This window comes from Aplidium turbinatum, chromosome 5, assembly GCF_918807975.1.
Source record: "Aplidium turbinatum chromosome 5, kaAplTurb1.1, whole genome shotgun sequence".
NCBI lineage: Eukaryota > Metazoa > Chordata > Ascidiacea > Aplousobranchia > Polyclinidae > Aplidium > Aplidium turbinatum.
Genome location: NC_137476.1, coordinates 25,962,132 through 26,106,310, shown reverse-complemented (window position 1 = coordinate 26,106,310; position 144,179 = coordinate 25,962,132). Strand labels below are relative to the sequence as shown.

Here is a 144,179-nt window from a genome sequence, read left to right as displayed (position 1 = left end):
TTTTCTTTTTGTTAAACACTTTTTGTTACTTTTTTTGTTAATCGCAAATTTTTCCTACTCTTTCATCGATTTTTTATTCAAATCTTGTTTCATAAAATTTGTGGCAAATGCATCTTTAATCTATAGCCTAGGTGGTATTTTGAAATCAATCATCGTATTTAAAGCAAAATTGATGTGATTTCGCCTTCGGCGGACGATAAATTAAATTCAGAAGCAAGATAGTTTTGCATAATGTTCTTACAATTACTGTTATAATAATAATGTTTTGGTTCTATTTATTGTCGCTGTGCAACTGCTCGGGTCTTTTAGCGACAGGGCTCACTTTTAATTTTATTTTAGGTTTACAATGTCATCAGTTATCACATTGCTACCCGCCTTATCCTCACTGCATTATGCAAGAAAGAACACAATCGGTACCGTTCTTGAAGTTATTGTTTTGACCCGACCTGGAATCGATCAACCATCTACCTGCACCAGAGCCGATGGCGAAACCACTCGGCCACTGAGTTGGTTTACAATTATGTTCTTCTTTCAAGAACAACGTCATTAAACATGTTTTATGATTTGGTTTCTACGATGCTTTCTTCGTAATCAAATGTATCTTCTTGTTTAGGAGGCTCCATTGCCCTCTCTTGGGTTTGGAATTTGTGTCAATGTTGTTTTATTCGTTATGTCGCGTTTGTTTTCAAGGGCGTGGCCTGCCTGCGGACAACAGGCAGTTTCATTCTGTAATCGCCTCTGCTGTTTGCCAAAGGCTATGATGTTTGAAACGCCATGCAACGTTTTGTATTGAAAACTCAGTGTGTTTTGTTTAGAAGCAAAAAGATGATGGGACGCCTACCCAAACATTTGTGTTATAAGTTTTTAAATTTATAGCCGTATTTGAAGTGCTCAAGTGTGCACAAAATCAAGTTTTTAAGCCCACTCGTAGAATCAAATGAATCGAAAAATTAAAAATAGCAAATTATGTGTGTGGCAGTAGTGTGAGCGAGGGAGGGGTTGTAGATAGGCATCAAGCCCCTATTTTTTGTAAGCGCCACCTCTCGATTGCGAGATTTCGGACTACTTTCTTCAAAGACAATATTTTCACTTTGCGATAGTCACTTGCAAAATATGATCAATAATTATGTCAATAATTATATACGATATATATCCACTTTCATGCAAAACAGAAAAAAGAACGAATGCTTTTTAGCTTGGAACCGTGTGGGATTTTATTCAGGGACATCACCTAAAATTGTTTCCATCTGTGGGCAACTGGATAGCCTATGCAGAAGTCTCGTGATGCAATAATTGTATTGTAAAGCCAAACAAAATATTTGTTTAGGCGGATCGACCTATTGTCATGATTGCGCAAGATACTGTAATTGTTTTCCCATTTCTTGTGACTTTTTGAAAAATACATTCCACATGCTTTGTTTGGCGAGTGGTACTCGATCTTATCATCTGCTGAACCTACCTATTTGAAGTTTGCACAAGCAGACGTTTCTGTGAGTGAGAAATTTTGGCGAGGGTCTCTCTCTCTGCAGGTATCATGGCTGATACAGCCCTCGATGTACAATGATTTTCCAGTTTGATCGATCTCGTGCGTCTTGCCAAATTTTAGTAGGGTTTTTGATTGGTGGTTGAAAATTGTGCAAAAATGTGAATCTTTGAGCTCATCTTGATCGTTTTCCTATTATTTTTCCACTTAAAGATAAATCTTCAAGTTTATTCACGAAGGTACTATGCGATTAAATATGCAATCGCAAAACACATGGTGTTAATATAACAGTGCGCTTGGCAGGGGTGCATAACACGAAAACGATTAAGCATTCTTATCCTTCTAGGAAGGATACTAAGGAAAAAAAACGTCAAAACTTCTTCAAACTAGTAGGCTAAAGAGCTAAATGAAGTCTGACTCGAATGTGAATTGCCTAAAAGTGACTAAAAGCTTAAAAGTTTGGAATGTAAGCAAAAATCGCTCTCAAGCACGTTATAGCTCGCTCATTTTGAGCACTTTGTGTCAAGATCATGTATGTTCGTGAGTGGCAAATGGTCACAACAACCGAAGCTGATTTCCTTTCATCAAGTTGAACACAAAGAATGAAAACAATGTACTATTTGAATAAGCACCTTCTGACGATTCCGCAAAGGGTGAAACAGGCTTTAGAAAGTAGGCTACTTTGATAATAGTATTTCAATTAACTTACATCATAGGTCTACATACATAGGTAGTATTCCTTGGCTTTTGTACAGAAAAAAAGCATGATAGCTTGGACTTGATCAGGAAAAGGAAATATCTTCTGACAGGTGTCAAACTCACAACAATGCTCGATATGAACGACACGGTTACATTTCTGTAAAATATTGAATAAGCTTAACTGAAGATGATCTAGCTCAGTGATTCTCAAACTTTTTTGAGCGCGACCCAAATCTGAGTTTTATGCACATCTCACGACCCAAGCCTCAAAGATCAAAAAATGTTTTTTTTCTGATAGGTATGAAATAGAAAAAGACACAGACAACCAGTTGTAGTACACAATAATATGAAACAATGATTTATCACAAGCTAGTGATTGATTTATTTTAGTGGGATTGATGAAACTGAATTTTTTTTCAAAATATTTTCAATGCACGACTTTATTTTAGTGAGCGCAATGCGCAGAACGTCACCAGGATCAAGGCGATTGCGAGCCTTGGGTTTAGTAATCGTCAGTGCAGAAAATCCTTGCTCTCACAGATACGTGGTCGCAAACGGGAGCAGAAAAGTCAATGCTTCGTTACCAATTATTGGCTTTTTCTCTTTAACTGAAGTCCAGAATTCTCCAAGTGACGCTGTGGAAAAAGTTGTGGATGGAACTCATCGTGATGCAGTTCGATAAGCTCTTCCTGTAGTCCTGCAATATCCTCTGGTAAGTCGTCAACCATTGCCATAAATGGATTTCTGACCCACACATGAGATGCCAGATTTATATCCGGGATATAGAGATCGAACTCCGTCATAAGGATTTTTGAATGCTTCAAGAAGATGGGTTTGATGATAACAAATCTGCTAATTGCAATTTGATTCCATTTCTCCAGATACTCGTTCATGGATGGAAACGCTGCTGTTCATCCACGCTCCAGTTTCTTCTTCCAGAGTTGCAGCTTTTCTTTGAAGGCAAACAGCTTCTCAGAGAGAGTAATAATATTTTGATTTCTGCCTTGCATTGATGTGTTAAGATCGTTCACTGCGGTGAAGTTGTCGTTTAAGTAACATACTTTTAACATCCACTCCTTGTAAAGCGGTGGAAAGTTTACCTTATGAGTATACCAAAAATCCTGCAAAGTACTACAGTCACGCAGGCCCGGATTTAGGGGGGCAGAGGTTGCAGGTGCCCCGGGCCCCCCTTTTGAAGGGGGCCCCCCGACGTGGAAAAAATGTGATTTTTTTTAAATTTTCTTTTAGCCTTTGAAGTTTCTACAAAATGCTGTGCAGTGCAGGATTAATGCTACTGTAGACGTAGAAAAAAATGTTTTGCACGGGGAGCCCCCCGATGTAAAAGAGCTACGCCCCCCCCCCCCATCAGCTAAGTCCGGCCCTGCAGTCACGGCAGGTAGACTAAATTATCTCTGTTCGTAAGCGTAAAAGAATAAACTGTATTCCTAGCTATTATTCTCGTTGCACTGTCTGGCTCCCACTTATCTAAAAGTGATAACAAACGCGATTCTTTGAAATACCGTAGCCTACTAAGCGAGTCTTAGCAGCTGCTGTATTTGGCGGCCATCAAAATTCTCAGAAAACCACTTATGAACTATGATGCCTATACTCCAGGTTACTGAGATGAAACGTCACCATCGAGATAACATGGTGACGCTTCATGTTATCTCGGATGTGACGGATATATGTTATCATGTTATCTCGGAGGCTACGGATGAAGCCACATAAAATGCTTATGATGTAATAATTCATTCATAATGAAATTGAAAATACTGAAAAATGAAATAAAAAAAGTTCTTTTGGGCAGAATGGAATCATCATAGCGCGACCTATCTTTTGACCCTGCTCAACCCATGTTTGGGTCGCGACCCATACTTTGAGCACCACTGATCTAGCTGCTAGCTGATCGAAATCGATTTTTAGCTATTTATGATTGTACAGACTCGTGTGAAAATAAATTCCTTTGTAGTTTGGACCTGTGGCTGAACCGGGATGAGTTGAACGACTGCTTACGCACTTTAATCATCGGTTTGGCTGCTTTGTGGTTGAAGTGTCTACCTTTGAATCGGGAGGCATGGGCTCGATAGCCTGTCGGTTCGTGCTAAAATTTTGTTAAAAGGTGGCTGTGAATCTTATTTCTGACACTGTGTACGTTCGAAGCGTTATTCCAACAACAAGCATTAAATCCCATTGCCAGGTTCATTCATCGCAGAGTGAGTAGTGAAGCGCAATCAAGCAAAGCATGACGTGTGGTTCGAGACTACAACCTCTCAATTAGCCTATTTCATTGCACAACTGCTTCAGATGTCCGTTATTCTGCAGTCACTGAACGTTGCAAATGCATACACTTCAACGGTGGACACCAACAAGAGATTTTTCATATCAAACACTGATTTTTGTTGATATTGTAGGGGAAAGGTGTGTATTTTGAACCCCTTAAAGAAAAATAAGCACAACTCAACCAACTTCCGGTCAATGTGTATTATTTTTCACCCAGATACAGTCTAGGTACTTGCAAACCAGTGTAGAAAATATAAATCACATACAATAAAAAAATACAGAATAATTAAGCAATAAAAAATGTTCAAAAATGGTCCAAATTACACATATGGTGTGTATTTTGGACCATTGGGGTGTGTATTTTGGACCATTGGAGTATGTAATTTCAACTGAAGTTGCTTGAGGTCTTCGAAATGAAATTTCTGGATGACGGTTCAAGAATTCCTTAAGACAATCCTTTTCAGCCAGACCCTTTTCACTGTTGAAGCGGGTATTGATATTATTGGAAAACGCAATGTCATATGCAAGCTTTCTTAAATCTATGGCTCTTAAACCATAAAATCTTCACTCCATTTCCAAAACATGTTTGACCAGTTGATCTTCAATATTTTCGGGAAGATCAAGTTGTCGACCAATGGTTTTTGACACTTGTGTAGCATATTTATTGGTAGCCTGTTATGGACATGTTTTAACACTACAGCTTTGGGAATTTTGAACTGACGCGATGCTGCATAGGTGAGATGACTGGTCCAAATTACACACTGTCATGCACTGTTAAAAATTACCAACTATGACTTCCACACTTGGTTACAAGTCTTGTAATTGATCACAACATCTCCTTATAGGTTAAAGATAATACCAACATCATATCAGACTCAAACGTCATGCCAATAACGTCTCAGCGCTTAGCAATCAACTCCCCAAAATAACATCAGCATACCCAAAACCACAAATTCCAATCTCCCGTCCACGTTTCTAAACCTAATGAGCTGAGTTTTTCACATCCGGGCTATTATTATTTTTTCTTTCAAGCTGTTCAAAAATACTGACAAAACGATTTTTATTTTTTGAGTTAGGGGACTGGTCCAAATTATACACTGGTCCACGTTACACCACTTTCCCCTAATATAAACGTCACAGCAATGCAATTTTTTGTCAACATTTGCTATGTTGCTACCAAATCAAAGTAAATTTCTTGTATAATTTTGTTTCTTTGAATTGAGACTTCCGTTTTAATCTTGTATCTTCCAACAATGAACAACAATAAACGAAATAAACATTTTATTCTTTCTATGCGGCCAGGCACTGACTTGCAAGGCATTTGATACCAAATTGCACAGAAAGGATAACTTGTTTTATCGACAGCACCACAGGAAAATTTGCATTTAATCTACAGGCTATAACCGATCAGCGGAAACTATAAATGACAACACCATTAAATTTAAACCGGTCCTCAGTGCAACAAAAACTGATAACTTATGCATTCAATATTTCCATACAACACAGAACCAGGGCTGTAGAGTCGGAAGGATTTTGGCGTGTGAGGAGTCGGGGCCAGTTATGAACGGAGGAGTCGGAGTAGTGTATTGATTGCCCGACTCTACAGCCTTGTATAAAACTAATACTATACATAATTATGTCACTGCTACAAAAATGTTCAGCTAACTCAAGATGAACGACATGAATTACGCAAACAGCTTCAGCACATCACATCGAAAAGTCTTGATCGGAGAGTTGTTTGAAAGGCGGAAGCAATCTTTCACATCAATTCCTGCAATGTGCTTCTTTCCAAATTTCGGATGCATTTTTATCGTAACTTTTCCTGCTATTTCATCGACTCCTCTTTGAAATCCTGTTTTATAGAAATCACTGCACCAGCTTCACAGTCAATCTTTCTCGTTGCAGTGTTTGGGAAACGTTCATCTCATCAAAACGAACGTGATTTATTCTTCAACTGATTCTTTGATCAATTAAATTTGAAAGCGATAGTTCTTCAACTTGTTTTTTGATCTCATTTCTGACATTCTCTCTTCGTAATCAAATGCATCTTCTCTATTGCGAGATTTAGGAATATTTTCTTCAGGGTTAATAATTTCTTTTACACCAGTGTCACTTGATTCGTTCAACTCACTATGATGCGCTGCCAGAGAGGCTCCTTGCACTTCTACCAATGTCAAGTATATCGTTGCAAAAAAGATAATTGCAACGATGAAACGCATGATTATAAACTGGATGAATACTTTGCTAGGTCTTTCAGTTAGATTGTAGGTTTTGGTAATGATGTCCAGCGCAATTTTTCGCTTTTATATGCAAAAACCCAGCGTATAAAGACAAGTGGTTGGTTGGAAACTGTAGCCTGTAGAACTTCGTTTAGGGAAATCACCTATAATATTTCCCTCTGTGCGTATCTGGTTAGCCAGCATTTCAAGTAGTGATGTAATTGTATTGTACATCCTACTGACGTATTTCTTTAAAGGCCTATTGTCATGATTGCGCAAGTTTTACGTTCTGTTGTGATTTTTATGAACAAACACATCACCCACGTTGTTTGGCGTTTGCTAGTCAATCTTTTCACATAAGTAGCCTACTGCACCTATTCGAATTTTTCACAAGTAAATATTGCTTTGAATGTGAATAGCTTACCATACAAGCAGTGCCATCGTGCCTTGCGGCCGGGGGGGGGGGGGGGGGCACAGGTGTTTGGGAGCCCACTTATTTTGGTATGTTTAGTGTTTTTTTAATATTTTAAAAAAGAAAAAATTAGATTAGGCAAGGCCATATTTACTGCTTCCCCAACCCCCGGCTGTGGCCCACCTTCGTCCAGAGGCCCACGTATCTATTCAGTTTGTGCAGCCTTTTTCTGCTTGTAATTTTACATCTAACACTTATTAACTGTCATTTTTTCCCATTTTTTCAAAAATTTCTCACTTACTTTGCTCGTTCAACCACATTTTATTCACCTGACCAGTGACCCGGGGCATGCATACTACTGCATAGGCCGGTGGAGCTACCGACTAATTTATCGTTTTATTTAACAGGGTCGTCGGCTTTTCATCCCCGAGGGGAGTCTTACGGAACAAAGCACTCACCGGCCCCCCTCGGTGAGATCAAACTCACGCAGGAGGGCCCGTAAGGGTGGAGTAGGATTTACATGTGTTTTGTTTCTACAATCAGTAAGGATAAAAAACTGTTTGTATTATTTATTGGAAAATTTGTATTACCATGCTTAGATTTTATTGAATTTGCTTAAGGGATGTGCATGTATATCGAAAAAATGTGTTAAAGATCCAGGGACGTGCAGTCAGGGGAGGCAGGTGAGGCAGTGCCTCACCTGCCAACATCTGGCAAAGCAAAAGTTATATCAAAGAAATGGTTATCACAGAATAAATATTTTTTGTTAAAAAGTAGTAAATATTGCACGTTTTTAGGTGCTTTAGTTTGTGTGAATTGCTGTAGTCGTACCCCCTTTCCCCCAAATTTTACGTTTCTACACCCAAACTGTGCTTTAATTTGTTTCTGTTTCTGTGGCGATATTCCTATCGAGCGTTCATGTGGTCAAAATCGTTGAAATACGCGAGAGGCAACGCCAGCTTTGCCTCACTTCAGATCAGAAAACTTCCATACACTGCACTATGTGTGCCTTTTTCTTTTGCAAAGTCGCCAGAAATCATCATGAACGATTTAGCTACGATTTGAGGCACGCCTCAAATGTGACGTCACAGCTATGAAACCTTTTTCGTCAAGCTGGAGTGCCCGCGAGCCTACGTGGTATGTGACTTCTTGCAGCGTAAAGGATTGTTTCTTATAAAATGTAAATAAAATGGAGGAAGATTTAGTATCAAATCTGAGAGATTTTTAAAAACTAAACTTTCAATCCAAAGTTGAAGTCATAAATAAAGGAAGACCTGTTCCAAATTTATAAGGTTTGCATCAGACGACTGAACAAAAAAAAAATAACTTGCAACTTTCAAAGAGATTGGTACTCAAAAAAGAAGTGGCTGTGTGGCTATGCTTTAAAAATTGCCTTTTCTGCTTTCCCGTCTCTTATTTTCAATATCTAGTGATAATGTTTGGAGTAAAGAAGGGTCTCTACAACAAAGACACAGATGTTTTAGTCCAAAAGGATAGGCGCATGGATTTTATTTTTATTAAATGTGAAAGCATGCTGCTAATTTTTTTGATTAGTAAGTTATGACACCATTTTTGTTGTTAAAAAATTGTATTGTAAAAGTGACTTGAAAAAAGTAGTGCCTCACCATCTAGGAACCTCACCGCACGTCACTGTAATGATCACACATAACCGTTTCTTCTCACTAGACGTCTCACTGAGCACCGAAACACAAAATAGTAACAGTATTTTGCGACAGCTTCATACTTTAATGTTTTATTCGTTGTTTTTTAAATCAGATATAAATTGTCGACGACTTTAAATGTCATTTATGGTTGTAATGACACTAAAAAACGGAAATGTAACTTTTTAAAGCTTGACAAAGACTATGGCCTATGTATGTGGTCATCCTTTTGTGCGTTCTCTCGTCTGGCTGCCTTCTTCCTTTTTGTGAATCAAATCGGACTAAAACATTGCATGCGAGCGGAGTATTATTTGAAGCAAATAAGATATAAGATACACAAATAATTGCGAACGTAAACTTCTGAAAGTATGTTTCATCGGTTTTCACATTTTCAAAATTTTCATCGGTTGAGCAAAGCAACTTTGATGCATTAAACCAGCTTGAGTTTCATTTTCGTGCTCTTCATGGACACATGAAATCCTCTCCAAGTATACCAGTTTAGTCCTTGGCCAGTGCTGCTCGATACACCCCCGTCAAAATACCTTCCGTTCAGATGGGCACGATGACAATAATTGAACCACCAGCCTCCGTGAAGATCGCGAGCGCAATTTCCGCCATTGTGATCATGATCACGATCCAAGGTCGTAAATTGTTGGTTGTTGTGGTAAATCAACGAATCGCCTGCAATATTTCCCACAGCGTCATTGCGTGTTTAGCGTATGCCGCGATTGTTTGTCGCAAGCGATGTGTTGCTGTTTAACCTGTTTGGCCTTATTAGCGCCATAACTGCTCTGACCACAATACACCACATTCAGTAATCTATGTTTTCGTCAGGTGCAATTAGGTAAAAACTTGATCGAAAAACAGCATAGGTTAATGGCTAATGCATTTCAGCTAGGATTTCCTCAGTAATCGACATTTTAAATCAACAATCAAATGCAGCCAGCAGAGCTGAAACAATTGCATAAAAGCTAACATGGATATTGTTCTCCTTAAGGTTTCATGTTGAATAACAAGTATCATGCGCAACACTTATTCAAATGAAATATTATTATTCAAAAATGATATATTCTTATTTACTTTACAATGTAACGACTTATTTTAGCCTGATGCTGCAAGTTCACTGTGGTAATAGCGAATTGCACTAGCTTTCGGAACACAGTTCCCTAGCTATGTACTATGACGAAAAGTGTTAAAGCCAGTGTTATAATATTAATTATTTGAATAAACATTGCGCCTGAACATTTTTTATTTAACATAAAACCTTAGGTAGCACATAACTTAGCCATGTTAGTTTTTCTGCAATAAATAATCTTTATGCATGTTTTTTAGAAAGTTGTGGACTAGTTTATTGTTTTCAGAATTACAGTAGCGTTGTGGCTCTATGTTACTAAGCTCTTATATGTGTCGTTTTCACAAAGCCAACCTGCTGTCCCACGGTATCTTCCAATGTTCAATCTGTAATTACTGTCGGAGTTGCCGACTGTCATGAAGCTAAAAACAATTTAAACTTTTGCAGTAACTAAATATTTAATTTATAAAAGATCAAAAGATGTGTTAGCCTATACTCGAAAAGCATAATTTAAGAAATTAAGAACAATTAGCTCTGCAAAAAATAAATCAATAAAATAAATTCATCATAGCTTGAAATGAAACCGACTAAAAGTTGAAAAATAGCGCAATTATGTCAGATTAGATTTATTTCAGAAACAAAAGAGAAAGATTACCTGTACTCAGCATATGCAGTGTTTCCTTCCCAATCTTCTAAATCCACACGGAGTTTATAAGAGCCAGAGCTTGTGATAAGATGAAGGTTGTTCAATCCTAAAAATGCAAAAACAATATTCAAAATAGATAATATAATCTCTTTTATAACCTGGACATTCTATTTGAATAAGTACCTTCTGATGATCCGTGTTGGTGAAACAGGCTGTTAAGGATTCAGATAGTAATAACTATATTTGATTTAACCTCTTTTTAGTTGGTAATCCATGGTTTTGTTTCTCATACCTAACCAAAATTCTTTCTTTTTGTTTCCGAATCCAGTTTTGTAAGCAAGCCAGTCCAATTCAAAATTTTGCTCTCCTGAAAATCTTCTTTGAAACACCTGAAACAAATGCATAAGTTATATTTAAAAGCGTTTTTTTTTTCCGCTACACTATTGAACGAATTTGACGAAACTTCGCAAGGAAATATTCCATACTACTGCAATGACTGGACAAGGACATGGGCAATGAGCACTCGTCAGTGCACGTGATTACATGGAGCTGTGTTCCGAAAGCTTGCGAAAAACTGCTACTACCACAGCGCACCCGCACCATCAGGCTAAAACATATCGTTTTATTTGCGCTTGTGAAATAAGTAACGATCATGTTGCTATAGACGCAACACTCAATTTATGACGTATTCTGGACTATTTACACAAACATAAACACAATAGGGTTAAAAATAATAAGATACATGTCTCACGAGAAAATAATTTGTCGAAATCAAACTATGCAAATTTAACTGTTGCTTCAATAGAAACAGCGGTTAGAAATATCTTGATAAAAACAACAATCGATTCAACTTGAAAACTAATTCAGACCTAAAGTAAATTTGTTAAAATTTAGTTAGCTATCCTTTTCATTCTCACTAAAACAATTTTGCTACCAAATAAATCTATTCTTTCACAGTCATGCAGAATGTTTAATTTAACAATGATTTAATAAAATTTGATGACACTCACCATCCAACTCCCACCGGTGGTATCGAACTCACAATACACTTCCACTATCCTTTCATCCAACAAGATCGTATAGATCCCGTCTGTCCTGAAACCTTGCGTTGCCACGTCATCACAGTTTCTTCTGGTAACTGATGATATTCAGAACGATCAAAAGAAAAGAAGCAGAAAAAGTAATTAATTACATAACTATTGGGTCGTTTTGCTTTAATTGTTATTGTGTAATAATATAAAACTTTCAATATAACAAAATGGTTTGGTAACTTGAACGACACTTATAGGTTGTATGATGAAAGAATGTGAAAACTTTTTTGACATAAGTTAATTATACAAACACTGTTCTTGAAATTGTTGATATATTAAGCATGACATGTTCGTACATTGACTAAATTAATGTTAGCCTACCATAGTTCCAACTTCTTGATATATTTTTCAGTTTTTCAAACTCCACCAAATGATTTTCCAGTTTACTTTCCAATGCAAGCACCTTTCTCTCCATTGCTTCCAGCTTTCCATCGATTCCCTCACCATTGTAAGTGAGAGAAAATTCAACATCACGGCTACATTCTGCTGATGACCAAAGACTTAAGGCCATGCAAGGAAGTATCATTGCTACTCCAAACTTCATGACGCTTCACAAGATTTCAACTCTAAAAATATTTCTAAAGCATTAGGGAATAGTATCTTGTATTATTCATACGACTAAAAAGCAGCGTGTGAAAATTAAACTTCTTTAATATTATCAAAAGTTAAACGAATTGTTTTTGGCGTAATCTAGCGGCGTAACTTTTCATTCTGCGAAAAGGTGTGGCTAATAGTATACTTAGTAGCAATTCAACTAACTAAATGCATTTTAAAAAGTTTTTATAACTAAATGCATTTTAAAAAGTTTTTATACTGTAGTGCACTCAAAAAACTACATATACAAGTATTTCTGTAATTTGAAGCTAGTGTAGATTTTACACAAGCTGCAGACATCTCTGTTTCTCTGTTAAGCAATATCTTAAGACAAACTCTCTAGTCTTCAATCTGCAAAACTGTAAACAAAAAGTAACTGATGATGGTGACGCCCAAATGCATCAGCGAAGCTCTATGTATGGAAGTGGTTGAGATATTTCATATTTAAACATTCCCTTTTCTTCCTGCACAAATGAAGATGAGCGAACTGATCAAATGGGTGAACATTGAGAGTAAAACCAGTGTTTGCATTGTACGATAAACAATAACATTGCATTTCCTTTACTCTTACCTTTACAAGCAAACTTATGTTTTTAGCTTTTCAAGAATTTCTGCTTTAAAATCGTCATTGATTCAACGTCTAGTAAACTATAAATTCTAGTAGTTGTTGTAAACAAATCATGTTTTACTGTAAGTGACATATGCGGTAAATAAGTTCTTTCATTCATCATCATTCTGTTTTCAGAAAACAAACGATTTGCTGGATTTCTTTTCAACGGTTAGTCTCGAATAGTAAAAATGGATTTGTTTGACTTTTAAGTCCTAGAAATGATAATTTAACATCACAACTCACTTTGATAAAGATTAATTACAGAAACAAAAAATAACATGATGTGTTCTAAATGCCTGTTGAACAGCCTCATTCAACTCTCTTGTTTTCGAACTTTCATTTTCGCCTCAAATACTTCGCACTCAAACCTGACAGTGTAAGTTTCTCTATTGAAGATCAAAGTTCAGACAAAGAATCAGAGGATTCACATCCCAGAAAAAACGTCCAATCACAAAAAAACTGAAAAAAAATCTGTAAAATAGGCTATTATTAAAAGGTAAATGCACCTTTGCTGAAGTAGCCCTACCGATGCTGTTTTTCTGCGCTTTTAAAAGTGTTGCTAACTGTTGTAAAGATTTTTATTTGACGATTTTCAAATTGATGATTAATTCACCAGAAACATGCGGGGATAAAACACGAAAAGGATTAGTTTGCAGTTACATTACAAGACGTTGAAACATTGTAGTTGAACAACAAAAAGCGATTTTAAACAAGATAGCAACACTGACTGAACAAAGGCTTCAAGGATTTTCAATCATATGACGGCACGTTTTGACCAATCACCGTGTATCACACCAGTTGCGTGAATAAAAGAAATCAATACAACATGTTCATTGATTATTACTAAACCAAAACGTAGCCTAAATAAGGAAAAGATTTTTTTCTTTTTTCGTTAAAGTCTTTTTTCAAACTTGCTAAAGAAAAACGCACTTTATCCAAAAAATATGGGGTGTTGCTTAAAGTTCCTGGGCTCCTATAAAGTCACCTTGGGCTCGGGTCCACAAGTAACTTATCTCTTGGAATCCCTTGTCAATGCTACCAACTGAGGCCAAAGCTGTTCATGGATTCAATTTTTCTCACAAATTCCCTTCTTTTGATCTTCACAAGAAATGTCAACGGTCAAGTAGCTGGTAGCATCAAGTACTGCTCAGTTTAAACTCATGTCCACTCCAGGATGACCTGGGTGTTAAGGAATTGTTAATTTTTGCTTCAACCTCATTCCATTCCGATCTCCATAACCCTTCACTTGCGTTGTCGTTCAACCCAGTGGCGTAACTACCCATTGGATCTTGTGGATAAATCCAGGGGCGGCACGTTGCTAGAGGGCGGCAAAATGTGATAATGTTTTAAAGTTTAAACAAGCAAAGCAGTCACATTAATTTATTCTCGGAGAGACTCAGACTTAAACGACCTACAGTAAGTTAACACTGATCTAAGTGAAGCCAAACAATTAAACAAGTTATGCCTAACTTACAGTATAAACTAAGTAATTTGAAACTTTTTTAGATTGTGCCTCACCATGTGGTATTAGTGACGGTTTAATGATACTCATGCTGTTGAAGTAATGATAGAATTTCGGTTGTAACTTGTAAGCTATAGCATTGTTCAGTCAATTTAGCTTTGGTAGGCCTACGGTAGTTAAGTTCAGATTAGTTTTAAGTTTATTTCACTTTCGGGAGGAGACAGGAATGGACCGTGAAGTCATCGAGTCAACTGCCACCTTCACTATCTGTCTGTGGTAGATAGAGGGGATTCCTCCATCTTTATGTGTGAAGATGGGTTAGGTTAGTGAAAGGTTTAAAGTTTCAGGTCTGAAATAGATCACTTAGCTTAACTCAACAAATTTGCATTTATGGCTAGGCTATTGTTTTTAACTAATGTGGTGCAGACTCCAGAACAAGATTTAAGTTGCAATTTTTTCAAGTTAATTTTTGCCTATGACGAGAATAAGAGAAAGTGAAGATTGTTTTTAGAAAGAAAAAGAAAGCTAAGAAGAGGAACTAAAAAGAATGAAGGAGTAATTTTGAAGTTCGTAAAAATTGCCTCTGCTAAAAAAAAAAAACAGAAGAGATTAGCATAGTAAATCTCTACGGTAACTCAAATTGAGACGGAAGAAGAAGTGTTAGGCTACCTCGAGCAAAACAATAACAAAGTGATCACAGAAAGCCTGTGAATGAAACACTGTCAGATAAAGATAAAACAGATGCTATCTATTATTCTTATAACGATGTGGCTACTTGTTCAGAAACATTAACTCATAACATGAGAGTTGAGATAATCAAACTAGGGCCCGAAAGGTTTCAGAATAAAGAAGGGCCATTCAAGCCAGGGGTTCGAGTAAATACAGGAGACAAAAAATCATTTAGCTGTCTGAGTAAGAAGTGGTTTTATTTTGAACTTTCAATAAAATTAAACACAACTGCTTTAATTCTTCTGTTGTGTGGAATTTTAATCAGCTTTTACGACGGTGTCAGGGAGGGGATAGGGGCGGCGTTTCGTGCAAAAATCCAAGGGCGGCATATTGCGTTGCTACGCCACTGGTTCAACCCAATCCATAATTGCGAAAACTTCAACTCCTGTTTTAGCGTTCAAGCAACACAAACGACAAGTAGGCTAGTAGTGAAAAGAAAAATTAAACGTGTTTTTAATGCAAGTGCACACAACTTGGCTTTCTAGACTAGAAGTGCTCATGCAGTATAATGAATTAATAATTATACTGCGATAAAGCAATGTCTACACTAGGCTATAGGCTAGTTGGCTCTTAATATAATCTTGTGGTAGAGTGGCAGCTGGTAGCCACTGTAGATGATGAGATTTTTTTGTAGTGGCATAGGTGGGCAGACAATTTTTGTTAACCCCTTAGTTTTGGAATATCTTCAACTAAAAAACTCTTAGCATTAGATAAATTCATCTTGGGTGCAGTTGATGCGCAAAGTGGTAAATTGCTATGTTTGGGAGATTACAAGGGCAAGTTTTTGTTGATCTAAAAATCCAAAATAATTGACTTTAAAATTCATTAAACTTGAAGTTTTTGAACTAACGAAAATTTGATTGAATAAACCATGGTTTCTTACATTTTATATTTAAAATAAGGCTGCTTGAATGAAAAAAATGTAACTCAACGGAAAAACAAAATTCCTCAAGAGAATATATTAGGCACCACTGAAGGTTGTATACGCAAGCAACTAATTCCACAATGAACATCGCACTAATAACAAGAGTTGAAATATGACGTAATGTTCAGTTCAATAGGTCATAGCCCAACGAAGGGCTGTAATACTTTCTCCTTGGAGCAGTGTGCTGTTCATAATCATATAATCATGAAAGAAATCAAGGGCTATCGTCGAAGGGGTGCCACTCCTCAATCGACGGCACTCTTTTCGATGTCTTGCCAAAGACACAGCCACATGCTCTTGTGCGGTATCGAGCCGGCGCTCAATCAACTTTCTGGCCTTTCGACGTCCATTATTCTGGAAATGTCGTCATTGTTTTTAATGGCAGCTAAAGGAAATACGGATTGAGATTGATAAACAAAAAGTTGTCAGTATCAATTTTTCTTAGAATTTGAAAGACAACATTTGAACTGGACATGTTAATTACATAAAATTGACTATATTGACCTAAAATTGAAAATTTGACCAAACAATAAAAAATGGACTTTTTATTGACCTATCAAATTAAGATTTTGAAACTCTCTTGTTGCGTTCAGAACTCTTATTTGAAACTACACCGCAATTTATCTTCTTTTCTGGCTTTATTCCACTTTAAGTTTCAAGAGTTATAAATCAAGTTCACCGTTGCAGATTGCAGTCATTCACAACACTCTGTCAGCAACATTTTCCTCATTCACTCCCACTATTTCCATATTTTTCGGTCGCACAATCTCGCTATCTTTTTTTCGACCTTTTTCGCTTTCTTTTTCCAACTCCCATTTTTTTATACAAGTCACTAAAAAAAACTTGACTTCATTCTTATTGACTCTTTGCTACTTGTCGGTTTGTTGTCATCAGTCGAATCCAAGGCTCACCACGTGGAGGTTGACAACTCGAGCCCCGTCTTATTGACTTAATTTGCCCTAGTGATTACTGATTAGTCAAAGTTTATTTAGGCTAAACGTTCATTTGAAAGAGAAGCCTACTTCATAATACGGCTTTCTGTCTGTTGCATAAAACTAATTAGTTCATCACAAGTTTTTTGGAAAGCACACAGTGGAGCAGTGATGTATCTAGAAAGAAAATTTTGAAGGGGCAAAAACAGCTGTTGGGAAGCAAACGTCATTCAAAATGAATTATAATGGTATAAAAACGTTGTAACAGAACAAAAACATTTTTTTTTTGACAAAAAAAGATAAAATTTTTGGGAGGCAATTGCAGGTGATGATGCTGCAAGCTGAATGATGTTCAAATAACGTTAATTTGCGCTTACCATTGGATTATTGTTAATGAGGGCTCGGGTTCCAAATAGCGACTGTCAGAACAGCGACTGTCAATAGAGCGACCACACGACAGCGATTCATTTAAAACAGCGACTGTCAATAGAGCGACTACACGACAGCGATTCATCAAAAACAGCGACTGACCTCACTTCTTTTATTAAATCCAAGGCTTACGCGCACATGCACTCTTTCACCCCCTCCACACATACCTTCCATCCCCCACACCTCTCTACACACGTATGCACGCACAAATAGGCAAACACTGCGTAGTGAAAGATTGAAACCAAAAGGGACTTTAAAACAACATTTTATTTGGACTATCCATAGAAGTCACATGATTTAAAAAGAAATAGGCTAGTCAAGCCAAACAACAGAAAGTCGTCAAGCCTTGCAATAAAATTCAGGGTCTAGAAAAAGATTGAAACCAAAAGGGACTTTAAAACAACCAAAAGTCTTGCAATAAAAATCAAGCCACGTTTATTTCTAAATTGTGAGCAAGGGCTCGAAGGAACTGCCGCAGATCATACTGGCCTCGATTTTGCTGTACAACAGTGATTCGTGTGTTCATTGTCACGTATCTTTTCATTCGCTGAGTCAGGTCTCTGCCTTGTAGTAGCTGGGTTCGGTTTGCCCGTTGAAGGGCTTCCTCCCGTCTTAAAGCTTCGATGAATCGAAAGATGGATGGATGATGAGTTTCCGTTGATCCCTGAAACGCATTGTGCCAAAGGCACTTAAAGTGTTAAGTCGCTATCATAACAGTCGCTGTTTTAATGCAGTCGGCATTTATACAATCGCTGTTTGGAATGTCGCTCACTTCATTACGTCGCTATTATGAAGTCGCCATTATGACAGTCGCTGTTTTGACAGTCGCTATCCGGCCTGGATGCCATAAACAACCTGTACTCTGCTACCAGCAAACGTTGTTAAAGTGAAAAAGGTAATGGGAAAACCTAGATCCTAGAAATTGTTATGATCGATAGTAGTATTCGACTGACAATGATGCTGATGATGATAAGCTGAGCTCCCAGTTGACCTATGTTGACTCCGGCCACCATGTAACACCTCAGACAGCAAAATCCATCATTTTTACTTAGATTCAACGCATGCAAACTGTTTGCAAACGTTGAATCAATGTAAAAATGATAGATTTTGCTGTCTTGGACATTATTAAAGAATCTATGAAAAGAAACACTTTTTTTGAAAAACTATTGGATATGTTTTTACTGTATGCTCTTACAGTAAATTTAAGAAATTTATTTTCTCTGAAGACTGTAAAATGTTTACTAACCCGTTTTAAAAGCTAATCATTCCGTTATTTACTTAACCACAATCAGTATGTGTATTAATAATAATCACACATCAAAGTTAAATCAACATCTAAGCAACGTAAACCTGCAAGTTTCTGTTGAAGTAGATTCTCTTTTTTGTGAACGACTTTTTGTCTCAAACACTGGGATGCCGCATTATTTCAATTCGGAACCGATTCAATTTGACGACAAACCGATGTTCTGTATCAGCTTGTTGATACAACTAGCAAAAAATATCAGAGGCTCGAAAATATCACAAATCATTGGGACAAAAAAGCTAAAAAATCTTTGTACCTAGTTTAATTTAAAAAAGTTGACAATCTATCTACTGTAATGCAACCACTTAAAACATATTATGATATTACTTATTTCAAGAAATGTTTCGGCTTCAGCAGCACCATCACAAATTCGTTAGTATGATGTGCGCCAGAGGAGAGAACAAAAATTTACGCAATACCGTGTGGTATCGATTTCATTATTTGGCTCAGCAATGTAAAGCATCTTCTGCAACGTGCCAAGATGTAGTTTTGAGATGACGATTGAATTGCTTCCTTTTGCTGAATTGCTGGCGTCTGAAACTTACAAACTGTGTAAGCTTTGGCTTTTGAAATTTTTATGGATCCACTGCTGATACATTGTCGGGCAAATTGCCAGCAAAAAGGAGATTGTGTTTGTGTTTAAAGAAAGTATTGAACAGTCAGTTCAAAAACATTATATTTCATGTGCTTAAAATTGTTTAGAATTAAAGTGAGAAACAATAGGAACATTAACATAAAAGCCAAATATTGAAGGTATTTTTTTTCTGCGTCGATAAACGAAAGTTTGAGAATATTAGTTTTAAACAAAAACTCTTTTCTTTCTGCAGTTTTTGCAGCTTAAATTGTATGTGTCAACATGTGAAGAATGAGCTTGGTTATAAAAAAAAGAAAAAAAAAGCAACGAGCAGTACTTTTCAGCAGGTTTTAATTCTTTACATCACAGAAAATCTGAAAAAACATTCTAGCTAAATGGAAAAAAAAAACAAGTTCAAGGGAGATCTGCAGAAGTAAGCTAAAAACTCCACAGACGCACCTTCAGTGACAGAAACTTATGAAAATACTTCCACCAGCGGATCATCTTTTTGTCTTTTGGCCATGTCTCAGCTCAGGCGCGGATCTATGGGGGGGCCCAAGGGGCCCGGCCCCCCCGAAATTTTGTAAGAAATTGTTGAATGGTTTGATATGCTTTCAAACAGCTGATATTAGTCCCACAGCGGACTTAACTTATCCCGGGGGGGGGGGGGGGGGGAATTATTTTTTGTTATTGTTAAGGTTGAAATTATCCATCGAGTAGGCTATACATTTTAATAGCAACATTTGTTGGAGCTGGCTCAGCTGAAACCAAAACTGAGCCAAATGACGTCAGTTGAAACAATCTGAAACCTGAATTGTTTTATAGTTTTTAGTCTTCATCATAATTTCAATCAATTACCGTAGGCTATATGTCTGCAAACATACAAATATCAAATTGGTCATGTACACTGCATACAGGGTTTTAAACCAGATTTCAAGTTTACTTTGCATGCTTAGCAATTTTTATTCCAGCAAAATTTATTGATGAACATGGCTGTTTCAATGTATATTTTATAGCATATCGTATATGTCGTAGTATCATTGTTCACAGTGGCGTAGCCAAGGGGGATGGAGGGGTTGGGGGTTACAACCCCCTCTTTGGCACGTGTGTGACGTCACGATATTGAGAATGATGCTTTCAGTCTCTATGTCTCTAAAACAAAGTTTGCCTAATTTTAAGCGAAACTGCATTAAAAGAGCGAGTTTTTCCAATACCAAACATTCAAACATCTCAGCCAGGAATTAGCAACAAGAAAACATAGAGACTTAGCTTTATTACCGAAAAACTGCCAAAAAAAACATGATCTTATCCTTTTGCTATGCCACCGGACAGCACCATTTTACAGGAATATTTATACCCATATTTTTGTTGAAAATGCTCTCAGAATGCACCAAATTTAAAGTAATTTTTTAAAATTTTCTGGGGGAGGGCCCCCAGACCCCCCGCCGCTGGGTGTCGCCTTCGGCAAACACGCCGTCAAAACCCCCCAAGTTCCTTGCTATGCCATTGCTTGTTCATATCTGTTTTATCTTTTTCTTTCTTTTTAATTCATTTTCAAATTTTCTGGCCCCCCCAAAAAAAATCCTAGATCCGCGCCTGTCTCAGCTTACCACCAAGTGCAGCAAATGGGACCTTTCAGTATACAACTCGGTCGCAAAAGAATGTGTCAAACTTTAAAAGGAATCACTAAATTTATACTGTAGCTATTCTGCTGCAAGGAAAACTTTTCGACGACTATCATTTTAAAGTGATGCTGGACGTTTCGCAATAAACAAAAAATCATTTTAAAACGATGCTTGGCGCGAAAGAGTTAATTTTAGTTAAGTGAAGTTAATTATATCTACTATTTGATCAGTCCAATCTTCAAGCAATCAAACCGTTTTTAGACGAGTTCAAATGTTTGCCAACATCCGTTAAATATAACTTTCAATAAATAGTGAGCACGTGTTGCGCTAACCTGAGAGGCTGAATGCGCCAAAGCAGGAAAGAAAAACGTTTCCTGTTAATTTAGTATCAGAAAAATCTCTGATTCAATTACACTGTTAAACTCAGAGTGTGGTTTGATATTGATGCAAGGATGCTGTTTTCAGTTTACAGCAGTATTTGGAATTTCTGTGTCTTTCTTCACTCACTTGTTGATGTAAAGTAGCTTGATACGTAGTTAGGCCACCTTAGCTTTCTTTCCGAAGATGAACGTCCCGTTTGTCTGCAGTTAGCACAGCCAGGGTCTCTCTATGGCTGCAGTTTTGTTTTTTATTTAACTTTAAAAAAAATTGCAACAAGTCTGTTTGAACTGTTACAAAAACTCCAAAACTTACAATTTAAAAGCTCATCTGTTCTGGTGTTTTAAGATATTTTCTTTAAACTGCATTAAAAGCATAATGCTTGATCATTCTGCTGGACCTAATGAAGTCATAGAAAATGAGCAAATCAAGAGCGTACATGTCATAGTGACGTTACCCGTCACAGGAGTATTGTGTAAGTAAGTTTTAGCGAATTAATTGAATTGTGAAAGTGCAAATAAAACTTGATATTTACTTGTTGTTTTGTATATGGCTTTGGATAGAAAATGTGAGCCAAGGTTTATTTTGCTTACAATGATTTCGTCGCCATTTTCTACCAACTACTTGCCTGAGTAACTTTTCAAAAGTGGTAGTTAGTTTTCCTGTGATTGCTTTGGCGTTGATTAACATTTGTTGTTGATAGTCTATGACTGTAGTAAATATTATTGTTTGCTTAGCCGACTCGATGACGAAGTAAAAGCGTTATTTTTTTGCTTCCGGATGTTTTTTTTTTTCAAGAACAAATCTATAAAAAAATTTGGAGGGGCGCCAAAGCTCAATCATAGCAAAAATATCTGAAATAAAATTAACAATGCTAAAAATTAAATGAGGCTGTTCACCAGGTATTTAGTTAAATAACATGATGCGTTCTAACTAAGCTGGACTATCACAAGGTGGAGAAGGTGATGATCTGCGTTTATTGTTTCGTCAATCACCCTAACAGCAAAACCCATCATTTTCGCATTGATTCAACGTCTGCAGACGTTAAATCAATGTAAAAATGACGGATTTTGCTGTTTGGGCACACACGACTGGCTTCTTTAAGGGGATAGATCAGGTAGTGACTAGCCTACTTATCTAGCATGGCCAAACACATCTTGTGATAGTTCAGTTTAGTTTGCATCAGTAGAGCGTATCATACTATTTGACTAAATTTAACAATGTTATAGTTAGTGATAAGAAAAATTTTAAACAAAATATGAAAGTGGAGAATTCGTCTCCTGAAAATTAAAAATGTTTTACTTTTCTTGGTCGCGTTTTCAATATTTTTGAACCTTAAAAATGCCTTTTGTTAGACACGTACTTTGCTTTGCATCAACCATTTAATGATATAGCTACATCCTGTATTTCAAGCAGCTACGTCCTGTTTTGGTCCAATGCAGTGTTGCCTAGTTTTGAGAGCCTCACTGATTCGACGGTTGCAAGGCCGCATGTTCGACACGGCTCAAGAGCAGGTGGCTGTGTCTTGAGCAAGGCACACAAAGGAGAACAATGGAAATTGCTTAAGGATTAATAGACATGAAGACTGGCTTCTTTGCTTTCCCGTCCACGTTGTAAATCTTCAACTATCGGGTGGATACAAAAAGAATCAAAACAAAGCTAGATTTTTTTAAATGTTATTTTTGTAAACGTAAGATTTGGAATGTTTCATTTGTAAAATTTACTTTAAGTTTAAAGTATTTCTTTAAACTTCTTGTTATCAAAGTTTTTTAGCCTACATCTTTTAGATTCGCTACCGACTTGATATACAGTAGGCTACAGTATGCGTGCACATGTGGTGGAATTGAACAAGCGGAGGGAGCGAAAAACTTGCTAAAACTAAGAAAATTTGCATTTCTTTCTTGCTCTGTTATTGAGTGCGGGAGACATGTGGCCACTGACCAAGCGCCTTCAGGATCCGCCATTTCTTGTAGTTTGTAGAAAATTTATTGCTACTGTAAAGTTGAGGGCATGCAATTGCACTGTACGTCATAATGTGCCGTCACAGCAGAATGAGTAGATGCAAATGAAATTAATTGTTTTGATTATTATGAAGCCGTTAATAATAGCAATCTCACAAGCTATGGACGTTAGAAAAAAAAAAAATAGGCAACATAAAACATAAAATCGGTGTAAAAATAACGTATTTTCAAATAGGTTGCTGTCTCTTTCTTTTCTTCAGAAAAAAAAAAACTTGACCAAATCGTGGTCATAAAATTCTCAATTATAATTTCTACAACTTAACAAGTAGGGCGGTAGGCTAATGACAAAAAGACAAAAAATAGCCTACGTTTTCATGATCAACTTTTCTTGTGTTTTAATTTCACAATTTCTTTGCAGTGGTTTATATAATTCTGGGAATGATCGCTGCGGTGGCTTTGTACATGATGTGGAGATTGTGTTGTATAAAGTGCCAGGAAAAACTTTCAACACTTTTAAAGAAATGTGCGCTTAAGTGAGTTTCAAATTCAAGTTTGTAATAGAAGCTTTAAGCTCTTCTAATAGAAATAGAATCTCTTCTTCAGCAGCTTGCTATGAGCATTAAGTTACAATTTGCTTACAGAAACACAATTTCCAATATAAACAAGCACTGAATTACATCAAAATTAGTTACTAGTTTACTAAAAACCTTAACTTTTTATTTGAATAAGTTTCTTCTGATGATCCTATCAAAGTAAAAAAGAGGTTTTTATTGAACTGGTAACAAATTTTGATGTAGTTCGCTCTGCTTGGCTTTTCGCTTGGCATTGAGCACTATCTGAAGTATTAATAGCGTTTATTGTTTAAACAAGCACTGATGTATTAAAGTCTGTTGAAGTTGTAAACTCGCATTTAAAATTAGTATTTATTTTGCAACTCTTCTACTGTAGTGTTTTAAAATACTCCATGTTTTCAACTGCTCTTTTTATTACAATATAAGCCTTTCCCAGAGATATCTAAAAAGGGGATACAAAGGCTTTGTTACGTTTGACAATAGAAGGGCTTTTGTTTATTGTAAGTAATTTCTGTTTATCGTAAAGTGACAATTGGCACAGTTAGTGATTTAATAAACCTTGTTATGATAACTTGCATTGGGCTGTTTCCATGAGGCATAGATATTCACGAAATGCTCATAAGTACTTGTTAATTCAACTACCCGTATACTACATGTACTTGCTCTACACCTAGCCTACTGCAAAGGCTTTATTAAGAAAAACAGCTCACTGGTATCCTTTGAAGTGTCTTTCCAAACAAGTATTCTTTAAACAAGCTCTACATAACATTTTCTAACTGTCTTCTGTAGCTGAGTGTACCAGCTGCACTACAAAACTTTCTGCAGCTTTCAAAAGAACCGCATGTTTAGCGCCCTTCTAGTGTCGTGAGAATAAGCAATCGCTGTGAGCCTTCGTATCCCCTTCTTAAGCTTACCCTAGCCTTACCGTAATATTATTTTGTTTACCTTATTTTCATGTACCGTCGTAGCTTACTCCCATGTCTGTGCTTGATTGTTTAATTTTATTTTTGAAAATCCTCATTTTTATTGTTTAGGGTTAATGAAAACGATCAATTGCCATTGATCATTCATCGCACAATCCCCTACGCATCCTTTCGGACTCAACAAATCTCCTCACAACGTCATGGATGGAGTGACAGAGTCCTCACCATTGACTTCATTTGAAAAAAAAAAATGGCGAAGAGTTGCTAATTTCTTTTTAAAAGTGTTTTTTTACTGGTTGTGATGGACGATTGCGAAAAATCAAGCAAGTTTTCAAAACAACTTTGTATTGCACAAAGGCGCTAGTAGGCACTCAGAAAATTTAGATGTAAAACAGCTACTTCTGGCGAGAAAATTGTTGATTGCTGTTTGCTTCTGTGAAATTCTGATCCGGCTCAGCTAAAAAACATTTGTCTTTTAGTAAAGCTAAATTTTTGTTTGAGGTACTTCATGACCTATACTAGAACACGGCCAAATATGTTGCTAATTGAGGAAATTTCTAAGAGTCTGAATTGTTACAATCATAGCTATGACAAACCTGTCATCTTCCCATTTCCAGAAGTTAATAAAATAAGCAATATTTGCAACTAGACATATGTTTGACTTGTTTAACCGGAGATTAGGTATGTACGTTGGTCACAGTTTACACAATAATAATGTAATATATGTAGCCTAATAGCCTAAGACTTTCCAACTGCACCCTGGAGGTAGCATCGTTTGGTGCAATTACATACGCTCTATTTAAAATATTAAGGATTTTTTGTGGATTCTATGTTGTAAGCTGTTCATTTGATGTGCCAATTTAAATTTTGGCTCGTTTTGTTTTTCACCAAGTTTAATTTTGCAAGTAACATATGGCTATTGGCGAAAGATCCTGCTATACAAAAAACCTAACGACTGTATGATGAGACTACCTCCACGATGCAGTTGGAAAGTCTCACATATTTTACATTGTTATTGCACAAATTGTGCTTAAAATACACATCTAATCTCTGGCAAAACAAGCCAAAAATATGTTTAGATGCAAATATTGCTTATTTTACATAGGGCCTACTTCTGTACGTGGGAAAATGAAAGGTTTGTCATGGCTATGATGGTAACAATTAAGACTCTTAGAATTTTTTCCAAATAGCAACATATTTGGCCGTGTTCTAGTAGGCCATGGGTAAGCTACTTATTACCGATGCTGGAAATGAAAAACTTTCTATCCACCCACTTTTGTAATTTGTTGAATTATTTCTTCGACATGTTCAGTTTACTCTTGTGCATTTGTTATTTCATTTTATGTGTAGCAATGAAGTTGGTCAGATGCTTGATAAGCGCTAGCATGTTGTATAGCCGAAAACGTTTGCAATTTTATGTTTATTTTTGTATAGCCTATTAACTTATTTTAAATGTCGTGGCGTTGCTTGACTTTATATGTTAATGATTTAAGAGAGCTACCTTTCTACTAGAATTGTAAGTCCCGAGTAGTTGCAGATCTTATCTGGCTTATTTATATTTCAAACAAAAATTAACCCAATTTAACTGAACTGGCAACTCTAATAGTGACTCTTTCCTGAGCAAAACCGACTAAATCTGGTTTAGTTTGGGCGCTTAAAACCAAAACTTGAAAAACAAGTTCCTTTAGAAAAAAATTGTTTTTGAGAGAAGTTTTTGCTTAAATGTTTTACTCTTGTGTCTACTCACCTACAATTTACAAATTCGTTAACGTTTACTCCTCTCGTGAAAATAGTTTTCTTTTAAATACTATGAGACCTGCATAGTTGGTAAATCTTCAATGAAGATGATGCAAGACAACGTACTTCTAATATCACAGCGCTCTCTGTGTTGGGAGATTCTTTTACGTTAAAGAATTCGTAACGAAATAAAATGGTATTTTAAAGTTCGTAACAAAACCGAAGAAAAGCCTTTATTTCAGGAAACTATTTTGAGATGAAACAAAGATAAAATAATTTGGTGTGAAGGTAAACTAGACAAAATAGTCTGAAATTCAATAGGGAAGTAGGCCAACTCAAAAGCTGGTTAAAATGATGGTTTGACCATCGGTTGTGATATTTGAATTTAGTTTCAACCATTTTGCTGAAAAATGTTTCAAGCATGTGAGTTATGTTGAACAAAGGTATTTTTAGTGCATTGGCTATCAAATTAGGATACTTTTTTTCTGGCACTCGACTCCAAAGATGAAGTAGATGATCACGTTCGAATACTTGTGTTCACTTCTGACTACAAACAAGGCCTATGCGAGGGGGTACGGAGGGTACGGCGTACCCTTGAGGGCCCAGGACTGTGATTGTTGGGGGGGGGGGGCAAAATTGTGATTTTATAGATTACGCGCAAAATTGTTTGGTTAAAACCATCTTAAATGACTAAATTCAAGCATAAAAGTTGTTATTCTGTAGTCCTAGGGGGCCCGTAATGTAGGAAAAGGGCCCAGAAAGGTAATCGAATTAATTGCGCGCAAATTAGGGGCCCAAAGTAGTGATTTAATGCTTCATGTGCAAAAATGTTTTGTTGAAATCACCCTAAATTAAATCATAAAAGTTAGGTATTCTCTTGTCCGAGAGGGCAGTGGCGTAGCTAGGGAATGTGCCGCCCGGGGCGGATTCAGATTTTGCCGCCCCTTCAAGAAAAAGCATGTGAAAATGAAATTTTTTGAATTGACTTAAAGTGGAATTATTGTATGTTTTGAACCAGTAGCGTAGCCAGTAAATTTGAAAGGGGGGGTTTTAAGGGTCGGCATGCGAAGGCCGACGGCGTCCTCGCCAAAGACGACACCCAGCGGCGGGGGGTCTGGGGGGCCTCCCCCAGATAATTTTGAAAAATTACTTTGGATTTGGTGCATTCTGAGAGCATTTTCAACAAAAATGTGGGTATAAATCTCCTAGTATAAATATTCCTGTAAAATGGTGCTGTCCGGTGGCATAGAAAAAGAATAAGATCATGTTTTCTTGGGAATTTTTCGGTAACTTAATAAAGCTAAGTCTCTATGTTTTCTTGTTGCTAATTCCTGGCTGAGATATTTGAATGTTTGGTATTGGCAAAATCATTTAATGGAGTTTCGTTTAAAATGGAGTTTTGCTCTTTTAATGGAGTTTCGTTTAAAATTAGGCAAACTTTGTTTTAGAGACATAGAGACTGAAAGCATCATTCTCAATATCGTGACGTCACATGCGTGCCAAAGGGGGGGTTGTAACCCCCAAACCCCTCCTCCTCCTCCTTGGCTACGCCACTGTTTTGAACGTTGCCATTCTGTTTGCTTTTATATTCCGTGTACTTTTGCATTATCAACAAAAAAAACAAAACGTCCTGTCTGAAAGTGCCGCCCCCCAGACGTGCCGCCCGGGGCGGTCCGCCCCCCCCACCCCCTCGCTCCCCTAACTACGCCACTGGGGGGAGGCATAGTGTAGCAAAAGCAGGGTTGGGAAAACCCGGGCTTTTTTTTAAAAGCCCAGGTGTTTTTGGGCTTTTTTGTTTTTTAAAAACTATTTGGAAACGGTAGTTTCAAGCTAACTTCACTTCAAAATGAATTTCGGAGCAGGAGCCGGAGTGAATACTGTCGAGGCAGGGGCGCAGCCGTAGTAAAAAAAAGTGACTTCGTTCACCTCTGCTATAGGCATGTGGTGAATGCAAAAGTTAATGAAGAAAGTTTATTGGTCAGATGATTAATTTGATTATGTTTTAACAAAATTTTATGTTTGAGCCTTGGTAGAGAGCTTGACTTGTTGTAGTTTACCAAATACCGTAGCCTACGCATAACACTCAGTAACGTTAACGGATTTAACGTTTTCTATTAAACACACACAAAAAACAGAAAAAAACTACTAAATCCAACGTTTTCGACACCACATAGTGTCCTCTTCAGGAATAACTATAGGCTACATCAAAGAGAAATAAATAAATGAATTTGAAAATTTTACATTAACGCTGTACAAGCGACACCTCTCAACAGCACCATCAACAACTGACACACGAATTCAATGCAGGATACACAAATTGGCGAGGGACAGATCACATGATATGCACAACACAAACACTAAATAATAGTTTTATTGCAGCCTGATACGATTATTGCGCACAGATATCCAATTCTGCAGTAATATGTTGTATGTTGTGCAATATGCCTAAGCAAACATCACGCGTTTTGCCCAAGACAAAGAGGGTCCGAAGTGAGAGAGGGGCCCGGAATGACTCTTCGTACCCCCAGTAAAAATTTCTTTCAGAGGCCCTGACTACAAATGTATAGCAGCTCCAGCTAAAATCTTTGGGAGGCGGTGGCTGCCTCTATTGTCACATGTGTTACAAATATTTTCATGAGGGGCAGGAAAGAATTGATACCGTTAATGCAACTTTTAAATTCGTCAGTCATGTCGCTGAAGCCTAGTGTAGGCTACTTTCAAATGATCCGTTGAGTTGGTGTCCTGGTTAAACAACAGCATGGCAGCGCCGAACATCTCCATAATCAGCATCGATACCTGCCAGAAACGGCTTAAAACTAGCGATGGTTATGCACATCTGCAAAAATACAATTTACTGTTGACGTTACGGTTTTTATCACATTAGACATCTCCACTTCTCTAGTGAATTAACAACGATATTTTCTTGGTGTAAAATGCTTTGGTGCCGCTTCAGAGGAAGGAGTAAGACTATCCTGTTCACGCCATCTGTTAAAGTGTTACGTGTCTATGAACTCCCTTGATTTTTCCCTAACATCAAGGACACTTATCTATTGCAAATATTTTTTTTCAAATAAACAAAAAAGAAAAACACGTTAAGTTTCACACTCTGGACAGTTGTTGTTAAGTGACATGTCAATTAAAAAAACGCAATAGGTCCAGAATGCCTGGTTTGTTTGCTCAAATAGAGCACTTTGAAATTAGTATGTCCGTTTGCCCCATATTCCGCAAGCCTATCCTTTCTGTTGTGCCGTGAATAGAATACAAAGTAAGAAATTGCTCACAAAGGTTAAAGTCTGACATAACTCCATAGGCGTAGAGGAAAGTTAGTTTTGGGAGTGCAAAAAATTCTTACCCAAATATAATCGAATGCACAAAATAAATTTTGCCACAAAGCGTAGACCACCTGATTAAGAATTTTACACTGCCCCAATACTTTGATACAATTTCGATTATTTGAGCAACAAATCAAAAATAATTTCAATCTTAATAACATTTTTAAAACATGCTGAAAATTCTTGTCCAAATTTTTATCCAGTTTTGCCAAATTTTTGACTAATTGAATAGTTTGCGGGTGTGGTTGCATTTTATTTGACAGTTGCATAACTATTAGCCTATTTGAGAAAAAAATCAAAAATACTGCTGAAAGTTTTTGCTCAAGTTTTTATCAAATTTTGCCAAATTTCGACTGCTTCAATAGTTTAGGGGTGCGGCCGCGTTTTATTTGACATCTGTATAATATAACTGTTATTTGAACCAGAATTCAAAAATAGTTTCAATCTTAATGAAATTTTTGAAACCTTCTAAAAGTTCTTGCCTAAAATTTTATCAAGTTTTGCTAAATTTTAGACTAATTGAAAAAGTTTGGGGGTGCAGTTGCACCTCAACACCCTTGGCTCCTACGTCTATGCATAACTTCCTTGATAAACACAGCTGAAAGAAGACTGTGGCGGAGACAGGTATTGACGAAAATGCTTTTGGTTTGTGATATTGTTTCGTATTTACCTTTCATAAACTTGCTACGCTTCTTCTCAACCATTTACAAACAAAATAGAAAGGTATTTTATAAACACGGTTAAGAATGAAAGCTACTAAAATAACTTTACTGCTTTGAAATTATCGTAGGCTACTTGAGACACGTTTAGATGTTTCTTTTTACATTTACCCTTGACCAGGAATAAAAGCGATGAGCGAAAAATGGTAAACAGAAAACAAAAACAATGTATTTAACTCCCAATCAAAAGATCTGGTGATCGTTGTTTTGGGCAGCTGCATTTTTGTTTTACATTTGTGTTTCAGCAATGTTTTATTTCTTCTCCGCTAGATGGCGAACATGAACCTATTCGTAGAATCTTTGCACAATCTTCAAAATTCATTGCCAATGAAATAATCTGAGTCACAAGAGTGAATTTCACTTTCATTCCTAAATTTACTAAAGTTTGCAATTTAATCTTTTTTTTCAGTTTGCTCCATTCTTACACATCATTAGATTCAAGAACGTTTTGGTTTCTAAAAATATTTATTCTACAGCATAGTTTATTCATAACATAGCCCACTTGTTTTTCTACGCAGTTAGACATCAGAAAATTTGTTTAACATTGTGTAAAAAATAATCTATTTGAGTGATTTCTTAATTGACGTCATTGGAAAGAACATATTGTTTCATACTTTTTACGTTTTTTGTTGTTTTAATTCGTTTTGTTTTTTTAATTTGTGTTATTTTAATTTTATATCTACAGTATGTTGTCATAAATAGCTTAAAATTAAACTTCTGTTGGCTTGTGCTATTTAGTGTGCTAACCAATTAAAAAGAACTTTAAAAAATCTTGACTTAAAGAAAAAGCTCAAATCATTTCAGGATACTTGAAGCGCTGGGCTATTGGCTAAGGTACTGAGACTATTCTGCATTGAAGACCATGTCACTTGCATCTGCAGCACAGACATAAAAATCCGTCATTTTTACATTGATTCAACGTCTGCAGACGTATTGTGTATGTACGTAGACTTGACCTTCTGTCTGCAGACGTAGAATAAATGTAATATGACGGATTTTACTATCTGAAAGCTACCCGTGGGAAAGAATAAAACACTTTTTGGAATAGCGGAGCCCGGAATGTGTCTGCTTTGACATGGGGTCCAGGGAGTGCTTTTGGATCCGGGCCGGACATGAATTTAGGGGCCCGCAACCTTTCCAAGGGGCACAGGAGTTTTAAAAATGCACCACTTGTTTTTTGGATATAGCGCATTTTTCTTGGAAGTGTTTTGATTTGGGGATCTCATCTGTGTCGGGCTCTCATACAGCATTAACTTTTGATGATCTTTTTCATATAGTGCTGTCACATTCTTTACCCACTGCGACAGGCGGGAGAACAAACTTTGCGGACCGATCAGGCCCACAGGTCGTAGCTTGGTGACTCCTGATTTAGAGAATGTAAAATTTGCATTTTGTAGCAGAAGATGCTGAAACTTGATCAACGAGTGCAATATGACTGCAGCAGCACTTTCTCTGCTTGGGTTTGCTTGAAGGAGTAAGTATAACTTTTCATCAAAACATCTTGTGTCAATAGTGATCACCTCAAATGCCACGGCAGCTCTGACCTGCTGAAATAAAAGTTCGTTTTTATTTACGTCGAAACACTTTGAAAGCTAAAATTTTTGACTCAGTCTTACAAAAACAAAAAGTATGTCGTCTTGATTTTAAAGTGGGCTATAGTGTTTCGATTAGGCTTTTAGTGATTGTTTTTTTCGAGCATAAAATACGTGTGTAAGCGCTTAATAAGCAGTGTTTTCTCTGTTTACTTAATAGGTGAATTTCACTTGTTGTAGTTGAAGAAACGTCAACATCAGCTAATGCGGCGTAAAACGAAATCATTTTCGAACTGTTTACTTTTGCACGAGATTGAAGGCACTCAGTAACAAGCGTTTTTGTTTGTACTCTTTTGGTTGAGCTCAACAATTCTGCAATGATGTTTATTTTGTGAGCGCTGGTTTAGTCAGTTTGTCCGGATCGGCGGGCTAAAGTGTTTAATTTAACTAACAAAGCCAGCCTATCAAAAACCTTCGACTATTTTATTGTTGTTAGCATCGTTATGTACACATTCGGGCCAACTCGAATATGACTAGGAGCACACGCTAAGAAATCATTACGAAGCAGGACTAAGACAGAACACTCTTGCTGAAGATTATTGTCGACCTCTTCTTGGAAACGGTTTTGTTAAAGAAGAAAAGTCTGAGAAGGATTCGAGCAGAAAGGAAAACAGATTTTTGATCGACCGGACAGCAGGTACATTGTTTTTTTTTTTCTGAATATATTATTCTATTTTTTTTTCTAGAGAACATGTTTCTGCTGAGTACTGAGGTCACTCGCTTTGAGGAAAAAGCAACGCATAAAAAGTTGACAAACAATTTAAAAGCCTTTTTTGCCATGAAAATAAGTGACTTTTATTTTATTCAACAGTAATTAGTACAGTATAATTTGTTTTGTTCATCAGTTCGGAAGATGAACAATAGAAGTCATTCGCAAGTGATATGTCCTTCGAGCTTCCGATCATATTTACCAGTCAGGTTTCAACCTTTTGACTCGCTTAGCTAATGACTGCCACATTTTTTCCACGTGTTTTGCACCACGTGACCGCTCATGATTTGTCCTTGCGGAGTCGTTTCGCGAACAGCCAGCCTCAGGTGAAAGTAGGCTGTGACGTTTTTCTCTCAAATGGTATGGGATTATTGAAACATTTTTGACATGTTCTGTACAACAGATCTTCTTGAGCTAAACATTTGTGGTAAAATGCGTTTCTGAGTTACATTTGCGTTTGTGTGCAATAACCTACTATACAAGATTTTAGATTACCGTACGCTTCCCGAGCTTAAGTTACGCAACACCACTAAAGTAAGCCAAGTTATCTACTTAGAGTTGATTACACATCTAATATGTTTAACATCAACTAAAAAAAATGAAACATTGAAAAACAAAACTAATCGAAATTTTACATGAAAAAAAAAACGCTGTTAAGTTAAAATTTCTTTTCAAATGTTTTGATCTGCTTTTTGCCTTTTCTTGTTAAATGTTACAATTTTTAAACATAGGCTGAGGAAATTGCTTCGCTTGGTTTCTGGGGTACTCTTAGAACGCCAACAAGCAAGTTTAGGTTGAGCATTTCTTAGTTGCTTTAAGGTTTCATCTCTAATTGGTACAAACTTTTTGTCTTTTTTCAGTTTTTAAGCAGACCACCAATTATCGTTATACTTTGCACTTCAAAGTTCGAAAAAGGTTTATCAAAACCAAAACAAAGAAACAAGCTCCAGTCTCCGATAAGTAAATTAATATGTAAATGAAGTTAAAACCAACTCATCTAGTTACGTTATGAATTGTTATCACAAAAGTTACAGCTGACGACACCGCTTTTAGGAAATTTACGATTTTTGCTACAAAAGCAATAACGTAATCAAGTTTAACATCTTCAAGTTTATTACATACAGAAACACAAAACTACGCAACAAATTAATATGTATCTAGTAATAAACTTGAATATGTTAAACGTGATAACGTTATACTCGGCTTCGTATGCCTATGGTTCAACAAGACAAACTCTCTACCGAAGCTCTAAAAGCAATAACATTGTTAGTGTTGTTAAATCTTCTGAACACTCTAATAATAAAAGTGTCTAGATGTTTGCATCAATACAAAACTAATATGAAACTTATTCGTGTGTGAATGATCTTCTTTTTGTCTTTTGAGACCTAAGTTTAGTTCCACTGTGTAGGGTCGCTGGTGCAGTTTTTACCTGTAACGCTCTATCGTTTTTTTGTGCCTCCCAATCTTCCATGTTCTCATTTAAGGAGTCCTCCAGCCTTTTTAGTTTATCTCTTTCAAATATAGCAAAAGTAATCACGTAGGTCATAGACTACATTCGTTTTTGCTACATGTTTTAATTTATTCCCAGTTTTTATTCATTTCAGAAGCATTGTAAGTCAACTAAGTGAACAAGAAAGACTTTTAATTTGCTCGGTGTCTTAAACTTAGCGCTTTATTGAAATTATTTTTCTTATAAAGAATGAACATTGGTTTAAAAATGGTAATAAATATATTGTAAGAGTCATACCTGTAATAATAGTGCTTTATAAGGATACAGTAATTTATTGGTAGATTTATAATATTGGTAGGCCAACCTTATAAAACTAATTGAAGAACATTATTTTCCCCAAGTCAATTCAACCATGTTTAAACCAGCTTCTTAAGTCAATAAAAATTGAATGAGGCTGTTCATCAGGCATTTAGTTAAATAACATGATACTTATACGTTTGCACCACAAGACTGTATACCATGTTATTCTTAGGTGTATGTCAATTATTAGCTTGGTTAAAAATTACTTTGTCAGATGTATTGCATTTTCTAAAAAAATTTGCGAATGTCATTTCCGCTTTTTTAACTTTTGAAAAGCATACATGTTTCAACTCCCAATGAAAACCACACAGTGAGTTCCAATAGCTCGGTGTTACAAATTCGAGATAGTGAGCGATATGTTTCAAGAAAGCAGATAGCAATCTTGTTTTGAGATTGGTCGTTTGTGAGTAGACTAATCTGTGTTTAGGCTGGCAGCAGAACTATCCAGACGGCATGTTGCTTTTCAATTTCTACTAAAATGAGAACAAATAGTTTCATGGAAACAACTTCCTGTTGGTAAAACAAGCATTGAAATTTACTTTTTTTCACATCGATCCAATGTCAGAATTCGTAAAATAAACTTAATAAATTGACGTTTGGTTCATATAAACAAATTTGTCTTCATCAGATTGACTCAACAACAATAGACGTAGAACTAATATTAAAGCTGTAGTCTGAACACCTGGGGATGATTTACATTCAAAGGCGAAGGAGGATTGAAACTCGACCTTCAATCGTTTCATTCTCAGGCCTGTTGTAGCCGAAATGTTTTTTGTTTTTGTAAAGATAAGATTTTATTTGATATTAATTCTTTACTCCTTCCCTGAGCAAATGTCGACCTTAGTTTTTGCATAATGTGGGGTGCGGTGCGGCAATTGTTTCCTTAAAACCCACAATATGGATACCAATTTATTTTTTATAAAATTTTATAAAATACCGTAATATACAACACATAGACAATAAACTTGCATTCGATTTATTCAGATTTATGTGTTTTAAATCTTAAATCCACATGTTTAAATAAAATTGTGAAAGTTAATAGTTTTTACCTGGGCGCTAGTCTACCACTGCATAGTGTTTGTTGATTCAGGTCTGAGTGAATATTTGTCTTCAAAAATGTGATTGTAGCAATGTGCAACTCTATCTTATTGTACAAAATATAGGGAGAAAAAGGGTCTTTACAATTCGAGTCAATTCCCTGAGCAGGAGTGTTTGAAAGTTTAAGCTGTAGCCTATGTCAGAATATAACAATGATTTTTCTTGTTGAAAATCGAAATACACTTGTGTATTTCTTATGTAAGTTTCTTGTATGTAATCCTAATTGTGTGTAAAGAGAGGAACGTTTTTACAGTTGTCGTAATGGAAAGGAGGCGTTTTATCCCCGTCTTTCTGTAGTCTCCACCCCTCCTTATTAGGCCACTTTCAAATGTACGGTACCTACACTTCGGAAAAAAAGGAAGTGTAAAAAAATTCTTGAAATGTCATCGAATGTTAAAATAGCACAAAAGATAGCGGTTTCATAACAAAGACAAGCCACCTTTTTCTGAAATGTCAATCTAAAACAGAACATAAGCTTTCTGTGTAAATGTTGACGTTGTGCTTTGCTGTGTTGGGTACGGCGATATTGCTTCTCTACATCCAAAACACCGTTGCGTGCGAGCTAAGCGATCGCATGTAAACATTTCAGTTATGGTGAGCAACTACGTAAAAGCAAGAAATGACCTGTGTCTAAAAATGGATTATACTGTGAGCCACGAAGTGAACATGACAACTTTTTCGATTTTTTCTTTTAAAAAAAAAAAAAACTTGTCTGTGACTTCTTTTTTTAAATTCTTGAGGCTTATCCCAAAATCAAAGTTCTTATCTAAACTGACAATATAAAACCTAAAACAGTGAAAACATTGAATTTGATAAGCAAATAATTACTTCTTTTCTTCTCGTTGCTTGATTAGAGATTCTTTAGGTATACTTGTCGGATTCCTACCTCCTTTCCTATTGATTTGAAATTAGACAGATTCTGATAACATGCTCTATACATGCTATAACCTGCGTTGTAGTGTCATCCTTGATGTTACTTCTGTTTTCCATCAAGTGTTTAAGCCAGAGCTTCCCAAAGTGTGTGCCGCGGCACACTGCTGTGCTGCCGAGAGGGTCGCAAGTGTGTCGCGAAAGCGTGGACACGCAAAAGTCTTTTTTTGCTTAATTGTAATACCGCTCCTGATTGAAGTCAAGACTGTTGGTGCATAAAGAAAGCAGGCCTTTACATTGCAATAAAAGTAAATAATCTTGCTACTGTAAATCAATTAAAATGAAGCTACCTTTCAGTAACTTTTATCATGTAATTTGCTAACGGTAGTTTGTTCAGCGTAAAAGCTTCCCTCAAAAAGTCAATGAAAAAGCAATATTTCGAAAAAAACGTTTACGTGGATTAGCTTATTGGACCAAAAATCACTGAAAAGGATAGAGAAGCATGACACAAAAACAGTACAAGCTTTTTTAAAAAACTATTATTGTAAAATGAAATTCGTTGATGTGATTGTCCAGTCAGCCTGTTGGCTGCATGGTAGAGCAACGAGACACGACGCTCTTCAAGATGTCGGTTCGGCACCGCTTAAAAGCACTCATTTGTGTCCCGTAAGACACCCAATGGCAACCCAAAACAGAGCTTGCTAGTTGACTGCAGGTATATTTCACTACTTCCGGCTGTCTGTTATGGCGCATCTGTAATGTATGCTGTCACAATAGACGCAAATAAAATGATCGTCATTGCAGTATTATTACTGGTGACGTCACGTCTTTGCTTTAAAGTTTGAAAACTCTTTGAAGTCTTCTTCTGTACACAATCTAGCATTAAAAGCAAATCTCAATAACAACTCTCGGTTCTTGGTTTGACTAAATTGTTAATTTTCATCTGTAAGCTGCGGTTATCATAAGTTAAGATATAAATTCAATCAAACGTACGCCAAGTGTTGCTATTTTCAGTGACTCCATTTTTATGAACCAAAAATGATGATGACATTGATGACGCATTAGAAATGCAGTATCTTCTGGTCAATAACATTCCTATTAATATTTATCATAAACCTGTTTTAACTAGAAAATATTTGCTTTCGTTTTTGTATTGTTATAAATTTAATGTTTTAGTCATGGTGACAAAGCATTATCAGATAAATGAAATTTGTGCGTCTGAACTGTTTTGGTAAGAAGTCATCTTGCACAGGTGACGATATAGCAACAGATTGTCAAATTTCTTCTGTTTTTATTAAACTATGTGTTGTCTCAACACTTCAAAAACAATAATTGAGTTGGAATTCCACAAACAAACAACTATCTTCACAAAACAGTGGTAAATGTTAATTTTGTTGTGGTAAAATTTCATTGTGGTAAAATTTTATTGTTTTTGTTTGGTGGATTGATTGGTTTTGAATCTTTATCCTCGTACTGATAAAGCCTTGATTGGTTATTCCTGGTAGTTTCACATACTTGTAGAGGCTTTTGACGCAGGGCTGGTTACCAGATTGAAGGAGTGATGTTTCCGATTGTTGAAGAGTTGTAGTCAGGAAATTATTTCATCTATTAGGTGTCGCTCAATGGAGAGCGGTCTTCAGAATACGTTGCTCAAGCGCACAACCCGAGAGTCGAACCAGCGCCGCTTGATCTAGAAGCTTTATCGTTAACGAAGCCACGCGCTAACCAATTGAGCTGCTGTCGGGGCGCTCAACATCATGTCATGTTGGTATAAAACAAGAACTTTTAATAAAGGTCTTGTTCATTTGTTAAAAAAAATATTGTGAGCTTAATGCGACGTTTGAATGGACATTGGTTCGACACCGGGTGTGAGCGCGCGGCTGTGTTTTTGTATGGCAGTTAAAGACATGTTAAAGTAGACACAAAGATTGGCTCTCGTGTCATACAGCACACTCCATATACACTACAGTATATTCTAAATATTCACTAACCAGACAATAGTTCGGTTATACAATAATACAAAAAGAACAGTATTCAGCAATCAGTACAAACGTACTCTCAACACTCTGACAGTCATTCGTTCGTGATGCTATACGTAGCAGTAGCCGTTTATTTTTAAACTAAATTTTCCTCTTCCTCCTTCCCATTTGGAAATTGCGTCATTTGGGCTATGTCGCAATTCGAGCTTCAATTTTTTCACGACTTTCCAGAACTATCCCTAGGCGGTGTTTTGGAAATTTCGTGTTTAATTTATTTTATACAAACATCAACAACTTTCTCATCGCCTGATGCAAATTAAGCGACCTTACGATTCGTCAACCAATACTTACACGTTTGAACTTTTTGTTGTTGTTCAGACGAAAATCCCGTTAAGAATTCTTGTAGTTAGGCTACTTGTGTGATATTTATAAATATTTACCCTCTGTTACTTTTGGTTTAATTTAATTTTCCAAGAGACTTTGACTGATCTTGGATCAAAGCATTATTTCTCACCGAATAAAATGTTTGTAAATGAAATTTCACATTGCTATTCTCCCAACAATTGTGTTTTACGAATACATATTTGACAGACATTTTCATCAGCCTTTGGTCTTTCTATGTTCTTTTATGCAAGTTAAAGTGGTGCATTTTTATTGCAAAGTTACACCTCTTGGAGACATTTTATCTCGTGATTCGCAGTTGTATCAATATGGTTGTATTTGGAGAGGGGCTCTTATTAGACAATTTTAAATTTAACTTCAGCCTTGATTTTTAGATACAAAAGGATGTTCCTTTCGAGTAACCTTTCGAGTAACCTTTCGAGTAACCTTTCGAGTAATTTTGGAAAAAAAAGATTATATTTACAACACCGTAAAAATCGCTCGTTGTTTTTTGCATTTGAAAGTTAAATATTATTTGCTAGTTTATTAAAACTCGCTAACGTGTCGTAGAACAGCCACAAACACTCTTTCTGGGTTAGGATTTGCGGTAAAACTCGGCAAGGTTATCATTGCAATTTGTGCGCATGACCACACGCATGCGTAATAGCGTAACAAACATAAAAACATTTTGTAGGAGGCTGGCTGTATTTACGCCGCTGTAAATTGACTTTTACACTCTAAACATTTGCCCATCTCGAAAACTATTTTATAAAAAATGAAGTCAACTAATTTGTTTTGTGGTGTTAACTGATTTAAACTTGTCCGACATACTTGGCTTCTGTGTGCGAAAATTTGCTTGATGTTATCGATTCAGACCATAAATTTTGAGATTCCCTTTTCAGTGTTTTTTAAATAGAAATTTCAAAACAATTATACCAGAGGTTTTTGAGGTATTCAAAAATCAAGACCAAAGTTGATTTTGAAATTAATCCCCCCCTCCCCAAGTCATAGAAAAAAAATATTGATCAACTCTTACAAATTATAAAACTGCAACAGAACATTAAACAGGTTTATAAGTTAATCTACCGACTTGTCACATCCCAGAAAAGTGATCTAACAGTGGTCGCAGGATTTACAACCACTCTTGCGATTTTCAAGTAGGCTACGGTAACTCAAATAAGAAGCTGCTGCACAAGCAAAAGCTGCTTTTGTGATGATATATACAGTATATATATAAAAAATGCAAACAATGAGATAAATATAATGCTTTGTTGAGGTAGATCATTTCATCACAATTCATCTATTCGGTTCATTTTTGTTCATCTGTTTAGCTTTTCTTAATGTTAAATTGATGTTCGCTATACAAACAATGCACAAGCCCTGAAGCAGCTTTATACACTTCAGTGTTCTAATCAGCATGAACAGGCAAGATTGTGTTTGCATTGTTATCTTTTCTGTGCATTTACCTTGCGTCAAAAGCTAACTGAAAATCCGTATTGGCGTCACTGGCAAAAACAAATTTCGCTAAGACATTTTTAAGTGTGTTTGCTTTTTTTTGGTAAACTGCTGTGCAGCCAAGATTATGCAAGCAAGTATGTTTTTTAATTGAGACACAGGTCAGATTTGAAGAGAATCACATCGACCAAATGCTTGAAAATGCCAACTATGAATATCATCTATTCCACCTTTAATAGACCTACCCGAAAACCAATATTGTTAACCTGTTTCAAAACAAACTACAGCGTATGCAAAAAATCACGAAAGGTCATTATTAACAAGTTATATTCGGAAATGCCTCTTTTGTTTGCAAATGACCCCCAGTGGGCCATTTCTATCATAAAATCATTATTAAATATTGCACTGTAAGTTATATGAGACACTTGAAATTAATTCAACAAAAGTTTTTGTTGTATGTTTTCTATGGACCACCTTGTCGTGTGGACGATAAGGTCTTATCTAGTTTTGACAGCGTATACCGTCTTTATTGCTTTCATTGAGAGACAACAACCAAATGAATGAGTTGAATGCGTCTTTCTTTCCAAGATGTTTCGTCGATCCTTAAAAACTACCGATCTTGTAACGTTAATAAATTTATAAGATCTTGATGAATCAAAACACGAAGAATTTTTGTGATAGTTTATGATGTAATTCTTGTCTGTTGAGTTGAGAACAGCAACAATGTTGTACTGTGTACCCCAAGGAAAGTTCATTGTCATTGTTTGCAAAGAGGGCGATGCTCTTTTCACCCTTCATTGGTTTGGCTTTTTGTGAGTGTTACTGTAATTATGGTCTTTCATGTGGCCTTGTTCAAGATAAGTGATTATTGGCAGTGGTGATATATGCGAAAGTGTTTTGGCTTATCTTTTTGTTTGTTTGTTTAACTCAAGAACGCAAAAGGTCATTCAAGTTCAGGCGACTTGGATGTGTCATTTTGTTTTTGCTTCTTATCAAATCCTCCTACATTAGCATACAGCAGTCAATCATTAGACGTTAGTAGAATTACGTCACCACGCAAACGCAAAACAATTGTAGATGACGAATGATTGGACATATTTACGTACACAACAGTTCCAACTGCCAAACCTCTGGTTCCACTATTATTGACTTAATTGCGACATTTGGCTCAAACTTTTCAAAAGTAAAGATTGACTTGTAATCTTGCCATGTAATAGTGGCCTGGAAAGTGTAACAGAGACAAGCTGTTGTGTAAGCGAGCTTTATCAACCATTAGTGGTTTTTGCCATAAAACACTAAGCCAACAGTGGTATTTTGCCACGTTTCATTCAGCCAACATCCAGACCACGTTATACAAAATATTCCACTTTATTATTTGTGAAACGATTCTTAAATATTTACAGTAAAAGCCACCAAGATTAAGCAACAAACTGTCGAAACTTTCATACAAAACTGTTACGTACAATGCAGTAGGAATTTTTTTGATTTATTCTTAAGCTTATTGACATTGCCCTCGATACCGCCATGAGGGTAATCACTGATTGTCCAACTCCCATTAACTTTTGTCATTACTGTCAGGCATTGCCCAAGCTACACTGAACAAGAAAAATTGTACAAGCTACATCAACTGATAAGTGATAACCACCTCTTCAACCAGATGGTCCTAAACTAGTAGATCCAAGTGCCCCAGCGTTTAAAATCGTCACACGCTTTCTCTCGTCATGCTGCAGCTACCTGCAACTCCAACCTCAATATTTCAGAAGCTTGGTACAGTGAATAGAAAGAAATTGCGAGATCAATTCAGTTCACAGTCCTCAGAAAAAATTCATCAAATTTTAATTTCATGACTTCTACCATCCTGAAAACACTGCGCATTACGGTGATAACCGATGACCTTCAGCCATGTTAACTTGAATTGTCTCTACAGCTATATGGATATGCAGTAATATTCCTGCAAGTTGCATCGATCCACCAAAAATCAACTTTTTAGCAACTATTCAAACGGATGTGGAGGGATGCGTAGAGATCTCTCATTTCGATTGTAGGAAAATTTATCCTTCAACTGAGAAAGTCTCTTTGGAAGCTTGATATTGATCGTTGTGCCGCAATGGAAGCGTTGACGCGCAAACCTCCTGCTACTTTCTGCAAGAATAGCATTTATTTTCAAATTGAAGTTTAGGTCATAAGGCTCTTCCCATAAACATAAAGTTTAAGCACGGCCAACAGTGGCAAAATTTTGCCTTTCAAAGTCACTTATTGTGTACATCTGAGAGTAATTGGTAAAAAAATATATGACAAACAGTTTGTGTACAGAGAAAATCTACATTTCCTTTGTCATGACATATTTGAGATGAATCAGGGTTTAAGATGGATGATAGCGTTTTTGTTTTAAGAAATAGAGTTTAGTATCTAAACAACATTTTATGCGTATTCAGCAAGATTGGAAGGGATTGGCGACGACCTTCATTAATTTTTTTATTTAAAGTAGAAAAACAGCTGAATTAGTCATAAAACACTAATGATGTGTAGAGTTCAAGAATTTGGTTGAAGGTTTTGTTTGCTTGAAATAGGTTTGCAGCAAAAAGAAAATAATATGACATCGTGATCATCAATAGAAAAAGCTATATTTTTTGACAAAGTTGGAGATTATGAAAACCCCGATGAACTCTAAAACCACAGAGAATTCAAACTTCAGTGATCGCTTATGCTGTCACAAGTTTCTTCAATAGAAATTGTTTGTTTCAAAAGCTCGATGAGTTTGCATTCGACTATAGATGAGGAGCAGAAATGAACATCCAGCGACGGTTTAAGTCCTGACTGCTTCAAGTAAACATTTCCATCGATTTATTTTTCTCATGATTTTTTGACAAACTTTGATGGATAGAATGCTTAAAGTAATAATATGCACAGAAGAATAAATACTTTAACAAACAACTGAATTGTCAACCTCGTTTTTGTCCGCTCCAGGTGGTACCGGTACTGCCAAGCCTATGTAAGTACGGCAAGTGAAACCATCAGCATTAAGCTTCAAATTCGATAAATTTGTCTACAACCAACTAATCAAGTCACGATTGCTAGCGCTTTGGCAATGAGTCAATCTCATCAGTACGGAAACAAAACTGGAGTAGCTACATTGTTTTGTGGTTGAAACAACACTCTGCATTCTTTTAGATATTGCGTACCGATGCAAAGAATTCTAGAAATTTTTAGCAAATTTCTATTCGGATAATAAAAAGAAAAAACAATGTATGGTAAAATATCTCTACTGTTTTTGATGTACAGTAAAACCACAGAAATTCGTTTATAATCTTAATTCGAAAGATAGGAAACCCAAGACCATGGCGAAAACAATTTTTGACGTTACAGTTGCGCTACTGATTTGCATAGGCCACATTGAAAAGAATTCTGAGTAATCGCTCTCATGTATAAAGTTTAAGAAAAAATTTTCAACGTCTTCACGCCAAAATCGTATAAGCGCCCCTAAGAACTAGAAAAGAAAATGAAAGTGCGAATTTGTAATTGGTGCTCTTCAAGAATGAATACAGTTAGCCTATTTCTCATAACTGTTTACTTCGCAACACACTAGACAAAAATGTGAAAACTTTGGCACTAAGTTGAGAAAACCCTACACATTTTCAACGTTGTCGATGATGTGTCAGATATTAATCAAACTTTTAATCCTTAACTGACAAACCGAACCAGGGCCGGATTCAAGGTTTATGGGGCCCTGGGCTGAGCTGAAAGTGGGGGCCCTTATCAAGTGACATTTTTCGCTAAAAAATAATGGTGGAGTGGGGCAATGACACGGGCCCAGTTGCATGTATCTGTGGCACCGAGCCCCAAACAGCGGACCAGTGGCGTAGCCAGAAAAACAATTTTGGGGGGGCCAAATATTTGATGAATTGAAGAGAACAACAAAGTGTTTGATTTAAAGCCATCGCCACTTGATGTGCAGTGGCGTATCCTGGTGGGTTGAAGCAATAAAAGTGGTAGGAGGGTTAGAGCGTGCCGAAGGCACGCGTATTGTAAGGGGGTCCGGGGGCATGCTCCCCCGGAAAATTTTTGAAAAATTACACTCAAATAATGGATTATAGCGCTTTCTGAAAACACTTTTAAGGTAATATTTGTATGAAATTTATTAGCAGATAAACAGCTATTAACTTATTAAAGATAGCACTTACACACGAACGGGCAAAAACTGCGGCTAAATTAGAGAACACTAAAAACTCAGCTACACAAAAACTCAATAACTACACCAAAACCCAACAGAATAAGCCATTCTGAAATTGCTTCCACAAATTAGTTCAAAGAAACGTAAATCGCGTAAATTTTGCGCGATTTACGATTTGCAAAATTTATTTGTATCTTTCTGTGTGTCTAAAACAAGCCAGATGTCTTGGAAAACGATATAGATTTCTACAAACTTTATTATATTTTCAACAAAGGGCTCAACTTCGGAATCCAAAGTTTGAAAATTTGGGTGGCATGGCCCCTTTCGCCCCTCTGGCTACGCCTATGCAGCGGATCACCTTCTTGTTTGCCTTCGGCTTGCCACCCGGTGCAGTGTAGGTGGGACCTGTCAGTGTATAACTCCGTTGCAGAAGAATGTGTCAATCTGTGGTGTGTCAACAAACTTTAGAAGACTCGATAAAAGAAGAAGAACTGCATCATATCTAACTGACCATCTTGTATCAGATAATGTCTTCAGAACAGGCAAACCATCTAGGAATTTTCGATGGACTTGCCAACGATGAGTAGACGAGACGAGCCATGAATAAAGTCTTTGCAACAATTCAAAAATCTCAGCGGCAGAACGGCATGTTTCTACAGGACATTTAGGCTACCGATTAAATTAAGTGAATGTGCTGTGCAAGGGACATAGTGAGCTACACTACATTTCTCGCGCAGAAGAGCTTGAAGACCGTTATACTTGCCACTCATATTGGCAGCATTATCATAACTTTGACCCTAATCCGTACCATTTTCGGATATGAAAGTATCAAATAAATATGCTTTTTGTTAAAAAAACGAAGAAAAATTGTATAACTGGGGCTGGGCAGGGGTGCTGCAGCACTGCAGCACATATGGGTGAGCCGCCCTTGCTTGTTTGAGATACGAATTAAAGCAGTAATCTCCAGCTGTGCAACTAAAAAAATTAGTAGATTATTTTCTTTGAGGTGGGGGCCCCCAAAAGTGGGGGCCCTGGGCTTCAGCCCAGTCCGCCCCCCCCCCTTAATCCGGCATTGAACCGAACAGTAATGGTCGTATCCAGGCTTACCCAGGTGGTTGAAGATTTTCATTTTAAGTGGAAGGAAAAGCAAGACAGCCCATCTTCGTGTTAACCTTCAGGCGTACCTTGAAATGTCTTGCCAGACCCAACTACCTGCTCTTGAGCGGTGTCAAACCGACGTCCTTCCGAAAGTTGAACCAAGACTCTCACTACTCGATTATTGAACCGGCATGGTGTAGCGGCGGACTGTAGCGGACATGAAAAAAAAAATGGTGAAAAGGTTGAATTGCATACAGTAGTCCTTTAACGTGAGTCCAGTGTGGATAACTTAGTGTTAACACGTGTCGTGTTAGATTCCTATATTTTTTCTGGTGTTTGATAACTCGGTCAACTTAATACCTTTCCATACAGTGGCTGCATTTTCTCCATAGTGGCTATACAGACAAACGTTTCTTGTAAAACTAACAAGAACAGCATCTGTACTCGAGAGGTCTAGCCTATTGGTTAACTTCGAGAGTAAGCACGCCACTTAAAATCTATTTTGGGCTATTTATCTGCCTCATTATTCTAACAGCTATCCATGGATGTAAAACATGAAAAATCTCAATTAACATGGAAAATCAACTCCAAGTTAAACACTTTCTCTAAGTCTAAAACGTGTATCCGAAACATGGGGTATTGGGTAAAGCTGGGAAATGTCACGCCACATTCAATCATCTGAAGAGGATGTGTGGCAAGTAGCCTAAGTTTTGCTAAACAACCGAAGGCTGTGAAGTGATGTTGTAAAGAAAAGATGACTACAGATGTTCGATGGTGATTTTCCAAGGCTGAAAAGATATATAGACCAGCTGATCACCTTACGTTTATACGAAACGACCAAGAGGTTTACCAAGTAGAACTTGGCAACTTTCGCAGAGACCCAACTCAGGTAGAGATACCTGGTTGATGCAATATCATCATCTAAATATCTTGATCAATGGAGAATGATTGCCCAATGTCTCACCAGACTGAGAAGAAAGTGAACTTAACTGAACTATTATAAAAAAAAAAGTATTTTCTTGGAATGCACAATTGCACAGACTTCTATGCCACTCAATTGATTTAAACACTTGGTTTATAGCGAATAAAGTATCAATCCGATTAACAAATACCATAAAATATCATTTGAGAAGAAAATTTTTGTTAAAAACAGTCCCTTTGCTTATGAAAAGAAGTATGACATGAAAAGTTTAAATTTTAATAAAACCTTTCTTGATAAAGCCTCCCGATATCACTTGGGCTGCTTTGTATTAAAACATCACTTTTTTCGAATGTGCTTTTCCCTGTTCTTCTTGTAGGCCATGTCAAGTATCTTAACCTTTCGGTAACCAAAAGCAGAAAGTTGAAGTAAACAAAACTAGGAGCGGAAAACTGAGTTAAAGTTTAACTCGCTGTTTACCTTGCTCTGTTTTGTTTGGATTTCTTTTCTTTTTCCATGTCACAGCAACGAAACAAATAATAATTCTTGTACACCTCGTCAGTTGTTATGGCTATAGCCGCGCAAAAATCCAGTTTAAACTGGTTTATGTTGGCATAAACCGGACTTGCCCCTAAAGTCAACATTGAGTCAAACCAACGAAAGAGATAATGTAGTTTTCGTTAAAAGAATGAAATAACAAACTTTCTGAATCCCGTTTGTTTATTTCGAACACTTTTCGTTTGGAATTGCTGTAGCAACAAGGTTTAAAAGCTTAAGTTATAACTCATGCGTTTGACATTTCCTCAGTAAATACTTTCATTTCTATGTTATCTTTGGTGTCTTAAAATCAATTGCTAAACAACAACATTATCCTGTCAAACAAGAGGTCTCATTTTTTGCTCAGAAAAAGAAACCTGCAAGAACAAGCTTTGTAGGGACGAAAAGTTATGTCACGTGACATACGGCGTGGCAAAGCAACAATGGTTCTTCTTTTTTTGCTGTTGGCACCACCTTGAAATCACCAACGTGATCTTGCACCTCCTTAAAGGCTGAAAAATAATGGTCACCTACAATTCATAATTTAAAGCAACATAAAGTATCAAGTATCAAAAGTATCAAAAGTATCAAAGTAACCAAGGATGCGTCCATGATGAAACCTAAAAACATTTTATGGTTCTTCAATTTCATCATCTTTCGCCAATAAAGTGAAGCAATGAAATCTCCTTTGATTCAACCGCAAAAACGTCAGACAACAGAAACGTCAGTCAATAAGAGAGCAGCTTTATTTGTGTTTTTAGAACTTTAGCCCTTGTTGTTGTCAAAATAGATCAGAACAATAATTCGTAGATTTTATGGATCTTGAACAACCAACCATTTTGGCTCTAAATTTACAGTTAAACGTCAAACGTCAAGAGGGCCCTGCACCTCATTCTTTTAAAAGCTGTGGTGATGTGACAATCAACTTGTTCATTTAACATTAGCCTATTCATTCTATTTACTCTACAAGAATATGAAAGCTTGCAAAAAGACATTCAGTTCCTTCTCTATAAAGTGAAAGCTGGATGTCTCATAAACACTGTTCTGGATCTCTTACGGAAAAAGTTCATAGACCCATCATGCGATAGAACAACTGAATACCCACTAACGAATTAGCCATAACGTTCTTAAGCTAATTCGTTTTAATAATTCCTATGAGATCATTTTTCTCTTTTGTTGAGTTTCTTTGTCTAGGACACCGAACACTTTTATCTCTCCACATTACGGAAAAGCGGTAGTGATCTTTGTTGGGCACTTAGGAAGATATTTCTTATGCATTAAAAGGTTTACTCATTCACAAGACAAAGTAAGACACATTGGTTACACCAGTACTTGCAAACAGAACGCACAAGACATGTTATAATATTGATAAGAGCTTCTTCGTAAATGGAAGAAAAAATAGAGTGAGATAAATAATCTTTCCGATGCTAGTCTTCCTAGCAGGAAAATTGAGGCCAGAAGGTTTGCCCCTTTTTGGCCCAGGTTTGCGATGTTACCAGGATCACTGAAAGACTACTAGAGAGCAATCAACATGATCTCATCATCCAATACACTCAGATCTTTCGCTCCGTTTGGTAGGTGTTCGTTAATGACGTGGTCTTTTGATGACGTAATCATTTGTTGATGACGAGGTCTTCTGGTCATTTTGAATTGTCGATATCACACAACGTGGTTAAAAAAGAAAACAAAATATATCACAAAGGCAACTATGAAATTCATAATTGAATACATAGAAAAAATTTATCTGCATATGTAAAATTTGCCTTTGTAATTTGCTTAAAATCATCTTTTCCGAAATACATTTTTCCTCTGTGAAACATAGCGACTGTGCATGACGTATCTGTCAAAACATATCTACTCAGATAAAAGCAAGAGCCCGAAATGAAGATGCTAAACTCATGTTCAACAATAGTTTTGAAAGCAATAGACTACTGTTTTCATCTTCAGTTCGATTGAATCTACTCGAAAACGACTTTTTGGCTAAACGGTTTGTAAATAGTCTAGTTTTTCTTCTTCATTTGAACCTTCTTCGCCACTCCGGAGGTCGAGGGGCTCTGCCTTTTACCACCCTTGGGTAGTGGCGGCGACGCGGTCTAGATGTTTGGGCAGGTGTTGAGCACTTGAGCAGCCAATGAATTGATTCGTCATCCAATTCTTTAAAACGCTTAAAATTAGTTTTAAATACGGTAATTGAACCTGAGTTCATTTTTTTTATTTTAAGTTCTTTATTTTTTGATCAGATTGACGAAGCTTTCCAAACATTTTACTTTTAAATTTTTAGAGATAGTCGCTCAGTTAGGCGACTTTCCTGTAATTTTATGAAAAAAGCTGAAGTGGCAATCAGAAATACAACGGTTCATTGATCAACAGCTAGTATCTAATTTCTTGGAAAACTGTGGCTTTTGTTTGAAATATAAATAGTCCGTTAGGTGTCGCAACAAATCAATTGTATAATGTCAGAATGAGTGGAAACAACAGTAGGCTACTGACAATGTTGGCTAACGTTGTGGCATAATATCGGCTTAGGTTGATTCACCGACCATATTGGTTCAATTTTTCACGGTGTCACTTTTTTCTTATGTAAGAAAGACTTTATATCCAATCCATCCGGAGTTGTTGCATAAAGTGATATTGAGCAGGCAAGATTTCATCATTTATTTCGCTTCAGCAAGTAGGCTAAGCTGTTGAAAAACTGGTTAGACACACAGACGGAAGCTCTTCTAAAAATCTCTGTAAAGAGATCCTGAAACGATATTTCGGTTTACTAAAACTAGAAAAATCGCTGTTACAGGCGTAAGCGCGCATCGCTCTACTGAGTCAAGGGTCTCAAACTCAAATTGCTCTGAGGGCCTAATGAACACTTGTAAATTAGCCCGAGAGCCGCAATACACAATAAGAAGTCACTAACCAAAATAACACAGTTAAAACGCAATAAAAAAGGTGGGAAGAGCACACCAAGTACGCTAGATCGCTAGAAAAGATGGTAAGAACAAAGAGATGAAAAAACATTGTACGAACGTAAAAAAGACGAAAAAGAACGCAAACACAGCGACGGACCTAAAGAGTAAAAATCTTGCAATTAACTTTCAAAAGCGCGGAAAAAACTAAACCCTTGAAGAATTGACTTCAGCAAACACCAAGGGGACTCTATTGCGAAACGACATAATAAGTGAAGAGACAATGTGATTGGGATGTAACAATAAGAGTTTCTTGCAGCAATAAAATGGCGCGACAGTAGTGCTAAAAAGTCGTGTGAAGTTTGATGGGCATTTTCAGATTTTTTAAGCAACTTTAGAGTGCATTTTATCGCTTTAAATCTATACAAAAAATATACAGTAGGCTATACTGTAATTGTTAATCATTTTAAGGTTTAACAATGCATCATGAGCCCCACCAAAAGTTAATTAGCTATTAATTAAATAGATGAATTTTAGTCTTAATAGAGATAGGCTATAAAGTGAAAATAGTACATAGATGAAGATCAGGACACTTCAAAAAGAATTTTGAAGTCCTAGCCTGTTGAAGTAGGCTACACCACACTAGGCTATACAAATTAACGACCTATGGTTACACACAAAGTGTGTAGCCTATGTTGATAAAAAAAATATTGCCCAAAAAGTAACCAAAGCTCAAAATTTTCTGGGGGCGAGCTCCCCACACCCTCTTTCATACTTGATTTTTTGGACATTAAGTATTGCATTGGCCATTTATCTTATAACCTTTGCTCCATTAAAACTCTGGTCCTTCCCTAACTTGTTTCTAGATCAGCTATTGCATTGTTGACATAACCTATCAAATATTTTTTTCTGCTACAAAGCCTTAGAGTTGTTTACTCTTTGTTAAAATGATGAATGTAAAGTTTTTCACTATATTAAAAGAGTTTACGGCCCTAACCTAACGCTTGTCCTATTTTTAAGCGACATCACTAAACTTAGGGGCCCACTTGTGGATTTCGAAAGGAGGACAAGATGGTACTCACACGGGTCTGGGTACATAATTACATATGCATCTTCTGTGCGACATAAGCCACAAAAAATCAGCTCTGATCAAATGCAACTTGCTCTAATGGCCCATGTTGAGAAAAACACCATGACCTATAGTTTCGCTTAGGCAAGAAAGCTTGCTGACGGATCCACATTATCTGCAATGCAGCAACACGCGTTCACGATTGTTTATTTTTTTGTCTATTTGAAGCATCATCATTATTCATCTTTTTCCTTATTGTTCCTGTCTATTGTCTGGCAGTGTTTACGCTATCCTTGTACAATCGTTCCGTGAGCTGAGACCCTTGTTGTTTTTTGATCATCTGCCACTTAATGTTGTTACGTTATTCCATGCTGTTTACTTGCCATGCTTGCCTTGTAGGCTGCTTTATCACTAGTTATACAATCAAGGAAGCGGTTTTGTGTTTGTGATACATTTCTAAGCTTTAGCCGAACATGTGCGGTTAATAGATACACGACCTTTTATAAAAATATTTCTATTATTATATAATTCTCAAAGGTGGCCATGGTCTTGCATAGCAATTCAACGAAAGAATCAAAGTAGGGTTAGGGATGGCTTTTCTAGTCAAAGTAGGGCTAAGCAATCATACCTCGTGGTCTACTAGTGTTATATCACCATAAAGTCAACAGCTACAATCATGTATTATTTAGAAGCAAAAATAAATGCTGCAGCAAAATGATAGCACTCAAAAACCTCATTAAATATTTTATTACCGTAGGTTACTAATTTTCTTATAGTTTTTTGTTTGTGTTCCAAAAGAATTAAATGATTTAGCATTTGTCATCAAATAACTTACCAACAAAAACAATAACCAAAAAACAGAATTTTGCATATTGATTTTAACTTGAAAATAATGAACAGAAAGACCAAAGACGATATCTTGGTTTAAAATGTAGCGAAGTTGTTTGCCATTCTTTTATTGTTTGACCACGTTAAATCACCTGTCTTGTTAATACCTCAGGCTCACACAGTATGTTTAATGAACAGAAGAACACGAACACTATCAGCAACTGTATGCAAATTATTTCAAGCTAGCTCAGTCGAAAATGCGGATGGCAACATGCAGTCATGAATTTTTCCAAGTTTCAGAGGTGCACGAATGCTTCTTGTACGTAATTAGGAAACGCACGATTTATTGTTCTATGCTAATTAACACAGTAAGCCTAATTATGATAATTAATCCTTTGGCCCAGTTGTTGATCTTGCTTATGCATCATGTAGCCTACTCGGGAAATAAAGCGTTCCGGGTTCTTGTAAAGTTTTCTTGGATACAAAGTTTCTTATTTTGGTCTAAAATCATAAATCTCACCTTCTGATTGGTTAATAAACGTCATCTGCTGCAACGACCTGCAGATTACAAACACGCCTACGTTTTACTCTATTGTTACATAATGTTTATCAAATTAAAATTATGGTTTGAATCATGTAGAAGGCAGCTTGAAAAGTTTTGTCGCTGTAACTTTGTCTGAATGAAGTCCCTTGAGTTACCATGCCAGTCTTACTCTTTTCTCGACCATAGAGTCTTTGATTTTATAAAGCTTACCGTCTGGTACATGCAATAGCGTTGACAGGGAGTTCCAGGTGGTACTATTGGACCCGGTCTGGGATGACTTTAGTGGATTTTCTGATGTTGGTGTTTCTTAGAAATTGTAGCCTACCTATAAAATGATAGTCAATACTCAATAGGCCTAATAATTAAAATAAAAAACCAAAAAAGGTAAAAAGAAAGGGAATACAGTAAAAGATTGTGTTTTAACTTTATTGGTTTTGCAGATTTCTTTATCCTTTCCAGGTCTGCGTTTTTTCTTTGTTCAATCTATTAAGCGATTTCTCTATTTTCGCGGTAAGACAAGCGAGCTTCGAGTGTGAAAACGCCAAACGAAACCTACTACTGCCATGGGCTGTATCCAAGGGGGGGGGGGGGGGGGGGGGGGGAATGACTAAGACGATTTTAGCCCACTGTCTATAAATCACCCCCCCCCCGAATTCTAAAAGTGGATAGAGCCCCTGCCTACTAAACAATAAATAGTTCTAGAACTTCATTAGACACAATACTTTGTTTAATTTCGACAACTCGCAAAAAACGATTCCTTCCAAAGGACGACTTACAGCATATATTCGATTGTTTTTCTTGTTTCGTGTTTGTGTGTTAGTCTTGATGGCTGTAACAAAAATAAAAGATATCGATTTCTGAACACTGTTTTATCGATGCATATTTGAAATCTTTTTTTCCTTTTGTTGGTGGCAATATCGGGTGTTTACTTTGTCGTTTTCTACAAGTTAGGGCCAGAAATAAAAAATAAATTGAATTGAATGCTTTGTAATTCGATTGTCTTTTGGCAACGTTATTTTTGCCACAATGAGGTTGAGGTTGAGTGCTGATATTAAAAACAAGTACAGTAGGCAAAACAGTTCATCAATTAGATTATTGCATAATAATGCTACATTTTGTTTACATTATGAGAAATTGGATAACAACAGTCGCTTCCATTAGTAACTATGCAATTTTATATGTTCTGGTACAGCTTGAGTGCTTTGCTGCAAGATAGCCTAACCTTACTTACGTTTAGCTGGATTGCAGTGGGTTGCCAGAGCAAGAAATACGAAGGTAAATCACTGCCCTTAAAGTTTCAATGGGGATGTTCTGGACTTTCGCGAATCCGCACTAAGGAATTTATTTTGTTTTGCAAAAACTTGGCAAGATTCTCAGCCTAAGCTGCCAATTTCTTTTTGAAGTCAACTAGCAAGGGATGGCAGGCAAAGTAACAAGATAGCCCAACGAAATGTTAAAAATTGTCTCAAAATGTTTCGTTTTAATTCAATGCAAAATTCCTTGTCTTGGTTTTGCATATATCAAGTTTATTAAGTAGCCTAAATCAATTCGTGTTGTTTCGTTTCTAATTGAAATTAAATTTGCTTGTATGTCAAGTCGAAACGTGGCCTACTAGCCTAGCACAAGAGAGTATGAGTATCACAAAATTTCTTTGTCCTAATTTTTTTTTTAAGCTATTTTTCTCCTGAAGAATCGTGTTTTACTTGGATCCGTTTTAAATATTACAATTTCGTTTCGACTAAATAGCTTGTTTTAGAATAGCTCCACGTCCTACTGTTCTGCCACTTAGACCAGTTGTGGAGGAGTTTCACGAAAGTTAGTTAAATCACTACAAAAACTTTTTATGCATTCAACTCTGAATAGTCGGTAACCGGTCGTAGCATTGGAGTAGGTCCCCACTTAGATCAGAGCAGCGCCGCATCAAATGTAATTAATTAAGCACGAAACTCGCAGTTAATTTGGCTGTCTCAGTATCAGCAGGCTTTGTGTAGCCAACCTTGAAATGACTGTTTTCAGTTTCATAAACTTGACTTTGGCTGTCATTTGAGTTTTAAAAGTGGAAATGGTTGTGTGATTTGACGCATGTTGCATAAAAGCGGTGTCGCGTTGTGCGATCAATCCTAGAGCTGTGATTTATCAATTTTCACTTTGGCTTAATACAGTAAACACCGACTGTAACTGAGTTACCTTCAGAACGAAAAACTTTGATTTGGACACCAGGTGAAAGCATTTCTTCAGTTAAATGTGTATTGAAATAATTTCAAAGAGTAAATGCACGAATCACTGATGAAAAAGGTTTTTGTGCAGTGCTACGATGGCACGTTTTGGTGACGTTTCGACAGCTGCAGTCTGCTGCCTACGTCAGTTTGTGGCACACGGCTAACCTTCGTCATCACTGTTGATGTTGAAAAACACCAAAAACGCGTCATTATATCATGATCAAATCATCTTTTTGTTGTAAATGCCAGCAACAGAGCTGTTGGAAATTTTTAAGTAAACCGAAGATTGAAACCAAAACGAAGGCGTTTTGTCGAATTTAAATTTCGTTTGTTAGTGTATGTCTTTATCTGGAAGAGATATTCTCTCCACCCTTCATCTTCTTTAAACAAGCCTGCTGGTCTTCATTCTGATTCGCGTGGGCTACCACTTGTCTACAGCGACTCCTCAATTTATATTCTTGGCATATCTGGTTTTCAGGTTTCTTTTTCTCATGTCATCTTTATCTTTAACTGCCTCTTTTAACATTTTCTTAGTCCTTTTTGTTCTCAATTTTTTGGCATTATCCTATTCCAGATGTGCCTTGTTTCGTCCATTCGTTTAAAATGTCCCAACTGCTTGAGATGGTATCCACGTAAATACGTCTCAAAATTTTTAACATTTGTTCTCTCTCTAGACCAGTGGTTCTCAAAATCTCAACCGAGAGTCCGTGGACCCCAAGAAGTTCGCGAAGCGATTTCGGGGGATCCGTGAAAGCCTCCGAGTTGATGAATATGCCTAAATTTTAATAATTGGTTGTGCTTTATTTGTGTAGCCCACTAGACTACAGTGATTCTCAAACTGCGTATCGCAAGTGAAATTTCAAAGTACATCCCACAAAGGTTTAGTTTCCTAACTAAAAATGTTATTAAATGAGTTAAGTCTTTAAGGCTATGTTCAACTTAATTCTTTTGAAACAGCGGATTGTTAATCAATGCTTAACTTGGACTGCTGACTAACGTTTGCATTTCTACTAGCGCTCACAGTTTTGCCATGACTGTGATTACAACGAAATATTGATTACAAATCAAAAAAAGTAAGAACTTTCTTGCAATGGTCGCAAAAATTCTATTAATTTTTGATAAAAATTATAAAACATTAAATCAGCATATACTGTAGATTAGATTTTAGATCCTGTGTGCCAACATTATAGCTCATAACATTACTTTTGGTTTACGTTCACGCGAATCTGTAGCATCAATACTTGGGCCTGTACCAAATACAAACAAAAGTAATCTACTTTTTACCCACTATTAAATTACATAAAGTGTATGATCATTTGTATTTGAACCTTAACATTTTCTCTTCATTTTTGTCACATCTAGTCCTAAACTTTCTGTGCATTATCTGAGGTTTTGACGCATAGACTTAAGTTAAGCGTTGCAAAAGGCAATTTTGCAAGTTTAAAAACACTATTTTAAGATTTTGTTGTCAGTTGTTCGATTAATCAATTCGATTGCGAAAGGAATACAATATGTGTTCACTGTTCATGCGTCAACAATGGGGATTTTGAAGCTAATTTTGATGGCAATTGACAATGCGTTGTTTTATTGTGCAGGATTTAGTATTAAAACACTCCTAATAAGGCACATTTTAGAATTATCACAATTTTTACAACACGGCCTTTATTGGTATGTTGTAAAAAGAAAACAAAAAACTCCGAACGCTTTTGTCTATGAATGTATCATCCCATGTCAGTGCAATGAAAATCAAGTTTTCAGATACTTGACAAGGGCTAGATGAATAGCCGAAAACGTTGATGTATTTGTTTTGTTTTCGAATCATGGAAAATTGTAACCAACGCAGGTTGACTTATGGGACTCTTCGGGATCAAGTTTTAAACGTACAAATTTTGTCCTGACTGGAAAGCTGTGGAGAGATGACTTATAGAGTGACCGAGAGTCGAAACCGACAAGGGAATTCACAACACTAAAACGAAATCGACTGAACCGAAAAGCAACTGCAAATAATTAAATCCCAATTAAAGTATTGAGTGCTGTCGGCATAAAATATTTGATTTGCATCAACGATGATAAAGTTGCCACGTGTAATCGATAAACATACAATTGAAGTAGTTAGGTTACTTACAATATGTTTTTTTTCAAAGTGTTATCTTCGAAAGCAAAGACCAAAAGCTGATAAAATTCCAAAACAAAACTTCGTTCCTAAACTTTTCATCAAATTTTCCTATAATTCAACTGATGATCCACTGGGATGCACGGTGTGACAAAACATTTTAAATAAAGTAAACAATATCACACCAAATCAGAAGAATCGGTTTATTTCAATACAGAGCTTTCGCCACACAAGTGTGGCTTCATCAGTATAAACTTATTCAAATAGAATCTATATTCTTAGTGACTTATTCTATTTGAATAAGTTTATACCGATGAAGCCACACTTGTGTGGCGAAAGCTCTGTATTTAAATAAACCGATTCTTCTGATTTGGTGTGATATTGTTTACTTTATTCAAAAGCTGATAATTGGTTTAATATCTGTGATTGAAACTTTTCATGAAATGTCAAAGTTCGAAACGACTATTGTCTCGCAAACGAAGAAAACAACCTTTAACACTACATTCCATTCAAAGGCATTCAAATCAAGCTCTAGCTCGCCACTACTGTAGTTACTAAGGGTATTCGAAACTGATTATTTTTGCGAAAAACAAAACGAAAATTTGAGGTATGAAAGAAAGCTAGAAATAAAACAGTAAAAAAACATTGAAACAAAACCAAAACTTTGTATGGAAAAAGTTTTTCTTCAAAAGTTTTTAATTTATTGTCTGGTTTTGCGTCTACTTGTGACGTGGACTCCTTTGATCAGCTGTTGACGTCACTAGTTGGGCGTAAAAAGTTGCAAATGTAACTTTTAAGTAGGTCAAGCAGTGTGTATCTTTTAGGTTCTACAGGAATTCGAGAGAAGCCCCAACAGGATTCACTCAAGTGGAGGGTTGTGCACCACATTTGACAAAGTAAGCTTTTCTCTCCTTTAAAAAAGTACCTTTAAGCTATCACTTAATGACATTCCTTTTTCCATATTCTTTCAAGTTTGGTGAACAATGTCATACCGTCCTTTTAAACTGAATGCTCGCGCCATCAGTTGCTTCAAAAACCAAATATATTGATGTTGGACTATTAGCAACGCTTATACTAAAAACCGCAACTTAATTTCAAAATTAAATTTTTATTATCACAACAAATGTCACAGACGTGATAATTAGCATGTCATTGAGGTTTCAAAGACGTAATAACAAAACGCAAGTGCTTGAGCAAGAGTTTATTTGCTTCCCCTCCAATGTTTATCACGTCAGTTCAGTACGTGTTTTGGCTGAAATAAGTTTCCGGCAGAAAAATAGCATTGTTTCTCATGAGCAAGACAACTCATGCTTTTCTTTACACTAAATGCGTTGATGACGTCCACATTTTGCAGGGACTTTACCCCAGCTAGATGCTATCAGGCGCAAAGTGAAACCACGATGAATAACACTTGCTTGAAGTTTATAGTTGAAGGTCCTCGGCATATATAATTACTGTTATTGTGTTTTGATGTAAAAACATGCCTGGTAGTAATTTGTTCAATTGAGGGTATTCAAGGTCGTTCTTATTTGTACAGGAATTACACATAATGGAAGAAACTGAGTCAAACTATCAGGAGGCCTTTGTTAACGAGAAAGAAGACCAGCGGGGTATGTTTTTCGTGTTTGTTTTCAAATTTACCTCTTAAATATTTTATTTGTTATAACTTGCATGGAGCTTTACGAAGGTTGAATTTTCAGAAATGAATCATTGATTACTGTAAGTCAGTATTTGTTTTTGTTGTTGTTAACGTAGAGAGTTCATTCAGAGAACCCGTTTGAAACCGTTTGCCATATTTCGCAATTTTCTAATAAAAAAAAATTATTCCGGAACTGAGCTATAACATGGCGCGCAAAGCTTTTAAAAGTTGCATGACAAGCTTATCTTCAATATTACTTAAATCTGAAATTGTACTGTTCTATTTAAAAGTTAGATGTCTTTCTTTTTTTTAAATTGTTGTCAGAAATTCAACTTTCATTGTCAACAAAGAAAAAAACTGTCGATTAAAGACTCAGTGGCGAGAACCACTGTCGGACGCTTTAATGGACGTTGGTTCTATGGACATCTATCTGATGTTTGTAACTTAGCAATAAACAGTTGTACTTGAAATTGGACACAACAATCGACATCTTTATGTTCTTGTCCAATGTCCATGTAGTTTCAACTTGGAAAAGACAATGGAAAAAAAACGTATAAAACACCAGCAATCCAGCATGCTGTATGTTAACTCTTTTTCTTGCACTTCAATAAGTTTTGAAAAGTAGAAAGTGAAACTATGTTTGGTTGGTGCGTGTACATTTTGTGATCTCCCTGTAACTCACTGCAATTTCTGTGCATACAATTTCATGCACCAAGTGAGTTCGATGCAAGCGTATGTACGATTGTACGTATGCCATCTCGCACAGAGTCGCCATGGCGGATCAGCTTGTCAAGTTTTGTAAGCTACACTTCGCGAACATAGCTAGAATGTCACGTAGTGCTATCACAGCGTCCATTTCGATCTTTTTCACTTCAAAGAACACGCAGTTTTTTTAATTGATATTTACACAACACACCTTGGCATGAGATGCAATGTAACTGTTGCAGAGGCGCCTCAAATGTACCACCTGAACTTGTCCACTGCTTGTTATTGTTTCCTCAAGAGCCCTGAGCGCTGAGCTGTTGTAATTTTGATCGATCATGAAAGCTCAAAAAAAAAATCACGTACGCCACAGCACAGCAAATTATAAACTTCAACATGCAGATGAATGACCAAATACGGAACATTGTTTTAGAATCAGTTCACGGATTACAAAGTTACGAAATATCGAAATATGCTAAGTCATTTGCTTTTGCTTCAATTTTTGGTAAAACAGCAAAAATCACGCTTGTTTTACGACAATCAATAAAACGAGCATAGGTCAGCTGTTGCAATTGCAATCACTGCTAATATAATTTGTCTGTTGTGAGGTTAGTGGGTTGCTTTTGGCCAAGGTATTTGTTGAATATGCAATCACTTTGACTTTGAGGTTACTGGTTTTTGACTGTTTTTTTTTTTTGCATTTTTGATTACTTTATTCTTTTTAAAACACACTTTAAAAACATCTAATTCGGTTTTAAAGCACTTATAGTAAAATTACAGCAATTGATTGTGTCACGTAATTTAGTCATGAGCAAAAAATTAAACGTGCAAGCAGCGGTACATGTAATTTTTTCAAGCTGTTTTAAGTTTTGCTCAACATCTATAACACATTTTGTAGAGTATTGTTTATACATCAGCCCTACAACCTGAGTTCTACACACTACCTACACACTACACACCTGAGTTCTACACTGAGTTCTACACAAAATTAAAAAATATTTTTTGTAAACACCAATGCTTTTGTGAGGAGCAATACAACTGATTTTTGCAAATTTGTTTAAATTAGTTGGTATAAAATAACCAAAGAAGTTATTTTTGGAGATTGCAGAGTATCAATATAGTTTTTGAGTGCAGGTTTTTAACCTTATGTTTCTGGTTTTCACTAGTAATTTACTGTGTAATTATCGCAAAAAAGGTTATTTTGGTTGGAGTATAGTGAATTTGCAATGTCAGTAATTGATTTGATTGTTCTGACATTTTAAGACGGAAATCCTTTATCCTTGACAAAAACTCCCTGGCAAGTCGAGTGCCTACCACCATGTTGAGGGTCAAACTGTATGAGCAATAGCATGCTAATTGCCTGCAATTGTTTGAGTTTATTACATCATAGTCGATGTACGTCATGCTCTGCTCGTGATGTGGAAGTCGCTTTCGTCATTTCATCGAAAAGTGATGTAACTGCATGCTTGCAAAAAAGCGAAAATGGCTTAACCGAAAAAACGATTTTCACCGCTTCAAACCACCTTTTTTTATGTCAAACCAGTACGTGAAAAACAGTTACAACTGTAGGTAAAAGCTCTGTCTCATCATCTGCATGAGTTGCTGGAAATTGAAGGCATGACAAGTCGAATTTTTGAATAATTAACGTTTCTTTTTCTAGTTTACTATAAATGTCAAATTTCGCAACCTTTGGCATGTAAGGATTCAATTGTTGCATACTTTGCTTTTGTTGTTTGAATTTTGCAAGGTAGTGAAAACTGGAGAAAACGGTATAAACAGGTTGTTGTTTGTATATGTATTTTAGAAGTTGCTTTATTTTTCATCTATTTTGCTGCATTTTTTTCTCTACAATACTGTTTTTTTGTGATGCTTCAACCCAATAAGGACAAGTTTTTTTTCAGTAATAAAGTTGTATATAAATAAATAAAAAATGCAAACGCGTGCAGTTATTTTATTAGAGAAAGTTCAAAAAGCTATTGAGGTGTTACTAAGCTAAACAAGATTAAAATGCCATCACAGAAATTACATCAGTTGTACGTTTGTTCTACAATCTACATTTTTGGTAATATAATATGATTCTATCTTTTATTTTTTGTGCAAGTTTTGGTTTGCTTTTCGGGTGTAATTTTGATTTTAATTCTGACGTCAAGTTATTCAAACATTTGTTGCAACTACTCACTCTGATTATGATTATTTTTATTTTTTTGGCAAACGCGGTGAAAGAAATGATCTTCTATTGCTAGTTTATTATTTGAAAGTCTCCGCTTGAAATTGCTTACCCGTTCCTTGTCAAACAACGACAGTGAAGGCTGTCTTGCTCCAAAGCTGCCGTTTATGCATTCCAACGCTTAACAACGTTGGAATGACGAAAAAAACTTTGGTCTGTATGGAACCAATGTAAAAATGACTCATTTAAAGGCGGTTTTGCCTTGTCCCTGGAAATCATTGTCACTAAAATTACGCAATATGAACATGTAAGCAATTTGGCTTTTATCAGAAGGCGTATATGGGCTTGATAAATTTAGGTTAAACTTCACACGTAATTTAAGCTTTCATAAGTTTCTTTATTGTGACGTTGTGTCAACATTACAATCAAGCTAGCTGATTACTCCCACTCGCATTCTGATGAGGCGGAAGGCGCGAAGTTGTCAACGTAAGCTCTTATTGTAAACTGCCATGACTCTATGTTTTTATTGCACAACCTAAACGTACCTTACTGACCGCGGTTATTTCCAAAGGAGCGAGAAACTTGCAATTATTATCAATCAAACTGATGCAGAGAAACGTCGATTTAACGCAGTGCACATAGTGTGTTTTTATTATTTATAACAAGTATATTACGAAGGCAACAGGGACCATTGTATTTTAACTTGGAACTATGAGTTAAAGTAGCCTACCTCTCACTAAGTGATGTAACATCTGGTGATCAACTCGTGATTAGCTCAGGCTATTGTGTATGTTTAACGTAAAACATGCTGAAATTTTCCATCAAAAATGAAACCCATTTATAGGCAAAGTGTGTATCTGAGAGTTTTCAGAAAGCAGCGCGCTATTGCTGTGCTATTTTGGTTTTACCTGAAAGTCATTAGCTCAGTACAAACTTTCAGGTTTGAAACGTTACTTTTTTTGTCCTCGATGGTAAGCCTTCCAAATGGCGCTACAAATAGTGAAATTATGAAAAAATTTCAAACATGGCACTGGCCCTGATGACACTGATTGATTGAATATTAGAAATTACTGTTTTTCCTAGCAATACTTGCGACGTTCATCGGATAAATGCGAAAATAAAAGCAGGTGAAGCAGCAAGTATTGCTAGAAAAGCTAATAATCCTGATAAGCATTCAAACTTTTCAATATTCAGAAAATATTGGGTCAAGCAGAAGAGTCTAACGAAGAAGGTGACAGTGATATATGCATGTTGCGGCTATGTCATCGGCCTCACCAGTATCGCACCACTAATTCATGTTGCAATAATTTGTTCTCGGTTACGGTTAAAAATAGTCGATTGGTTTCTTTCGGTTGTCTGTTCTTTCCTAAAGTATCGGACCACCAAAAGTAAGCTGCAGATTTTTGTGAGCTCTGCCAAGTAATGAGTTTTGACTTGCCTGGTATTTAACCCACTAGAAATTGTGTCAGCGAGTAAAACCAGGATATTGTCAATTGATATGATATCAAATTTCGTAAATCGAAACCGAATTCTGAAAATTTTGATTTATTTCGAGAGTCTTAAAATCTAAGAATGCAACATACCCTGATGCAAATTTGTCAACCTCTGTGAGGTCAAAGTGCTCTTTGCGACCACCTCATGAAATTCTGATCCCTTTTATGGATTCCTGATGCTATTTATCTTTGTTTACGGTAGTTGATTTTGAAACTTATAATGCAGTTTTCGGTTGCAGAATAATGTGTTATTTGTCACGTAACAAACGTTTTTGAACTGACTATTCCCGATCGAGACTTTTCCCATTCATCAAGTTAGAAACTAGAAACTTCATATCTAGTAAGTAAAGTGATTACTGTTTGTCTGGTTGCCGAGAAAATCATCAACATCAACAGCGTGTGCAATTTTGTTTTCATTGTTGATGTTTTTTCGGAAACACGGTCGTTAGATTTTCGGACTACGTAATTTTTATCTTGGGCTTAGGTTAGTGATTTTTTGCTGAAAAGTATAAGTTCAGTTCAGAAAAGTATAAGTTCACTTTGATTTATCTAAATTGATGTTTTACGAAGTTATGGCGTCTTTTCCATGTATGTATCAGTTAAACTTTTGGGATGTTTGTGATCATTTTTTCCCTATCCATAGTGCATGGCAAATGTGTTCAGTATCGTTGATAAGGGGGTCCAAGGGGTACTTTTAGACCCGGTCCGAGATTATTTTATTATATTTTATTGGTCTGAGATTTATTTGATTATATGGGCCTGGGAACTTGAATGAACTACTGTGTATTCTTTGGATATAGTCTGTTTTTCTTAAAAGTGTTTTGATTCGGGGCATAAGGATCCCATTGGTACCGAGCCCAAATTATCCTACCAACGGCCCTGGTGTTAAAATTTTGCCAACCGTGATTTATGTTTCTCGTTCAAGCTTGTTTGCATTTGTTTTCCATCATGAACATGTTCCGAAGTCCCCAAAGTTTTTCAGCTCTCACATTTGAATGGCCCTGTTGAAGCTTTCTGCTTTGTTATTTCAGTTCATCATTGTACTTTTTCGGTTGTGCACTCTTTTGACCTTGCAATGTTCTCGGCTGCAGAATAACGTTTTGTGGACTTGTTGAAGACAATTGTCCACGTGCACTCTCAACAAGTGTAAGACGTAAGAAAACAACTGGGCGACAACAAATGGTGAACTTTGGCATTGGTTTCAAGTCACGGGAAAGTTACACGAAGCAATGATTCAATATGTCAATCACGTTGCTGAAGCACGTCGTCAAAGAGGAAAGTAAATTGACGTCATATAATGGAAATGTATTGTTTGGGCGCGTTGCATGTATATGGCAAAAATTAACACATCCAGGAAAAGTGTAGGCTGCTTGTAATTTATTTTTAATTTATTATCATCACATACTTGACACCCGATGACATTTCTAACATGTGATATGGTACTGTAGCAATGTAGCATGTGTCCCACAGATTTCGTTTTTGGACTTTTAAGGCCGATTTATCAAACGTGAATGCAAAAGTTTTGACCTATTAATATTTCCAGAAATTGTCACAGATTCTTCTTCCTGTTTCACCGTGTTATTAAAATACCGGTTGTGTAGTCTGCTTTCTTTTGCAATTTTTATTCCCAGTAACGAATTATTCTTTATAAAATCTGAATTATTATTATATCAGTGTCTTAGTGTCTATATCGTCAGCACGATGGTGTGGTGTTCAGATTACGGCGCTGACGCAGAGGAAAAGCTTCCTCATTGGTTATGATGCTAAAAGCGAGGATTTGTAAGCTACAAGTTCAACATCCACATGAGTCCATCTTTCTTCAACAATCACAGCAAAGCGTTTTTTGATTGTGTAAATAGTTTAATTTTCTTGTCATACAACATGATCCAAAGCGAGAAAAGTTCCAAAGATTAGCCAGTTTTTAGTGGGAGCTTATTACTGTCGGCAGGGCCTATCTCTACAGTACTTTTCAAGAAGTAAAATAAGTCCGTAACATTGCGGTTCTTGCAGTATCATTATCTAAATACTTTGAATAAAAAGTACATTGGCCTGTTGACTTTTTGAATGCCTTGTTTGGTATTTGTGTTTAATTGCAATGACCACTGGAGATAATGATTTGACTTATCAATGATAGCTTCGGTGGCTACAAAACAAACAAACTGTGGGTTGAAGCTGTGTTGTGGTTACTGTTTGGCCTTTTACTTTTAGGTAGGCGACACCCACTGTATTCAACTCTCTTCGTGATGAGAATCGGTTTGAAACAACAAACTATTTTGTTCCTCTGTGTGGCTCACGTAAGCGCGCGTTTGCTGCCAGGAAATTGTCCGCAGAAAACGGTTCTGTTTTAATGAGATGTATACATTGAAGCATGGCAGGATTGAAGAAACAGCACACAAACGTAGATGCAAAACTTTTTAATTCACCACATTCAAAACATGTCAAGCTTGTCAAAACACTGCAAAGGACCAATTTTGTTATGCGAAACCAGTCATTTCTGTGCAGATTGTTACTATGTAAATCATTCAAAAACTTTTTTTAGAAATTTACCCGTCTGTTTTGTAACACTATTTTCTGACCGAATTAAGTCTACTAAGATTTTATTCGTTAAATCAATCGTGGGCCTATGCTACAGAGTTCTCAAGAAGACCAAATTTGAAAGGACAAGTTCAGAAGGTTTGCCATGTTTATATGTGCACTACATGTCTATGAAAGATCTCTTAATAAACACAGATCTCATTTTCAAATATGGGCCTACATTTAAAAGCATACAGTGTGATAACATTATCTAATCGTTATCAACATTTCAGCTTGTCGTTTTGTAGTAAAAAGTATCAGCATCATTTAATAGTTATGACTTCTTTGTTCGTGATTATTAACTCAAACATTTTTAACTTTCTTTCTAGCACTAATTTGCATTTCCTTTCTCACCCGTGACCCTTAATCAGTCAATACGTAATCGCTTTTAATTTTAATTGGTTGCGAGTGCAGGTTTTCTGTGAAACATTGATTTGTTACGGCAAGCCTTTTTTAGGGTTTTCTTGACTTATTTATTGCAAAGAAGTTATCTTTACAATAAAGAAAGTAAGCTTGCAATAGCTTTTTTGACTAATTTGCGTAAAATCTTCAACCAGCGTTAATACTCACCTACAACTTTTACCAATCAGAAGCGCGATATTTGTTTTTGAATGTGCAAATCTGTGCAGCAGTTAAGTCGAGCGCCATTTGCAAGAAGACGTTAAACCGGAAACAAAGTACGCTTTCCCCACTCCTCCGTCCTGTTGTAGGCATTTCTCAAAACAAAATCAGTTCCTTTGGTTTGTTTTTCTTAACTGTTTTTCTCCGTTATCCTTTGAATTCGAAGGGGACATTTGAAAATTTTGGAAATTCAACCAATAAGGAAGCATTGTGATTTTTTAAATCAGTTGTTGTTTGACTGGAAATTTTCAAACTTTGTTTCTGTTCTTTGGAAGCATTTCCCGAAATAAATACAAGGAAGGTTTGAAAAATAATGTTTTGTCTGAGGTTCAAGAAGAGAAAAAGCAAAAATTATGCAGAGAAGGGACCTAACAAAATTATCACCGAGAAATCATACGATATTTCAACCACCGACATAATTGTTTTCGTACTAAAGTTGAACAGAATGTAATAAGTTTTGTGTGATTAATTTTTAAATGTTATGTTGGTTTTCCACAAAAGCATGTATGGGTATTAAGCTCCAACCCAAATTTGGAATAATGTTCTTTGTTTCAAGTCTTTACTTCAGGAAACGTAACTCATCAAACCAGTAAAGTGCATCATTTATTTCTATTGTCCATTAGTTTCGGTAGAAACTGGAAAAATCCGGAATAAACTAAACTACTTCATGTTTAAAATCCAAACATCCTGTTAGCAATTTCATGTTTTCTTGTGTTATGTAATGGACACACAGCGTTCGTATTTTTAGGCTTTATTAGACAATGCGCTCGTAAAGAAAAATATGAAATTAAATAAACGGACAGCGCGATTTTGGGGTACTTTTTGTGCAAAATTCGCAAGCGCTTTGTAGTCACTGAAACTATTGTCCAAATTTCTTGAGTTTTAATGCAAAAACATCTTATATGGAAGTTTTAACAGAAAGTCAAACAATTGGTTATGATTATCTACTTTAAAACGGGTTATAATGTATGAACTAAAATGGAAATCTTGCGTTATGTTATTCAATATAATCCAAAAGGTATCACGTTTCTTGAAAATAAAACGCAAATGAAGAGAAATTAGGGAATTTTAAAAGGGACTTTGAAATCTTGAGTGCAAAAAATGTCACAATTTTGCGGAAATAGACATTTTTATTTTCATTTGATTTAGAAATGAAGAAAGTGTTTCCTTTACGTCACGAGGTGGAACGGAATGAACTTTGATGCACAATATTTCGATAGTCGTTGCGCTGTTTTGACGCAAACATATTTTGGCCACGCATTCTGGGCTGGATATAGCAGCAAACGTGCCCAGCGTAGACGGATGGGCGTAAAAACGAGAGAATCTGTGAAACGAGAGACCGCAAAATAGAAAAAGGCATGGTTTATTGTAAACAATGTGCAATGGCTGTTTGCGTATAGATAGACACGTCTACTTCAGACAAGCAGAGCAGTTACGGCAAAGCTATAAAAGATATATTATTTGTAAATGATTAGCACAAAAACAAGAAACAACCGAAAGAAAAAATGTGAGAAAAAACTATGGATTTACTTTGTTCAGAGTTTCAGTCAGCAAGTTATGGTATTACATTGATCAGGCAAACAAGATAATTGTGCAGTGCGACAACGAAAATGCTCGTTATTCTGGTGGTACGTTTGATAAAAATGGATTGTGCAATAGCACAAGTGTGCTACGGCGAAATAAAGTCAGTTTGAAACTAGTTAAATGTTAAATGCAAAAATCCCAACTGTATCATTTACAAAGCTTTAATGTAGCATATCCGTTTCCGTGGACATGTATTTGCGTATGTTGTTGTCAGGATGATTTCAAGTTTCCTATCTCATTGTTTGCAAACTTTTTCCTTTTCGCTTGAACGACAACGAAATTTCAAATTCCTTTCATGACGGACATTTACCAACGGGCAACGACCTGCCTCTGCCTGGTTATTGTTTTGTTGTTTGGCTCTTTCGAAGTAAACAACTCTGCGTCACTCTTTCATTGTGAGCGAAGGCTGCGCTGCGCAGATGTAGCTGTTTACTTTTCCAACTGTGCCTTTCAGTTTTGGTGTTTTATAACACAGTGACAACCTTATTATTGTTTGAAGTATATTACTCAATCGGTTTACTCTCTGAGCCAGCTAAGTCGACAAGTTTTAAGTTTTTCCTTTTGAATGTTCAATAAGGCAGAAACACTGTAAGTTGAATTTGTATGTCAACAGGGACATAAAATGTTATTAGACAGATTTCTATTCATCATGCATTAGATGTACTCTTCTCAACACTTTGGTTGAATATGAGTTTACATACTTTTACAACCGAGAAACTTCAAAATGTGCGAACTTTGTTTTACAACTGAGTTAAAAAATAACTGCAATTGGTAAATGTTTTTAGAGATAAACGGGTGATGACATTTTCTGGAATTTCTGTTTTTCTTGTGAGTAATGATGATTCTTTGGTGCCTGTTTTCTCTATGCTGGTGACTATTGTTTTATTAGCTTACGCTGCTTGTGGTATTTCACTCAACTCTGTAATCTTGCATTGCTTAACGCCAGCAGAAACGTTTTAGATATAAAATATTATTGCAAGGATAAGCTTCTGAATTAGTTTCTCTCATTTAGATGCAACGGACAAGTAGAATACCTTTTAGAAATTATTAGTGAATGCAAATATGTTGCTTCATTTACGCTTTGAATTGTCGGAACAGTAACTAAATTGAAAAAAAAGTGAATGAAACAGTTCAACTCTCCGGTAATTTTAAAACAGTTGTAGCATTTAAGAAAAAACTACCTTCAAACAGTAAATTTTCCGGAAGACCAGGAAATTTAGAACAAAAGCATGTGCGATTAAGCTTGAGGCAGAATCCATTAGTTTAGAAAAGAAGTGTCACAATTAGTTTCGTGCATTGGTTGTTTGATTTGCTTGTTTCAACTCGTTTTTTCAGTGTCATAACACAGTGACAATTAGGCTACGACGTCATACGACATTGTGACAAACATGATCCACAAAGGCTATAAACAGGTTCACTTTAATATCCCAACAACTCTTGTTTTTGAATAGTTCAGATTTCATTTCTCGAGCTGTTTAATGTTTATGTAGTGTCCCTAGTAGGCCCATGTGGTTGAACTGTCAGTGGGGACAAAAGATGATTTTCTTTGACGTATTCTTACCCGACGCCATGTTTCTGTTTGCTTCATTATTTCAAAAAATTCCAAGTTTAGTCATTCTTTATTACTTCTACGCAAGTTTGTGTGTGTTGAGCTGTTTTTCTTAATAGGCTGTATGTTTTTTTTTTTAGATCTGCTCGATCTCTGGATGACGTACCAAAATAAACCTTATTGCGTAATTTTCTCATCGGCATTGCTTGACCAACATAAAAACACAGAAAAGAAAACACATCCAAACAATTACAAAGACCAACTTGTTGAGTTTGCGTAGCCACTTGCCAGTCCCTATTTGTTTCACGTGCCACTTGAATGTGGTGTGAGGGTTTCGTCTTTCAAGATACAGCGCTTTCATTTAGAAAGCACAAAAATTGAGTTTATTTTCTCACTTTTCATAAACACTCTTGGTTGCCAAGCTTGTTCCATAACAGAAATACACCAAAAATATTACGTTTTTTTATTGTAACAACATGTTTTCTTAGAGTAGACCAAACCCAACCAACCTTTGCCTCCAAGTTGTTTACAGCACAAAAGCGGAAGTAGTAACTTGAGAACAATTTATGGCAACTGGCACGACATAATAATACCAAAGCAGAGTATTTTGATAGTCTCAGTATGTTTAGTATTCGCTGTTCAATTGGTTGTATCGTTGCAATACACCATCGTTGAAGTTTGCAGGTGCTGAGCACCAGCAATGCGCTTCTACACTTTGAAGATTACCGAAAAATCACCATTCTACAATTATGTTAATTTCTACTATTTTTCGTGGCAGTTCCAAATCGCAACCTCACATTTCGCCTTTTTCCCTTGATTCCCGTTTCATGCAATTTCGCTTCAAAAAAATACAATTCTTGTCAAGTTTATTTCGATTTATTGAGACTTTGCGTGCGGCGGTCGCATAAACATGGTTCATGGTTTACGTTTACATGTTTAGATTATCCTTATTTATGAAGAGAGAAGTTTTTGAGAAAAAAAATGTCAAGACTGCTTATAAACCTTGGTTTGCAAGCAATGGGAAGTGTTCATGCTAGGAAAAGCAGCGTGAAGTGTCCGCTCGCTTGTCCAAAAATCTGTTATTTACTTTATTACTTTTTATATTTTAGGTTTTTTTCTAGCAGTTTATAATTGACGCTGATTACTTTATATACAGCAGAAAGCAAGCACCAAAGCTCCCAGAAGAAACAAAGTGACGACAACGCACATAAACCTGAAATAAACAAGGCCGGGAAGAAATATCACTCTCGGCGGCGCAAAGGTGCCTCAAAGCCCCGCAAAATTCAACAAGTTCGTCGTGATCTGGCGTTGGAGGAAAACCACGCCGACAACAAAGCGAAAAGCCTCGACTCAGTCCTGCAACGAGTTTTGAAGGCGAAACAAGCTGACAAGCTTTTTAACAACCAGTCCATAAGTTCGAGTTCAGACAAGATGATAGACATGCACGAAACACTTGCTATGCATCACCATCACAGTCCAAAGTCAGTAAGAGCTTCTACGAGATCTCCAGGCTCCGTAGATTCCCCAGCCAGTTTGTACAGCACCGAAAGACCAGAGGATAACATGTCGGATAACAGCGCACCGCAAAGCGTTGAACCGTTTGTGAAAATTCGGCCACAAAGTGGTGGAAACATCAGTCCAGGAGCACTTCCATCCTATGAAATGGATAGCGAACTGCAAAGGTCTCTTCCTTCGGAGGTTGCTCGAAGGCGTTCAATGTCGCCTTTTCAACCCGAATCTCCGAAAGACAGTCAAGATCGTTTAGTATCTTCTCCATCCCAAGCTCCTTCTGTTTCTGGTCTTCGGATTCCTTCATCGGCATTCAGTGCTATGAATGGGAACCAAGCAAGTGCCTTTGCTGCAATGGCAGCTGAAATGGGTCTTCCCACTATGATTCCCACTAGCGCCATAATGACGCCCACAATATCTCCCATGATGGCAATCCAACAGCAACAGCAATTTCTCCATGAGAATGGAAATGCTTCTGAGAGCAAGAAACAGGAACTTTCTTTTCAAAATCACAACAGTTTCAACTCTTCCGCCAGAGGAATCATTGGGCCAAACGGAAGTGGCCCTCGCTCCGCCGGAAGTCCCTCTCCAGAAGATAAGGCACAATACAAACGTCCACCCCACACATATCCCGCTTTAATTGCTTCTGCCATCTTGGACAGTCCTGGGCATCTCATTACTCTGCGTGGCATCTACGACTACATTATGAATCATTTTCCCTACTACAAGTACTGCCACGACAAGTCAGCCTGGCAAAATTCAATACGTCATAACCTCAGCTTAAACCAGTGCTTTGTAAAAGGTGAGACCTTTATGAATGTTTTGTTTATCTGAAAAACTCGACGTGTTTTCTCGTGAAGTATTCAACTATTTGTGATAAACTAAACTTTGTATTTTGACAGTGTTATCTCGACAAACTTTATCTCGTGCTTCTTTAGTAGTTAATGGATTGAAACCTAAAGTTGTTAAAAGTATATTTTTAAAGATTTCTTGCTCATATCCTGTCAGCCAAAATCCGCTAATATTCATACTAAATGATAGATTCCCCTGCTAGTATTAGATTTTCTTTTAGGCTTACATACGATAAAGTAATCGTTTTAGTTGCAAAGGAAACGGTTTAGTCATTTCAACAATAGGATTTCTATGAAATCGTGGCTTAATATTCAGCATTAAACAATGCCGCACCAATTTAGTCAGTGTGGCCGGTTGGTAAATTGCTTACCTTGTTTCTAGTAGATTGTTTATAATGTTTCCTGGTAATGTACGGAACGCATTGCTGCAAATATGTTGGCTTGTTGCACGGCACAAACATTTTGTACTGTTTTCAAAATGTTTGTTGATTTTTAGTCCTTGATATCAACGGTAAAAAAAGTAACGTATTGTTGAGCATTGCCCTCAGCACACACATGTCTCAAAGGGTCCCTGGGTATAAGTGGGATCCACTTGGAGAACCAGTATAGATGATGTTTGCTTCAACAAAATTTTTTCTCCTTTTTGCTTCAGACGAAGGAAGTCGTTAGCAGTCACGCTTCTTTCATTGTTATTGGAATTATCCAGTTTATCTTTATGCGGCATATCTGTCGAAATCAATATTTTTATCATTCGAACTGTAAATGTTGCAAATTTTAACAATCCCCTTATAATTTAGTGCCTAGATACGAAAATGCAGCGAAATCAAACTACTGGACCATGACGAGAGAAGGCTTCGAAGAGTTTGGAAACGAAAACAGCTTCAAAAGACGACGAAGACGAGGTGCTGCTTTGGCCCCAATTTCGGCTTACAAGGCCAAAAAATACCAAAATGAAGGTATGGCCAAAAGCCGCGTTGCAAATTTTACCATTTTTACTTGTAAAAGTCGTAAAATTTGTTGCAGCCCATTTTGACAAAACCCCAATCAGCTATGCCTTAATGGTTGTTTAATTTTATAACATGTTTAGTGCCTTTTGCCTCTGTAACAGAATAGCCTACTCCCATAGGACTGTTTGACTAACCAAAGTATCCTTTCAAGACTTGTTGATAGACCGTACATCAAACAACCATATGTTTTCGCTTGTATCATAACAACTGCGTATTAACGCCGAAGAAATATCAATCTCGCCTTGGGATTGTGTTAATGCTCATCAATTGATATAAATCTGGTTTGAAAATTAACTGAAGAGCTCCAGCGGGATTCAAGATTGTTTTTCTAATCAAACTTCTTCCAATCACGGATTTTAAAAGAGATGCAACATTCAAACGTTTGACAATGTGTTACAAGCAGTAAGCACAGACTAAGGAGTCATGATATTTTGATATATTCAAGCTACTTCTTTTTACTTTCTAGCCAAAAACAACAAAGCTAAAACAGAAGCAAGAAATCAATCATCTGCGGGTTCTGCTGCAACAACCAACGGTTCAGATGAAGGATACTCTGCACCTTTTCATCCGCAAATCTTGGGTTTTGGTGGAGCTTGGGCTGCCGGTTTTCGTCCGGAAGAAAACGCTGTGAAAAGCAGAAAAAGATCCCAAAGTCCCCTTGGAAAAGAAGGAGTCAAACATCCACGAATGTTGGTTCTCAAGCAAGGAGATGGTCCCAGTTTAGGTACATAGATTAGAAATAAAAAAGTGTTTGATTTTAACATTTAATAGCGCCAAATTAGTCTAGCGTTCCATTTAAAACTGCCGGTTGTTTGTTTTCATTTCTTGAGGTGGTTAAAATGTAAATCATTGGACCGTCATGACACGAAGAGTCTTTTGTAACTTTAACACGTTTCTTAGTTGCTTATTTCTCATTTGTTATTCAACCAACCAGCGCTCATAGCATGATTGCAATCTGTCACACTACGAGTAATTTCAAACGTGTGTGCAAAGCATACGCAACGTAAACTTAATGCAGTCATTCTTCCTTATTGTTAGTCCGAAAGTGGATGTTTTTTACACGTTTCGTCATTAAGTGACCACTTTATGACGCAGTAACCAACCGAACAGTCACCGGAACCTATGGCCGGATGTGTGACGTTATGCACCCTTCACGTGTCCATCATGTTTACATCACGTTTTGGCAGTCGATTATCACGCGTGATTGACGTATGTCAGAGTAGACAATGGCCGAGTCTAGATTTTGCTAAATTGCAAGATAGTTGGCTGAGATTCCGGTTTCTTTTGCCTTGCTTTGTCGTTTGGTAGCCGCCATTGTCATTCCATGATGGTGCGACGTGCAAAAGAGCAAACTTCGTGTTTACAAGTTGTTATCTTCAGTATTTTCACCACAAACAAAATGAATAATGGTAAACAAGATTTTAGCTGAGTTAGCATTGGCCAGCGGAAATGCTTCGATAGCTAGAATCAAGGGGATTGGGTAATAGTTTTAAACGTTTTGGGGAAATTATTGAATGCACTGAATGACAGCATTTAACATTTCAACTGATTTTGTTTTCAGGGGGAATTAAAAGCGAAGAACAAAAACGTCCGAACTCCCTGTCTTCAGTGGAAGAAATGCAAGGAACTCTTAATTCCTTTAGCAAGACTCTCTTGGACTCATCCATGCTAGCAAAAGCTCCCTTCAACCTCCTCACGTCCAGTTCTCAGCCATGGATTGCGGCCACGCAAAAGAATCTCATGGCCACATCCGGGCTATTGATGCCGTCTCTTATGCAAACCAACCGGACATCCTCTCCTTCAGGGAAATCTGCGGAAAACTCCAGCAATGACGAAGGTTACAACCCAAGTGAAACCCCTGTCATGATGGACGGCATTCAGGTAATTGATGTTCAATCAACTGTAACCCGGCACTGTTGTCACAAAATTTGTTTATTGTAGTTGAATGAATTGTTACCACACCAATTAAACGAAGTTTTATTCATAGATTGGATGTGAACTGACTGTCCGTTACGAATCCTCCGAAGTCATGGTCAGACATTTCCGCTGCCAGTTTTGTTCATACACTGATTCTCACACGTCCAGCGTTCTACTAGAGCAGCACGTTCAATTGCTTCATCCCCTGGAAGTTACTAATGCCAAGGCTAAAGCTGTCGCCGCAGCCGCGGTTGCTAAAACTCAAAAAGAACGATTAGCTGCTGAAAAATCTGCAGGTAAGTTAAACGATTCGACGTTTTTCGTTTAGTTTAAAATTTCGAAGGAAAAAAAACTCACGTTTCATGTAAATTTTTCTACAGAATCGCAAGAGAGATTGATGTCGTTTCAAAACATGATCTCTGGCCTTTCTCCAGGATCCATGATGGCCGCTTGTCAGTCTAATGCTCAAAATCTACTTGCAGCTGCTCAAGCAAGTGGTGAGTAGATTGCATATTTTTGGAAAATTGTAAACGTTGAATAAAATTTGAAAGAGGTATGTCTTATTTTCTATGATTGGAAAGATAAGTGTCTTGTGAGGTTGCTTATTTTTCTTATTTTTTGACTTGCTGATTAATTTTATTTGCTTTCACAGTGAACAACGGAACCCCAGGGTTTCCATACGGTGCATCTTTTTCTTCCGGTCTTTTGGACGAGTCTGTCATGCGTTCTCTCGCTGAACAGGCGACAGCGAGTCAGGCCAGTGCCGTCAGTGGTGATCACGACAACGCTTTCCCCAACATGGACGCGTTCGCTTTCCAACGACAGCAAGTGCTGAACAACGCAATTCAGCAAGCAGCCGCCGGTAAGAACATCATCATCATTATTGTTATCATTCCTCTTTTAGTTGCCGCCGATTTCCGGCTTGTTTTTGGGATTAAAACGTTGCTGCTCTGTTTGGTAAAATCCGATCTCGGCAATACGAGATGAAAAACAAGAGAACTGAAAACTGTAATTTGTCTGATTTCTCTTTCAGCATCCACCTCCACTGTTTCATCTCAAGAGCAACTCCGCTTATTCTACCAGCAGTTGGCCATGCAAAATTCTCTTTTCGCCAATTCTGCCGGTTCCTTGGCTGCAGGTTTTCCGCTTCAGGTAAATGTTTTTACAAAATATAAAACACCATACTCAAGAACTTTTTATATGATTGTCGTTTATGCAAAAAGTGTCGACATTGTTTGAAATTCTCACTTGGAACCATTTTATTTCAGGTCCCTGCTGGTTCCAATCAGCAACTATGGCAATACAAGCAAAAGCTCTACAATCAAATGAAAGCTTTGTCGGAAGACAGTGCAAGAAATGTATCTTCTCCTAACAAAGGTAATTTGCACAAGAAAGTACACCAACGCATGTTTAGTTGTTCATACTAATTACAGTAATTAATTAATAATTATACATCACTTCTCATTCTGTTACTCTGCACTGCAGTGGCCACTGTTGTCTTCATGATTTTTTTGTGATGCCAAATATGTGACAAATTGCAGTTTTGTTAGAACCCTAACAGGTCGTTAATTTATGTTCTTTTTTCAGATAAACCAGGAGTCAATCGGCAAAACTCTTCTCCTTGCAATAGTCCTTCTTCTCAACCAGATGCTGAAGTGAATGCCAAGAAAATCTCTCACAGCTTGGTAAGAAGTTGTTACCTCATTATTTTTTTTATTGCCTCACAACAACTTAACGGCACATAAAGAAAAATGTTTTTTTTTTTAGATTAAGGTTTTAAATAAATACGTTTTTGACTCAGAAGCAATGTCCCCGATGCGACTTCACTGCCAAAGAGAACCACGCCCTTGAACACCATTACCACAAAGCTCACAGCCAATCAAACGTCGTGACGTCATCAGATGAGCTCACCAACAGAAGCTCACCGAACTTGAATGGGTAAGTGATTGTTTTACAATTGTTTTTAATCGGAGTTGATTTTTCTGGAGGTGTTTGGTTGTCTTAAAACTTTGCAAAAAAAGCCGTATTCCGAGTTAAAAAAAATGCCCAATGCTCATGCTTTCAGTTTGAATTGAACAAACACGTTTTCCAACAGTGTTTTAAGTCGCCAATTATTTATAAATAGTATTCCAATTAGCTTTGTAGCCACCTACTTGCAGCTTGCTACCCACTTTGCTCATACTTGTTTAAACCTTTCATGGTTTTGCCACATTTTTCGTTTATTGATGCTCTGGCATATTGCTTACCATGTAAGCTGCTAGTACTTTTCACCCGGATGTACCAATGACGAAAAACAAAACGTTGTAATATAACTTAGATTAACTAAACACCAATACTTATGGTCACGTTTGAGCAAAACAGTTAAGTCGAAATTCATCTTCGGATCATATGCCCAACGCCTAATTCTCCTGTTTCCATGTTTCGCAATGAAAACAATTTTACCAGTTTTAAAAAGAAAATTCTTGTCAAGTTTGCAATGAATTGGTGCAATGTGTTACACCATCGCTGACAAATCGTGATTTATCAACACTGGAGTTGGTTGCGTAAATACATCGCTGCTGATGTTAAAGTAAACGACGTATTTTGGTACATTTCACAATGTTCTGTGGGGGTTTGTCACATGTTTTTGCTGATGGTTTGTCCGTTGTTTGATATTTTTCAAAACCAAAACTTTTTTCTTGCTGTACCAGCTATCAATAAACTTCAAAAACTTGTCTTGCGTGATGTTAGTCCACGCTTTCAATCGCATGACTAACAGTTTTAACTGAACAAAGAAAAATCGGTCTTTTAAAAAGCTGTTTCTTTTCTGAATTTTCTCTCAGAGCAGTTTTTCTTCCTCGTGTTGTTGCCTGACGTTTTCGCAACGATAATTTGCGTTTTGTTTGCAAAAAGTGGTAGAATCATCAACTGAAGAACCTTGTGTTTCATTTTCGAACTATTCAACAATGCGTCAGTGTGTTTCTAAGCAAATTCTGTCAATATTTTCTTCCCGAAAACATTTTTCCTGGAGGTTGTTTGGTTCCAAAAATTACGCTTCCGCTTTGATGCGCGTCAGTAGACGTTGAATCGACGTAAAAATAGCCAGTTTTTTTAATGGTTTGTTTGTCGCATATGACCCTCAGTTTGAAATGGTAAATAATTACACACCAGGATACTGAACATTAGAAATTGTCAAGTTTTTCAGAAAACAAATTTATTAGAAATTTATGTTCTAAAAATATTGATAATAATCAAAATGGTTGACTGAGTTAATAGGAAAGATCGTTCATTGTTGTTTATTTTTGGTTCATTTGTTTGCTTTTAGTTTTATCATGTTTATGCGCAGTTGCATGTAGCAGTTTTTACAGCTTGAATTTCTGAAGTTAGTTTTGACATTATCTTTTCAAAATCACCGATTTATAGCAAAAGAGTGAAAAGCTTTCTATCATAGTTTGGCGTAGCTTTAAAGTCCCATCCTTGCCATCACTGTTTCAAGAGATAAAAATATCGTATGGGTTCGTGCAGGCAAACTGACGATGCTATTAACTGGTATCAGCTCTTGTTGACGTATCGTTATGTTTTTCATTCGCATCATTGAATAAATATTTTCATTCAACTTCTTCTATCAATTCCTGGGGGTAACAATTTTACGAATTTTGACTGTGGGAGGTATACGGCTCTGAGCATGGAAACCAAATTGTTTCTCGCTGTTCGATCAAGCTACATAACAAATTAATCGATGCTGTCATCGATGTTGCTTCATTCTAGCAAGCTAAATTGATCCTTTTTACGTTGATTCAACGTGTTCAGTGTGAAACAAACCAATTTTACTTCCTGGATCATGACAGACAACAACTTGTTGTTTTTGATGTTTCGTAATTTTTTATCAAATCAATGTCTTGCGACGTTGCAGTGACAAAAAGCCACGTGAAATTACCAACTTCCAACAATTTCCTTGTTTGTTTTACAAAGGAAAACAACAGCAGAATTGCGAACGCAAGTTGTATGTCCAGAGTTGTTTTTGCACGAAATTACGTAACATGGGCAAAGAACACAACGCGGGTTTCCGAGTTGTTTTTACAAAATGTTGATTGTATTAGTGAGAACAAAAATATGTAGTCAATAGTTTTCAGAAACGGCCGCTCTGTAAACATGCTCTTTCGTTCATCCTCAAGTAACCCTACATGGCGTCACAATTTCGTCACCCATCAAAACAACTTGATAGGTGATAGAAAAAATTGAACAAGAAAAAACTCCAATTAATTGTATTTGCGCTGACAACTACCGTATGCTTGTTTTGTATTAGTGGATGTTCGACGAACGATAAAAACGCTTGCGAACATTTTTTTGATGTAACATTTATGTAACATCTCTACTCGTGTGACATCTTTTGATGTTTTCATCACATTTGAAATTGCAACTCAGTTAAAACTCCCATTGGCAAGGCGTTGAAAATAGTAAATCATGGAGCATTAATGTGAGACATTTTTCATTTCATGAAGCTTTTAATGGCTTCGCTTTTACTACCGAACCCTGCTTTTATTCGACGTGATATCACAGATTCGGAATGCCTCATTTTGAAAACAAGATTTCAGGACCTTGTTTCCATCAGCGCTTGAAAAGTCTATCGATTTCTTGTGTTGTTTTAGCATGATTTGACGTTGTTTTTGTCTAGTACGGAATGAGTTAAACTGCAAACAACAGCTTAAGTTGTTGTAAATAAGTTTTAAGACCAAAACATACGGGCTCTTGACAACTGAAGCATCGCTTCGTCGATGGCATACTTGTCGAAAAGCGGCTGCTCTTCCTCAGTGAGGTTGTCTTTTTTGTTGAAACTTCTTTTGATATTTCTGAGTCCATAAGTTGTTTTGACGGGCCATTTTTAGCGAAACGCAGCATCTGGTAAACGGGTTAATTTGACATTTTGAATAAATTTGTTTTTGTCTAGGGTGATTTCAAAAGGCGTACAACGCTTTTTGTGTGAATTTTAGCTGAAAAATGCTGCAGAAAATGTAAACACTCCGATGTGATACGAAGAGCGCAATATTTCTAACTGCTGTTTCTGTCGAAATTTGATTGGTCTTCTTCTGTCACGTGGTCGTGACCTTCAATCTCAAAGCAAGAGCTGCATGAGCATGTTGTCTCCTGATATTTACTTGTGATTTTGTTTGGAACACATCATTCTTAGACAAAAACAACAGCGACGGCTATATACTGAAGCAATGTGTTGCTATAAGAAGTGATCGTTGACACTAAAAGTTTGTTTCATTTTAAGGAAGTGCGAATGTGTCGTGGCAATGTGCTGAATGAACAGAACAAATTGTGTCTGGTTAGTTTCTTATCCATTGTCTCAAGCAGTACTGTAGTGTAAAGCAATTCTCAAAGCAGTCTTTGCAGAAGCTTTATGAAAAAGCGATTTCAAATTGAGCATACCCGATGCCTTTTATATGGTATATTTCAAGTTAACTAAGCGTCAAATGGCATCATGTAACAAAAAGTGACAGTTTTTATGAACTAAACTCTTTAAAATCAAATCATTAAACAAAGTAAAGCTCATGAAACAAAACAATGCAAAGCTAAAGAAAACGAACTAAAGTTTTTGTTTCTAAGCGGCCTTGGTGGCCTTCTTCAACCGCAGTCAGTCGCGTGCGAATGTAAGTTTTGTCTTCCAGAGAAAACGAGTCAATGTTATATCACGTAAATAAACACAGCATACCTCAATCTAAGCTCGCACGCAATCTGCACTGTCAGTCTATCCTGGGGCTACGATTAGCGAAGATCAAGGTTTATCCGGCGGCGCTAAGACATGATTAAAACAAAATAGAAACGCCGTGATTCTTGAAATCAATTTCCGCTTTGTTTCTAGGTGAACAAGTTTGAAATCATAACAAATTGACACCCAATGCACCTTATCGAGGTGCACTTGCTAGAAATTTGTAATTTTTTCTTCTACATTGTTCTGAAGGTCACGTTTTTGATGAATTGCGATCAAACTGTTCAATTTTAACGAGAAAATGACAAGATTTTTTGAGAAATCTAAACATTGAAAGTGTTTTTGTCAAACGAAAGAATTTGAGAACTGATTTAAAGTATTTTCTTGCATTTTTTTTTTGGAAGCCATTTCAAATTAAAACCTTGATTCACAAAGAATGTTGAAATTAAATTATCGGTTTTCAAAACACAAAATCAATTTTTGTTTAGTTTGTTCTTTGGTCATATCTACAACGGTTTTGATCGTCACATCAACGACAATACTTTGAGGCTGAGCTGACCGCCACTGGCCGCCATGTTGCTAATGAAAAACAATTCGCTTTCTATTATGTGATAATTTTGGTGAATTTTTTTAAAAACACGTTTTTATAAGGTTTAAATATGGTTCTAAAATTTGAATAGATTGATTGAGCGTTGATATTATTGATGTAACTCAAGATTCGTCGTTTGTTTTTCACAATTGTTTTGCTCATGTGAACTTTGAATGCATGCAAATATCGTTCTCCGAACATGTGAGAACTTTTTTTGTTAAAAAAATCCCCTTTTTCAACGATGGTCGACTATGGGCTAGGCCGAACAACCACACTGCCATTCGCACGCCAGCCGCTTTAAATATAAACACCAATAATATTTATTATGTTTCATGTGTAAACGGTTTATCTCAAGCACTTTTTTGAAGACGTTTGGGTAACGAAAACTGATGGAAAATGGTGTTGTGATCTGAGCCTCGCGTGACAAAAGCAAAGAAGATTGCAATCTTTGAAGCTAAACAATGTGAAGGCCAAAAACCGCAGCTTCTTAAAATGTTTTTTTTGCGGTCTAGCAGATGACTTGGCTGAAATTGACGCATTTTTCGTTTGTTTGTTTTATGTAAATTTGGAAAGTTTTTTTTTTTTATAACTTATCAAAGTAGCAGTTTGGAATCCTTGCGACGAAGAATTATTTATAAAACGATGAAGCAACTTCGAAAGCGATCCGAGTCACCGCTTTAACATTCGCAGCATTTCCCTTTACCTTATCAAACATTGCAAGATACCGTGAAACATTGCCAAAGCGATAAAGGTCTAATTTGTCAGGTGTGGTGACATGTTTTTAAAGATGTTGGCGATTGCTTTCAAGATGTAAACCGGTTCACTGGTTGTACAGAAACAGATTTCCACAAATCTCTGGCCACACTTTTCTTTTCGGCCTGTGCATTAGTGTTTCGTTTAATCGAATCCTGGTTTATCAACAACAGGATGTTTTCTCTAAATCGAGCTTTTCTGACAATTCAAATGTCAATTTCAAGAAAAGGCTACGTTTTGGGCTTGCAAAATGTTAGATTTTTTACATTTTCTTGAAAATTTTTAAGTGCTATTATTCTGCTTAATCAGATGCTTCATAAGAACTGGTGTTTTAGTTTTTGCACACGCATTTATTTTGGATACTAGAAAACTTTTTTATCTTAATATAACTTAGATTTAATTTTTTTTTTTCACTTCAATGTTAATTTGAATTTTGAATATTTTCTTGTGATACAAGTGAACTGTGAGTATCAACACTTGCTTCTTTGGCATCAGCAACGAAAAAGACCTTTTCGCTCCCAGTTGGGTTCAAGAAACCTTTTCAAATTTTCTGATAAATGTTGTTTTGAAAATAATGGTTGCTCTCATCACGTGACGTATGTGCGTGAGAACAAGACCGCCATCTTGAAACCGAACCCCCATGTTATCTTGTTTACGTTTGGCTTCTTTTCCACTTTGTTTTCTTTTTACTTCTCCAGCTCTTTCCTTATCTGGCGTGCAATCGTCTGGCGCACGTGTGTGCACGCGTAACAACGCATGAATGATCGAGTGCGAGAACAATCACGCCAGCCTTGACTTGTAAAAAAATAATAAACTGATCTTGTTAACAGCGGCGCGTGCTGTTTTGGGGAGCTATATCAAAGAAAAGATGGTTATTTGCATAAGATATATAACCCCGACATTTGAAAAGGTCAATCCAAGATAACGTCTTGGCACTTTTGCACCAAGCATTCTTTTCTTGAATAAATTAAGAAATCGTTGTTTTTGCCTTCCAAGATGAAAACTAAACTCAGAAATTACTCAAATGGGGTAATGAATGATTTTTCTACAACTTTACACAGAGGTCAGATGTCCATCTTTCACCTAAGCCCATATATTCTCCCATCCTTTTTTAGCATCATAACATTTTTATTAGCCAAAACTCTAAATTGTGTATGGAAGAGGTTGCTTTTTATGTTTTCTCAGAAATTTCCTTTGCAGAACTTATTTACTATTTCTCAACTATTCGTGCTTGGATTTAACCTCATCAGGTCATTTCGAAACTTTTCAGAAAACGTTAATTTCAACAAAATAATTCTAAAAAAATGTTTAGGGGTGGGTGGACTGCCTGAAAGTCACGCCAAGGGCAATAACTGTAGCGCATTTATGACTTGACGTTTAACCAGCAACTTACGACATTGAATCAATGAAAATGTTTTGTGTTTTGAAGTTGATAAAACATGAGATTCGACATTAAATAAACAAAGTTGCTTTTTAAAAACATGCGGTAAGATCATTCTCACGCAAGGATAGTCCAAAAACCAACTCGTTCAATTTTCCCCCGTTTAACGTTTGATGATGTTGACCTTACTTAAAAATACTTTATTGTTCACTGCACAGTGCGTGGTGGTGACTCACTCTTTAACTTTCTTCAGTTCAGTAATTTTTGTTTATATTTGCCTGACCTAAAACAGGCTGCTTCGCACGCTATAGCACCATACGATTATTATCGAAAAATCATGCCCGGATTACGGCTTTTTTCGTGTATGGGACCCAATGTTACCGCTGAGGTTATGGTTAAAATTAGCTGGTTGTTTACCTTCTGAAATCGTGCTGGGAGAAATGTGGTTTCAGTTTAAATTTGACCTCAATACCTTTTCTTTGCACAGGGCGAACAATGAAACTGCAGCAAGGGACAACACTCCCCAACCTGACAACCAGAAGTATGAAGAGGTAAGTTTTAGAATTGCTTTGAACGTTATTGAAAAACAAAGATGCTCCATTATAACTTGTTGAAGATTTTAAGTACGGACAGTGAGTTTTTAGATTGATTTATGCCGTATTTTTTAAAAAGGGATTCTGTCGTGTTTTCAAGCTCACTTTAACTGATGTTTTATTCAATAGCACTGCAACAGTCCACTGACGTCATCTGCTTTTCCCACTCCTCCACTCTCGAACTCGCCATCTTACGTCAAACGTCATTTTGCGCCTCTCGACCTGAGCGGAGTGAAGGAAGAAGAGTTACGAAAATCCCCGAGCGTCATGGCAACCACGTCCACACAGACCGCAGCAGAATCGCTCACCAAAGACGACTCCAGCGAATCTCGAACGTGCAATCACTGTGACATTGTCTTCGGTGACGAAATGATGCACGCGCTTCATGTAAGCTGTCACGACAAGACCGACCCGTTTAAATGCACGATCTGCGGCCAAATGTGCAATGAAAAATATTACTTCAACGTCCACCTTTTGCGAGGACTTCACCAAACAAACAGCAACGGTGCAAACTCAAAGCCAGAACTTTTTCAAGAAGAAGCAGTCAGCCAAGAAGACTACGCAACTACTTCGCGTCGGCATAGTAACAGCAGCGACACGTCATCGGTGACTAGTCGCAGCCGATTGAACAGCGACAATAGCGACACGGCTTCTTATCAGCAGTAAAGTCGAGCGTTTTTATAGCTGTTTTTTTATTGTTTTTAACGTTTCAGTCGAACAAAGTCACCGGACCAAAGTAATTCAGCTATGCATATCCTTGAAATTATCTCCTTTCGTATTTTTACATGTTCCATGACCCGTCGTGACCTGTTGTTGCTCACCTGCTATTCAAACTTAAACCTTTACAAATTCAATTCTGTTTCAACTGCTGCGACATTATGTTTTTTTGGTTTGTTCTCAAGTGACATCACTTTTAATCATTTTGTTGCGAGGTTCCGTATTTATGTGTTGTTTCGATTGGTAAATTGCGATTTCTTACGTTTGCTTGACGTAAAAATATGGTAATTTTGCACTGACGCTTGTATCTGAAGGCTGCTAAACGTGTGTTTACGTTCTTTTTAGCTTTTCGCCGGCTGTTGTTTGTTTTATTTATTTTTCTTGAAACTGTCTTTTAAAATCAATAATTCAACAATCTGGAAAAAAACTCATAAAATATTTAAATAACATTTTCACAAATTACGTGATGTTTTTTATTTCTACCAGGATTTCTTACAAATAAGCATTCAATAACAAAATTATCCAAATGGCATTTTTTCGTTTTGGTATGTTCATACAGCTTTTTTTGTATGTTGATTTCACGTTTTTCTACGTTAAATAAATGAAAGTGAATGTCGTAATCAGATGTACTGTGTCAGAAGAGAACAATAATTATTTTGTGAACTTCTCTAATTTGCCATCTGCTTGCGATGACTTTGTATATATATCGAATAATTCAAATAAAATGAACTCAAAATCTCGCGATTGCGATGAAGCTGTGGTAGCTGACAACCATGAGGATTGTTTACACCAGTAATCTGTGTTTTGTTTGAGTATTTTTTAGTTTTTGAGACCACAGGTTTTGTTCTCGCAAAGAAATAAAACACTTATCATAAGGATTTGAAGGAAGGCGATTGCGGCACTTTGAGGTGAATCCGGCAACCCTCGATAACGGGGACATCACCGGATTAAAACATGACTACTACTAAAGAAATGAAGCGATCCGTAGTCAAAAGCCAGTGCTGATTAGTAGTTGTTTGCGCATTGTACGAAAAAACATAAGCTTTTTTGTTTTTAAGTACGATAGTTGATACAGCTGCAAAATGTGAACAAGGAAAAAGTTCCTCTCTAGAAAATGTTGACATGGTTTAAACCTACCGTAGCCTATATAAATTATAACAGATTAGTTCAGTTGTTTTCATTTTTGACCATCACAGCGAAAACAATACGCGTCAATATAGTGAAAGTCTAGAAAAAAGTGGAAGCAACAAAATCCGAACGTTAAAGTGTGCTTGAGACCGAAATAAGTTTAGAAATGGCACCGTCGCAATGGAAGCCCAAAAGCGAAAGATTTGTTTCAGCAATTACGAATTGTAAAAGTAACCGGAAAATGGTAGAAAGAAGATTAAAGAAGCACGAGATGAAAAACTAGCAAACAGCTTAACTCTAAGTGGCTGTGAGTTTAAGGTCAGTTAAACAAAAGTGTTGCCAAATTTTTTATAAATTTCAGGTCAAATGCTGTTTTTGCAATGCAGCTTACCTGTTAAAACTACTTCAAAGTTTAACGATAAAACTTCAACTTACCAATAAAATGGGGTAAAAAATGTAAACTACAAATAAAATTTAAAACCTAAAAATTTATTATTGTGGAAAATGCTGCACTAAGTACAAAATGTTTCATGTAATTATCGTTTTGCAAAGTTAATATCAATGTTTTGTGCAATAAAGTTATAATTTATTTTCAATAAGTAGCGGTTTAAGTATGGTAGTCCAAATTTTCCGGTATCACTGCATTAATGAGTTGGTTCAAATTAATTTTCTGCGGTTTTGAAAATTTTGATCTGGTTTAAACAACACAAAGACTGGCAAATTACAGAACATCTCGTAGCAGTTGCATGTAAATTGCCCAAATCCCACATGCGTTTTTTCCCAAGAAAGTTCAAAAATGCCCAAATGTCTGGTATTTTTGCATGTTATAGGCTAGCTTACATATAATATACAATTAAAACAAAATGCACATCGTTTCATGCAGCTTGAAAAAATATCTATCGTTTGTAAAAGGAGAACCTGTATGTGAAAACTTGAAACCGTTGAAGTTTAATTTGTTGCACTCTTGTATTTTTGACTTTTTGTCAAAATTTGTATGATCACCTTGCGTTTCTTCCACACAAACTAATAACAGCGTGCCCACCGTTGAATAGGCTACTCACTGCCCTGTTAACTACTGTCCAATAGTTTCTAGCCTATCAGTGGAGCAAAAATAGTTGAAATGAGTGAATTCACTGAATTGACATCCAATGTCAAATCAAACGTAGTTTTGAAAAATATTGCGTTACCAATGCACCAGTAACAAACTGAAAGTGGAAGCATAGCAGGTCGTTTTCTTTTTGGTCGATTTACAATAAATCATAAAATTTGCAATAAAATTCCGATTCCGGCTGTTCACTCTTGCTGTTATAGGTTCTCTGCAAAGCCGGTGCCAATTTAAAAAAGAAAGCAGATTATTATTTTCAATCTATATTCTTGGTATTTTGCAAAATGATTCTAAATTTTTTAAAACAATCCAGAAAACGGTCAAATATCCGTGGATTATAACAAATCATCTTGTTTGCGTTTTTTGTGCTGGTAATGCTTCAACAATTTGAACTAAGGCAATTATAGCAACATATGAAATTTGGCTATTATGTTTAATTGTTGTTTTCATTTTTCTGGTGTTGTTGTGTACAAAGTACAGACTATGCAAGATAATCAATGGGCTAGTTGCTAATCAATCTCTTCAAAAATGTGTTCTCTTTTTCAGCGATAAATATATGGTGGCATTAACCTTAATTTTAAATAAAGTCAGATCAAAAATATGAAGTAAAGAATGGCAAAAATTCACCGTAAAAATGCAAAATTAACTTTCTTTTTTTATTGTGCAAAATTGTCTACTCTCAAGTCTCAATTGTAATCTTGTGACCTGGCATGGTTGCTTCATAAAATGCACAACACAGAAAGTAGGGCTGCAAGAGAAATTAAAAAAAATTTGATTCCGTAGAAAAGGGGCGTTGTCGCACGCCTCCGAAAGCAGAGCAGGTGATAATTGGCACAACTGAGAACATTTTGTTGAACTTCAATAATACATTACTTTACAAAAAATAGATGACTTGCTTTATATTTTTTTGATGATACAAGCGGAAACAAGATACGGATCTTCTGATTCGGTAACTGCTAGATCCTGCAATTATTAGGGTACAAGTTTATCTCGATTTTTTGACATTTAGTCGATGAGAGTTGTTTGTTGAAAAAGAAATATTGCTAATCCGACATTCAAAACCTGCTCACCGTATTAGCAGCTGACCAGCGCTACGAAACTCATCACAATGTTGCCAGATGCCGCCACAAATGTTCCCCACAGTCGCTTTACAAATCACCCAATCAGAACGTCATCCCACTAACACTTCCATACCGCACATCGGCTGCAAATATGTTTCTGCTAATTTCAAGGTAAATTCCCAAAAAACAAAACAATTGGGAGTGACATTTTGATGAATATTATTCAGTGTGATCGTCGTTGCACTGTTGCAGTAGGCTACAGTCCTGAGTGGGGACTGTCGTAAAGAGTTTAATATCCTAACTTGTTGGGTTTGGCTACTATTTACTTTTTTTCCAGGCATGGAGGAACCATTTTAAAAGTAGGTGGGCCCAAAGCCGCAGCAGTCAAAGTCAATCCGACGTCTAGGGAGCTTCGCCTCCCAGACCCCCCAAAACATTGTTGTATTACTAATACTTGAAATCGTATATACATTGTGTTTTCATGATTTCTTTCGTGCCAACAAGCGAAAATTTTCCAATTTTGGCCCCGATTTGGCCAAAAAAATTACAAAATTGTTAAATTGCTCTATGGCGCTGTACAAAATATGACGATGTACAGTTGTACACACAAATAAAAGGCAACAAAACACACACAGTTATAATACGAACCTGGGAGTAGCCTAATAATTTGCAGCACTATAGCCTACAGTAAGTGATGTTCGCCTTTCGTGTCCGAAGATGGCCAATCATACAGTAAGTGCATATGTAATGATATCATTGTTTTAACTATTATTATATTGATTGATAGATTGCTCCACCAATCACACGCAACCACACCCACACGTGCTGCCCATCAATAGTGGGATCAACAACAGAAAAGTTTGAAGATAGGATTTCATCATTGATCTATCAAAGATAATCAAACTAGTGTGTATTAAATAAGTGAAGACCTTTTATCGGAACTCCCTCTCTCATTTGCCGTTTTTGCTACCTTTTCAAAGAAATTTGGCTTTCAAAAGTGGATGGGCCAGGCCCACTCAGAAAATAAAGTAGGTGGGCCCAAGCCCACGAGGCCCACGTGGTTCATCCTTGCTTGCTTTTGTCTCTTTTTTTCCCACATTAGACTTGAAGTCCATGATCTTAATATTTTGCATTTATGTTTTCAAACTAGGCAACTTAAGACCTAGATACTTATGTTGGTGGTGGTGGGATTATTGTGCAGTGGATGAAGCTCTCAAATCATGCAAACCTAATCTGACGTCCGGCTAAAACTGGTTGTTGATAAAAACTGCTCGCCTCTGCTTTGTAATATTAGGTGGCCATAGTTGTTGAAGGAAGGACCGCCGAATGTAGAGAACTAGTCACCTTACTTTTGTTAGTACCAGGCCCATAGTCTGATAAAAACCTTTTTTGTCGCTCTCATTCCCCGAAGTTTAGTGACTGAATATTTGACCACCTTTAGTTTTTAAATACAAGCTGGAAGCTTGAAATAGAGTAATTGTTTCATGGATTTTGCAAAAAGATTTTTACATTTTGAAATGCAGAAAGATGACTGCGTTTTGCGCAGAGATATCTAAAGAAGGGGATACGAAGGCTCGGAGCAATTGCTGATTCTCATGACACTAGAAGGGCGGTAGTTGGTACCGCGTTAAACATGCGGTTCTTTTTAAAATTGCAGAAAGTTTTGTAGTGCAGCTGGTACACTCAGCTACACAAGACAGTTAGCAAGTGTTATGTAGAACATATTTAAAGAATAGGCTACTTGTTTGAAAAGACAGTTGAAAGGGGACCAGTTCAGCTGTTTTTTTGACAAAACCTTTGCAGTTGGCTAGATGTAAAGCAAGTATACGGGTAGTTGAATTAACAAGTGATTATGAGCATTCATTGAATATCCCTACCTGGTTGTAATAGTGCAATGCAGGTTGTCATAACAAAGTTTATTAAATTACTATATGTGCCAATTGTCATTTTACCATAAACAGAGATTATTCAAGATAAATAGAAGCCCTTCTATTGTCAGACGTAATAAAAGCCTTCGTATCCCCTTCTCTAGATATCTCTGGCTTTGCGCTGCAAGTCATGCTTTTTTATCGACGAGGCTGCAGTTACTGTGAGAACGCAGCTTTCTAGCGCCACCATGTAATTCTATTAATGCTTTAAACAAAAGTGTTTTAAATGTGAAGGTTCGAGGTAAAAGAACATCAAAACACTTTATGTTTCCATACTTGTAGCCTACTTTCAGTGTCGTCAAATGATCATTACGAAAGCGGCAATCTGTCTTTAAAAACAATCAATTTTTGACTAAGTGACTATGAAGTGGAAAAATTTGACCTTTTTTCGAACTAGAACTTGAAAAGCAATGAATGGAATTTGAATAATTTTAAATTTAGTAAATCTGAAATTTTGGTAAGTGAGCTCTCCAGAATGATTATTATCGCTTGATTAAAGATGGTGATTAGAATCAATATCAGCGTTATCAACTTTCAACAGGTCTACTGATCGAAACACTTCATGTATTTTTAAATATGCCCACATTCGAATAAAAAAATTAATACACATAGATAAAAGATGTACAGTTATATATAGACGCAAGGGTCAATAGAACCCTGAGCAACTCAGGAAAAAAGGAATTCAGCAGAAGACATTATTTTCAGTTGTTACACAATGATATTGGTCATGAAGATAAGAAGAAAACCAATCAAGTGCAGTTTCTATGATCTAAAATCTGAATTGAGACCTAAAAACCACAATCTGTAGGCCTACTAGCCTTCTGAGTAATGCAGTGCTTCTCATCCCATGGGTCGCGATCCAAAAGTGGATCGCCCTTTGATTTGGCTGGGTTGCTGATTGCAGTAGTTTACATGGTTAGACTTATTTATATTTTCCTTCTTTGCTTTCCATTCTTTGCTTTCCTTCCGACCGTTTCTGCAAAAACGTGCACGAAGAAATATGGCTCAAGAAAGTAAACAAAAGATTTACTGGAAGTATTGGTTATCATTGTGCGATCAGTATTATTCTTCAAAACGTGTGGAATTAAGCATTCTTTGCTTCCATGTAATTATAGACGCAAGAAGATAGAGTAGCTTTCATCTGAAACATTCTTGTCGTCTGGTTAGTTTGAAGTGTAGCCTATCAATGACAGTTCTTTACACTGTGGACAGTTTAGCTATTGTTAAAAAAGATTTAGAGCTCAGCTGGTCGGAACGCCTAACCAATCTAATCAAAAAATATAGCTCAAGATGATAGTTGGTATCTTGTATCAAAATGAGTTCAGTATCTACACTTTGGGATCTTTATTTTTTGATTTAGAAGTTTTTGTTGTTGAAGGAGGCTAAGTAGTCCAACTCTTCAGCAAGTGCAGACAAAAAAATTTGAGAAAAACAGTAAAATCTTCTTTGTTATAAGCTACACGGTTTTATAGATGAGTGAAGTTCACAAGATAGGCTATATAATGAACTAACACTTAAGGAGGTTCAATTCGTAGCCTACATTAACTATCGTAAACGAAAATGTCTTTACTTAAGAATCATAGCAAAATATTCAATCTTGGTAAAGACATTTCCGTGAATATTATTGTGAGGAAAGCAAGGATTGTATCAAGTTGGTTCCAGTTACCTGCAGCTAATTTCTCCTTAGTTCAGTAAAAAAAAACCATTCACCAGAAGGCAATAAAGTTAGGGCGCACTCTGCACTAATAAATAATAGCTACAAGGCTCTTACCGCTTAATTTATAGCGCTTTGACGAGATAAGCAACTAATGATACAGAATATTTCTCTTCCGCACAGCGCGTTGAAGCCAGCTCAAAACTTCTGGCGCTCAATTCCCAACTTGGCATTGTCAAAGCTTTTATTGCTGTAGTCTGAAAAACAGTCGTTTTTTTAATCGAGCATTGATGTGGATGCAACAACTCCTAAAAGATATTTTTGTATTTTTAAGTAGGCTTAACATAATTTATCGACCTTATGTAAACGACAAGGGTGTCATATATTCATAAAAAATGCTGAATTTTTAACTTGCTGTTAAAAATTTGATGAGTGATTGAACTTTGTATGGAAAGCAAAATCGTTTAGAAAAAGAACATTTAAGAAGCCAAACTTTTCAAGGCAGCAGGTAGATAGAAGGAAACATAGCCTATATACCACACCCTCTATCGAGAGTTGGAATCAAACAAGAACGCTTAAAAATTATTCAATTTGCTGAAATAATAATGCATATATAATGCATATAATGCAAATATAGCTGTGAGCTTGTCAAAAAGTAGAAAGTTAGTTTGCAATTTGTTATATAAACACAACTACACTAAAAACAACAGATGCACAAACAATTATTTACGACAAGCAATGTTTGGAACACATGTTATCATGGGTTTTTATTCAAAGGTTTATTTTTTTAATCTTCGAGTAAACTTTGGAGTGAATGATCTGAGATTTTCTAAAACGGTCCAAAACAATATAATTCTTAGGCAGACAATAAAGAAAAATAAAATAGTTAGCTAAAGTTACTTTGAAAAAATATGTGTTTTCACTTTAAAAAGGTTAAACACATAAGATACATTTATTTACAAATTAATCATTTATACGAATATACTGAAGTGGCTTTTTAATTTCAGCAGCTCATTGTTAACGCAATTTGATGGCATTCAACATGACAGCTGTATGGGTTAAAAGACATCAAGCTTCAGCTAAATCAGGGGTTCTTAACTTTTTTTGTCTCGTTTACCCCTTGCCAAATGATAAAAGTAAAATTTACCCCCACCGTTTTGGTGGCCCCTTGTGATGTCATCGTGTCCAGTCAACCATGCGAAAAAATGCAAAACATCCTTTTTTGTCTGGATTTACCTTGGCAAATATCAAAAACAAGCTGTTTATTTGCCGAAGACACGATTGTTTTTTACGGGGTTCTGTGAAAAATAATGTCTACTCAAATCACTTTTGTGCTTGCTTTCCACGAACAATTTTGGAGATTCTTGGATGTTGGATCAGTCGTTGAAAGAGCTACTCGCATGTTATCTTTGGGAACTAAGCGAGATCGATGTTTTGTTTTAATAGTCAACAATGAAGAGAACCCTGCTTCACACAGATAAGTAGTTGGAAAAGATATAATAACTTCAAATGCACGCTTAGTCAGCGTAGGAAACTCTTCGACTAATCCACACCAAAACTTGGAAAAGTCACCATTGCACGATAAGAATTTGGAACAAAGCGTTGTTGAACATTGAAGATCAATCAATTCATCTTTGCAAAGATCGTCGTCAGCAATACTTTCTAATTTGGCTTCGAAGGGAGGAGTTATCCAAAGAGCAGTACCAGTACTGTTAAAACTTTCACCTTCGAAGTAACCGTCAAAGTTCTTTTTTAAGGCGGCAAGGTTTTGGTTTGGTTTGGTTTTGAATCTTTATCCTCGGACTAACAAAGCCTTGATAGGTTATTCCTGGTACTTGTTCGCATACTTGTAGAGGCACTTGACGCAGGGCCGGTTACCGAGATTGGCAGAGTGAAGTTTTCCGATTGTTGAAGTCTTGTTGCCGAGAAATTATTCCATTCACTAGGTGCCGCTGAATGGAGAGCAGTCCTGAAATGCGTTGCTCAAACGCACACCCCGAGAGTCGAACCAGCGCCGTGTGATCTTGAGCCCGGCGCGTAACCACTGAGCTATCGGGGCGGATGTGCTGGCATATGTCGACTTCGAGATCAGAAATCTCGTTGCGACTTCTACTGACTTTCCAATCATCAAATGTTGGAAAATTTGCGTAAATATGAGTACTAAAAATTTCCTTTTTGAACTCTTGTACTCTACAGATCTAATTTTGTCTGAAAGCCCTGAATTTTATCATGTAGCCTACATCTATAATGGTAACACTTTTCCTTGCATTTGCATATTGAGCTGGTTCAAACTTGAAAAAATGTCTGTTAAGTAAGCCAATACACCAATAAATTTGTTGTCGTCAAAGTGCTTACTCAACGCGGATTTGCGTTCTCGAAGAAAAATCTCGATTTCACTATGTAGTTCGAAAACTCGAGACAAAACAAGACCCCTACAGAGAGCCACCAAACTTCGGTGTGATAAAGGAGAACAGAGTGTTCTGATCCCATCTGATCACAAACCACTTTGAAAAGACGATGATTAAGAGCACGTGCCCTGATAAAATTCACACATTCAACCACATGCTTCAATACTGCTTTCAAATATTCTGGAAGGGTTTCACTTGCCAGTGCATGTCGATGAAGGGCACAGTGAGTAAAAATGATGTTAGGTGCGCGTTTTTTTTCTCCAGGGTTGTAAAGCCAGACTTAGTACCGAGCATAAAATTATCTACATTTACCCCCGGTTAAGAACCCCTGAGCTAAAATATCCTAAAAACACGCAAGGTAGTATTGAAAAAATGTTTTTTAAACCAAAGTTTCTGTAAAACTAGACCTCCTTCTTTGCACTTCTTTGTACAATTCAATTGCCATTGACCTGCGTTTACATTACAGTGAAAAGTGTAACTGCAAGTTAAATGAGGCTTTGGGCATAGGTTTTAGTTAATTAACCTTTTGCGGTCCAAGTAGATCCCTGGGATGCAAAATAAAATTATGTAATATAGTCCAACGTCATTTTTGGGATGATGTCTACATATTGCAGATCAACAAGGTCCAAGCATCTCCTTGGGGTACTTTTGAAAATTGGGAAATTTTGAAAAAAAATAAATTTGGACCTCAACGGACCAAAATCGGAAAAAAGATTTGGACCTCTAAAGGTTAAGCTGACTTGTTTTCTCAATTTAACTCATTTAGAAAATGTATAGTTCCTTTAGGTTTATTTTTGTCTCCGAGGCTCACATTTTCAGGTTCGAGTAGATACATTTTTTTTAACATAAAGGTTATATTTAACATGGTTAGGTTATAACCTTAGTTGGGCTACTAGGCTGTGCTTCTGCTGTAACAACCTATTGAAAACCTCAGGCTGACAACTGCTGCTCAAGATGCTTCAACAGCAATATTGAGTGTAAAGTAATTGTTGTAGGCCTAACGGATGGTAGTCGACCTCATGTGGTTGTAAAGAAAGGTCTATAAAAAGAACACTAGAGAATGCGCCAATACTGTAAGTAGTGTAAAGTAAACTTTCAGAAGATCTTTTCTTAAATCCCCTCACAATGCACTGCAGGCGACATTCATGAATGAACCGTTTTTCTTGAAACCTATTACCTACCGTATTCCCCTGATTGCTTAATGACCCACAAGTCAAAAGTGAAAAGCTTTGACTCCACGGCATTTGGTAAACTTGTGGAAGACCAGCCAGCTTAACCCTATATCCATAGCTCAACTAGCTATGGTATTGACTAGCTTGATCCTACAGTAGGCTATATCCATAGATACACATTTGCACTAACTTTCCAGCAATACTTGCAACCATCACTAATTTTACATACATTGGACCTGCTCCTGGGCATGACCTACATCGGATCTTGTCATAAATTTTTCACAGTGTCTAAAAAGTAATTTTATGTTACAACATACAGGATGATCAAAGGGTTGTAGTTTTTAAAAAACCTTCCGGGTAAATTTTTCTGTGAACATGTCTGATGTTTGTTGTGGGGAAAATTAATTTCCTTCTGAAAGTAGTCTATTTCTACCGTAGGAAAATAGGCTGCATAGACTAGGCCTACTATCAAAATAACATGTTATACTTCATGAACTTTGACCTGGAGTAGGTTATATATTTGCACGCCCATAATAGCTACAGAAATATTCATGCACTTAACCGCACGAAAAAGCAAGAAACTTGAAAAAGTTTCAAAATATGTTTTAAGTGGGTATGGATATATTTAGTCTACATGCATTTTAACTTTTTTGTTATTAACTATAGGCCTAAACATCGATCTTATGAAAGAAAAAGTATTAAAGTCGTGGGTTTGTAAGAATGATATCTAGCCTACTGACGAAGTTATTATTATGCGGCAAAAGCTGTGCAATATCCTTGGATCAATTTAATGTGGTAGCCTATTCTTTATTTTCTCAATACAGAACACAGTATCTGTATTTTCAGTGCGGTTTTGCGCATGCGCGTAGTCATGCGCAAAAATCAAAATGACCACTTTACCGTGTTTTACAATGAAACTAAGACCAAAAATCAGTTTACGGTTGTCTTGCAACATTACGTGTTTTAGTGCAGTAGCAAACAATATTTGAACTTGAAGTGCCATAAACAAAAAATAACGTGTATGCAATAGGCTACAAAGCAGTTTTAAGCAAAAAGTAATTTTTAGCGTAGTGGAAGTTTTTAAACAAAAATTTCAAAAAAAATATACCAAAAGTCTTAGAATATACTGTTGTATCATAAAATCAGGGCTAACGTTGAAATTAAAATTAGCCCCCCCCCCACTCTTTTAGTTAAATGACAATATTTCAGTATTTGATAATGTTATTGTGGAAAAATAAACAAATCTGCTTATTGTTCGAGCTTTAGCCGGTTTGAAATTATTTTTCATTTGTAATTCCCTACCACTGGTACACTTTCAAAAAGAAGACCATACATCAAAATTAAGAATAAAATGATAAGATTTTGAAGAGTTAACTTAATCTGCTCAGACAAATACCACTACATAAATGAAATTGCCAAAATGAAATCTATGTTATGTGCTAATGGATATTCCGGGCAGTTTTTTGATAAGGTTTTACAACGTTTCAATTCAGTATCTTCACCGAATACTGACGTCATAAATTTCCAGAACTCTATATCCATACCTTTCCTAGGAAAGGAATCACTAAAAGGCTATCTAAACTCTTTAAGTGTATATTTGATATCGACATTGTTCCTCTGTACAAAACTTTTAAAATAAGTAGATATTTTTCGCTGAAATCTCCCGTTCCGCAGTCTCTTCGTTCCAACATTGTCTATAAATTCACTTGTTCGTGTGACATGAACATGACATAAATAGGCATGTCCACAAGACACTTGGTTACTAGAGCAACGGAACACCTAAATTTAAAACACATCAACAAATACAGTGCAATTAAAGACCACATTTATGACTGCAGTATTTGTTCCAACATCAAATTTACATTAGATTCATTCAAAATAATTCGCAACTGTCAATCAGAGTTTAAAACTAAAATTCATGAGGCACTCCAAATATAGCAGCACAACTCCTGGTCGCTGAAGGGGCATCTTTTCTGTTGAATTTGTATTAGATTACGTTTGTTTTATGTTGCTTAGTGGTTTTTCCTTGATTGCCTTTATGTTGTTCCGCTCACTATCTTGTCTCATGACCACACTCCCGCATAGTTTAAAACAGAGTGTTGTTACAACGTTTTGTGTTTGTTCGTCAGTTGTTGCTTGTACGCAGGTCAGTGCAGTTTTATTTATTTTCAGTCGTTTATTATTAACATTTCACGAATATTTGCTTTTGTTTAGATGAGTTAAGGTATTTTCGTGACGAGGGCATAAAGTTTTTCCGAAAACGTTTGAAGTTATGTAGCTATTTTATTTTATGTGTTACTTTTTGAATTATGCAATTCAATCTTATAAAGCTGTTATCAATTATCTGTCTATGGTTTTCCAAAAGTATCTCTCTACCAAAGCTATAGTAACTTAATCTGTTATAAAAAGTCACAATGCTGAACACTAATTTTGTGTTGAGTTTTCTATAATTTTGGTAAGATCAAAAGTTGATAATTAGGAACTGGACTCTAGGTTTCTAAACAGAAAGCTGTTATTTGTTAATTGCAGAATCAGTTTGAAGCTTGTCAGCTGCATGACTGAATGATGAGAGTTAGTGTAAATCTTTAGCCATCCGGAGTAATACTAGATACGATAAAAAACTGGAAAATGTGCACAATTCTGTTCTTTCAGCTTTCCGGCTTATTGCAATTCGGAAAATGTCAAATACCATCCTCGGTCACTTGTCCTGCGCCATGATTTAAACCAAAGTGCCTTGGATTGTCATCACTAACTTTCTAAAAGAGCTTTCTCAATCCGAATATTATTATGTTCTTTCAAATACCCTACTTCGATTTTGTGGTTTGCGAAACTTATTTCATGGCATATCCGTGCAGCTGTTGACTAATGACAAAGTGAAACACCATTAAGCAAATAAAAGCTTTTTTTTTGTTACTGACATTTTTTATTGCTTTAAGATTACATAAGATGAAAACCTGTTCAGTTTATGATTTGCATTAAGTTATAACTAGGGCGATTTTTTGTCACTATAGTTACTTTTTTTAGTTGTACCAATTAACAAAAGAAATGTAGAACCAAAGTTTCATGGTTGTGGGGTCAATATTTAAGAAGTTACTGTATAAAGTTACCAAAAGTCACTTTTTGTGTTTTTAGGATACTTTTCATTTGTTAGGTAATTTTATTTTGCATACTTTTTGCCTAATTCCCCTATTTATTTATCTTTCATTGCGACTGTAGAGGTGTATTTACATTCTATTTAATGCCAAGATTTTTAATATATCTTCTACTATGGTACAGATTTTAGGTTTGCACGAGCCCATGTTGTTCGTATCGCGTGTATTCCCAAAAACTCGTAAAGTAATTTTTTCGATGAAACAAATTGTGTTAACTATATTTAGCTACATGTCTTCCCTGCAACAGCTAAAGTGTTTGATTGACAGAAACTTCCTGCCAGAGAATGTAAAACATTACATAATATAGTTATTACTATCTGAAACCTTAACAGCCTGTTTCACCTTTAAAGGATCATCAGAAGGGTCTTATTCAAATATAATCTTGTATTTGAATAAGACCCTTCTGATAATCCTTTAAAGGTGAAACAGGCTGTTAAGGTTTCAGATAGTACCAACTATATTTGATTTAATTCGCTCTGCTTTGCTTTTTTGCTTAGCATTGAGCACTTTTTGTAGTATTAATAGTTTTTATTGTTTTTAAAACATTACATACCGTATTTACTTGATTGTAAGCCGCGCTTGATTGTAAGCCGCCCTTGATTGTAAGCCGCATGTGATAATGTTAAAAATTTAATGTAAGCCGCCCTTGAATGTAAGCCGCAAATACTGTTTACACGCAAAGCTGAAACTGCAGTACTCTCCAAATTTACCGGTATGTTTATTAAGTACCATAAATAAAACTGTTTTTTTTTTTTTTTTCGCGCAACGCTCAGAGTTCAAGATGGATACCACTACATCTTGCAGGTTTACAAATTGTCCATATGGAATGGATTTGTTTCCTGTCTCATCATTAGTGCGTCCGCTCCGGGAGCCGTCCACACACCCAAACACTCAGCAGGCACACCATACTTACATGGAAGATACCTACCAGGGAGGCGAGGGACTCACTACGACCGAAGGGACCCACCGCGGTAGATGGTAATCTGTGGATGTAAATGTTTGGTTAGTGGCTGCCTCAAGCTGATCTGCCTATCTCGACTTTTCTCTTGCTGATCTTGGAGCAGACTAGGAGATGGCGGGTCAAGCATGAGAACTAGCGCGTTTTGGTAGATAATTAATTTTTAGATTTTATTTGAGTTTGTTTGTGTGTGTGTATCTTCTTGTTGCCCGCTTCAAGAAGGGCACCTGTTTGGAGAAAACGGGCCACTGCAGTCTGACATCTCATTTGGCGGAGATGCCAGAGAGGAGCGGCCAGAGGGAGGGTAGCTTTCGCTGATCCCAGAGTCATCATGGAATTGGCCGCTGCAATCCTGTCATCCCAGAGCGAGTGGGACGACGGAGAGGGACGGTTGAAGATCCCCCGCTGCAATCACTCTTTCGGCATCAGGCCGTTGCAGATGAGTGAGAGGGACGGGTTAAAGGTGGGTTGTTACGCCCTTGGCTGTCTAATCTTCTTCAAAGATGATCTACGACCGTACTGTGCTAGTGAGATCCACCGCTGCAATCAGTCATCCCTACCACCAAGGACGACTGAGAGGGCGGTTGAAGAGTGGATCTCGACTGGTTCTTCTTTCTTCTGACCGTAGGAGGAGGTTTAGAAGGAGTAGAAATGTCAGATGACAAAGGAATGTTATGTTTTTGTGTTATGTCTTTCGTTTTTGTCATGATGACCCACAGGGCTTGAATGGTGGACCGTTTTGTGTCCTGTATATATGTGTCGCCGATGTCCAGAGATAACTTCTTTTGGATGATGGTGTGTTTGGCGACATTCATCATGGTCAAAAGAATCGGGTTGTTCTTCTGTCCGTCAGGGATCTGGTTGTAGAGGATCATGTCTTTTGTTATCTCCATGTCTTCTTTGGTTAGGCCAAGATATTGTTGTTTCAGGCGCTCCCATATTCCTAGCGCAAAAGAGCATTTGGTGAGGACGTGAGCTACATTGTCTTCTGGTTTTCTGCAGAAGTTGCAATTTGTTATTCTGTCGGAATGTATTGATCTATTAAAGTCTCCCCATTTGTATCCTCCATGTGCAATCCGAAAGGACATGGAGGATAGGTAAGGTGGAAGGAGGAGTTTGATTCCCTTGTTTTTCAAGAGGATCTCATTCCAAGGAATCTTCTTTCCGTTTTGATCAATCTTGTCAATTTTCTTTTCATATTGCGTTTTCAGATTGAGATAGATGTTTTTGTAGGAAGTATTTTCCCAGTCGTATTTCAAGCCTTTGAGTTTGCAAAAGAACTTGAAGATGTCCGCATACATTTCGTTTGGAATTGGGGTATGCGGAATGCTGTTGGAGAACAGATGAGGATTAATGTGTCTCATTCTGTAACTCAAATTGAACATGGCCCATTCGTGCCAGATTTCGGTAGCGTCTTCTAGTGAGAAGAGGTGGCGAATTCTGTCGATGCGGCTTGTTTGAAATTTTGACTGGATGTCCACCATGTTGATGCCTCCATCTTTGACAGGAGGAAACGTCTTGCTTCTCTGGAGCTGTTCGAATGGTGAAGGATACCAGAGGAAGTTGAAAAGGATTTTGTTGAGTTCTTTGATGTGTTGTTGTGTTGGCATCAGGACTCTACTCAGATGCAGAGTGACGGGTACCAAGAGAGTGTTGATGATGGAGATCTTTCCATAGAGGGAGAGTCTTCGTGGTTTGTGGATGTTGGCGATCGTTTGAGTTTTCTTTATGGCGGTCTGCCAGTTCATCTTGTCAAGTTGTGTTTTGTTTGTGCCTAGCCAGATGCCCAGGATCTTGACGTTGTTCAAGATCGCAGCTTCTGGAAAGAGTTGCTGAGCTCTTTGGGCCAGGTCAGGTTTGGACGCCAGGATCTAGGTCTTTCCCTGGTTCACTTTTTGAATATTGCTGGATTTTGATTGTCAGCTTGGAAAATCGAAAACCGTTGATCAGATGGTTTTTCTCTATGCGTCGGGTGAGAACGTCAGCACAGATTATGAAATAGAGCATGCTGAGGGGACAACCCTGTCGTATGCCCCTTTTAACGTTTATTCGTTTTGTTAAAGCTCCATTGATTTCTATCTTGCTTTTTGTTTTGTGGTATACTAGGTGGCCATGGGTAAACTAATGACAGGTAATTCATCATTATTGGTTTTACTCCGAGTCACTCCTGGTTTTACTCCGAAATAAAACTGACAACTCCTTTTTTTCTTTCGAATGCACGTCATAAATGCATGTGACAATTTAAAATGCACGTCACAACTTCACAATTGTCGGCATCAGACAACGCAGTAAGGCAAAACATCTATGGCAAAGTCGACAAGGAAAAAGGCAAAAAGAAAAAAGAAAAAATGTAAGCCGCCTTTGATTGTAAGCCGCCCTTGAATTTAAGCCGCAAACATGATGGAAAAAAAAAACTTTATAAGCCGCGGCTTACAATCAAGTAAATACGGTATGTGCAATTTGAATGTGCAATTATAATTTGAGCACAAATTGAAACACATTTAAATGATTTTTTATGTTGAATTTCTGCTATTTCTTTCGCTTTCTTGTTTTCTTTGCATAAAGCTAGTTTGGTTACTTTTTTGCAAAATTAAAGTCACCTTTTTTAGTTTTTTAGGTTACAAAAAAATCACCCTAGTTATAACATGATTTTTTATTGAATTTTTTTAGTCAAAAGCCTATTGTCAGCTTTATTGTAGTTACAAGATAAAAAAAGTATTGACTTATTGTTTACGGAAAGAAGAAAGCTGGAGTTGAAATATAATTCATTTTTTGTTGGCCATGATTTGATTTTGTACGTTAGAGGATAACCAGGCAAGCTAATTATACGGAGCCCATAGCACGGCCGAGGCGCCGTAGCCTATTTGAATTAAAAACTATGATCCTTTTACTTTCCAGATGTCACTGATAACTCATTATGGACTTAATTATTAATGTTGTAATTGCCATTTCAGCCACAACGGCTTGCTTTTCAATCTATCTTTTGCTTTGCGTTGCCTTGTTCATGAAAAGAGACTCATTAAACCTTAACAATCAACAAGTAGATCATAAAATTGAAAACGTTAGGAGTGCCACAGGGAACCAAGATCAGTCCACTGTTCATTTTCCAGTGACAGAACGCTGCAAAGTAAACCAACAAACAGTCAGAGCTGCCCGTTCTCGAAAATTTGAAAGTAAAGCTGGAACATGGATGAACTTGTCACTTCTTTTTACCATATTTATTAGTTTGTTACGAATAGTTGATGAACAATTGCTACTTTTTGTAGGCAATTCGTCCAACTACGCATGCGACATCTTGACAAAAGTTATGGTATTCTTAACAGCGCTATCGCTTCATGGCTGTCATGTGTTCCTGTGGCTCAAACAACTTATGTTTTATTCAAGTCCATTCCTCAAACGTTTGCAACCCAAAAAACTTAAACTAGTAAGTTACGGCACGTATGTACAATTAGTTGCTCTGATGATTGTTGGAATGGTTATTCATTTGTGGTGGCGGGATTATGATAGCAGTGATGGCGTTTGTCGATCATCTGTCGAGTCAAAGAAGATTCCTGTATGGGCTGCATTTTTAACCACGGTTGTTTTAACCATTTCGATTCAAGCCATGTTGACTGGTTTATTCATACTTCCAATTGCCCGACACAACACTGAAATGAAAAAATTCACTGAGAAAAACAAAGGAAATGCAACAAGAAGCAAATCTACTCAAAAAATGATTGATTGCATCAAAAAAGCTTTGATTGGAGGAACAGTAGCGATCACAACTGACGTCATGGGGGCGTTGGCTGCAATTTGGATTCCTGAAGACATGCCAATATATTTTATCAGTATCTTATATAATCTAAATATATTGTTTAACATTCTATGTCTTTTTTACACCTACGCGGATTGGAAAATTATTATATTTCCATGGAAGTGTAAAACTTAAACGATTTACCACATGAAATGAATTTCCAAGTTATTTTTAAAACAACTTTGGCTATCTAACAAACTGAAATGTTTGAAACTAACCATACTGTTTCACTTTGCTCCTCAAAGGAGAGCCAGATGTGGCCCCCCTCATATTTCCTTTGATTACTTGAAGAACAGTTACGCAATGCACATGGTTTTTCTTGACTTTTCCCAAAATTGCCAGGCGGATCTGATGATATTAAATTTGATGCTAAAAGTTGTGTAGTTTTCTTATAAATTCAAGATTTTGGTGAATTGTATAGGTTTTTAGCTAATTTCTAGCAAAGCGTGGAATGGATTACATTGTGCTTACAAGCCATAAGCCCATAATCGCTTCGTCATTAATATGCGCAAGGAAAGAGACGCATCGTCTAGTTGTCTATTGTTTGGTTTGACATCAATAACACAAAGCGCGTTATTTCTTATGCTACAATGGAAAAGCCAGTGATCACAAAGTTGTTAATTAGAAACAATAATAGCAAACGTTTTTTGGGTTATCAGCTCTACGAAGAATAGCAAGCCACGAACAAAATAGTATGTAGGCCACAAACTATTCAAAACAGTTGTTTCAACCAGCAAATATCCATGGACGAATAAAAAACGTTACAATAAGTTACAATCTAAAAAACGTTACAATCTTCCCTTGGGTAAAGATACGAAAAACTTGGTTTCGAAATAAACGTTTTATGGAAATGCTTATTCCTGTTTTGACAAAACTTGCAATTGAGGAAATCTATCACTGCAAATGCTTTTGGGAGAAGCCGGAGAAATAACATTTTGGAAAACAGTAATTGTGAGATACTGTCAAAATTATGATATAGGCTCCATTTACACGTAGCAGCTAACTCGATGGCTACATGTCCCTTCCCTGCTTTATGTCGCCTACTTGTTGTTATGTCCTGCATTTTTGTTTCATCGTGCACTGTGTGTTGTTCCAAAGTGCGCAAGATAAAGATGATAATGCCTCGTCTACACTACAAAATATTTTGTAGGGTAGACGAGGCATAATGCTAGCCGTCACATAAGACAAACAACAAATCAGCTTTCTTGATCATTGATTCAACGTCTGAATACGTTGCTCCAATGTATAGGAGACCGGCTATTGTGAAGACTAGCCATTTATAAACGATCTGATTATACCAAAAGTAGGACAAACTAATGGATCAAAGAATGAATAAATAATGCTGAGAAAACTAAATCTATGTGACGAACAATATCGATGTCTTCATTTATCTTTGAAAAATGCTGCCTAAACTTATCAACAAAAAATACCCTAAATAACGGCAGGGATCCCGAGAGCAGAATTTGCTCGACTTTGGCATGAATTTAGTCAGACATCTAATAAATTCACACATATAATAAAGGCCACTCAACGCCTGTAATATACATAATCAACCTGGTTCTGGGCGGTTTGTGCAACAGTTCAGGGGAAGACATTACTTGAAATGATGCACCACACAAAAGATTTTCAATGAAGAGTGAGTCTATGAAAAGCGACGTGGATTGTGCTGCACAGTGACTTCAAGTTTAGGACAGAAAAGGCACAAAAATGTCCTAGACAACAAAATCCTTCATTTTTACATTGATTCAACGTCTCGTTTGAATCAATGTAAAAATGATGGATTTTATTGTCTGGGATCACGATAAAAACAGAGACCTTGTGGGAAATTTGCGGTAATAGCAATACGATACAAATACCATAAACGCGTAGTTTGCATGCTGCTCCAAGCTGGCCCAAGCTGGCCAATCAACCACAAAGGTAGACAATAAAGGCAGTTTATAACTCGATAACAGCGCAATAAACATCATAAATACGTAAACCGACAATTTTCTTTTACAAACGTTTTACGTTTAATAGTAAATTTTTCCCAACAATTTTTTGTGAAGCGTTTACAAACCACGGTTTTGTAAAATAATTTATCATTATTATTTTTTACTTTTTGGATGTTGTAAAACATCCTCAGCAAAAATCACGAAAAAACATTTTATTACTTCAATGTAGTAGGCCGAAAAATATTTTATAAAACTGTAGCCACGTTGTTTCAACAAAGACGCCATTTTTTGGCAATATAAAGTTATAGAAAATAACTTGCTATCCTGCAAATGTTTGGAAAGAATTTAGAAAGTCTTCTCACAATCTGACACAAAATAATTATGTTTATTGTATCTCTAAAATATATTTTATGACAAACTTTGAAGCTTCTTTATAATTACTTTTATCTTTAAAGTCAAACGTTAATTTTTTTTTGGCCAGAAACATAATCGCTGCTTTGCTGATGTATCGCTTTGTCGCCTTTACGCGTATTTTTTGTGTTTCAAACAATAACCACCCAGTCAGCAATTCAGTCCTTTTATCCATGTAGCCTACATTGATTCAACATTTGTAAATAAACGTTAAATTTATGTAGATTTGCTGACTGTGGGTTTATTTCACTTTTCCTTTGTTCCTCACTTCCAGTGGCGGCTGGTGCTGTTTGTGAGCAGTGAGGCTGCAAACGATTTCGCGAGGAGGGTCTCCCCCCAGAAAAATTTGAAAAATTGCATTAAATTAGGTGCGTTCTGAGTATGTTTTTACCCCCAATTTTGAAAAAATGCATTCAAACTTTGTTGAAAAGTTGATGTATTCCTAAGCTGTATCCAAAAAAAAAACTAACAGTAATGCTTTGGAGACAAACTTTACTAGTATTAACCTTAGTCTTGACTAGCCTTGCCGTTGCATACAAGGTTTAAGTGATTTTGAGATGCCCTAGCACTTCCTGTAACCTGTTGAATACCCTAACTCTACAGCTAACACTTCTACATTTATGGCTCATCATTACTCTGCGAAATAAAAACTAACTTTAAAAAGTATGTAAAGTTATTCGGTTGGATGGAGCTATTTTCCATGCAGTGCCAAGAGGTAGGCACTTTAACGTAGTACAATCTTCGAAAAACGTACACGCAAATCAGCTGACTTCAGTCATGTGACTCAACATGTGATTATCTGGTCGTCTTTATCGAAAAATTTTGATACAAAGAAATTTAACTGAATCCATTCCCACAACCTGCGTGGCCGAATGGGTTCCTGCGTGGCCGAATGGGTTAGGGCAAAGGAGTAGTAACTTCGATTGCCTAGGTTCGATTCCCACCTTCTGCTAATACTATTTTTTCTTCTGCAACTGAACTGAGTGCAAGAAGAATCTTAATGATTGCAATCAATAGAGTTAATAAGGAAAATTGTGACTGAAATACCAGTGATGCATGTATACGTCCATGTGTCCCATACGTCTATATGTCCATACGTCCTATACGTCCAGTATACGTCACGCATGATTGCGTTATGGAATTCGGACAGTGTACTACGTTAAAGTGCTTACCGTGCCAAGAGATTCAAAAATTGCTGTAAAATACCAAAAGAGGTGGAGCTTGAAGGATAATTTTTAGCCAATCAGAGCGCTTGAAATCCAGAATCTCGGGCTGCAAAGAAGTTTGCCCAAAATTCGTGTTGCCAAATGAAACTTTTAGTATTTTAATTTTCGATCCGCAATTCTTAAGTGAAAAAAGTAACCCAGTCGGATAAACACAGAGGAAAACATAATTTTCCTGTTCTCTTTCTTTCAGGTGGGGCTGCAGCCCTGCAGCCCCATGGCACGAGCCGCCACTGCTCACTTTGCTGTTGCACTGTTTCGACGCTGGCGGACTAAAAATGTATTTTCAAATTGATTGACACAATCTTCAATAAAAAGTGAGCTTTGAACTTAGCTTTGTTGATGTAAATGCTGTATTTTTAGTGGATGTAATCCATGAGTCATGTTTATAAACACCCGTCAGCCTAATGACTTATGATGTGGCCTGCGTGATATTTGTGATGCGACTGGACACAAATCCACAATTTCAAAAGCACTTAATTTGAACTTAGAAATTTCAGATAATTTCAACAGCTTGTTCAATTGTCTTCTCTCTACTAAAAATAATCATACTACAACTCAATTGTAGACCTAAAGTGCACAAACCAAGATGTAAACAGCTATTCAAGTAGGTTAAGGTGGTACTTATGAGAAGTTTGGTTCCATAAAGCTAGAAGCTAGCCATGAGTTTCGGAAAACATTAGTTTAGGACAAAAATACAAAACAACAAACGCAGTTTTGTTTATTTTCAAATTCGTGTAACAATATTACTCTGATTGTAACTATTTTTGACTTAATGAGTAGCCCACAATAAGATTTGCTCGCAAGTCATAAATCTTTATCAATGCAATGAGTCGGCACACCGCACAAACACTTCGTGCGGTTGAACGAGCTCTTTGTTCTTCAGAACTTTGCATGAAATCAGATTAGCACGGTAATTAAACGGCGGCAAGATAAAGAGAATTGTCGTTTTTGAGTACCTTTTCAAAAAATGAAATATCAAGTTTAACATATAAAATTTTTAAAATCATGACTTTTCAAACTTATAGACAAATGATTATTTTTTTTCACCCCAGTGCAACTTCTGTTGAAATAGCACCAGCGGATAACACGTAATAGCTGATTGAATTTGATCCAAAAACGGCCCTTGAGCAGTTAACTTCCAAAAAAAGGTTGAAAAGCAAAGGGTTAAAAATGTGTAAAAAATCGAAATCAAAAGCTTTCAGACTTCAAACTTGAATTTTTTATTTGAGTCATCATGACCTGTTCAAATGCATAACTGTTACACCTGCAAAGCTTTATGAAGCTATTTTGTGCAATGAGTTTCCGCGAGTAGCCTACTCCGCGAAAGACTATTGTCGTACAGACAGTGGTGAATTCAAGAGGTTGATTGAAACAACCGTGGCCCAGTAAAACATAAAAGGTTACTTAATTGATATTATTGTTTTTCTTTGTCGGGTTTAGCGGCTGTGCATAGCACGTTTGAATGTAGTTTATTATCGTTTTATTGATGTTTCCTGTTTTAACTACTGTTCTATTATATAACGTAAATTTGTGAAGTTTTGCTGGTCAAAAATTTCGACTTATCTCAGCTCTTACGTGATATGACATCATCAGGCTACTATGATGACTGAAGACTAAAAGTAAGTTGAAAAGTTAGCTACTTTTTGATGATTGATCATGTTCAAGGTGCTTTTTTAAAGTAAAATTGCACTAGCCTACATTTGCAGAAACTTGATCATGCTATTTTAAGATTAAAACATTTAGCTGAGTGCAAACACAGTAAAAAGAAAGATGTCAAATGTAGGCTATAGGCCTACAACCTAGTGCAGGGGTCAGAAATCCGTGGCAAAAGAGTAACAAAAGTAATGAAAGCTATACAAGTTGTCAAGAGTAGGCTAACCCCTGAAGGTATTAAGTTATTCAATGTATTTAAAAGCTCATAGGCTATTCCAACTCCGTATAATCGTACAACTCCAATGCTGTATATTTAACCATCAAAAGGCTTTGTTTACCGAGATTGACAAAGTGAAGTTTCTAATTGTTGACGTGTTGTTGTTGTCTGTGAATTATTCCATCCATTAGGTGCCGCTGAATAGAGAACTGCCCTTGAAATGAGTTGCTTGGCTTGTTCCTTTTTTATCATTTTATGATTTGGTAGGAATAGCTGTGATATCGCGGTCTGTATCACAATTTACTTTTAAGTTGTATAAGTCGCTGCAACTTCCAACTATTATTAAAATAATCTTTACTAGTTTACCGATGCATTCAAGTCAATATTTCAAAAAGTAAAGATAGTCCCACATTGGATTCCAAGTATCGGAAATGAAGAGAGAAAGCTCTCATCACACTAGGCTTTCAGCACTAAGGAAAGAAGGGTGGCTAATTCCTTTTGATCAACTTTCCTTCACCATCTATACCAGGGGTGACGAACCTTTTCGCGGTCGCGGGCCACTTTGTCAATTACACATGAGTCATCGGCCACACAACTTTTTAATCGTAACCTATACTATGAAATGTTTTAGAAGCGACTCAAGATATTATTGATGAAAAGTAACAAACGGCAAATGAAAGAAATAAAGCCCACACAATTGAAATTATCTTACGCAGAAACGAAACATACAACAGTAAAAATAAAAACAAATCAACTTGAGCGAAAAGAATAGAGCAACAGTACTTGCACTGAAGACAGGTTAATTTTCTAAGTTTAATTTTCCAGTTTAAGCGTTTGCTTTCATATGAGTATGATTTCTTCTTTTTTTGGCTCTATCCTTTTTGCTCAAGTTGACGAAATGTTTTGACCGTTATGCTCCGAAACAACAAATCAGTTAATGAAATTTCTTTTTCAAACCACAAACAAAAGCTCATGGGAATCATACAGCTGAAGCTATAATGCAGCATTGAAGCATAAAATATTAAGAAATAACAAAATATTAAGAAATAACATTGAAAAAAAAAAAAAAAAAAAAAAAAATGAAGCATTGAATTTTTTGCTTAGTGGGATTTTTAGAAAGTTTTTTGCTAGACTAAGCGTTCATGATGATGAACTGTTTTATTTTGATCAACGACGCACGAGTACAAAATAATTGACACGGCGAGAAGAACACAATAAACATAGCCAGGTCAGAGGCTTTAAAGAACCGGCCTGCCACGCCCCGTGGAGGCGGGGAGCGGCGTGATTATGGGGTGGCGATGCACCCGGAAGGGAAGTCCACCAGCTTAGGTCGCGGGGGCCAGGCTGGGGAGTCTAGGTACCTGTGGAAGGAAAGTGTGGATCGAGAATTTTGTGCGACTCGTCCGCAAAAGTTAGAATGGCGGAACGGGCCAGCGAGACGGGCTTTGCTTTCGGCAAACGCAAAAAGGTCAGCTCACGACGGACCGGGCGACAGAAGTTTTATAAAGCCAGGCAGCGCCCACGTCTCTATCACGTGACCGTAACACAGGTACGTTTAGCGACGTGGCAACTCTCAACTGCACACTAAGATTTTCATCTGTCAGCCTCGACCTGTAACGACATGTAGCAAAGAAAAGGTGTACCAGTGAAAGCATAAAACAGCATTGAGATGTATTTTGTCTTTAATGCATGAGCGATTGTCAAATTGTTCTGCGGGCCGCACAAAATTCTTTGACGGGCCGCAAGTTTGTCACCTCTGATCTATACCCACTCAACTTATACACCGTTGATAGAGGTGAGCGGTGTTTTCAACAGCCAGCTTAATCCGGGAGTCGAACCAGGTTTGCATAATTCAAAAGCTTATCCTTAAAACTGCAAAGATTTATTTTCCAAATAACCTTTTTCAGACAAAAAATAAAAAAAGTTTTAGTCATTCAATTAACTGCTCTTGCTTGTGCAAGTTTATTTACTATAAAATGAATAATCTGAATTTTTATAGTAGGCTATATTTGGTTTTTATCTAAGAATCATTCAAAATTTATATTACGAACAATCAGCTGCTATCAGGATAAATGATGACTGCAGTGACTACACGCCCATTCAGAAAGGAGTGAGACAAGGTTGTGTGCTATCACCTAACCTTTTCTCATTATACAGCGAAATAATTTTAAGACATATTGAAGATGAAAGAGGTATTAGTATTGGAGGAAACAACATTAACCACATACGATATGCTGACGACACCGTTTTGATAGCCGACTCGGACGTAAAACTGCAGAACATATTAGATATTGTGTGTACGAAAAGCAAGATATTTGGCATGGAATTAAATAAAAAGAAAACAGAAACAATGGTCATAACAAAGAAAAAAGCAACCGAAACTCCTATTTGTAATTTATCAGTTAATGGAACAATTCTTAAACAGGTCTAAAAATTCAAATACCTCGGTACTATGGTGAATTGGGATGCAAAAGACGAAACAGAGATCAACATAAAAACAGCCCAAGCAAAAGCAAGCTTCCAACAAATGAAACCAATTCTTTGCAATAAAAATATCTCTTTCAAAACAAGATCTAGAGTTTTAAAATGCTATATTTATCCTGTTTTTCATTACATCTCTGAAACCTGGAATATTTCAACAAAAATGGCAGAAAAGATTAATGCTTTTGAAATGTGGTGCTTCCGTAGAATGCAACGCATTTCATGGCTGGCAAAGAAAACAAATAAAGAAATTCTACACCAAGTAAACCAAACCAGAACTTTGTTAAAAAGTATGAAAACCAGACAATATAAATTTCTCGGCCATGTAATAAGAAAGCAAAAACTGGAGCATCTCTCTTTAACTGGTAAAATTTTTGGAAAGCGGGCACCTGGCAGACAAAGACAAACACATCTGGAACAATTTAACGACAAAACAGAAACAATCATCCATGCAACATATAATAGGAACATTTGGTCTAATTATTCATCTGAGACCGTCGATGCCTGGTTCAGGCAAGGCAATTGAAGAAGAAGAAGATGTTTGGTTTGCTCAAATTAGTGGTGTGAAAATTGTCTTTTGTGCTTCTCTCCAACTTTTTAACATTTTTGTACATTGTGTAGATTTTTACCAATAAACTTTCTGCTCCAACAAAGAATGAAAAAAAAAATACTTGTCAATGCAGACTGACTCACACACACGGCTCGTAGGATTACTTTAGCCCACGTTTCTCCGTGAAAACATACGTTGTAAGCACACCACACTTTAGCATCAAATATTTTTTTGACTACTTACCCAATGTAGGCTACAGTCATCACGAGGCAATAATCGCCGACAAATTAACAGTAGCGCTCAGTCACGGAGAGCTCAGTCACCGAGACCACTGTTAGTTCTCCAAGTAACCAAATAACTCAATATCGAAGCACATTGAAAAAATAGTTTTGTGCAAATCAAACCTTCAAAATAAACAAAGTTTCTAAAACATCATAATTTCATTGGTAATTGTTTCACAGACGGATGCCCTTGGTGACAATAGCCTTCTACTTTAACCAGGCCTGTGACTAGCATCAATGATATTACTGGCATCATTTTCTGTTAATTGTACACTGCTGTCAATAAACAGATGAATGACGAGTCATTAAATATTCTGACAAAACTTGACTTGAAAAAGGATGGTTTGCATAAGTGGTAAAACTGTCGCGGACAAGGCGAATCCAATCAAGTGCAGTTTCTATGATCTAAAATCTGATTTAAGAACTAAAAACCACAATCTGTAGGCTACTAGCCTTCTGAGTAATGCAGTGCTTCTCATCCCATGGGTCGCGACCTAAAAGTGGGTCGCCCTTTGATTGGCTGGGTTGCTGATTGCAGTAGTTTACATGGTTAGATTTATTTATGTTTTCCTTCTTTGCTTTCCATTCTTTGCTTTCCTTCCGACCGTTTCTGCAAAAACGTGCACGAAGAAATATGGCTCAAGAAAGTAAACAAAAGATTATTGGCTCTCAAACCAAAAATTTCCAGGTGGTCTGAAAGTAGGACAAAAACAATAAATTGGCCTAATTTTAATAAACTATATCTGAAGGTTAGCAAATCATTCGTATAATCGGTTTTACGTAAATTAATGAAAACTATAGTGCAGGCTAATTCCTTTGTTTTTATTTGCTTTTTTCTCTGTTCCGTTACATTTTGTGCATGTTTGAACGTTACTTGCCAACGTTTAATTTCCTGTAATATCAATGAAGTGTTGGAGCATAAATAAAGCACTTTTTAAAGCTGTATTTGTCATAAAATGTCCAAATTTCAGACTAATGCCGCCCGAGAACTTAACAGATACCTGGCAACGTTGGTCAGAGTTAAGCCTAGATTAGGGCCAGACAAAACAGCTCCTTGCCATTTCAAGATAAACAAGTTGCAATTATCAACTTACTGCAGATTAAACAATAATTGGGTAAAGTTGCATAGGTAAGCTTGAAAGGAACGGCTAGACGCGCTAAATGTTTTAACTTACACTTTTACTTTGAAAACGTGGATGGCCGCCAAAGCTTCGATTTTAATTCACGCCCAGTATTTGGGTCGCTGCAAGCAAAGTTGAGGAAAAGTGGAGTAATGATGCCTCGATGCATGTGTCCAGTGAAAGCAAAAAAGAAAAACGTCTTGCAAAACGTGACAATCTGCTTCAAACATTCAAACGACATCGTTGACAAAGATACAGAATCTTCAGCTTTCGTGAAGTCGTTTCACCGATTTAAGTGTCACTCTCACACAATTGATTGAACTGTATATTTATTCAACTGCTTTCCGTGGTATACAAAAATCGTTGAACTTGATTTTTCTCATTATACACTGGCCACGTTATTTAAAATGACGTTTACAATATACGATTCATCCATAATTGATGATTTTACTGGAAGCATTGGTTATCGTCGAGCAATCAGTATTATCTTTCATGACGTCTGGAAGCATTCTTTGCTTCCATGTAACTATATACGCAAGAGGATAAAATAAGTTTAATCTGAAACATTCTTGTCGTCTGGATAGCTTGAAGTGTACCCATGACAGTTTTTTTACACTGTGGACAGTTTAGCTATTGTTAAAAAAGATTTAGAGCTCAGCTGGTCGGAACGCCTAACCAATCTAATCAAAAAATATAGCTCAAGATGATAGTTGGTATCTTGTATCAAAATGAGTTCAGTATCTACACTTTGAGATCTTTATTTTTTAATTTAGAAGTTTTTGTTGCTGAAGGAGGCTAAGTAGTCCAACTCTTCAGCAAGTGCAGACAAAAAAATTTGAGAAAAACAGTAAAATCTTCTTTGTTATAGGCTACACGGTTTTATAGATGAGTGAAGTTCATAAGAAAGGCTATAATGAATTAACACTTGAGGAGGTTCAATTCGTAGCCTACAACAACTATCCTAAACAAGAATGTCAAGAGTCATAGCATAACATTCAATCTAAAATCTAAAATCTAAATAAAGACATTTTTGTGAATATTATTGTGAGAAAAACAAAGTTTGAATGAAGTTTGTTTTATTCACCTGCAGCTAATTTCCTCATAGTTCTGTAAAAAAAGCCATTCACAAGAAAGCAACAAAAATTACGGCGCACTCTGCATTATTAATAGCTGCAAGGCTCTCACCACATAATTTATAGCGCTTTGACAAGATAAGCAACTAATGATATAGAACAGGGGTCACCAACTGGCGGCCCGCGGGCCGCATCTGGCCCGCCACGCTGTTATGTGCGGCCCGCGGAAGGTATCAGCGTACAAGTAGGCTATAACCAAAAAATACTTTTCTTGAAGAGTTAAAGAGCATGAAGGCAAGAAATACTTTCCGGGAAGCATATTTTGCTCTGCATACGTTTCTACCGACCGACCAATCAGATTGCAGTTCTAGGTAGGGATCCTGTAAAGTTATTCCAATGCGATGTCCAGCCACACTGTCCCAGTGGTTGAATAAAACGTATGTTCTCGACTTTCGAAAATGTTTGTGAACACAGAGTTGCTTAATTTTAAGTTTGTAAATGTCATGTAAACACTAGTGTGCGTTTCACCGTTATTGGGTTTCATGAGCAGTGTTTCTTTGTGCAAGTCTTTGTTGGCAAAATAGGTCGGTGTGCCAATTCAATGAAATATTATATATAAATTTAAAGACTTTTTCTGGTATTGTGAAAATATTTAGCTTAGTAGCCTACTGCAAAATGTTGTTAATCAACAATTCTTGCCATGCTAATAAGCACCGCAAGTGATATTTGTCTAATAATCAAGGAAAGACGGTTTTATAGACTCTCACAAAAAGGATGAAAAATCAACTCATTGCTTTTTTAGAGGGAACACTGTTCATGAATTACGATGGAAACGTTTTTTCGGTGATTTCCACAAGCGTTTGTTTCATGGAGCCTGGTTTCTTTTTCCCTGTTATTGGAGCCTATTTTTCACTGACATGTTTGCAGGTCACTATTGTTGCCTGTATTGCGATGTGTCAAACCTTTCCATGTTTACTGAAACTGTTAATGGCAAGATATATTTTGTGAAGCAAAGTGACAACACCACTGTTCTTTGGCGATGAATATTCTGAGGAAACCGCTCGCCTCGTTATAAGTGAGCAAAACAAGTGGCCTCGTTTATTAGGCAATGTTAAAGAAATCAAAAGTGTTGTTAAAGGAGCTTGGCCTGGCGGTAGCGTTGTTCGACTAATTTTGTTGCTGCAGTATTCTAAGATAAATATTAACAACATGTAATGCTGGATAGTGGGTACGAAATGCGTTCTTTTCTAGCATAAGAGTCAACCTACCTAAACTTTTATTAGTGCTTCCCGCCACAGCTCTCCTAAGTGCTAAAGTGGCCCTCATGCAAAAAAGTTAGTGGCCCCTGATATAGAATATTTCTCTTTCGCACAGCGCTTTGAAGTCAACTCAAAACTTCTGGCGCTCAATTTCCAACTTGGCAATGTCAGTTTTCATCGAGCATTGATGTGGATGTAACAACTCCCAGAAGATATTCTTGTCTTTTTAAGTAGGCTATAATTTATCGACCTTATGTAAACGACAAGGGCGTCATATAATCATAAAAAATGCTGAATTTTTAACTTGTTGTTAAAATTTAATTAGTGAATGGACTTTGTAAAGAAAGCAAAATCGTTTAGAAAAAGAACATTTAAGAAACCAAACTATTTAAGCATGCACATCTATATACTGTAGTAGTATCTTCAGGGGTACATGTATTCAAGGCAGCAAGTAGATAGAAGAGAACATCACACTCTCTAACGAGAACTGGAAATCAAACACAAACGCTTAATAATTATTCAATTTGCTGAAATATTTGTTCTCGAAACCCAATAGTGAGTTTGCCAAAAAGTAGAAAGTTAGTTTGTATTTTGTTATATAAACAAAAGTACACTGAAAATAACAGGTGCAAAAACACTTATTTATGACAAGTTATGTTTGGAATACACTTTATCTTTGGCTTTTATTCAACGGTTTATTTTTTTAAGCTTTAAGTAAACTTTAAAGAAAACTGTCTGAGATTTTTTTAAACAATTCAAAAACAATATAATTCTTAGGTAGACAATAAACAAAAATGAAATAGTTAGCTAAAGTAACTTTGGAAAAAAAATGTGTTTTCACTTTGAAAAGTTAAATACATTTAATTAAAAATTAATCATTTATACGAATACACTGAAGTAGCTATTTGCTTTTTAATTTCAGCAGTTCCTTGTTAACGCAAATTGCTGGCATTCAACATGACAGCAGAATGGCTATAAAGGAGATTAAGCTAAATTATCCTGAAAACACGCAAGATAGTAGCAAAAAAATGTTTTTTTAAACTGACGTTTCTGTAAAACTAGACCTCTTTCTTTGCACTTCTTTGTACAATTCAATTGCCATTGACCTGCGTTTACATTACATTGAAAAGTGCAATTACAAGTTAACTTTGGCTTCGAGAATTAGGTTTTAGTTTAACATTTGGAGATTTTAAAAAACTTGTTTTTTTAAGCTACCTTTTTTTTCAATTCAACTCATTTAGAAAAATGTACAGTTCCTTTAGGTTCATTTTTGTCTCCCAAGCTTACACTCTCAGAGTCGAGTAGATATGTAAAGTTTTTTTTCACCATAGTGAAAACAATAGCATTAGCTGAGAAAGAAAGCCATTTTTTTGCAATCAATTGCTAATAACTTAAAACGAATTAGTTCTTTTTGTTAGCAATAAACAGATCAGTAAAGATCATTGTTAAATTATAGGAAAAGGGGTTAATGGACTTCTTTTTCAATTACAACTTTAGCCCTGATTTTAGGATACAACAGTATATTCTAAGACTCTTGGTAAAAAAATTTGACGTTTACAACCCCCCCCCCCCATACCCTGAAAATTACTTTTTGCTGAAAATTTCCTTGTATTGTATGGACGTCACTTTCTGTGGCATTTAAAGTTCAAAATCGTTTGTTACTGTACTAAAACACTTTAAAAGTGTTGCAAAACAGCCGCAAACAATCTTTTTCAGCGGTTCTTAACCGGTGGGCCATAGCTCACTAGTGGGCAATGGAAAAATTTTGAGGTGGGTCACAGACCTATTTAAAAATTTGCCAGAGTTAGTGAAAAAATTAGTTTCATTTGTGTTAATATATAGTTAATTTTACACTTGTGTGTTTTGTTTAACTGTTTTTGATTGTAGCAACAATCAATGGTGATATAGGTGCTGCTGTAATTTGCTGCAGAATGGTAATTTCCATTCTAATTATTATTATATAAAGAAGAAGTATTAAAGTTGTGGGTTTGTAAGAATAATAACCACTGACGAAGTCATTATTATGCGGCAAAAACTGTGCAATACCCCTGCATCAATTTAATGTGGTAGCCTACCCTCTATTTTCTCAATACAGAACACAGCAGTATCTGTATTTTGAGCACATTTTTGCGCATGCGCGTAGTCATGCGTACAAATTGAAATGATCACTTTACCTATTTTTTGCTTTCTTTACTGTTTTCCCCAGATGACACAATAGGTTTTAACATCATTATATGTTGAAAAACAAAGACAATTTGATTTTGAAGATTTTAGTCAAAGTGTTAATTCAGTAAGCAGTCTGATTTAACGTTTTTCAACTTATTTTTTCTCATTTGCTACTGCTTCCCCAAGGCAACAAAAAGCTTTTATATCATTAAGAGACAGCACAAAGTAAAAACATCTCAGAAAATGTCAGTCAAACACTAGCAATAGCGGTAATCAAATTTGAAAAATTTGACAAATCAGGCTGCATCTCCAGGTGGCCATGATTGTTGTATCATAAGATCAGGGTTAAAGTTGAAATTAGAATTTACTCCCCTCCCTCCTTTAGTTAAATAAAAATATTTCAGTATTTGAAGATGTTTTGGGAAAATAAACAAATCTGCTTATTGTTCGAGGTTTAGCCGTTTTGAAATTTGTTTTCATTCGCAATTCCCCATCATTGGCACACTTTTGAAAAGATGACTGTACAACAAAATTAAAAATAAAATGGTAAGATTTTGAAGAGTTAACTTAATCTGTCCTAAACAGCACAACGCTAACAGAGAGCTCTTATTTGTTAGTCGCAGAATCAGTTGGAAGCTTCTCAGCTGCATATCCGAGTGATGAGAGCTCTGGCACGACCATCGAAAAGGCGCTGATTTGACACCGCTCAAGAGCATGTAGCAGTGTCTACTGCAGAACATGTAAAGGCATGCCTGAAGATGCACAAAGATTGGCTTTGTCTCTTGCTTTCCCGTTCACTTTATGTAAATCCTTAGCCATCCGGCGTAAGAATGGATAGGACAAAAAAGTTGGAAAATGTGCACAATTCTGTTCTTTCAGCTTTCCGGTTTATTTCAATTCGGAAAATTTCAAGCGCCATGTTTTAAACCAAAGCCTTTACAAAAGAGCTTCAGACTGCCTCATTAACTTTCTAAAACTGCTTTCTCAACCTGAATATATGCTTTTTCAAATACCCTACTTCCGTTTCGTAGTTTGTGAAACTTATTTCATGGCATATCAATTAATGCAGCTGTGGACCAGTGACAAAGTGAAGCACCATTAAGTAAATAAAAGTTATTTCTTTGTTATTACTGACATTTGTTATGGTTTTAAGATTAGATATGACAAAAACCTGTTCAGTCTATGGTTTGCATTAAGTTATAACATGATTTTTCATTTATTTTGTTTAGTCAAAACTTATTGTGCACATACTACAGCTTTATTGTAGTTGTAAAATAAAAAAAGTATTGACTTATTGTTTACGGAAAGAAAACAGCTGGAGTTGAAATATAGTTCATTTTTTATTTGCTATGCTACAACATACAGCAGTATGGACTTAATTATTTATGTTGTAATTGCCATTTCAGCCACAACGGCCTGCTTTTCAATCTATCTTTTGGTTTGCGTTGCCTTGTTCATGAAAAGAGACTCATTAAACCTTAACCATCAACAAGTAGACCAAAGAATTGAAACAGTTAGGAGTGCCACAGGGAACCAAGATCGGTCCACTATTCATGTTCCAGTGACAGAACGCAGCAAAGTAAATCAACAAAAAATCAGAGCTGCCCGTTCTCGAAAATTCGAAAGTAAAGCTGGAACATGGATGAACTTGTCACTTCTTTTTACCATATTTATTAGTTTGTTACGAATAGTTGATGAACAATTGCTACTTTTTGCAGGCAATTCGTCCAACTACGCATGCGACATATTGACAAAAGTTATGGTATTCTTAACTGGGCTATCGCTTCATGGCTGTCATGTGTTCCTGTGGCTCAAACAACTTATGTTTTATTCAAGTCCATTCCTCAAACGTTTGCAACCCAAAAGACTTAAACTAGTAAGTTATGGCACGTATGTACAACTAGTTGCTCTGATGATTGTTGGAATGGTTATTCATTTGTGGTGGCGAGATTATGATAGCAGTGATGGCGTTTGTCGATCATCTGTCGAGTCAAAGAAGATTCCTGTATGGGCTGCATTTTTAACTATGGTTGTTTCAACCATTTCGATTCAAGCCATGTTGACTGGTTTATTCATATTTCCAATTGTCCGACACAACACTGAAATGAAGAAATTCACTGAGAAAAACAAAGGAAATGCAACAAGAAGCAAATCTACTCAAAAAATGATTGATTGCATCAAAAGAGCTTTGATTGGAGGAACAGTAGCAATCACAACTGACGTCATGGGAGCGTTGGCTGCAATTTGGATTCCTGAAGACATGCCGATATATTTTATCAGTATCTCATATAATTTAAATATATTGTTTAATATTTTATGTCTTTTTTACACCTACGCGGATTGGAAAATTATTATATTTCCATGGAAGTGTAAAACTTAAACGATCTACCACATGATATGAATTTCCAAGTTATTTTTAAAACAACCTGAATCTTTCGTTTAAGTCATCTTGACCTGACTTTTCAAAATACATAACTGCTGCACCTGCAAAGATCCATGAAGCTATTTTGTGCAATGATTTTCAACTGGTATTCCGCGAAAGACTATAGTTCTGTACAGACAGAGTTGAACACAAGGGGTTGATTGAGACAAGCGTAGCTCAATAAAACATAAAAGGTTACTTGATTGATAAACAGATTTATTTATTTCACATATTAAGACATGTAACCGAGTCGTTTATACCAAGCATTGTTGTGGGTTCAGAAGATAGTTCATTTCCTTGACTAATTTATATTACAGTATTATTTTTCTTGACGGGTCAACGACTGTGCATTGTACAGTGTGTGCATAGCACGCTTGAAAGTTTTTTTTTGAAAGTATTTTGTTATCGTTTTATTGATGCTTTCCTGTGTTTAACTACTGTTTTATTACTTAACGGAAACTTGTGATGTTTTGCTGGTTAAAAATTACAACTTAACTCTATTGCAAAGTATCACTCAAAACGCCTTTACCTCTCATGTCACTATCTGTCTCCCCCACCTCTAACTCCAAACACGTTAAAGACCATCATGCGTGTCACAGAAATCTCAACTCTTACTTTATATAACATCATCAGGCTACTGTGATGACTGAAGATTAAAAGTAAGATAAAAATTTGAGTATGATCAAGTTGCCTTTTTAAAGTAAAACTGCACTACATTGGCAGAAACTTGATCTCGCCATTATTAAGATTAAAACATTTGGCTGAGTACAAACACAGTGAAAAAGAAAAATGTCAAATGTAGATTAAGTTACACAGCATGCAATCTAGTGCAGGGGTCAGTAATCCGTAGCAAAGAACTAACAAAAAGATAATGTAAACTATACAAGTAGCCAAGAGTAATCCCTGAAGGCATGATTCAATGCATTTAAAAGTTTATATTCCAACTTCGTATTATCGTACAACTCCAATGCTGCGATACTTAACCATCTCAAGGCTTTGTATTACTGTAATTAAACAATCGGATTCCCTTTGTTCGCGACAGTTCCATCACATATGCAAGTCATCCTTTTTTAAGTCAAGTTTCATCATGATATTTAATGATTTGTCATTCATCTGTTTATTGACAGCAGTGTGCAATCAACAAAAGATGATGCCGCAGTAATATTATTGATGCCAGTCAGTATAGTCATCGGCCTGGTTAAAGTAGAAGGCTAATGTCACCAAGGGCATCCATCTGTGAAACAATTACCAAAGAAATTATGATGTTTTAGAAACTTTTTTTTATTTTATTTTTTCAATGTGCTTCGATATTGAGTTATTTGGTTACTTGGAGAACTAATAGTGAAAATATATACTGTTTTTTATATTTTTGAAAATATATTTCGGTGACTGAGCGTTATTCACTGTCCACAGTTAAATTATCGGTGATTATTACCACGTGGTTAAATGGCTGTAGCCCACATTGCGCAAGTAGTCAAAAAATACATTTGATGCTAAAGTGTGCTATGCATATAACATATATTTTCACTGAAAAACGTGGGCTAAAGTAACCTTACAAGCTGTGTGTGTGAGTCAATCTACATTGATAAGTATTTTTTCATTCCTTGTTGGAGCAGAAAGTTTATTGGTAAAAATCTACAGAATGTACAAAATGTTAAAAAGTTGGAGAGAAGCACAAGAGACAATTTTTACACCACTAATTTGAGCAAACCAAATATAACCTGCAATTAAAATTATTCTTTTCATGGTAAATAAACTTGTACAAGCAAGAGCAGTTAATTCAATGACTAAATTTTTTTTATCTTTCTTTTGAAAAAAAAAAAAAAATACCTGGAAGGTAAATTTTTGCGGTTTAAGGATAAGGCGTTGGACTTCCAATAATGCAAACCTGGTTCGACTCCCAGGTGAAGCTGGATGTTGAAAACACCGCTCACCTGTACCAACGGTGTATAAGTTGGGTGGGTATAGTTACTGAATGAAAGATAATCAAAAGAAATTGACCACCCTACTTTCCTTTGTGCTGAAGGCCTAGTGTGATGAGAACTTTCTCTTTTCATCTCCGATACTTGTAATCCAATGTGGGACCATCTTTACTTTTTAACCCTTAAACGCCTATGTGTTTCACCAACCATTATTACCTATCTGGGTCTCAAATGACCCGGCTTGTTAAAGGGTATTGCTTTATCTTTCAATTTGTACATCTTTCTTAAATATGGTTATGAAACGTATCACTGTGATGCAATTTCACTATTATACACTCCAAAGCATACTACTTCGAAAAAACTAACAAAATTTGCAATAATTGCAAATGTAACATTTTTTTTTTGTGCAAAAGTAACCGAATTCAAGATCAACACTGCAAACTGTTAACAACAGAAAAGAATTTAAATAATGTAACTTCAAATATTATAACTTATAACTTCAAAACTCAACAAATGCTAAAGTTAGTGAAAGAAAAGCAATTAATTGCAATTTTCTACTAGGCTACTAGGTGCTCTAATGTGGTAGCCTAGCCATGATGACGCTAAGCACAAGAATCATGCTGCACAATAGGGTGGGCCGTTTTTGACTTTTTTTCGAAATTCAAAAACGGCTAGTCATAAAAAGTGGCACATGCATGAAAAAATTACGTGTGCAAAATTTCATCAGTTTGGGGGTGCATCTTCTGCCCCCGCAGGGGGGTCAAACTTTCAATTTTTTGAAAAAAAAGGAGAAATTTCACTTTCCGTTTTAACATAATTTTTTTTATAATTTTTCCACTGGCTAGTTATAAATTGTAAGTGGGATGTACCCAGAACTTTCCTATGTAAAGACATGTTCGAAGCTTAAGGTTTACTGCCCCCGCATCGACGACCAAAATGCTGAATTTTCACCAATTTGAGATGCTATTTTGTCATTGCTCAATAAACAAACTTGTCGCAAAAGGGCGAGATGGTGTTAACGCTGTACGCTCATTTATGTTCTGTCCACTAACTTTGCAGGATGATACGAACTGACAAACTAATGTAGCAATGTAATGCAATGTAAATGTAATGTAAGCAAGACGTAGTCTTGCTTAAACTAAAAGCAATAGTAGCCTACGTTTGATCAGTTGCAGCTATAAAACGCAACCAATAATTTACTTCAGAATAGCCTAAAAGCAATATGATCTGCAGGTTCTGTAAATGGAATGCACTGTACAGTTCCACGTGAATTGTTATCATGATTTTGTTTACACAAATTTGTCATTTACAAACATTTACAAATGTTTTCAGGATGGGCATAAAACGCATTCCTCTATATTACTTTGTAAAGGATATTGGGGGTTTATTCGATAGCTTCTGAGCAGAGTGTAGAATTTTAAAGAAATGTTTTGGCCATTAGTGAAATTGCTTTCCTTTATAATGGCAAACCATGCTGAAATATAAACATTCATAATATAGTCCACACGATCCACCAATACAGCTGAACCGTTAGATGCAGCATATAAACGTAGAATTCTATTGGCTGTGTTCAACCATCTTGAGTGGCTCATCATACCTGGACTCCAAGATGCGAAATGAATTGATGAATCTCCAACTTTCACTGTTCTGTGCATGTGTAGAAGATATTTTTGGTCAGTGCTGAGGTCATTTTCATCAATTTCAATCTCTGGTGCAGGAACTGCTTTATATTTTACAACATCTAGTTGTGTGACGGTGGCTAGCTGCTTTATAATGGGCCCAGTGAAGCTATCAGGTCTGCTAGTATTGCCATATCTTTTATAAGATGCCTAAGAGGCAATTCATTACTATGGAGTAGGCATATTAACCATTGAAGTGGCTTTTGGAAATGATCTTCCAGGAGCTTTATCACGACACCTTTTTGACCTGTGTTTATTGCGGTTCCATCGCATCCAATTGCCATTACATTATCGTAGCTAATTTTATTGGATCCAAGATATGCAAGAATCCTAGCTCTTGACACATTAGATCAGTTGGATGCAGTAAAATGACCAATGAAATGATAACTTGGCTCCTCAAGTAAAGTAATGTGTTCTTCAACTGCGAAATGTTTTCGAAGTCGCTCAGCAATTCCATTTTGTTTGATGATTTAATCTTTTCGGCCATCAAAATATATGCTTTGCAAATTTATGCACATGATAGGCCTACTTACCATTTAAGTTGTAAACCTCATTTATTTCTCGCTTTTCTCACTTTGCTTTTATCTATGACTGATTGAGATTCGCTATCCGTTACAACTCCCGCATCTTGTAGAAATAATGAAGCAATAAGTGCTGCAGACCTATCTGAAATACCAGTATTCAGAAAATACTACTAAACTGAAAGTGACCTTGCTTTTTCTGGGGTTTTCCGAGGCAAAACTGGGTTGATAATCAAAATCTTTGCAGCGTTCTTCATTGGATGACAAAGTTTCTGAGCTTGAATAAGTTAAAAGTGTTTTAACCAAAGCGCTACTTGTGCCTGCTCCTGGGTCTTCACGTAAAGAACGGAATTGTTCTGATCTTGCGACTCTCTTCGGAAAACGTTTAAAATTAGATTTTGTGGCCGATTTATCATGTTTATCAATCACCATTATGCGAGTTGTTCTTTGATCAAGAAGGAACTGTTGTTTTGTAACAGGGACACGATTTTTCTGCGGGCAAGTACATTGCAGAAAATTGGAACACTTAGGCTACAACAACCGATTTCAAATATTTTTACTTTGCACATTTTCTTTCATTTGATCCAAATTTTACTGAAATTTAGGCCCACCTCCAGAATTTGACTTCAAAAGGTTATTCGATTTTTTTGTAACTCTTTATCATAAATATGTAGCCTACTGATGTTCGTACTTCATTTGTATCATCCTGCAAAGTTAATGGACAAAACAAAAATGCGCGTACAGCGTTAACACCATCTCGCTCTTTTGCGACAAGTTTGTTTATTGAGCAATGACAAAATAGCATCTCAAATTGGTGAAAATTCAGCATTTTGATCGTCGATGCGGGGGCAGTAAACCTTAAGCTTCAAACATGCCTTTACATAGGAAAGTTCTGGGTACATCCCACTTACAATTTATAACTGGCCAGTGGAAAAATTATAAAAAAAAATTATGTTAAAACGGAAAGTGAAATTTCTCCTTTTTTTTCAAAAAATTGAAAGTTTGACCCCCCTGCGGGGGCAGAAGATGCACCCCCAAACTGATGAAATTTTGCACACGTAATTTTTTCATGCATGTGCCACTTTTTATGACTAGCCGTTTTTGAATTTCGAAAAAAAGTCAAAAACGGCCCACCCTACTGCACAATAGGGGCATAAAACCGTGACTTGTAGGTGATCGATACAACACGGCTCATTACATTTCTCGCACATATGAGGTGTTTTACGATCCAGAGAAGATGGACAGATGTGGCACCGCCGTCTTTTACGCTTTCCACCCCCATGTGTAGCTGATGATTGAGAAGAGTCGATGTCAATTTTGTATCCACATTTTTGCAGCGATAGTTTAGCAGCTCTTGGAAGCTGTTTTACTTGCACTCGACGTTGTCGCCATGGATGAAGCAAACTCATACCTAAGTTTGCCAGAAATATTCGGCGTCGATGACTTGCTTCTTTTTCCCTTCCTGGAAATTTAGCTCGGAAGACCACCATGCTATTGATACCCGCAATATTGAGGCAGTTGTAGAAGTCGGCAAGTGGCCAGCGATTTGTCCTTTTCTGCACACTGTAGTTGTGACAAAGTTGGTCAAGTTTGTCAACAGCTGCTTTAGTAGCATTATAGTCTTGTATCATGTCAGGTAAACCTTTATCTGCATCAACTTTGCTATCATTAAGCCCAGATTTAGGGTGGCAGCGGGTGCAGGTGCCCCGGGCCCCCCACTTTTGAAGGGCCCCCTAGGTGGAAAAATGTGATTTTATGTTATGTTATTTTTTTTTCTTTTAGCCTTTGAAGTTTCTTCAAAATGCTGTGCAGTGCAGTGCTGGATTAATGCTACTGTTGACGTAGAGGTGTTTTGTTTTGCGCGGGCCCCCCGATCTAAAAGTGCCCCGGGCCCCCCATCAGCTAAATCCGGCTCTGGCTATCATTATGCATAGTTGATAGTAAAACTACAACTTTGTTTTTCCTTGGCACATACGATACTAACGTTTGCCTGTCACTAAAACCAAGCAAGCTTGATCCAACCCTTTTCGTCTTTCTTGTTGCAAATTCAACTGGAAGTTCTCGCCTATTTTCAACTATACATTTTTTTTTTTTCGCGCAACGCTCAGAGTTCAAGATGGATACCACTACATCTTGCAGGTTTACAAATTGTCCATATGGAATGGATTTGTTTCCTGTCTCATCATTAGTGCGTCCGCTCCGGGAGCCGTCCACACACCCAAACACTCAGCAGGCACACCATACTTACATGGAAGATACCTACCAGGGAGGCGAGGGACTCATTACGACCGAAGGGACCCACCGCGGTAGATGGTAATCTGTGGATGTAAATATTTGGTTAGTGGCTGCCTCAAGCTGATCTGCCTGTCTCGACTTTCCTCTTGCTGATCTTGGAGCAGACTAGGAGATGGCGGGTCAAGCATGAGAACTAGCGCGTTTTGGTAGATAATTAATTTTTAAATTTTATTTGAGTTTGTTTGTGTGTGTGTATCTTCTTGTTGCCCGCTTCAAGAAGGGCACCTGTTTGGAGGAAACGGGCCACTGCAGTCTGACACCTCATTTGGCGGAGATTCCAGAGAGGAGCGGCCAGAGGGAGGGTAGCTTTGCTTACAAAATTGTCACCAATAATTGAAAAGATAGGAAGTTGCTTTATGGTTTATTTATTATACGAATTAAGTTTAATGTTTGTGGTAGCCTACTTTAAAGAGTTACTGCTGGCAAAATAAACTGTTATTCAAAAAAAGTTGCACTATTACCTAACATGGGTCTCTAGAGACCCTATAAGTTTTTTCTTCTAAAACAGCAGTAACTATTTTACCAGTGGAATATTTTTAAAATTATAAATGTGAAATGAGAGAAGAATAAATGCTTTGAGAATACAGGAAGTTACACAGAATATGGCTAGACGTCCCAAGAGATATGGGGGAAGTAAAGACAGCTCGGGTCACTAGAGACCCACATAGGCGTTTAAGGGTTAAAATGTTGACTTAAATGCATCGGTAAACTAGTAAAGATTATTTTAATAATAGTTGGAAGTTGCAGCGATTCATACATGAAAGTAACTTGTGATGCAGACCGCGATATCACAGCTATTCCTACCAAATCATGAAAAAAATAACAAGCCAAGCAACGCATTTCAAGGACAGTTCTCCATTTAGCGGCACCTAGTGGATGTAATAATTCACAGACAATAACACTTCAACAATCAGAAACAATTCACTCAGTCAATCTCGGTAACCGGCCCTGTGTCAATGGTTCAAAGACTCTACAAGTATGCAAAACTGCCAGAATTAAGCTCTCAAAGAAGCTTTCAATCAAGTAGCCTATATATTGTTGTTGTACAGTAGTTACGTAACTCTTTGCAATGTATAAAAGTACAACAGTAAATATAACTTTCTCTTCTTCTGTGTAGGTTGCAGGATTTCCCTATGTATGAAGAAATTTGAACGGTTGCTTTATGTACGCTTTGTGTTTGTTTTTGCATAAGGTTTATTTCGCTAAAAAAAACAAGACAATGTAAGATGAAAAAAAGCAACAAAAAACGGTATACGCTCTCATACAGGCGGAAGCTGTCACTGAAAATTGCATTTGAGTATTTCAATAAATTGACTGTAGGTTTTTTGAACAAATATCTGCAATAAATAGATGGAAAAAATGGTAGATACAGTGCACAGCAGGGAGTCCAGGTTAGTTGGTTTTAGTAATTTACTGCAGTCATAAATAGTTTGCATGTTATTGCAAAACCTAGCTGAGAAACAAAAACTGCAATTACTGAGATAACAACTGCAAACTCCCCACAGATACAGATACAGTCACTTTGTATTAGAAGCTACTGCCAACAAATCTGTCCTTGATACTTATGAAAGCAGAAGTATTCATAAAAAGCATTTACTGTCACTGGGAAAGTGGAAGCTCCTTACTATACCCTTTATAGATAGTACAGAGTTTACCAAAGTGTGTGCCGCGGCACAGTATTGTGCTGCAGAAGGGTCACAAGTGTGCCGAGTAGGTCGGATGATATAAATATTGCAGCCGTAGCACAAAGCTGCAAAATGTCAAAATAATTTAGTCGAAAACATTTTCTCTCCTGCAACAATACTATAGACTCTAGAAAAGTGTACTGTAGATCGGCAATTAGCTACGTAAATCGCTTGGTCGTTACACCACACCCAACCGACATCAAGACCCAAACTGATAATATTTGTGCACAAAAGCAGGCACACCTTTTAAATTGCAGTAAAAGTAAACGATTTACTGGCATACATTGATTAAAAGAAAGTGAAACTTTGAGTAATTTATATTATACATACTTGTTCAACATACAACAGCTTCAATCAATAATGTAGTTAAAAAGCAATATTTCTAAAAAGACATTGACGTAGTAAGTTATCACGCCGTGAGGCATTTCGAAATGCTAGGTGTACTGTAGTCCAAAATGTTTAACAAACACTGCTTTGCTGTCCGATAACTTACAGTAACTTCAAAAACTTAGCCATTGGTAACAAAAATTGTCTGAATTAAATTCATTTTATTTAATGAAATAAAATGGTATTTGCAGTCTTTGGTGAAACTTTTCTAAAAAGTGTTTGTGCAAACATGCATCCGATTCCATCGTTTTTTACTTTGCAATATACTTTATACTTTACGTGCAATAACAGTAGAAATCGTTTAAAAAATGTTTATATGCAATGTTTCGTACATTTATATTTTCAGGTCAAATAGAAAAATAATAACATCAGTTTCCGTGTTGAATTCACAGTTCAACACTTCCGTTTTCTCTGGTACTTTTCACTGTTTCTTGATTGCTTTCTCGAACAATTTTCCAAGGCAAAACAATTGTTTTCCAATCAATGTAAGTGTAGAACAAGCAACAGATATTAAGGAGAATGTCCAGTTGGTATAAAACGCTTAACACGAACAATGGCATGTCCTTTGGAAGCCACATGGCAACTATACCCCCCAAAATGTCCGTAGTTATTCCAACTGTTCCCGCTGCAAGAGCTCGCTTGACACACTTTATCAAGCGAATGGTGGAATTTGACATGTTATGTGATTCAAAAGGCAGACCGTTTCTCTTCGCAGTTCTGTTTTTCATTTGTGAATTATGTTTGACAATCGGAAACACAAAGAGAAACGTCAGGGAAGCTTGGATTGTCACAGTGGACGCTATTAAAATTCCAAAAGGAACAAAAACTGAAACTCTTCTTGACCCAATCTCTGTCCGACAAATTCCGTCAACTGATTCGTAATCTCTCCACCACAGGTGAATTACTAAACAGGAAGTCACGGTAAAGAGCATCTCGCCGTATGTAGAATAACTAATGATTTTAATAAATTTTGGTCGAATCCTTCTCAGAAGCGGATTGGTATAAAATACGTACTGTCGAAGCCAAAGAAACACCAAGCAGCCATGGATGATTATGGCTGTTAAAGTAATCATAAACTTCGTTAGCATATTGCAAGCAAAGTCCGAACTTCCACCTGCTGTAAAAATCAACAGTTCCACAACAGCTCTTATACAATTGAAGAAAATAGTGACAAGGAGAGCGCAATGTAACCAGAAAGCTGCTTTGGACTTTCTTTTCTTTTTTGACACAGTGACTCTTCCGGTTTTCATCATTGGCTTCTCATTTTCTTGAGAAAAGGTGCAGACCCCTGAGTTGATGTTGGAGATCGCTGTTCGCCTGTAACTTGTAGCTTTTTGCCGGTGAAAAGTTTCGAAGTTTTTTCTTCGTACAAAAATGGCAACGCAAAATAGCAAATAAAACGTTGTCATGCAACAAATCGAGGATAAAATCAAGCCGGCATACCACAATACATTTTCAGCTTCATACTGATCTTGATGTGTGAACTTGGTTGCATTCTCATACAATGGTACGGTACTTGTACTAAAATCCATTTGAAGGCAGTTGATATTAAAATCTATAAACTATGTAAAATAGATTTTTCTGTTGAGAAAGAAAATGCAACTTAGTCTTCTAAAAATGAATCGACTTCCTACTAAATTTTATCTTCTACCTTTAAAAAAAAGAATTTTTAATGCTATTACAACGTTTTAATGACATTGCATTACATGTTGAATTACGTTTCATAAATGTTTAGCTGCATTCAGTAGCTATATTGTTAAACAATCGCTTTATTTTAAATATTAAATGTTTGCCTCCCCCCTCAAAAAAAATAGTTAAATAGTTGCTTTTGCTGCCTAAATTTTCTTTCCAGCTACGTCAGTGGTTTTAATGCTTGTTCAAAGGAGAAAATTGCAGAATTAAGCTTCCGAGCAGGCTTTCTTATTTCAATGGCAAGAAATTATCAATTAATAATGCAGTACAAAAACTCGATTGTGTTTTTCTTTTAAAGCTTAACAATATCTCAAACAATCCTCACTTGTCCTTGCATAGACAAAACAGGTTACAAACACAAAGTGCTTCACTGACTTGCTCTGCGGTCACTGACTTGCTCTGATGACAATGCTAAGCCTCATTCATTGGATGTTGCTCGTGCTTGATGTACAGCGTAACAAACTCTTCAATGGGTTTAACATTTTTTTTCATACAAAGAAAATACCGCACAATTAAAACAAACTTTCAAACGATTTTGACAGACTCACGTCGACCTACAAAAATGTGTCAAAAACGTTTGAAAGTTTATTAATTACGTTGCATTTTCATTGTGTGATAAAAATAACATATGTGTTGAACCTATTGAAGTGACTTTGTTTTGTATGTCTGCAGTGCAAAAAAACAAACTCTTTACCGAAGCTTTACAACAAACTCTGTCTCTAGTTAAGCTTTTTTTAGTTTCACAAAAAAAGCAGCAATAATCACGCGTTTTCGGCTTTCATGGTATTTCCACTTCAATAAACTGCACTTTACTCTCTACTCGAATTTTTCTTTTCCAAGATATTATTGCCAGTCTGTTTCTTCAATCTGGAATTAAAGCTTTTCCGAACACTACCACTAATAGAATGCATAAGTTTTACTTTGAAAACTTCAAAATATCAAAGTACCAGTACGCACTTTCTTTGCAATGTCATAATCGTTACGTTTTATTCATAGGCTATTTGTTTATGCAAAAAAAGAAAGAAACAGTCTTCGGTAAGTTTACATACAGAATAATAAATTGTATATAAGCAACTTATTGAAGGAAACATTTATTGCATTTTAACATTTCTATTTAGATTTTATGACATTTTGCGTCAGCAGTTGCATGCACAAATTTCGGTTTCTTAGAAACTGCAAGTTGATACATTTAAAAACCTCCATCTTGCTTCTGTACTGCGTGGTGGTGCAGGTTTAGAACTTTAACATTGAATTAGTTGCTGCCAGTAAATCTAAATCAGGTCTGAATCTAGGTCTGCAATCAAAAATAAATGCAAGTAGGCTACAATGTGCATGGCAAGCTAAGCAATGAGAATTTAAAATCAATGCAACAAAGGACGATGCACCAACGCTGACCTTTTCATGACTAAAATTCAAGGTAATTACAACGGTGTAAGATGTAATTACAACTACGACGGAAGATGGTTCACGCACGCTTGTTTTTTTTTAATTGATACACATTACTGCGAAGCAAAGTTCTATCAAATTTACACTAAATTCTATCGCACAAGTAAAAAGCGATTTGAAAAAGCAACTGTCTGTACAAACTTAGCAGTTTAAGATATCCGTGTCCAAAAAAGCAAAACTTAAATTGAACAGTTCGAAAGCAAAAATGGAAAAAAAAAGCGTCTGTAATCTTTTTAAAGGGGGGGTATCGCTAATTTATGAAAATCAAGCACAAAGAATAATCTGCTGTAATTCATTAAACTAAAGAGATTTGACCTGCTTCATCTATGCCTGTTAGAAATAAATATTCAGTTGTTGGTTTTTTTTTTATAAGACATCGTAAAGCTAATCTTTATTAGATAATTGTCACATTTAAAGCATCCCACATCGTAATTATACCAACGCATACGATCCAACAACGTGTCCCGAGTTACGTTAGGTTTGTGCTATTTCCTTTCCAAGCAACATTCACTGTATCCCAGAAACTCATACAACATTAGAAGCTTGTAATTTCGCGTTACATCATGTGTTTGAATTAGTATTCTTTGAATATTTATTTTTGGGGTAAACAAATAACAACAAAAGACCGTAATTATGTAAAACAAGCAAAAATAACGTTTATAATTTCCCAAAATAGATTAGTCAAAAGGAGAAACGAAAAGTAAGCAATTTTCTTTTATACAGTGGGAAATCCAGGGAGAGATAGTCCCCCATAAAACACACAAAATTATTTTTATTTACGTTGTATTTTCAAGGTCGGATTAATGTAGACCTGCACATCATTGTGTTTTGTTAAACCCTCCCCCCCCCCCCTTTCCCCTTAAGGCTACTTGCTTGATCTGCTCCTGCTTTTTATAACGATATAAACTTCAAGTTGGGTCATGCAGGCTGCCACTATAGTAGGCCCCCACGCCAGTGGCCTCACACAGTAGGTTATGTTACTGGGCTAATTTCTTTTCTTTTTTTCAACGAAAGATTCCACTCGCCAATGAAAGGTCGCGAAAACATAACATGAGGTTATTATATAACGTTCTGTTGGGCTACATGTAGGCTACTTGCATGTAAATTCCACAATTTTTCAACTACTTTACTGCATCAGCATAGACAGAAGAAAAACTTACTGAAACAAAAAGTACTGAAAATTGAATAAATTACTAATTTACAGACTAAGCTTTGATTTGATGCGCCTACTCCCTTTTCGATATGCTGTAGCCTTCAGGGTAGATTGCTTGTCTGTTTTTCGTTGTCTAGAAAAATAAAATTCATCTTTGCTAAAAAGTATATTTTGTTAATCAAGATTCCAGTATTCATCTAGTTAAATATTTATACTGACAAGTACATCGATCGTCTTAAAACTAAAAAAAAAGTAACAGAGAGTCCGCGATTCAACGTGTTGCCTGATCTCTCTTCCATATAAACGTTTGTCGTTTGGTTTTCTACATGTAAACTCTTTCCCTTGCTGCCTGTGAGTAAAAGTAATCAATGTGATACGTAAATGCTTCCTAATTTATACTTCCTAATTTCCTAGCCTTAGGTACGCAATTACATTGATAAAACTATGTAAATGTCTTGCCTGATTTCCTCAAAGAACGTATATTATTATTATCTTCGCTTTGGCTCACAGCGTTACTTCGGAGAAGAATATAGCATATCGATTCGTTCAGGAGCTTGATTAAATGGTTAACACAAAACATTTAATTGGAGCCCAGCTAATGCCACCCTTGGGTAGTGGGTACATTAGTTTGACGTATGCAGATATTGATTTATTGTAAATAGGTAAGTTTTTGTAGTTGGAAAAGATAAAGAAAATCACCAGGGCATAAAAACTACGATTAGCCCTAATCAGTTCTCTAAAACGACTGCTCCATAGGTTTACTCCATGTTCGAAAGAAGTAAGTAGCGTTAATAACAGGAACAATGCGTGTTAGTGGCTTCAAGCATTACTTGTCCTTCATACCTGAAGTACATGGTGAAAGCCCAACAAAAAATATTTTACTTAAACTGGCATAAAGTATGTAGGCTACAGTAACTTTAAAATCTTTGTAATTTTGGTTTCCAATAATGCATCTAACTTTCATTATGGTATTTTAAAAGAACGGTCTACTGAGTGAAGTTTTTTGTGACCTCCCAACTTAGAACCGAACCCTGGGACATTGCCCGCAAAGCTAATATTAAATTTTCTGCATAACGTTAGTATTACTAAAACGTTGTTTCCTTTCATGTTTGCTGAATTCGCATCTTAATAGTTTCGCCTAACTACCAAACTTGCACTTGTACTTGTACAGCTACAACACTTTTACTGATGAAATTTACTAGTTTTTTTTAAATTTTGCTGCAGAGTCACTAGTTGGCTTCTTTCCACTACGGTTTGAATTCTTAAAATAAATCCCTTGCAGCAACACAACAGTCTTGATTTATCTTCTGCTGTTTCACTTCACAATTCTACAAAAAAAGCTCAAAATTGATTGTAATTCCTTTTAATTATATCCTAATTGCAGCACATCTTCTGTACCTGGTGCATCGGCTTTATAAATACTTAAATAGCTATCTGCACTTTATCTTTTCACCTTTCTAGAAATAAAAATTTGGAAATCAATCTGGCATGACAGCAACATTGTACCATCAATCTGACTTTGTGTTCGAATCTAGATATTCATCCACCAAGCTCCACTTGCCATTCACCAACAACCACGTTATGACATGTCACAGAACAACAGCTTGTAACAACAAGTAGCCGCACATAGTAGTGCTTGCATAATAAACACGACAACCTCCGCAGAAGCTCGTTTTATTTTAGCAAGCCGGAAGCATATCAAAGTCCTCGCCTTACTCTAAGATCGTCTTGAGAGTAGTCAAGACATCAAGCAGTGAAAAATAACGAAATTCTTCCACCGTGATGGCTTTACATTAAGCTCACTTTTGAAAAACTAAAACCACTTTTCTATCTTAGTTATCATGTTTTTTTTTTGCTTTGAAAATATAAAATTTGTTACACAACCTCAAAAAGTAATAGACAAATATCTTCGTTGCTCAAGACAAAAATGCGCTGAATTCAATCAACGTAGGTTAGGCTTAGCTATCACTGATGCGGTGACAGTTTATTTTTTTCGTTCAAGTTGAACTTTGATAGACTTTTGGTCTTTACAGAACACCATGACAGGACAAGAAAGATAGCCAGAAATGACATAATTACCGATCAATGCCACATCACGACTTGCAATTATTTTTTGCTTTACATTTCTACCAGACGGTAGCCTACCTTATGTGAGCTGCACTTCGTAGTATTAGCATTTTGACGGTTAGGCTAGATAAGTTAATTGAGTTTTTTATCTTAAATTACTTAACATCATGGTGATGCAGTGGTGTTTGTCCGATGTCTATTCTTGAAGTTTGTTACTGTGTAGAGCTTCTGACAGAATGGAAGTTACTGGTCGTAAGCAAAATATTAATTATGAAAGTTCTCAAAGAATGGCAAGCATCTTTTTTCCTTCACATTTAATTTTTACTGCCCATCATTGTCCTTGTAACTGAAGACTTGAACCACAAGTCCCGATACTTAAGTCTTCAATTTGTGCTAAAACTGAGCAGAACACATTTCAAATCATGAGTAAAAAACTATTTAAAAAACAAATACAACCTTGTTGAATAGTCTGCGTAAGAATAACTTTCTGTTATTCAAAAGTTGAAGTCTATTTCTTAGTTTAAGTTTATTTTGTTTAAATAAAACTTTTCACGGAAGTAGAGTAGGCTACAATGCGCCTGCGAAGCAAAACAAAGCATTTGAATATTCAAAAATTAAAATCTCTTCTGTCACTGATCTTTTATCAAAATTTTGTAGCAACCGTGCTTAGCTAACAAACTCACGTCTTGTCGAAAGAGTGTTTCGGGCGAGTGACAAGATAAGGTTAAAGATCTTGCAAGCTACTTCCTCATCGAAAAACAACAACATTTTTTCTCAATCAAGGGTGTTTTTCTGCTTGCGTAACAAACAAATATCTCGTCAAAGGTTTTGTAAATATTGACTTTGGCCTACAGTCCTCTTCAAAGTGACTGAACCGGCATGAAGAAGTTGGTACCTGGTATCAGTATCAAACTACATCTTTCAAAATTGGGTTACCCTGAAATGCAATGAAAGTGTTAGACATTTTGGCATATAATGGTGCATGGGTGAGGCGTTTCAATGAAGAGCGAATCATTGAAACAGTCAAAATGATTATCTGAAAATTGATAGATGCCAAAAACGATTCTATGCCTACAATCAGGTGAGTGACGTGCTTTCAAAAGGTTTTTTAAGAAAGTTAGATAAATTACTATAACAACTATTAAGGGCTAGTTGGCCTACTAGAAAACTAATGACACTGCGTTTTATGATGTGTGGCGCATATAAGTTCGTAAGTGGATTTTTTTTTAACAATTAAAGAGAAAAAATTACACAAGAAACTAACAGGTGCATTTCACTCTCACATATGAAGTAGAATGGTTCAATCAGGAAAAGGCGAAAAAGTAAATGCTGCTTGAACATACTGAATGCAATGCTGTAGACCGTTTTTTGCGCTGACGAAAAACCTAAATTGTTTGATGTTACTACGTGCAATCAACTAACTTTCTACTTGTTGAGATTGTCACGCCTTGCATTTGCAATTCACTTTTTATATATTTACATTAGCCGGAACCAAGACGATTTTCAGAATGTTTTTCCAAGATGCTGGATGGTATGAAGTTCATAGGGCACAGAAAAACTCAAAACAGTCAGAAGTTCTGATCTTACTTCACCACAAAACAAGGATGCATCAACGCACGTTAAGTTTATTCGTTAAATGCGGGAATTGATATTTTTGGACTGAAAAAGACTCGGAGATTAATTTTGACCATTTTACATATGTTTAGAGCAGTGGTTCTCAACGGGGGAGGTAGCGCCCCTCGGGGGGGGTGGGGGGGGGGCGTTTTGATTGTGCAGGGGGCGGTATGCTTACCTCGGCTTAAGGGGGGCGTTTTGATTATTAGGGGGGCGTTTTAATTAATTACTTTTGTTGGGGGGCGGTAAAATTTTGCCAGTTCATGAAGGGGGCGTTGGGCCAAAAAAGGTTGAGAAACACTGGTTTAGAGGCTTTAAACCACTGTTATAGGCTCAGTCACCAAGATCAACAGAGTAAAGTTCCGTTTATTGTTGAAGTGCTATTGTTTGTATTATAAATTGTTTAATTCTACAGTGCAAATAGCTTTAAAGGAATCAAAGAGCTTTCCTTGAAAGTATGTTGCTCACAAACCAGAAGTTGAACCATCGCTGCTTGGTTTTACCATTTCTGCACATCAAGCGCACTGAGCTCTGAGCAGCGGTGGCAAAGTTAACTTTATTCTTGTTTTCTTGCAAGCTGCAACAGACTATTGAGTGACAGAGTAGGCTATAGGATATGCAGATACCAGAAAATAACGCAACCGTATCTCCAAAGCCGCTGTAGCTTGGCACGTTAATTAACGCACTAAAAGGCCAAAACAAGAATACCTTTAACAATATTTGCATATTAAATTATAATGTAGGCCATGCGTATTGGTGCATGGTTGAATTAGACACTCAAAAGTGTGAAAAATGAGTGTGAACCTTAGAAGACGGTCAAATGTGTTAAAGGGTCACAGAGCATACACTAGACCAAAATAATTAAGTTATTAGATGCTGATGTGCTTAATGACACATAACCTAGTGTTTGGATAATCTAAAACTTACTAAACACGTGTCCAAACATTGTGTTATTCCAAAAATGCCGTTTAAACTATCGTTTGTGTGCATCCGACATAAAAAACAGAATAAAAATATTTTGTACTTGATTCTGCACAAGGTCGAGTGAGCACCATCTTGCTCTCCCCCACACCCTCGAAATCCATTAGTGGAGCCATGTGTTTAGTGGTGGTTCTTAAAAATAGGACAAGAAAGCGTTAGGGTATAGCCGCAAACTCTTTCAGTGTAGATATAAAAATTCCCATTCCTCATTTCAGCAAAGAGTAAACAATTCTAAGATTTTTTTTACAAAAGATAGTAGCTTACTGTAGGTCTAAATAGGCCGACAACGCAGCAGCGGGTCTAAAAAGAAGTAAGAGAAGAACCAGACTTTTAGCAAAGGAAATTTATGCGATAAATGGACAATGCAAATCTTAATGTTTGAAAAAAACAACAACAAAAAGTAAAGGCGGATAAGAGATGTGGGGAGCTTGCCCTTCCCACGAAAAGAGTGACAGATAAAATTGGTTTCGGTCACTTTTATGCATTTTTGGCGCAATAATGTTTCTTTTTTTTAAGATGCATATTTTGTATGTGACCATAGATCACTTTGTATGTAACCAAGTTTATCAAATTATAATTGAATTTGGGTAGAAGGCTTGGTTTAAATTTAAGTCACCTTAATATTAAAAAAAAAATCATTCATGACCACAGAAAATATGTACTGCACTGAATGACTTTAAAATTTGTATAGTCTGTTGTGGTGTACCCTTTCAGCTGGCTAGAACTTTGAAAATTTATCTGAGGTGTTCCCATCTTCGCTTAATCTATAGCATTTTCACGGCACATTTCATTGCATAGCTTATGACTGAAATTTATCAATTTAAATCTTAATTAGTGAGGTTATTTGTGTGAGCAGTGGTTACTTGGAAATATTACATTGTATTGTTAGTTTTTTTGTGGGACAAAAGATTTTTATTCCCTTAATCCACTTCTAAAACTATGCATGCCGAACGTCGCTGGTTGGATAAATAAAATGTTCTTGGGAGAGCAAAGCGAGCTAAGTTTTTTTCAAAAATGAAGAAAAAATTCGCATGAAATTTCACCAGTGCATGTAAAATTACAAGCCGAAAAACGCTGCACGAACTAAATATACGTGGGCCCTGTAAACGGAGATGGGTCCCCTGCCGGGGGTTTGGGAAGCATTAAATACGGCCTTGCATGATTCAAGTTATTGATTAATTATCGAATTTTTGTAGCAGCCTTTTTTAAACAGTTAATAAAAAATTTACAGATTAAAATGAGTGGTCCTCCAAACAACCATGCCCCATATGGTCTGGAGACACAGGTTGGTTAATACGGCCCTGAATCACACCAAAATATGGCATAATTTTTACAATATAACCTACCATCTGTCATAGATCATGAGTAAATATGTTATAAAAGTAAAACTAGTGGTGGTACTCTTTCACTTGAAATTTTCTTTTATCAAGTAACTTCCTAGATAACAAAATCCGTCATTTTTACATTGATTCAACATCTGCAGACGTTGAATCAATGTAAAAATGACGGATTTTATCAAGAAAGTTGATCTATCAATCTTTTCCTGTAACAAGTATTTGAGACAATCAGTTTGCAGGTCTGATTCATATCGACTACAAAGCAGAAAAATAAACTTGAAGTATTCAAATGATTTTAGCACAATCGAAGTTGGAAGTTTGGATTTGATCGTTGCTCTAAATCTAAATGCAAGAACGGTCGCATTGATTGAAACATTATCTATAATATGTGACACTGTGTAGGCCTAAAGCACAACTCGTTAAAAGTAACCCTATGTTTTTTTTCTTCTATAAATTACCAAAAAAGACTTACCGAAGTTCATCTACTTATCGCTAAAACGAAAGGCTAAAACAAATATGTGATGAAAAACATCCTCTATATGGAAAAACTGCTGCGCAAACCCGGTTGAAATCAAGAAAAAGCTTCCTAACAGACGTTCAGCCACTAACCTCAACAAAAGAAGAAACAAGACTTAAGCAATGGAAACAACAATTCGAAAACGACCCATCATACACTGAAATGAAGATCCCACCATCAGAGTCCCTCCCCCCAGGAGCAAACGCTCCTTGGGCAAAGTGGAAAACATTAAATCGACTCCGAACTGGTGTTGGACGTACTAAGTCTGCAATGGTGGAGTGGGGCTACGACACGGGCCCTGCTGTATGTATCTGTGGCACCGAGCCCCAAACAGCGGACCACCTTCTTGTTTGCCCTCGGCTTGCCACCCGGTGCAGTAGGTGGGACCTGTCAGTGTACAACTCCGTTGCGGAAGAATGTGTCAATCTGTGGTGTATCAACAAACTTTAGAAGACTCGATAGAAGAAGAAGATCTACTTATCACACCTTGGTCACTATGGTCAGGTTGTCACGAATGTTATCTCACTCATAAGACATAAGCCTAATGAAAATCAAAGTGGTTAAAATCTCAGTGATTGCTTTTTTAAGCGAAAATACTTAGCCTACGGGTTACGGTGTCATAATTAGGAGCAGCAGTTGGTCATGGAGTGAAAAAAGGTTAGAAAGTATTTGCTGGTAGTGAATCATATAATTGATTGAAGGGTAACGATGTTACATAACTGTTCAACGTCATTTTAATGTCGCAACACGTTTGTGCTTCTGTGAGGTAGCAGATGTTTCATCGATGTTAGAATAAAATGTGATGATTTTTTTTTTCTGCTTGTCAGAGCAACTTTACTCAAAAAATAAATTTCTTTTGAAATTTGAAGTTGTACTCTTTAATTACCCTTCTTTTTGAGTGCACTGATACGTTTGGGCTTGGCTGTCGGTAAACACGCAGCACCAATGTGCGTTTAAATCAAACAAGGAAAAGCACCAGGCTGTCAAAAGCTTACTGATGCAAGCAGTCAATCGACAAAGAAAAGCCTCAAGATCAAACAGCATATGTTTAGTGTCTGGTGTTAAGTGCAAGCCTGCTTATCTTGTTTCACACCAGACAGGTTTCACAACATCTTCATAGCAATATGTGTACGGCGGAAGTAGCTACTAAAGGCGAACACTGGAAGAAATGTTATTTTAAACACTAAACCAAGCGCGTAAGCGATGACCAGGTGTTTAAAAATAAACTTGTTTATTGTACAATGGTCAAGCCATCTGCATATCCCGCTGCTATAGGTAACACGAAGACTTCAGTCTTAAAAAATAGTTTAAGAAAAAGAACAATGGTTTGTATTAAGCCATGGTTTGTATCTAATACCTACGGAAGGTTTTTTTGAATATTTATATTTGGACAGAAATATTAAAAAAAGTAATTAATTAGCATTGAATGCTATTGAAACAACGTTTAACTTTCAGTAGCCCATACAGTTTTGGCTTACGATGCTCAGTCAATTTTCATTCAAAAATTTACCTACCACAACAAACCTGGGCGGTGCATAATACAAACCAGTGGTGTACGCAAGAGAGGTAACTGACGACCTGGCTCCCGATATTATTTTTTAATGTTTTATTTTTTGTTTTCAACAAACAAATAGCTTCAAGGGACGTAAGGGAATTTTACATATCGATGTAAACACACAAAAATATATAAGAAAAGGTTAAAAAATATTTAAAGAAGAAGTGTTTTAAACTGAAGTTAATCACACCTTTAAATGTAAGTTCAACTGAAATTGGCAAATTGATCAACCGTTTTTTGCTTCAGAACGTGCGTGACCTTTAGCATGTTGGTGAAGTTTTTAATTTCCAGGAAAAGTACAAGTTCATTGTCCATGTAAACATAGTAGTTACTGAGTGGGCGAAGTAGTAAACTGACCACTTGAAAACTAAACGTAAATCTAGGCTTCCACTTGCATTGTACTTTGCGTCACAACCTTGCATTCAACCCAGTGTAGCTAACAAGTTAAATTTGCAAAGGCATTGCCTCTTTAAAACAAATTCATCGGGTAGTCTATATTAATAAACGATAACGTATGAGTCATTCGAAGGCAATGTATTTTATGGTCCAGCGCTTGAGCGCAATGAACAAACAATTTTTTTGTTTTTGTTTGGTTGATTTATACATACAGTACAACAGTTGAACGAGTGTTCAAAAGACAAAGTTAAACCAGGAGCTTCAGTTCAATCAATTTTGCTAAAAAAAAACGTTTAAACTTTGCTTTTGGCAAGAGATGTTCGGGAAATCTGACTTGCGCGTCATCATCATCAGTCATCACAAATGACCGAGCCAAGTGTCGTTGCATTAAGGAATTTTTCGCACGTAATTTCATTTTTGGCGCAGGACCTATCCCTTGATGCGAAAGAAAAAACTTAAAAAGCACTAAAAACTTCATTCCATCTTGTTCAAAGTTGGCCATGATGCTTTCGCCAAACGCTTTCAGGTTGTGCGGACGAACTGATAAACGTTAACCATTATGAATGACTTGCTACGGTGCCAATGTCAAAAAAACGATTAGTAAGAGATGGGTAGTACGTTTGATCCGTATTTGGTCAAGAAATAACACGGGGCAATTTGAGCTGTTGACGACAGAGACCTATCTGGAAGTTTTTGCCAAAAGAATAAACATTGCTCAAGCTAGTTTACTGAGCTCATTTGGGTGCAACGTACACTTGCAAAGTGTAGCCTATTTATCTTAGTTTGACATTTAACTTGCCTTGTCGATTGGTTCTTTACATGGTTACTAGTTACGCCACTAAGCGATGGTCGTACACGCAGTACCGAAACATCCACGAGTAATTTATGAAATCTTTTGTCCTTCTTATCGAAATAGCATTTCTCATGTTCTGACGTTGACGGTTGGTCGAATGGTCGTACGTAATGACGTAATACATAAGAAAAAAATAAATAAACGATATTTGTCCGTGCTCCTATCTTTCGTGCTTCCGTGCTCCAAGGTGTCCTTGCTCCATTATTGAAATGCCGAAGTCTTATCAGCTGTACTATCTGACCCCTTCTGAAAGCCTTACAGTTGTTCATGTAGGCTACGATAAGATCAGTCAATAGCCCTATTGTTTACATATTCTTTGTTTAAAGGTTTATTGCATGCTACATCCTTGACCTTAACACCTCGATTAAAAATTGATTGACTGCATTTGTGAAAATGAAAAATTCAAACGGTAATCATATAACTTTCAAAAAGTGCAATCGAGCAATCTGCAACAAAGATAGCAAAGATAAATGAACTATCTAGCGCCACCTGGTAGACGTTATAATATACATGCAACAATCCTCCAACAATGATGTAACTTCAACGAACCTTAGTTTGTTTGTTTGTTTGTTTATCTTTATCCTGCATTGCGGGAAAGCGGACTTGAGCGCTATGCATCGGTGTACGCCTTCCGGCGTACACCTGACCCACGCTGCAGCCGACAGCAATGTCTGTTTCTGGTTGTCTACTTTACTTATGACTTAAATTTGGTACTACCCATTACTCGAAATCGATCACTAGGTAGAGGCAATTATCGTAAAGTTTCTTGCCCAGAGAAACAACAGCAAGTGCGAGTGGCTGGAGTCGAACATGCAGGCTCTCGACTGCGAGCCCAACGCGCTAACCACTCGGCCACGGCTGCCGACTGCCGACTTAGTGGCCAGATACCACAGGACTCAAAACCTACAACAACAAAAACGTATCAAGGCCCACAGTATAGTAAGTAAGATTAAGTACAGTAAGATTAAGTGTCATAAGAAAAGTGATTTCAAAAATTCAGAAATGATAGGCTTATGATGCAGCCTAGGCCTACTGAAACTGAAACTACTAGAATTTTGCGAACAAAGTTTGTTGATGAAAGGAACATACAGCGTAATGAAAAGCTATAAATAAACGATTTGCTCAATCACTTGCTTTTAGATCGGAGTTGCATTATTATGTCCAATCTAGACCAGTGGTCCTTAACCTTTTTTCTGTCACAGACGGATTTTAAAATGAAAATAGCTTCGCAAACCGGCAATGGAAAAAACGATGTTTGATATCTACTATTATAGTAAGTCTAATTTTTACAACGGTTTAAACAGACTTTAAGTTATCAATATCTTGATTTTGAGGGGACCTTAATAACTTCACCGGTTGGCTACTATTTCTTCAACCCATTTCTGAAACCAATCATTGCCAGTGCCACCAGTAATACAGTTAAACAAGTGATGGAGCGAGCGAGAAAATGCTGCAAAAATGTATTTTTTTTTATTGTTTTTGAGAAACACGTGATAAAGTGCCATCTCCCTGAATCCGTCACTGCTTTGACAGGTATGCAGTAGGTCATGGGTAAGATTCATAAGTATTAAGAGAATGATTGCAATTGGTTTCACTTTAATCAATTTATGTCATGACTGAGTAGCCTACATACCTACAACCAACTCCCACTCTTGACGGCAATTTTGATCGAGTGTTCTCTCGACCAGGTAGCAACTTTTTCGCGACCCGGTTCTGGGTCACAACCCAGTGATTATAAAGACCCCTGGTCTAGACAATAACTTGAACTTCTATTTACTACTAATTCATAAAGAGCTAGAGAAAACACATGATGTAAAAATTACGTGTAGGCTTAGTATTGCCTAAAATTGCTTCGGGAGTTGAATTTGCTAGCTAAGTTTTATACCTTTTTATCCCTGCCTTCATATCACAAAGTTGGATTACACCACTCTCGTATTAACATGGAATATTGCCTGGCGTAGTTTAAGATTTTAGTTTGAAAAAAAGTCAAAGAAAATAATTCATTGAACTGTTTTCTCTGTGTAAAAAAAAAGACAGCTGTAATCTTATTCATGTCATTTGGCACAAGCCTTCAGTTTCTCAATGATCCATAACTTTACGCTCAAGAAGAACTCTTGTTAAAAAGAAACTATGCCGGCCGAGCACAGCGATATAACCGATAGTTCAAAAGGAGCCACCGGCTTTTAACGTATGAGCACTTGGGACACTAATTTTCCTGATGGAGAAGATGCCATCTAAACACATCTGTGAATTCAAACTGTAGCACATAACAATGTTGTGTTACCTTGCTCAACCACCTACAGCCTTGTAGATCATGCCTTTTGAGATAAAGACAAAAGAAAGGAAACGTTGATCACGAAACGTCGATTGCGAAGTGGCGCCTGCTCGACAACAGCCCTTGATTCCTCTTGCAATTCTGAACAGTAAGCTGCTCTAGAAAAATACCAATGACCCTTCTAAGAGCTATCGCCTGCGAAACTGGTAAAAAAAGGTAAGTCTCATACTTGATCTAAGCATCGAGAATAAGAAGACAAGGTTTTCATTATACTAAGCCTTCTGCACTAACGAGGGTAGGGTGGTCATTTCCATTCTCTCGGTCGCCTTTCTTTCTGCAACTACGCCCACCTAATTCATTTCACCCTGGGTAGAGTTGAGCGTGAGGATTAACAACCAGCTGCTGAACCAGCATTGTATGATTGGAAAGCGAGCGCCTTATTCGCTGCGCCATCCCACTGCTCGTTATTCTGGCGCAGACCTCAAATATTTTCGTATTTATTTTTGTTATATTCTCTTTATGAAACGTATCTGGATGATAAAAAGTGATTTTCGATGACATCACTGGCGATGATGTTTACACAAAATTACAGATTACGCGAATCAACAAAATATAGATGCAACAATACAAGTAGGCTATAGTAGAAAACAGCACCAATG

General features: G+C 36.6%; 4 protein-coding genes across 7 annotated transcripts; 2 read left to right on the top strand and 2 right to left on the bottom strand.

Moving 5' to 3' along the window:
- Window positions 1–9,061: 9,061 nt before the first annotated feature.
- LOC145770503 (microfibril-associated glycoprotein 4-like) lies at window positions 9,062–12,170 on the bottom strand. 2 transcript variants are annotated; one of them, XM_082582168.1, is made up of 6 exons: window positions 11,951–12,170; window positions 11,483–11,610; window positions 10,765–10,861; window positions 10,482–10,578; window positions 10,181–10,248; window positions 9,062–9,435 (listed from the first exon to the last, which is right to left on the bottom strand). In XM_082582168.1, exons 1-6 carry the CDS (start codon window positions 12,105–12,107, stop codon window positions 9,185–9,187), a joined length of 798 nt encoding a protein of 265 aa, XP_082438294.1. In that variant the 5' UTR covers window positions 12,108–12,170; the 3' UTR covers window positions 9,062–9,184. The 2 variants fall into 2 exon arrangements, with proteins under 2 accessions (XP_082438294.1, XP_082438293.1); XM_082582167.1 differs by having other exon boundaries at window positions 11,885–12,166.
- A 41,326-nt stretch (window positions 12,171–53,496) lies between these two features.
- Window positions 53,497–84,739, top strand: LOC145769986 (uncharacterized). 3 transcript variants are annotated; one of them, XM_082581559.1, is made up of 16 exons: window positions 53,497–53,600; window positions 57,482–57,553; window positions 58,195–58,267; window positions 70,143–71,297; window positions 72,144–72,248; window positions 72,820–73,077; window positions 73,915–74,234; window positions 74,341–74,566; window positions 74,651–74,767; window positions 74,923–75,132; window positions 75,304–75,422; window positions 75,539–75,647; window positions 75,858–75,955; window positions 76,072–76,208; window positions 83,173–83,236; window positions 83,408–84,739. In XM_082581559.1, the coding sequence occupies exons 3-16, from the start codon at window positions 58,207–58,209 to the stop codon at window positions 83,942–83,944; spliced, it is 3,516 nt and encodes a 1,171-aa protein (XP_082437685.1). In that variant the 5' UTR covers window positions 53,497–53,600; window positions 57,482–57,553; window positions 58,195–58,206; the 3' UTR covers window positions 83,945–84,739. The 3 variants fall into 3 exon arrangements, with proteins under 3 accessions (XP_082437685.1, XP_082437684.1, XP_082437683.1); XM_082581558.1 differs by having other exon boundaries at window positions 72,144–72,302; window positions 76,075–76,208; XM_082581557.1 differs by having other exon boundaries at window positions 72,144–72,302.
- Window positions 84,740–101,478: 16,739 nt separating this feature from the next.
- LOC145771072 (uncharacterized) lies at window positions 101,479–102,692 on the top strand. The gene has a single exon (XM_082582816.1). It carries the CDS (start codon window positions 101,479–101,481, stop codon window positions 102,487–102,489), a length of 1,011 nt encoding a protein of 336 aa, XP_082438942.1. The 3' UTR covers window positions 102,490–102,692.
- A 25,328-nt stretch (window positions 102,693–128,020) lies between these two features.
- On the bottom strand, window positions 128,021–129,166 carry LOC145771071 (uncharacterized). The gene has a single exon (XM_082582814.1). It carries the CDS (start codon window positions 129,164–129,166, stop codon window positions 128,021–128,023), a length of 1,146 nt encoding a protein of 381 aa, XP_082438940.1.
- Between the last annotated feature and the right edge of the window lie 15,013 nt (window positions 129,167–144,179).

Bases quoted from the DNA above. Each gene is read 5' to 3' on its own strand.
- LOC145770503 (XM_082582167.1), bottom strand. From the start codon at position 12,107: ATGAAGTTTGGAGTAGCAATGATACTTCCTTGCATGGCCTTAAGTCTT. The intron at 10,862-11,482 runs GTGAGTGTCATC...CATTTGTTTCAG, and splicing joins CCACCGGTGGGAGTTGGATG to GTGTTTCAAAGAAGATTTTC. The intron at 9,436-10,180 runs GTTGGCTTTGTG...GAAATATTGCAG, and splicing joins AAGATACCGTGGGACAGCAG to GCGATTCGTTGATTTACCAC.
- LOC145769986 (XM_082581557.1), top strand. From the start codon at position 58,207: ATGGAAGAAACTGAGTCAAACTATCAGGAGGCCTTTGTTAACGAGAAA. The intron at 58,268-70,142 runs GTATGTTTTTCG...CTTTATATACAG, and splicing joins CGAGAAAGAAGACCAGCGGG to CAGAAAGCAAGCACCAAAGC. The intron at 74,235-74,340 runs GTAATTGATGTT...TTTTATTCATAG, and splicing joins TCATGATGGACGGCATTCAG to ATTGGATGTGAACTGACTGT.
- LOC145771072 (XM_082582816.1), top strand. From the start codon at position 101,479: ATGGACTTAATTATTAATGTTGTAATTGCCATTTCAGCCACAACGGCT.
- LOC145771071 (XM_082582814.1), bottom strand. From the start codon at position 129,166: ATGGATTTTAGTACAAGTACCGTACCATTGTATGAGAATGCAACCAAG.